Here is a 141349-nt window from a genome sequence, read left to right on the forward strand (position 1 = left end):
GTACAATGTTTTATTACTGAAATAAACACACACTGCATATTATTATAAATGTATGACTTTGCTCTCTGTGTTGTTGTTTTCAATACAAAGTTCAAATCAAAACCATAAAAAAGTGTTTTGATTTGCCAATCTAATAAGAGAAAAAGAACATGGATGTGTTTGACACAAATACATTATTAGCCTATTTTTCAAAACATGTGATCATTTATAACCTGCCCATTAAGTCGTTATCCTGAGACGCCCTAAACAGTGACTGAAACGAATTACTTCATGGTAAAAATACAAGAACGTTCGTGGTCAAAAGTCTGATTCACACCGAAAAAAATGAACATAAATAGATCTTCTTTTTTTTAAACAGCATGAATATAGGCACACATAGTGTTTTTTTATGTCCATCATTCAGCTGCGTGCTATCAAACAAACATACAAAAATAATCCTACCTTCAAAGAGGGGCGTTTTTTTGTTTTGTTGCTGTTTCTTTCTCGTTTTTTTAAAGTTTCTTGAAAAAAAGTTTCTTGTTAAGACATTTAACAGTCGCTGGTGCCGCTGACGACCCTGTTCGGAAAGTTTTCTACCGGGTGTAAAACGGCTCCGGGGTGGACGGTCTGCGGCCGGCTGGTCCCTGGAGGCCCCAAAGAGGACGGTAAGACCGAGATAACGGCCGGAGAAGTTCTGGAGGGGCTCAGCGACCCCCCGATGATACTCTCTATGGAGAAGGGGGACCGCTGCACCGGGGAGCCGGACTTCTGCACCGGGGCCGCAGCCTGCACGCTGGCTGAGCCCAGACTGGAGCTGAGCTGGGGATAAAACCGACTCCTGGCTAAGTCCGTGCTGGTGGGCATCAAAGACGGCGCCGGGATAACGGTCCCCGTGTGCGAGTGCGAATGCCTGGAGTGCTGCTGCTGCTGCTGCTGCTGAAACGCAAAAAGTGCAGAGTGCGTGTGGTAGGACTGGAGCTGGATGCCGTATCCCCCGCAGCCGTACGGTCCGTACCCATACGCGGCAGCGGCAGGGAGAAAACTGTTGTGCTCCCGCAGCAAGTCCTGCGCTTGCGGCCGCTTGAAGCGCTTTCTCCTCCGCAGGAAGCTCCCGTTGTCGAACATATCGGCCGACTCCGGGTCCAAGGTCCAGTAGTTGCCCTTCCCCGGGTTGCCGGGCTCCCTCGGTATCTTCACGAAGCAGTCGTTGAGGGACAAGTTGTGCCGGATGGAGTTCTGCCAGGCCGGGAACTTCTCCCGGTAGTACGGGAAGCGGCTGCTGATGAAGTCGCAGATCTCGCTGAGCGTGAGCCTCTTTTTGGGGCTCTGCAGGATGGACATGGTGATTAAGGCGATGTAGGAGTAAGGGGGCTTCACCAGGGTGTTCTTTCCCGCCGGCTTGTAGCTGTCCCTCGAGGAGGTGGAGCCGTCCAGGCACGGAGGAGGAGAGCCGGACAACAGGATGCCGTCGCGCATCTGTGCCACCTCGTCCACGTAGGAGCGCGTCTGGCCGTCTCCATCCTCCCCCTCGCCGACCACGTCTATGTCGGTCTCTTCCGACAGGATGGAGGCATCCGACATCTCTGAGCTCAGAGTCATGGCTCGCACACGGCTGTGCCCTCCCGACGCCAGATGAGGAAGACGATGAGATGCACGAGCTGCCCTGCCCTCCCTCTTCAACAACTCATAAGAGGAGGAGGAGGAGGAGGAAGAGGGGGAGAGGAGAGGAGCGCGTGTCGCCGTCGGTGAGAGCTGTCCCCCTGTTTTCTCGCTATTTCCATATGTTTTCAGGGTGTTTTTTTTTTATTTTTTTGTATCGCCGTCTAACGAGCGGTCCTGTCGATGCCAGGCGGAGAAAAATGTGCCGGGAAACCTGCAAACGGGCCAAAACCTGAATCACAGAGGGGGCGGATCTTCTCCCGTTATTTATACCAGCGCCCTGGTCACATGGGGAGGAAACGTCAGCGAGGCAAATGAAAAGAGAGAGAAAAAATTAAATAACAGGAAAAAGGTCTTCGAAAATTAACTGTGAGTAGTGTAAAAAAAAAAAAGTTTGGTGTGGCCTACATCCTTTTTAGTGGTCATTCATGGTGGCCTTTGGTCCGCAATAATCTGAAGCTTTTATTCCACCAAAGTGTTTTGCGCAAAAATAGATGTTGGAAGATAAAAAAAAAGATCTAATCACTGGTGGCCAATGATAAGATCGAAGCACATATCTTAACACGCGTTTTATTTATTTATAAGTTACCGAAACATAAAGGAAGCATGCACATTTACATTTTTAATGTTCGCAAACAAAGCCTCAGAATACTTGGGATTCTTTGTTTAAAGCGGGGTTGTTTCTGCTCATATATGCATTTAATTTATCTTAAAGAACTGCGGTATTTCATGTGAATTACCTTCTGAAATAGTGCCGGAGACGTGGTGTACCGTATCCAGGCAGCGTCGCTTGCGTGATCCGGTAGTTATCTAGATTATCCGCGAGCCATTTGTAATGGAAAAGAGTCAGCTGTTAACTCGAATCAGTCACGGGTCACGCAGAGCATGCAAGCCCCAGATATAAGGCCTCTGCCGTGCGTCTGGAGCATGGTGCTGTGTGTGTGCGAGTGTGTGTGTGTGTGTGTGTGTGGACATTTATATTAATATCATTTTACTTTAGAGAATGGAACTTTTAAATAGGTGTCAAAAATATTTGTTTAAGTCTCAAAGTTTTACAGGTAAATCACATAAAATAAAAAAATATATGAAGTTAATAAAAAATGCACTGTGTGTATATAGACCCAAAGTATGATGATAGCCTAATATATATTTAAATCCAAATGTCTAGATTGCTTATTGAAATGGACCCTAAATAAAACACATGAAGCTCATTCATGTTTGTTAAATGTACACTATTATTAGTCTCACGGTTAATTTACAGATTGGTGAATCAATATGAGTAAGAGTGAGGTAATACAGTATGATTATATATATATATATATATATATATTATGGTTATGGTTATATTCACGCTGCAGTTCAGCTTTGCCTTCAAATGTTATTGACTTTTGGCTAAAAGTGATTTCCCTCTTTTGTTTGTGAGAGAAAACAGCAGACATGCTCATACTTTTTATTTTAGCAAAAAATAATTCAAATAAAGTAATCACATTTTCCAAAAATATTGCCCTCTTGCTGAGTTTAATCAAATGATTTAGGAGGGGAAAAAACAACTTTCCCAAACTTCTGCACATTTTATTTCTCACTTTTGTTTTGTTCTAAAGAGAGGAGCCCGTCTTCATTTGTAGATTGCTTTTAATCACACTACTAATAAAAATCTACCCATAAGGTTACTTATGATGACTTTAGATTTAAACTGTGTTCAGGTCTGTGGCCCTTCAGTAACTTTTCAGAGGTTCCCATTTGACCAGCGCCATCTAGCGGTGAACTTGTCTCATAATTAAAACACTTCTGGCCCATAAAAGTAAAAAAAAAAGCTGTTACAGCTGTGTGTCACAACCAACAACTTAGCACTAACTTCCCATAAACTGAGCATTTTTAATATAGAGTTTGGTGTAAAGTACAACTGACTTATCATCTTGGTAAAGCTCTAAAATATTCTACTGGTGTCTATAAATAATAATAATTTTTTTATGCAATATGTGCTGTTCTAAAATTAACAAAGTTATTGGGAAAAATACAAACTGTTTTCACTGTAATTTCTGTTTACACTGATTATTTGCTTTTATTATAACCGGTTGAAGGCTGTATTCTTTTTATTCATGTGCCACTTCACAGTATTATCTGTACTATATAATAAACACAATATATTATATGGATTATTATTTTTTAATCCAGAGACATAATATATTTTGATCAACAGACACACATGGAAGTTGATTAATAATTCAATTTATAGTTTTGTATTTCAAATAAAATGAATGAATCATTGCTGTTCAGAGTATTTTTTGCAAAAAGACTGTTGTTTCAATAGAATAGTTTTGTCTGATCAATTTTCATAAGCCATTCGCCTCATTGATTTTACCTTAATAATCAATACAATCCATAAAATGATTTAAGATGTGTGTGAGTAAAAATAATCCATGGATCTATTACATTTATTGAAAATAAGTTTTCTAAAAAGCTTCATGGACATTAAATAGTCACATTTAAGCCTGCTTTAGTTCTCCCTGTCTTATTGAAACCAGCATGCACGAGCGATATATGGCGAATGGCTCGCGAGCATTTGTACATCCAAAACGTTCGTTTTATACCAAAAGTTATAGTTTACTTATTAGAAAGCGTTCACAAGCAAAAGTACGAGTTTGTCTATTTAATAAAGTAAAGTTAGCCCCCAAAAAAGAGATTATTACAGGATGCCTTGACTGACACTATCAGGATGAATAGTCAGCATCAAAAGAATGAATTAGGCGAATATTTCTTTCTCTTCTTGAGCCGACACTTCCACCAGCAGCCCCTCGCATGTGTGGTAAACCACCTCGAACGTGTTTCTAAAGTCCCCCTCTGCGATCCGAGGGTGTTTCTGTGCCACGAAAGGACCAAGAAAGCACTTAGCTGGCTAAACGCGATCCGGCGACCCGCCTGTCTGCCTGACAACCCCGCAGTGTCACCGCCTGAGAGGGGTCTGCGCGAGGGGTCCGCGAGCCATGTGATTAATGTGCATCACATGCAGCAGAGGCGAGACACCGAGCCGGAGGTGGACTGCAGAGAAGAACAGTGCAGCCTGATAGGAAGACTATACCATCCGGAATTAAATGTAAGAAACAAATAGCTTAAATACAATTTAAAATGTTTTAAATATGCATTAAAACTCTTTAGAAAAATACATAAAAGTGTCAAAGTGTTTGCAGACACCAAACGTTTTGATTCTTTTTGACACTGATGGTTTCTCAGTCTCTCCAAAACATGGCTCTGAAAAGCTGTATGTTTGCCTGTTGACATTAATATTGAGCTTATATAGTGATCAATCGTGAAGTCCTTTTTTTTTATGTTCCCCGAACCAAACTTTTAATTGATTCTGACTGATTTAGTTTCGTACGTTTTTACATCCTCCTTTTTTTTCTTCTTTTTTTAGGAGGTACAATGTTGAACTAATGTGTTCTAATCTAAGATGAGATGAGATAGAACTTATTAACCCAGAAGAGAATTATTGTGCCACAGATTGATGAAAAATGACAACAGAATAGTAAAGATACAGTGTACAAGATGTAGATATTATTTCTGGTGCATGGATTACTACTTTATACTTTTACATGGAATTATTGGACTCTTATTTAGAGCCAAAGACAAGAGACATGTTTTCTGAAGTCCTCATAAAGTTCTAGAAATCTTTATTTATGAATCTTTATTCATTATTTGGGTACGTTTCAGTGTCTTATAGGGTGAAAGGTTGAGCGTAATAGGTGCTACAAATATGTATGCAAAAAATATTTCAACTAAATCCCAAACAAATAAGTAAAAAGAACTGATCCTTATGAATATGGCTTTGAATCATTGTGGGAATGTATTCATTATATTTTGTAGTTTGATTGTTCTTCACACAATATGTTTAGAAAGATAAGATTTGATTAACTAAACATCTGTTTGTAAAATGATCTTGAGTTGTTACTTTTAGTTGTGATAAACAGGTGACGGCTTCATTGGTTTTAGTGACAGTCCTTCAGAATCAATGCTTCACTTTAGACTCATTTTGTGTTATAATGTTCAACATCTACAGACTGAGAGCTTCAGAGACACACACAATATAGTTTAACAGCACCCTCAATAGACCAGAATGCAATGCAGTCACAAGACAAGCGCACACAGTTCGGGATCTGGTGGAGTAAAGCTGATCTGAGGTGAAATATCCTTTTGAATTCAAAGAGACGGCACAATGATATCATTCCCCGTTTGACCCAACAGGACCAGCACACTCACTCTTACTTTTTTCACTTTTTTCACTTTCACTGCAGCAAACCGTTGAGCTTGAATGAGGTTTAAAGGTTCACGCTAACAGGTAGAAGTTTGTGACGGGACGACCGCTGCCATGAGCACATTTGGGTACAATGAAGAAACTTTTCCTTTGTGTGTGTATGAGGTTAATGGAGAATAGAGAGAGAGAGAGAGAGAGAGAGAGAGAGAGAGAATCATTTATTTATTATAGAGTTAATCGTCATCATGAAACATGTGTCTGTAATGATATACTCAAATTAAAGAGCTCTCTCTCTCTTTATTTATATTGTCAAATTGAGATGTAATCACATATTTCTGATTAATTACAATAGTTGAATATATAATATGATCCTCCTTCTAATCACCAAACAACGGCCTCTAACAGGCAAAAACAGGCCACATGCCAACACTGCACTGAAATATGCAAATGTTTCTTTTCAATGTTCAAATCTGTCTTTTACCAAACAAGGTGGTGGAAAGGTTTCGTGGTGAATTGCCCTCCCTTTGACTCAGACTCGAGGAGAGTTAAACAAAGATATTGGTGTCAAATATTGCTCCAAATGGGCAGGACACACTTTGTTTTACTCAGTATTCTCCTCACAAGCTTTTCTGCAATCCTGCATGGAGGTTACTTGAGGTAATTCTCCTTCAATGACCGCCCCTCCTAGAATTCTGCAGGTTGCAAATAATCCTGAGGAGAACAGGGGATCTTGTGAGTTTTCACTGGCTCATGATCTCGTATCTTTGTTCTTTCTAGTGAAACGACCGGACAGTAGAAGCCCTGAAAATACACAAATAACAAGTCTTGTAAGCAGTTAGTTCACTTTCCAGGCCATCTTTGCACACATGGGAGCTGGCCTGTCCAACACAAGTCTTAATAGCCAGACAGCAGGGGCTGAGCCTTAATTGTTTTAATCCCTCATCAAGTAGCCTACTAGCCATTCAATACATGTATGTATTTTCTCACTTAGTGCGACCTAAATAATCTGTTATAAAGCCTTCCACTCTTGGAGATGGATAATCTGACTAAAGTAATTAATTAAGTAGCATTATTGGAGGGCTTTTACAGTGAGTTAGTTGTCTGAACAGATTAAATTAATTTTTTTGCCATTACAAGTGTACATAATGGCTGTAATAGGTCATGATTTATGTATGATGTTAAAAGAAAAGGCAAAAAGCATGTTGATTTCATCATACTGCATCACAGTGCATTCCAAGTTATATGCGTTATAAAACATGTACTGTTTTTTTAAATAGTGCATGTCTTTTTAATGTATTGCGCTTTTCCCCCTACGTCACTTCCTCCCTCCTCTCTCGCGTCCATCTTGCTCCGCGCATGTGTCTGCTGTTAGTTTACAGGTCAGTGAGGAGCTTTAAATACCTTCTTCCCACCACTGTTTTGCCCCGTTCCGACGGCAAGAGGTAAACGAAAGCCTTTTCTGACTAGATGGCTGAATATCTGCCGCGGTTTGAGGCTAACGTTGCCGACTCTGTGTGTCACTAGCTCCCAGGTAGCTTCAGAGGCTAGCTACAGTTAGCTTAACAAGTTATTGCACAAAAGCTAAACCACACCTTGTTTCGGAACAACGGTTGGTTGAATTAGTCCGCGAGCGATAGCTTAACACACTCTGACGTTACCCGTGGCTCTACTTTGTTTGGCCCGCCACATTATTTTGTCTTCGTTTTGTTGTCCACAATACAGACAACATAGACGAGGAACCGTTAGCTAGCAGAAGCTAAGAAAAACGGTGCAGATATATGTTTAACATGGCTGTTATTCACTGGTGCATTATACAGGAATATGTTAATGTGATATGTGCACATGCAGCACTGTAGTGATGTGATCATGCCCTTTGAAAGTGTGCACATGTGCATGACTAAAAACTCCAATAGGGGAAGTATCACTTCTTTGTCATAAAGGTGTTGTCATGCTATCTACATTGGGCAATTATGTATTGCAACACCGGCAGTTGCTGCTGAGGTTGTGATTGGCCACAGAAGCACCTCAATGAGTGATGCAAACAAATAACATTCTTGCAAGGATGTCACATTTCAGCTACACCTGGTGTTTATGTTTTTCCCATAATGATCCTTTACACACTATACCTTTAAGGAATATTCTTTGTCTTCTGGATTAGATGTTCCAACCCAATGTGATCCTTCAGTCAGCCCATGAACTCACCAGATCACACCAGTGTTAGTCACTGAATGCACCAAACTCAGTTTGTTACTTGATGTCAGAAAACTAAGAGTTCTAGATTGTTTTGGTACAGATGTGTCACACGAAGTGTATTGAATTACCCCTAACATGTTATTTTTAGCAGTTTATTATTGATATTGTAAGATTGTGATGTTTGTGAGATATACAATATTGCAGTTTTCACGTGATTTATTTTCAAATATCCAAAATATATTTAAAGAGTTTGTCAAACATGGATGCTGTCAGTATAAAGATACTCTTAAGATACATTTTATATAATGTGCTTTCTTCTTTTTTTCCAGATGAAAGAATCAATTATGAATCAAGAAAAACTTGCTAAGCTGCAGGCACAAGTCCGCATCGGCGGAAAGGTAAGTGACCAACTCCCCGCCTCCTCTGCTGTTTGCTAATGCTGTAAGACCTGCTCAGGCTCTGCTGCTAAATACATCTTAAGCTCTGAACACGATACCGAGGAGGATGCATGAATAGATCATGAAGAACTGGAGGTTTACACAGATGTTTGCGTGGATGTCTCCGTAGGGTAGCGCTCGCAGAAAGAAGAAGGTTGTACACAGAACGGCCACCGCGGACGACAAGAAGCTGCAGTTCTCCTTAAAGAAGCTCGGCGTCAACAACATCTCCGGTATTGAGGAGGTAGGAAAAAAAACATTCCTCTCAGCTGTCCCACTGTGATTACAGGTGAATCTGATTCTGCTTGTTAACAGTACAACACTTTGTTCTCTTCCAGGTTAACATGTTTACAAATCAGGGAACGGTCATCCACTTCAACAATCCCAAAGTGCAGGCCTCCCTCGCGGCCAACACCTTCACCATCACCGGCCACGCTGAGACCAAGCAGCTGACCGAGATGCTGCCGGGTATCCTGAACCAGCTGGGAGCCGACAGCCTGACGAGCCTCCGGAGACTTGCCGAGGCTTTGCCCAAACAGGGTCAGTAACCGATCGCGCCACGGCGTGTTGAATAAAGTCATCATTTAGCATAAAGGACACGATGGATTCAGAACTGTATTTTCACCAATAACGATTTCACCATTTAAACTGCTCTTCAAGCTTCTCACTGATCGTTTTCTCTTCTTGCAGCTACAGATGGAAAGGCGCCGATTGCAACAGTAGAAGAAGAAGACGAAGATGATGACGTTCCAGGTGAGCGCTTAAATGTCTCACTTTTGCGTTACTTGCACAATTGTTTGTTCCACCATTCAAAACAAAAGATTACTCCTCTGCAGTCTTCGTCTGTGTCCACATAGCTTCTTCTTCTGGCAGAGAAGCGCTCTGCTTCATCGGAAAAAATGCTCCAAGCTCTTGTTTTTATGTTCCTCTGACGACATATCACAACTCAAACCTCTGTTGTATGACAGACTTTAATCCCTCCGTAGGTTTTTATTATGTATTTGGGCCACTTTCCCTTCATCTTGAGCACCAGACAGGATGCTTGCCCTCCATAGTTTAACGCTTAATCTGACCGCTTTAGAGCAAAGAGGAAGATCATCACAACCAGCGACATTCTGTGTGCGCCCGGCCGATCTGCTCGCATTAATGTGCGTGTTGTGATGGTGTCTGTGTGACATATAAAGCTCAGGATGGACCAACACGGCCAAAACAAGCTTCTCCTCCATAACTTCTACGGTGACGTCATCAGCGCTTTTCTGAAAAGTTCAGTGATTTTAAATTTGACGCAGAAATCTCTTCCCATGAGGAACAATTGAAAAAAGACGCTGGTGCTCAGAAAGACACACGATGTGGACAGAGGCCCTTATTTGGAAATGCTTCTTCACACTTGTCCATTATGGGACGATGTCTTTCCCTCCGTTAAATAACCGTGGCAGGTTTGTTTTCTTCTGGCTCGTGAAAGGGGTCACATGAAGGGGATTCATCAATGACTTTAGAGTGATGGTGCAACGCAGGCTTTAGTATTTAAATCTCATGTTCATTGTTTATAAGATCTTAAGATCCAGTTTGCTTTTCTTTGTGAGGAGAATGGACCCAACACATGAGGTTGCCATTACACCAAACCTCATCTTTTCCCAGGACGCCTCTCCGGTCCTCGCTAATGTAACAAACGATTACACATGTATTCAGCAATGGGAGCAGCCTGGTGGCTCAGGGGTTAACAGCCATCGCCATCATGTTGTTATTGGAGTTAAGTTTCCTTTTTGTTCTCCCTCTGAGGGAACATGTTCACTCAGACCTTTCTGAATTGTTTCCATTTTAACCCCTCGACCCTTTGAGCCCAGACTTTGAAAGGCAGATTTCTCACATTTCACGGGAGTAATTGAAGACGACCACTTGATGCTTCGCCCCCCCATCATTTTTACAGCTGCTCTCAGTAGTTGAGAAGGGTCCCCATCTGTCCGGCACATTGCAGCCCATGTGGCAGTGAGGAAAGATGAGCAAATCATTTGGATTGCGCTGCAGCGAGGATCACGTTTCAGATAAACACGCTTTTCCTGAATTGTGCTCCGGCACCTCGCAAGAGTGATTTGTGCCGATGGACGTGCCTCTCTCTCCCCGAATCAATCAGCTCACCACGGACTCTTTTGTTGTTTCAGATCTGGTGGAGAACTTTGATGAAGCATCCAAGGATGAGGCTAACTAGAGGAAACGGGACTCCCTGACGTGTCTGACAGGACCATGTGAGGCCCAAGATGTTTTTCTGTCTATTTGGAGAGGTGGAGAGCTAATCGTTAAAAGTACCCGAGAAGATGAATAATCCGTCAACTTTTGACTGTGAGCATTCTTTTAAATGTGCAACACCTGAACAAAAGTACTTGCCTACGCTTCTGAATTATTTTTAGAGTCATTTTCTAGACTAGTACTGTGAAGTATTAAAAACCCGGGGAAGCAGTATCTAAGTGTACGGTACTTAGGTACTCATTCCACTTCCTCTTTTCCACCAGACTCTCCACATGCTTGTTGTGCTCCGTGTGTCCAGTTAGTGAGAGATTGTGTGTAAAATGTGGTGTTAAAAGGCTCCCGCTGTACATCTTCCATGTTACTGAACCTTCATTCTTCGTGGCCTCGCTCAAACCACCGTATCCGGAATAAACCTTTGCTACTGTCAAAAAAAGAATTGCTGCAATTTCTGTTTGTTTTTTCCTCCACCGCTGAAAAAATGTTGTTGCTCTTCGGTAGATTAGTCGGCGTCCTGAAGTGTTTACATTATTATACAACTCAGTTAAAGCACGTCACTGAAAAACCTCATGTAGATTTAAAATAAGGAAATGGTTTGAATTACATCACTCAAGGATTTCTGATTTATAAAGACTGATTAACAAAATTGTGATATAAATATATTATTAGCTGTGCAAGTAACAGCATCTTAGATTCTTATCCCATAACTGTGTATTCCTCAAGCTTTATGTTCAGTGACAGACTTCTCCTCTGACTCCAGGTACAGAACTCAACAAGTGTGTAAAAGATCTTTTAATTTAATAACAGATTCATATCAGTGACTAAACAGTGGTTTTTTCATGGTGGTCAGTACAAGGTATTTGTCGCTACACCACCTATGAACCACTAGCACTGTCACACACACACACACAGTGGCAAACAGCACCACAAGACCCCTGTTGGATGCTTTAATGAGGTGTGAGGTTATTTCAGAAACACGTCGGTAAACGTTAGTATCACAACACACAGAAACCAAACAAGACTTCACATCAACATACTTTAGTCACATTACAACACTCACTACAGTTTTTAAATAAATAACGTCGGTACGACAAACACAACGACCTTCAGGATGGACGAACATAAAAGCACAGTCGGTAAAAACCTATTTTCAATCCGCCCGCTGAGTCACGAGAGCAGAACGAGCTCACTCTGACAACCAGACGGTGTGAACATGAGGCGATTCAACACATCGGTATTCTTTTAAAAATGCTTTCTTTTTATGGCTAATAAGTTAGTTTAAAAAATAAAATAAGAACCGCTGACATGGCGGTAAAAGGATGGAACATGTGCAATATTAAAACCTCCATGCTTTTAACGCAAAATCAATCCTACGCTGCTCTCCACCGTATGCAGCGTACTACAGAGAGAGCAGTGCATGCTGGGTCGTAGCAAAGAACTCAACATAAAAAAAATCTGCTACTCCACATTCAACGTGGAAAGAAAAAAGCAAAGTAAAACAGAACGTGGGTTCACCGCACAAACCTTCATGTGCGGCATGCCAACAGAATCCTGTTGACCTGAAACATCACTCAGTGGGAACAGAGTATCGGTGCCGGCCCACAGCCCGGCCCGCGCTACATGATTGTCCGGAGCCGTCGCTTGTGTCACAGTTCACTCTCTGATTCCCATCAGTAACTTCAGCAGGTGTGCCTCCATCACCTGTTGAACTAAAGAGAAACACACATTAGTGTGTGTGAGTCATTTCAAAGTGAATACTCATCAATCGCTCCCAGAAGGGAGGGCAGGAAGTTAAACTGTTTTTTCTGAGCTGTTCTTTTACTTTATTTCCTTCTCACATCAAAGTAAAGTCCAACATGCATGTCGAGGAAATGCCAGTTGGCTACTTCAAAGTGCCGATCCTTTAAGGTTTCTGTTTGAGTGAAAAGAATTGAATTGTGGGCATAGTTGCATGTTTTGTGTCTATAAAATTGAGAACCGTAATACTGCAAATATAGAAATCTTGCAAGACTTTCATCAGTGGGCCACAGGCTCAGTCACCATTGTGTTACCTCCTTCAGCAATAGAACGGGACTAAACAGACGATTTAAATTAAATCTTCAAGATTATTTAAAGCACAATTTGTTCCTGTAATGTCAAATCATTGTATTACTACGATGTACTCAAAGATACGATTCACCTCTCTGCATATGCTGCAATGAAATGTTTCTGTGTGCATCTCCATGTCTTCAACCCACTAAATGTAGGCTCAGACTATCTGCTTCATTTACACTTACCATTCCGGTGGCCCATAGCTACGGCCATGTCCATCGCATTGAATCCAGAATCTGACTCGATGGTCGGATCAGCGCCGCTCTCTGGAAGACAAACGAACCCCGGACTTTATTATTTCACATGTTTATGGGAGACGCAACATTACCGAAACACTAGAGATTCATGTTTATCCTGTGGGACGGATGTTTGTGACCACAGGGGTTACTTTCAGTGAAACATTCGTCCTCACCCAACAAGATTTCCACACAGCGCACATGGTTCCCATGGACGGCGTAGAGCAGAGGGGCTCCTCCATTCTGAAAGCCACACGAAGGATCATCAAAACACACAAAGGGCTTCATTAGATGGCAAGATGGCATTAAACCCAGCACAACATGAGTGAGTGATCTCCCTAATAGCATAACCTCATTTTTGTTTTGTTATATTCAAGCTCGGCATTCTTACCCAGTCGTATTCATTGACATCAACACCGCAGTCGATGAGCATCTTCACAATGTCGGTGTATCCCTTACTGCAGGCCAAGGACAGAGCACTCTCCCTCCCTTTGGCCAGGACGTTTGGGTCAGCAGCCTGCGGCGGAGAGTGACGACCAGCAAATAAATAAAGGAGGACGTGATGGAACATTAATAAAACCGTGAGATCTGAAAGACACGTCGAGCTTTCCGTACATTTTGGAGGAGAAACTCGACGACGGCGATTTGTCCGTGTGCGGCGGCCCACATCAGGGGGGTGAAGCCTTCCTCGTCTTGGAGGTTGATTACAGTCTCTGTTAAAGTGATACATGAAAAGCAACGTGATTACTGCTTCTCCATACCCACAATCCTTTGCAGGAGTGCGTCTGTTCGACACAACTGTAATATTTAAAATGCAATGAAGATGCAACGTACTTTCACTAATGTTTAATACTTTGTTTTATGTAGGTGTTAGAAATATATAAACAGTTTCTTGTTTAACACGTTTTATATCAGTAGAGCTGAAAGGATTCATTGATCGTCAAACTTTTTGATAACTAAATAATCGTTTCGGCCATTTTTCAAGCAAAACCTGTCAAATATTTTCTGGTTCCAGCTTCTTAAATAAGTATATTTTCTGATTTACTTTAGTCTGATATGAGAGTTAACTATATCGCTGGTTTTTGAAATGCTGGTCAGACACAAGAAGACATTTAAAGACGTCACACTGGGCTCCACTAAATTGCAGTGGCCATTTTTCACTATTTTCTGATTAATCTCTAATGAGCATAATCAGCTGCAGCTCTAAACACCAGTGATAGTGAGTGTTGTTTCAGAGGGTTCACCGACCTTGTTCAATCCTGCTGGCCAGAAACACCATTTCCCCCTGGGCTGCAAGCTGATGAATGGACAAAGCTGAGAGGGAAAACATGCAGGTATTGATAAATATTGGACTTAATTCGCGTTGGAAACATTTAATCAAAGTTAAAGACGACTCTGGTACTTACAATGCACCAACAGAGGCGTGGATGATACCTCATTGCCGCGGTGTTTATTCGTCAGTGTGGTGGACTGTTTGATGGGGGAGAAGTGCTTGGTGGTGGATGGCGTGTACACGTGGCGCACCTGTATACCCGGGGAGGGGGACGTCTGGATGTTGCACTCAGCTGAAAGAGGAGGAAAACATATCGAGGCAAGTGAGCACACTGAAGTCAGACATCGTCACAAGATAACCAAAAACCTACCTTTGAATAACACAGAGGCCACCTCCAGATCGGAGTTGACCTGGTCCTGGATGTTCTTGCTGTCCTCCTCGTTCAGCGACTTGACAAATCTCGAGCAAACGTTCATGTCGAAGCGGTTGGGCAGGATGAACTTGATGCCCATGGCCACATTTTGGTTGCCCGTGTCATCTGGGCTCGCGCCCATCGACTGCTCGGTCTTGATGACACTCAGATCGGGCATTACGCAGATCCCCTCCATGGCCTCTGCTGCCCCACCGGAGGCCGACACGGTAACGTCCATTCTCTGATGCCTCACCGAGCTGTCACACTGAGATTAAACTGAAGCCACCGCGCGCCTGAAACACGGAAACAATTCGTATATGTAATAAAAAAACAAATACATATTTAGTCACAATACGTATAGCGTTAATGTTTCCTAGCTTGTGGCTGACAAATCTAACCTAAAAACAGCAGGTTTTGTTATTAAATGCCTAATAAACTGTTAGCTATCAGTTAGCATGCTAGCTGTTGTTATTGTAACCTTCCGTTGGTCACAATAATACACCGTGACAAAAAATAACTATAAACATGGAAACAAATTAAATCTTTTATCAGTATTTTCTTTAAATAAAGACCTCTCTTACTCGATAGGGCATTGTTTTATTTAAATATCCTCATGCAGTCACCCTTCTTCATTCGGTGTTTTGATCACACTTACGCATGCGCAGTTAGTGGCGACAAAAGGGTGCATCCACTATTAACCTCCCCCGTTTTTAGTTCCGGAACCTCTCTACATCATGCTGCTGCCGAACAGATTTAAGTTTATTGATAAATAATAAACACTTAAGCAAACATGAAAGGTTGACAATCAACATACATACGTGCTGAGGGAGAATTAACCCTGAAGCTGGCAGGAATGCAACATCGAGGTTGTAATGCAGCGCCCACCACGCTAGGGGGCGGTAATGCGCCTCCGAGTTTATTGTCAACCGCTTTTTACAAACTAAGAGGAAGCCGAAGAAACCTCTCGTTCCGCCCGCTTGGATGTACTATGCATAGAACCGAGTGGTGGAGGGGGGGACACTAAGAAATACATAATTGTATAAATTACCACACTTTAAAGATTGTCAACCGGTTTGCACAATGAGCGGGATACCAGGGACTGCTGTCGTCCAGGTCACCAACCTGTCCGCGTCCGTGAGCAGCGAGCAGATGCGCACTCTGTTCGGTTTCCTGGGAGACATCGAGGAGCTGCGGCTTTACCCGCCCGAGTAAGAGCACCCTGCCCCCGGCGACGACTAGCTAGGCAACACCGCGGACTTGCGGCCTACGTAAACATGAAAAATCAAGACCAAAGCGAAACACCGCTAACCTTTTTTCTTCTTCTTCTCTGTTTGTCTTTTCTTTGACAGCAATGGCCCTCTGTCTTTCTCCTCCAAAGTGTGCTATATAAAGTACCGAGACCCCTCCAGTGTTGGTGTGGCGCAACATCTCACCAATACTGTTTTTGTTGACAGAGCCTTGATAGTAGTGCCATGTGCGGAAGGTGAGTGTGTTTCGTTTAAAAAGAATGAGAATGAAATGTCTTGAGGTGTCTCAGTGGGCCTCCTCTCCCCCCTTTTGAATCCAACCGTTTGGTGTTTTGGTTGAATTCTGGTTTATTTGATTTCTTTTATTACTCCCATGGAAAAATTGGCAAGTTGTGCCATTTGGGTAGTTTCTTATTTTAGCCACTTTTGTTTTTTTTGTCACAAGTACTTGAGACAGGTGGCTGGATGTATCCCCTCAATAAAAACTGTCTGTCTGCTGTCACAAGGTGCTTTACAGAGAACACTAGAGACATGTTGAATGTGTTTTTTTGTGAAGCTGCAAGACAATATTTACCTCAATGTAAACACTGGATTCTCTGGAGCAAGTAGCATTGTTTATTTTCCATAAGAAGCTGCCATTAATGTTACTTGTTTCATGGAAATGACCAAAATAAGTTCATGCCATCACAGCTAACTTTATCCTCTTTCTCTCTCTTTCTTTCTTTCTTTCTTTTTGGTGCTCCCTTTCTTTAAATCTCCCCCCCCCCCCTTTTGGTGCCACTGTTGTCCCCCTTTTATGTCAAAAGAAAAATGATATCGCCTCTAACTTGATGCTTTTTTGTCCACGTGACTTAGTGCTGGATGGCTACTGAGTTTATTAATTTGGTTTTGTATGTTTTTTCTGTGTGATTATGTGTGCATATCAGATGACTAGACTGGCCCAGCTGTTACACTACACTAGCCTGAGTCAGGCATTGTTTTCCAAGCCACTATCCCCGATCGGGCCGACGCAGCCTTCAAGGGGGAATGTGACCAGGAGAATAGCCTGCTGCACCTTCCAAGATGGACACCTTGTCTCTTTTTTTATTTATTAATTTTTTTTTCTTTTGGTTTGTTTCCTTTCATACTTTCCCATGTTGTCCACTCTCTACTGTCTCTATCTAGAAACTACAGTATTGCTTATCTCTAGCTTTTGTGTTTTTTATATTTGTTATTTTGGTTTGTTGTTTTGATTATTGTCCAACCCCCCACCCCCCTCTCTCTTTCTGCTACAGCTGCGGCTTGTGTGTGATTGAGTTCTGTCCAGGTTGCTACGGCATACCGGTGGGATGTGTATCACACATGGGATGCTAAGAGGATCACTAACACTTTACTCTCTTGTCACCTACTCCTGTTGACGTAGCGAGGGTTTAGACGTTCCGAAAGTGAGACCCAGTAGAACCTTTTTTAATTCTGTTTGCGCTTTTCATCTGTGCCGTAAATCTGTAGTAAAAGGTTTTTTTTCCTCCCCCCTCACATTACTACATCACAGCAACTCTCCATTCAACATCATCATTTTAATGCTCAGTGCCTCCAGCTGTAATTGTTTCTTACTGGTCTTAACGTAGCTCTCTTCTGCAGCGATAGAAGCAGCTGACTTTAGTCCAGAGTGGAATCAGCAAAACTCCTAATTGTTTTTTTTTTTAAGTCTTTGCTAACATTTCCCACAGTTCTTACAATTGTTGTTCTTTTCTGTATCTGATGTCCTGTGTGCTATTAGTGACGCATCCCATTGGGGTTGTCTTGTGTTGCACACCTTTCCAACACTGCGAAACGATCGTTCCCCCCCGTCCCGTCCCCACACACACACAAGGAAAAAGCGCCCATGCTTGATATCGTATGGTTCATGACCAATATGTTTCCAGTTCAGGTGACCCATGCATCAAAGTGTTGACTCATTCTCTGCATTGTGTTTTTTCTTTTCTCTTCTTTTTGATCTAATGAAAAGAAACCAAGGCCAAAAATCAGTGTTCTTTATGTTTCTGAGGAAAAGTTAAGATTGTTATTTGAAAATACTAATTCAGATTGACTGAGGAGAATAATTGAACAAAAGCAAAGTAAGGATGCTCGGTCTCCAGCAGTAGACACTAGAACACTTTGTAGGTTGTATGGGGAAGTGTATGCTCTCTTTCTCTCTAGAATACAGTGGGCTTATTGTGCACACATAGAGGAGACAGAGTGAAGCGTCCCTCTATTGCCTTCACTAATATCTGCTTCTGTCCTGCAGGGAAAATCCCAGAAGAGGCCAAGGCCTTGTCACTTTTGGCACCTGCCGCCCCAGTACCCAGTCTGATTCCTGGAGGCGGACTGCTACCAATTCCCGCTCCAGCTCCGCTTCAGAACGTGAGTCCGCCATCTTGTTTTCTTGTCCGTCGTGTAGCGCCAAGTTCACGCCACGAGACTTTCAAAGTCGTCGGATCGCTGCACCGTTCACGCTACACAACTCTGTCTTGTAATTAGTAGTTTTGTAAGTCGTTGTGGTTTTCACACTACATGAGGGACCGGCAGCAGGGGGGGTCGCACACGACAAGACCTGTCACTGGGAGGAATCCCAGATGAGGTCTGCAAACTGCGTTTTGTCATTAAAAAACACACGACAAGTGACAAACAGTTTCCACATGTCTTTACTAATTATAGTGTACATCCCAAGTCTCTTTTCCCCGCTTGAACCGGAAGTTGTTCTGCTCCGCCATCTTGACTGATGTGTCAAAGCTCTCTCCTCGCTCTTGCTCTGAGGAGAGAGGAGAGAGGAGGGATCTCTTAGGAGCCATGAGCGAGGATACGCAAGAGCAGCCTTCACGGAAGTCTTTAAACGCCCGACACGCCCCCTCATTGTTCATCAGTTATTTGATTTGGAGCTGCAGCCGATCGGACTGATATTTCTAATCATCACTGAAGTTTTTATACCAGAGTGAAGGTCACAGGTTAAACGGGTAACAGGCTATAAAGAGAAAACACCTCTACTCTGGCAGTGAGGATAACTGTTTAGCCAGCTAGACATCTGGGATGAGTCTGCGATGCATCGGCGATCCTCTCTTGGCTCACAGGGCCAATTTGCAAGCGCCGAGCCAACGGAGATCTGCCTCTGAGCTGGGCTTTTGTCAGGGAGCTGCAGAAACTTAAAACCAGGGCTAAAGTCGTGTGGTGTGGACTAGGCTGAAGTAAAACCTGCATGTGTGTGTTTCACTCCCGCAGCTGAACCTTCCCGTAGTGAATCGTCTGTCTGCTGCCCTGGACCCTGCAGCAGCATCATCAGCGAGCGCCCAGGCCCCCCTCATGGGGAATGTGGATCCCTCAAAAGTAGACGAGATCAGGAGGACGGTCTACGTTGGCAACTTGAACTCACAGGTAACGTCACGTCAAACTGGTGTTCACACTGAACCTACTGAGCATTTAATAAAAATTGTTTTCAGACAACAATAGAGCTCTGTGGCACAGAGGAAGGAGACATATCGGACTGCAGATGCACGGACAATGTTTGTTAGTAGAATGAAATCAATGTCAGTTTGTAGGATTTTGTGTGAATAAGAGAAATACATAATGTCACCAGATTAGCAAACATCCTTTCCCTCATTCGTATTGCAGTGAAAGATTTTCTGTCTTCTTTCTCCAGACATCTTTAGGTGTTCATGACAGATCTGGACAAATTACAGTTTCCACTAATAATGCTCCGAGCCAAATCCTGTTCATAAGCTATCTGTAACCTCTGGAGAAGATATTAAAGCCTTCAAGTGTATTTATTTGTTGTCGGACCCTGCAGCGCTGATGATGATGTAGGACAACAGATCAATAAGATAGATCCTTTTAACAAGTTAACTCTCAACCAGATCGATTCCAGCTGAAGGGAAGTTAGATAAATTACAACTGGAACACCCACAAAAATCAAAGCTTCACATGCTGTAGCTGCAAACTTGTCATTCAATCGAGTTCATCTCTTTTTTTCCCCCCCACAGACCACCACTGCAGACCAGCTGCTGGAGTTCTTCAAGCAGGTGGGAGAGGTCAAGTTTGTGCGAATGGCCGGAGACGAGACTCAGCCGACACGCTTCGCCTTCGTCGAGTTTGTGGAGCAGGACTCCGTCGGCAGAGCCCTCACGTTCAACGGAGTCATGTTCGGAGACAGACCCCTGAAGTACGTGTGATGTGTTAAGAGATCGTCTTACAGAGATGTAGAGCAACAACAGAAAATATAAATCTAGAAATGTGTCATTTATTTACTCTGAATATCCTTCAGTGGTTTGTGTCGGCTGATTTTAGCTTTTGCTCTTTCAGGGTTAATCATTCCAATAACGCCATAGTAAAACCGCCGGAGATGACGCCACAGGCCGCCGCTAAGGAGCTAGAAAGTGTGATGAAGAGGGTGAGGGAAGCCCAGTGCACCATCGCTGCTGCCATAGATCCAGGTACAGCATTTTGATTGGCTGCATGTATCACGGTTTTTTAGTAACAGATTCGTGAAGTTGTTCTGATGCTGAGACTGCCGCTCTGCCTCTAGCTGACCTAGAGAAGCGCTCCTCCAGCCGGTCGAGGAAGTCGCGTCTGTCCCGGTCTCCGTCCCGCTCCCGCTCAAGAACGCACAGGAAGAGGTCCCGTTCGAAACACAGGTGATCAACTAACACTCGGAGCTTTGGGATTTCACTGGCATGCCGCCGTGATGGAATGATTCATTGAGTCCAGTCAGTGACGATTATTTCTCTCTCTCTCTTCCTGTTGGAGCAGACCGGTGCCGAAAGTGTTGCCGAGGACCGACACCCACAATTCCCGAAGCGCCCACAAGCGGCGCTCCCGCTCCCGAGACAAGAAACCCAGTCGGAGTCGCTCCAGGTATGTCGGCATCGATCTCAAAATGATCTGTTTCTACGCTGTTCGGTGCTCTGGAGCCTCGCTGGATGTGCAACTTCATCTGCTTCTGTAGTTTAATTTATATGAATGTATTATCCAGCTCTACTGTAGAGCCATCCTGTTATCCCTGCTCTGGGCACTAGAGGGCCCCGTGTTCTTAACAACTTTAGTAACTTCCTGGATTTGGCTCCTGTTGTGTGGAAAATGTATCTTTTTTATCTTATAAACCTTTTGATACTATAAAGTATGCATCTATGGATTTTTATGTTTTTATGTCCTTAATGCATGTACTGCAGCTTTTTCCATAAATAGATTATATTGTCTTAATAAATGTACTGAATCCAGTTAACGTGTTTGTTATCAGGGGCCACAGGAAGAGGAGTAAGGACCGGTCCAGGAGCCCTCACAGGAAAGTCAGATCACCCTCCCCGAAAAGGTGACTCCACCACTCCATCCTCATAACACTGTTGAGCTGTTCTCAGTGTTCGGTCCGCGTCTTTTCTACGTTTATCAGGTGGACTAAAACGTGTCAGTGGTTTTTGTGTCTGCAAGATTGTGATTGGTGTCTTTTTTTTTTCGTTGGCTCCTCTCAGAGGTAGGAAAGACAAGAGGAGGGAGCGCAGCAGGGACAAAAAGGACCGATCCGCATCCAGGAAGAGAAGCCGCAAGGACGAGGACAGGATAAAGAGCAAGGCCAAGCCAAAGAAGGTAAAGAAGCTAACACTTTGGAACACCTCTCTGGAATAACGCCTCCCTGGTTGGGTTCTCGTTGGAGAATAAAGCTGTCGAACTCCTGATGATTTAATATCGCACTGGAAGACTTCTCAGGTGTTACGGGCGTCTGTCCCCCCGAAAGCAAATCTCAGCTTTAAACCGTGTTTTTTTCTTTTTGGTGAATGTTTCCACTCTCAAACTCGAGAATCACACCAGCTGACCTACTTTTGAAAGTTCACGATAAAGATCACACAAAGGTGTTGGGCGTGAGATAAAAGGCGACACATTTTAGACTTATCTCGCTCCATCTTCGCCGTCGATAATCTGCACGATGCACTGCAGCTGTACAGTCTTCTCTCGTGCTTTTAGTTCAGTTATCGTAAGTGATACTCCACCCAAACTCTTTGCAGCGTTCAAAACTCGTAGCAGAGTGTAAAGCTCAAGCTGACGCGTGTTTCTGGTCCGATGGACGTCACACCGACACCGCTCGAAGGTATATCTCAGAGTGTCCTTGTGGTGTTGGTTTTGCCATTCTTAGGGTGGCTTTTCCCCCTGAGTCCGATGTTTTATTTAACTTCTGTTCAGTAAAAACGTCTAAGATTGACTGCGTCATTAGTGCCTGAACTGAACTCTTGACCCTCCAGGTCTGGTCTGGTCTGACTGTTACTCGTTGAAATTTCAGGTGCAAAGGGACGGTGACCGGGAAGAAAAGGAAGACTTTGAAAGTGAACGAGAAGACACACTCAGCGAGGACATGATGTCATCGCCGTGCGCCCTGCATAACGGCGGCTACAAGACTCACAGCGCTGAGTATGCACATCTGGGCAGCTCCAAGTGATTCTCACGGCACCATACGAACTCACCGCGTCCCATCTCAGCGCAGTACGGCGTGCGTATAAACACCGGGGCGATAACCACTCATTAGCAGCGTGTTTTTTCCTCATCATCGTCATCTCGTGATCTTTTTTTTTTTAACTCCACATTGTTGGCAACACGTGGATCCTGTGACTCAGCGGATGTTCAGTATCTCACTCAAAGGGCAGGTGAGCACTCGGTGCAGCTTTTCCTGTTTAGAAGGGAGGCTGAAGGTCTCGCAGAAGGTGCTCACGGTACGACAGTACGACACTAAAACAACAACAACTGGACATTACAAGCTTCCCAAACAAAGACATTGGATTGCATGATATCATACGGTTGTCCACCTCCTCTGTGCGTCGGTCACTCTGAAGAACTCCACACCTGTTATTCCTTCTGTACAGACACAGACTGTAGTCGCCCACCCGAGCAGGAACAGTGTGCAGCTGCAGAGCTTTTCAAACTCCTCTTGGTCCTCTTGGTCCGTTCCTCCTGTGACATCTTGACCACACTTCAGTAGTCTGAAAAGCCTCTGATGCCTCTTAGATTAGAAGTATATATGCCTTTTCTAAAAAAAAAAAAAAAAATGTTTTTGTCTTGATATTGCAAAAAGCTATTTGCAGCAACAATCTGCGTTAACGGTAATAAAAATGTATCTTGAGGTAGAGCGATTTTTAAATGTTTTCCTTTTTATGGCCGGTGGAAAAGAAAGGTTCCCAAATGAGTCAGTAATACATAGAGGAAAGAAGCAGGTTAAATCTGCTGCATATGAGCACAGATACAGGCACTGAAAGGCTAAATCTAATCTGGATTGCAACATATTTCAAGCTTGATTTACTTCTTCAGGCATTCTTTAATAACATATCAGAGAAATCTAGTAAAAGTACTGCAGAGAATCCTTATTAATCTAGTAAAAGTACTACAGAGAATCCTTAATAATCTAGTAGAAGTACTACAGAGAATCCTTAATAATCAAGTAGAAGTACTGCAGAGAATCCTTATTAATCTAGTAATCTGTCCATACAGTCAGTTTCTCACATGGCTTTTCATTTATCATAAAGCAACTAAGTTTGCATCAGTTGCATTTTATACAAAGCTTTAAAGAAATGGCTTATTGTAAAATATAGATTATAATAATAGTATATAATGCAGGCCGTTATCATGTCAGGTTCTGTGTCTAGACTTGCTGCTCACCAAAAGGGGAAGTGCCAATTAAAACAACGATCTCACCAACTAAACATCATTTAGGAAGTATTTCATCTCATCTTATTCTGCTGTGACGGCCACTTCCCATATTCTGCTTTCTTTTTTTTACTAAAGGAAACAAACGGTGCATTCACGTATTTAATACGTGTCTTCTGGGTGTCGGAGCACGAGGGCCCCTCGGTGTACGGATACTTCTCAATCGGGGAAGCTAAAATGCTCATTTGCCCTTTTGTGTGCTGTGAAAGCGAGACTTGAACGACGTTCTGCACCATTAACTCTGGAACGTCCTGCAGAAAACGTACGCTGTTGATTTTAAGACTTGAAGTGCTGTAATTATGAGGGTGCGGGATGGTATTGTACCGTTTCTGTTAACCTGTTAGCCTAATATATTGTTGCATAACTCATTCGGTCAACAAGAATACGTCGTTTTACTTTCTGTTTTATGGGTGTACATTTTATTGCGTTTTTTTATATTTCCGATTAGTCACGACGATGTATCATCTTCCTTTTTCCTCTTATTGTTGTAATGCTGTGAGATAAAATATTTACTGTTTTTATAGATGCGAAACAAGCCTAAACTATAAAAGAAAAAAAAGAAATGCTGGCGGTGTACAAAATGTCTGTCGGCTCAAAGTGAGACGCAAACGAAGCCCAGATTGTCGGATGTGTCACAGGTCTAACTGCAAGCACAGAAGGGTCAAAAGTGCCTAGACTAAGATTGTACAGAATATTCTAATAAAACATGGAGACTTATTGACAAATGCAACCTGAAGTTATTGTTTAGGATGTTGAATAGCTAAAACTAATGAGACGTTATATTTAAGTATTGTCTTTAGTAATTAATAGAGTAGATTGAACATTCATGGGACTTTTGTGGATTTGTCTTTTTTTTGTTCTTTTATTTGTTTCTCTGTCATTTCTGGTGTTGCAGTTTCGGTTTTCAGTATTGTGATCGTGTCAAAAATGTATCCGCAAACGCATTGAGATCAGTTTTTATTTTATTTTTTACGTTTTCTTGGAAAGCTGGATATATTTTAAAACTTAATTCCCCCTTTTTGGCTTTTTTCTTTTCCTGCTTTTTATGATCACAACGCTTCAGTTTGAAGTTTAAAAGAAAAAAAACACAACACATTTCCAACACAAGCTATTTTATTTTTGATATCCATGTGTCCACTATGTGCGGTTACTACAGTAGAAACGATTGATGGTTTCCCTTCTGGGGGAAAGTCTGTGTTTGAGACTCGATGTAAAGATTTGGTAACACGGTTTTTGAAGAACTTGGATGTTTTGTTTGTGGTCTTCAGTTTGAAACTAGAGATGCATCTCATCTGTTTCCAAACAACACTCAATAAAGAGACTTTTCATTCAGTCGTGTTGTTTTAGTGCCCGTGTGTTGCGTCGCTGCCAAGTTCCTGTTTTTGGGTTTTAATGCTGCAACTTAACCAAGAGGTGATTCTCTCTGGACTCCAGTGGGTTAAAGACACATGACATGCCACAAAACATCCATCCATACCGCTCTTTTGTCATGGCAATGTTGGCGTGTTGGTCGGCATGACATTTTGTCCAGATATTCATGGTCCTCAGAGGATGAATCCTACTTTGCTGGCTCACTTAAACTCTCCCAAGAGAACGGACCTGTTCTTAGTTCTTCAGCTGTGTGTTCATGAGGTTTAAGCCGTAACGTGGAAACAACGTGGACGCTACAAAGGGGGCATTCGGGTGAATTTTCCTAGTCGGGAACACGTATTTCCAACACCACATGAATGCAGCATAATGTCACTAGACATGAGTGCTTTCACTGCTATAAGTTAAAATGTCTGCTGTGAAAAAAGGCCCATTGCCCTGATATTAGACATTCATTGGGACAACTGTACATTGCAAAGATTGTACATTGGTACACTCATGCTCTTAAAGCATTTTCAGTCATGTTTCCATCATGAGGTGTTCAGGTTCAGATATAAAAGTACGCTACTGTATGTTCAGGGATGTATATCCGGTAAAGTGCTACAGAAATGAGCAGAGATGTGGATGTGCATGGACAGTAGAGAGGCAGGAAGAAGGACAAACTTAACTTCTGTCTTTATGAATAATGAAAACATGTATGGATGATGGGTCTTATGATCCCGTGTTCTTGGCTCTTCATGGTCCGCAGTCCTGTTCCAAACTTTTGTGAAAAAAAATTGTGGCCATCTTGCTGTCCGTTGTCGGACTGGTGCTAAATTGTCTTATGTAGTCCAGTCGTGATGATTTTCCCACAGTCAAGTCTGTGTCCTCTGGTTTGCTTCCCGTGGCTTGAGTAACCGATGTGTTCGCCGCCATCCCCCGCTGAAAAATATCCAATGTTGTGTAGTCACTCGAAAAGGCGAAAGGGGAACTCTGGGTGTCTGTCCGTCGGATGTCCGGGAACGTTTCTTCGGCGCTGTCGGGTGGGTCATCTCCAGCTGCATCCTCGGTGTCTCGTTGGATCCAGTCACGAGTCATTTCTGGCGAGTCTCCCTCGTCCTCTGACGCGTGGAGAAGCGATAACATTGATGGCGATGTGCTAGCAGGGGTCACATCTTCTTTCTCAACTAGCCGAAGGCTGTTAGTGTCCCATTCCTCCACCCTCATGGACTCTAGTAGATCCTGAGTGAAGTAAAAAAAACTGTTTGTTATTAAGTTCATTTAATTTCTTCACAGTCGTTCTGGTAACTCGAGGTTTCGTTTGGCTTCCACGATGTTAAAACTGGACGTACATTTATTGAAATCCCAGATAGACACTTACTAGTTCACATGGCTTTTCTATTCTCTGCATTGCATCGCTCTTTCCAGGGCTCGGTATGCTCGGCCACAGGCTCACTTTTGCTCTAAGTAGAGTAGGTAGTGTAGAGTAGATGTGTAGCAGTTAGATATTTATCCATTTAAGAAATGTGTGACAGCCTGTTTAACATGTAAAGAGAGTGGCTGTACCTTTTTATTATAGGAGATCCAAATATCAGCACAGCGGCCACAACTGCAGCGCTTGTGATGAGGCCACTGAGATTAGAAATTTCTACGAAAAAAGAAAAACACAGTAAAGTCGGGATGTTTCTTTGCAAACGTAAGCATCAGAAATGTAATTGCATGCACCATTTGATGGATATAACCTTGATCATTAGTTTTAAACAGGCTTGCTGTGCTTCGTACTCCTGCTCCTGCCCGGGTGAAACCTGATATCTGGACTTCGTACGCTGTGCCACTTTTGAGATTCCCCAATTTATAGCGGTTCAGCATTGGATCCACTGTAATATCTGCAATCAAAGAGTGACACTTTTCAGCATATTACAAATGCACCGTTGACACATCTGCTTTAAAGTTGGACTGAATTTACAGACACTATATGATAATGGACAGTTGGTCAAACAGACGTTAGCCACACTAGCAGAGATCGGTCGGTTGGTACACGACTTTGTTCCTAAAATATCTCAACTACACTTAGCTCAAAGCATCGCTGTGCGTGAGTACAGCCTCGCTGAGCTGCTAGCAGGGAAAATTGTTCTGTTTTAATGTTGTAATTTTAAAGCAAAGCGCTTTCACATCAGCAAATGCAGGAAGTTACGTTAACGAATGTTGCTGCAGAGGAGTGTTTGACTTTCAGCAGCACACTGATTATCGCTCCTGTAACACCACTTGTGTCAAACCCATTACATTTGCTGGCTAACTGTAGAGTTTACGTAATGATAACAATAGTATCAGGCCAGACAGCTGTACATGCCAACACTGATGCATCTTGGAGAGGGTTATACAGGGATTACACGATGTTTATGGATCATTCAAACAAACTGTCCCAACCAGAAAGGATGTTTAGGCTATAGGTGTCTGCATTAGATCACTAAAGCCTCAGACCAACTGCTAATGCTGTGGCTGTAGCTATTTTTCTTCTTTTTTTACCACCAAGTTGTGGTGGTAAACAAATAGACAGGAAATCCATTGAGAGTAATGCACGCAGAGCCTGTGTGTAACTTAGTGTAAGGTGTATAATGCTTACTTCTCTCTGTACTTGACTTTCCGTGGTGGTACTCATTGTAGTAGATCATGTAACCCAGTAGGAAACCTCTGATGTCTTCCTCCGGGATGGACGACCACTGCAGCACCACTGAATTCAGCGTCTCATTGTAGCTGCTGATGTTTGCGGGAGCGCTGACGGGAGCTTTGAGAGCACAATATCAAGAAGTCAGACCGTTTTGTTCTGGAGAAGGGAATCGATATCTAATAGATATGATAGTTATCCTTGTTTTTAGCCATGCTAGGTCAGTCGACCACTTTGATCCGGAGTGAATTATCTCAACAACTGTTTAATGGATTGATATTACATTTTGTACAGATATTCATGGTGCCCAGAGGATGAATCCTAAAGATTTTGTGGATCCCTTTGCTTTTCTTGTAGCACCACCAGCAGATTGACATTTGTAATGTCTCCACAAATGTTGGATGGATTCTCTTTACGTTTTGTACAGATATTCCTGGTCCCCAGAGGTTGAATCTTAACAACTTTGGTGATCTCCTGACTGTTCCTCTAGAGCCATCAGTAGGTCAAAATTTCCTGACATCTACAAAATAGATTGTAACAAATATTTTGCCAAGACATTCCTGTTCCCAAGAGGATGATTCCTAAAGATGTTGTGGATCCCTTTGCTTTTCTTGTAGCACCACCAGCAGATAAACATTTGTAATGTCTCCACAACTGTAGTATGGATTCCCTTAAAATTCGGTACATATATTCCTGGTCCCCAGAGGTTGAATCTTAACAACTTTGGTGATCTCATGACTGTTCCTCTAGAGCCATCAGTAGGTCAAAATTTCCCGACATCTACAAAATAGATTGTTACAAAAATGTTGTCAAGACGTTCCTGTTCCCAAGAGGATGAATCCTAAAGATTTTGTGGATCCCTCCGCATTTCTTGTAGCGCCACCAGCAGATTGACATTTGTAATGTCTCCACAACTGTTGGATGGATTGCCATGAAATCTGATACAAGACATGTGTGACTATTCCAATCACGTTAAACAAAAGTGGAAAAGTATAGCGACTGTGACTTACATCCTTCAGTGAAATAGAACTGTGTTCTCCCATAGGTGCTCTCGCTGTTGTTCACATGCTTCATGTTGCAGGTGTCCTTGTCTGGCCGTGTGTGCAGAGTGATGCTGTATCTCTTATAAGGCTCCAAAGGCTCTGGGTATTTGAAACGCATTATATCAGGAAAGGAAATATATTTCATCAGGTACCATAATCTTCAATAAATTATGTTTGCATACTACTCGTATCACTTGCTGAATTACGCTGAGGAACACATATTTATACAGAACGTATCTTCAAAATGTTCACTGACAATGTTTTTCATTTGTTTACCCTCAAATATCTGCTTGTAGCAGTTAAAGCATGCGTTTAAATACTCAAAAGCACTTGTTTCTTCAGAACATAGTTGGCAAAATAAATTAGTAGCATGTAAACAGAACTTCTTGGGGACCAAAATACATGAATATCTACACACCTGGTAAAGAAGATAAGGTCTTAAAGTTGTTTTTGTTCTGATAAAAGGACATGTGCGTTGCTTTATGGCCCTTCTTTGTCCACTCCGCAGAATAACAGATGTAGTTTTTGATGAGATTGTCTTTCCAATAGATGGTAAAAGATGTATTGCTGTGGACTGTCATGTTCAGCATCCCAGCTCCCATACCTGTGAGGACAAATTTATGATAAATCTACTCTTATCATATCGTAGGCCAGATCTCCAAATGTGACTCCTGTTCAGATTAAAACAGTAGTATACAAGTGAGTACTCACGGGTCACGTCTTCTCGCCGTGGTATCGCTCGGCTTACAGCTGGGGAGGTGCTAGCGTTGTTCACAGCACTGATGTTGAGATGATAAGCTGAATATGAGAGAATCAGTCTGATCTCGGGCTGAGTGGTGCTTATCCGCTCACGTGGAGCCTCTCCTGACGCTTTCCCAACGGTCACGTAGTAGCCATCATGCAGCTCCGTGGCAGAAAACTAACAAACAGGGTCGTTTTAGTATCATAAAGGCATCAGCCATGGCTACACAGAAGATATACTCCCGATTATATTTCTTGTGGAAGTAAAATTTGATGTGAAGAATGACCTTCCAGGTTAAAGAAAGCAGCCGGCAGCCTTTTCTTCCAATAATGTCAGTTTCTTCAAGGTTGACAATGACCGGCTGTGTGGTCAGTTCTGAAAGAGGACATTTATTTATTTATTATATTGACATAAGACGGAATATTTCAACTTGTTTCTCCTGTTCTTGTAATCATACAGTGGAGTAAAAACACTTTGTTTTTGCAGCATTCATCGAACACAATATATAAAAAACTGCTTATATTTGTATGTTATATATTTACTTTAAACCAATAAAGTATAAAACAATCTGACCTGATGGGACAGTGTAGGCTTCGCTCACTGCACACTGTGGGCATTTATCATTGGCGACGCACTGTATCTGTACAGTGTAGACCAGTGAGGAGTTCAGGTTGTCCAGTGTACATTTCGTTGCATTTTGGGATTGCGCGGTCTGTGAACAGCAAAGAAATTAATTAATGCCAGGAGGAGTTATTCAAAACATAAACTCTAAAAAATTTATTTTCCTGGAATAGATATCTTGTTAAACCATAACCTTTATTCAATCAGCGAATCTCAAAAAGAACAAGATCCTCTTTTGCTAAAGAAAACAGATAAACATCTTTATCAAGAAATTGGTACGTAAAACAAAGAAATGCATCGTAACAGCATCAGAGACAGTAAGAGGTCCCTCTAAGATTAAATTAAAGGGGAACTCCAGTGGCTTGACTCTTAAAGGTCAGTTCACCCACAATAAGGAGCACTATTCAGCCTGTGAAAACGGATGTCTTCTGTAGCTCTGAAAGAGAGCTTTTTAAAGTTTGACTAAGACGACGAACGTGATTAACATTGTACCTGCTAAGCCTAACTATGATGTTTTTTACTAAACCTATCCAAGTGTTTTTCTAGCATTTTAGGTTTTGTTTCCGTGTTAACCACGTGCTTCACACTGTTTGAAATAGTGCCGCTCGAAATGTATTTGAGAATGAAGTTTAGTTGTATTGGGGAACGTGATTTGTAGGACACGGGGCTGTTCTTAGAGATGTGTATCATCAACAACGTTAGAGGTGTAGTATGCTTTCTGTTCGCCGATCTCTGACAATGTTACACTGTGAACAACCAATCCGTGTTTAAACTGACAGGAGGAGAGCTAGTAACGTTAGCAGCACTGCTAACGGTCAACTGACGAAGGTTCCATTCAGTTACATTATGATGCGTTCAAGCTCTGCTCAGTAAAAATGGATGTTGGGCGAAGGTAAATTATAACTTTATCATGATGCGTTTCAATGTTATCTCGTGAAATATAGTTTTGGGGAGAAACTTGAATCAACATAGTTGTGTGACTTCAGAACAGTTGAAATATTTTTTGGGATGGTGGCAAAAAGAAAATAGTCTTGGAGACCAGCTGCTATAACCAAACAGAACAACAGAGGGATCTATATCTGCCAATATGGATCATCAATGATTGGCAATTAGTATCAGTGGCAAAAACGTGATCAGGGATCTCTAATATTTGCTTCCTTTTTTCTTTAAAGCTGATCCGATCTGTGAATCCGATCTGAACCGTGAGTTTTATGATCCGTTGCACCACTTAACAACATGGTTTGTTAACTGACCTTGTTCCATGACAGGCTGCCCAGTGCTTTATAGCTCACATTGTAATACTTTATGGCCTTTATGTCCTCCTTTGGCCAGCTCACATTCACAACCAGTCCTCCAGAGTGGCGGCTGAAGGACACCGCAGATGGAGGACCACATCGCACTGAAATATAATTAAAAAACAACGATATTCAGTCAGAGATGTGACATCAAAACCAGAGAAATTAAGAGAAACTTGCCTATAAAAACACAATTTTATGGACTTACACATGCTTTTTGGTGAACCCTTGAAAACTGCTTTTGTGCAATTTGTTGACTCGCTGTTTTCCAAAACCTCCACGACCACGTCTGCATTATCATATAATCGTGTGATCGTTTTAGAGAATTCAGTGATGTTGTGGTTAGCTCTGCAATATCTACTGATAAAGAGAGATGGTTTGAAAGATGAGATGTTAATTGTCAAAAAATCATTGCAAGTGTGTTTTTTTTATATGTTAAACAATATGTGTAATTTTATTTAGGCTAGAAAGGAGAAATCTTACTTGTGCTGTTGTTGTTGTATGATGAGTGTGTATGTCTTTTCTGATGTGTGCGTTCCAGGTTTCCACACACACACTCTCGCACCACGTGGTTTATTTTTCCCAAAACAGTCTAAATCATGAACTCCATCTGAAAGAGAGGCAGTGTGCAAAAAGAGTTTTTAAAAAATCTGATCTGATTTTACAGCTGATGATTGAATCTGAGATGACTCAAATGTTCTTTCTTACCTGGGTGAATCTCACAGTGCTGATATTTGGAAGAAATGTTCTGGGACCTGCAGATCACTGGAACATGCAAGTTGAATATGATGTGAAACTAGATCAGGTGTTACTTTCTCACTGTGTCATTCTTACAAGAATGCTTCGTCTCACAGCGGAGAAACACTCTAAAGATGATTCCACTTTTTAGGAAATCTATTGGATGGCATTTGTGTAATTTTCTTTGTTTTTTGGAGAAAAATCAGTGAAATCATTTGTTAGAGATCACATGATGAAATCACGGATATTTGAGCAGCAGTTTGATGATTAATGAGTTGAAATATAATAAAAAGTAAAATACCTGAACTTGAAGCTTGAACATGAGAGGAGGGTGTAGTGTAGTAAACAATGATCAGACCTTGAATTGAACAGAGGAAGGAAGCTTTAGGTGAAAATCTGCCTTGAATACTAAATACTAGTTGTTTGACCGATATATAATGTATAATGATATAATCGTGCAGGGTACAGAAAGATCCTCCATAGCCCTGGAAACTGAATTTAGTAACTCATATTTTACTTTTTACAAAGAAAACTAAAAAGGGCAAACCCCTACAAAAGGTGTCAATGATTCACTTTATTTTCTATAAATAGCTCGAAATAATCATCCGACAGTAACTAAAAATATAAAATGCAGAAGGAGAAATGAAAGACAACTTACCAAAGATGACAAAATGTGAACGACTTGCATAGGAAGAACATGTTGAGTCTAGAAAATCCAAATGAAATCCACCACCAACCATTGTGGCCCGGCACTGACAGACTCACACCCACAAGCGGCTGCCATTCAGAGTCATGATGCACACAGGAGCTGCTCACTCAGAGTGAACGAGAAGGAAATATTTTGGGGAGTTATACACTGCAAGGGGCGGGGACGCGTTTTGACACAGTTCATAGGACTCGATAAACCGACGGCAGGTCCCCAGGAGTCACTTTGTACTTCTTCTTTCCACAAATAGAGCTGCGCAGCATGTGGGGTTGTACCACAACGGCACTCTGAGTGACTGTGCATTAGATCTCTGAATGAATTTCTCTTTTTCTCTGAGCAGTTACTGAAAACAAGCTTTCTTACGTTCACTGTGACTCAAAGAGTGAATTCAAATTACTTGTTTTTGTCCTGTGATTTCAGAAATTCTTCATGTTCATTTTGCTTTCAAAGAACTGAATGTTGTTTTCATTTGGAAAATCACAAATTGCGCCGCGAGCATTTCATTTAGAATCGGAAACGATGTTTCAGAGAACAGACGTGCTGCTATCAGTTCCTATAAGTGAATGGTTTGAGGGAGCTGTAGTAGAATTAAAATGTCGTCGTTATGAAGAGAACACTGAGTTTTCCTGCACTGTAAAAAGTTAGTTTAAATGTAGGTATATTATTCACTGCACTCATAATAATAGAAAATACTGCATTACGTGGACAATTCATAGCCTGCAAGACTCTGTCTTTAATTATTTTATGTTAAAAGAGAAGAAACAAATCAAAAAGGCCCAACAACTGATAATGACAATATTAGAAATCTTAAGAAAGAATACAAGTTAAAGACATGTTTTAATGCATATAAGAAAGGTTTTTAGTGATCATTTGTGTCTGAATTTGGCTCAATTGCCAATTTCCCTAAATCTCAAGTCATAGAATTATGTTGCTTAACAAAAACAGAGAAACTAGAAAGAATGCAGATTTCTGTGTAATAATAATCCCATTTGGGTGATCCCCTCCTTCTCCCTGTCCACATGGTTTCACTAAGAATATCACAGTTCTCCTTCACTTGAACATGTGTTTTGCTTTTTGCAGCTTCGGTTGTGTGTTTGACCTTCACTGTGCAGAATTAAATACGTGCAAAGTTTGGCGCTAGAAGGCTGTTTTCACCTTCATCGTGCAGCTGATAACGCCGTCCCGACCCACAGCGTCGTCCTGGAAGTGAAGCACCCGCCCTCACGTGAACACTGTTAGCTCTGTCAGCACTGTTCATGCCGTCAGCACCGTTAGCTTCTAGCCGCCACGCTAAGAGCCATGTGGAGGCAATAGATTTGCTCTGAATTTTAATTTAGCACCTTTCAGCAAGTTCATTTAACTTTTTTATTATAAAAAAACAAAACGTATTATGAATATTTTTGAGATAAATTAGCATTTTATGTATTTCTCAATTGTTTCAGATAACATCTGATGTGATCGAAAGCTCCGGAACAGCCACTAAATGGACCTTGTGGTGAGACTCTAATGACCCTTTGAACCTCATAAATTAATAACTTTTAAATGACTATTAAAAACCCCACCAGTCAAATTAGGCATGATCACTAGTTCCCTGTTTTACAGGAGTTTCAGGTATTGTTCTTAAGTTTAAGAAATGTCTTTCGTCATTGTTTCGAGGAAATCTACTTCCTACTACTTTACTGTGTGGGTGGTTTTATTTTAAATGTAAGGACAGGAAATGCCGCCCCTTGCTTGGAGAGCTGCAGTGAGGGGAAGATCAAATTTCATCTGCGCTCAGTTCGAGAGGTCTCAGTAAAGCAACAACAGCAGTATATGTTCGGGTGCATTTATGTGTCGTCAGTTTTAAGTATTCATGTACTTTTAGCTGCATGTTCCTCCTTCAGGGCTGAACTGTAAAGACACAGGAAGTTCAGTTCTCACCTCACTGAGTTCAGGCCCAAAGAACATACTTAACGCTGTTTATCATGAAGTTGATTTTAACACTCCACTTTACCACCGTACCAGCTGTAGAGCAAAGCTTGAACCCTCGGTTGTTGTTGTGTGTTGATGCCCATGCTTTTAACTCGAGGTGTGGGCGAAGTTAAAAAAGGTCAACAAGTTCGACGTGAAGAAGATTTTCAGAACAGTTTTGCTGGAGATGTAGTTCAGGATTTCATGTTTAAAATAAAAAAGCAGTGATTAAAATAAGAGAAGAACATCTTAAAGATCCTTTGCCACAGGAAATTAATTTCCGTTGAACAAAGCAGATGCCTGCCAGCTCATGTTTGTTTCACACGTAAATTTCCCCACCTCTCTTATCATCCCTGAGATCAGCGAGGTGCTGGAACTCACTTGTGGGCTACGAGGGTTGAAAGCTTGTGTGGGTTCCTCTCATGGTGTTGTGCTTTGATGAGAATCCTTTAGTCTTGGTTTTAGCTACCATGAGAGCACAGGATTTAGTAATCCTTTCTACAGGTGTTCATCATTTCTGCTGTAAGAAATCTCATACCTGATTCAGGAAATGCATCTGAACAATAAAATCTAGATTTTATTAACCTGAGAAGAAATGTTCACTGAAACTTATTAAATGTGATTAAGTTAAGTTTTTCAAGATAGTTCAAATTACCAGAATAATTGAGTCCCCTTTCAGAAGTCACCAGGATCTGGACTGTAATGAAAAGGGTTCAAGGTTAGCAGCCATGTTATTTTGAGTACGTCATTACCAGGATTCTGCACAAAAAAAGAGTTAAAACTACAACATTAACAGCTGAGCAGCAACATCCAGAACACATTATGAGTCGACCGCTAACCTCAGCGAACAGCACCCTCCTGTGGAGAATCTGTGAACTAACCAGTATGTATATATTTAAAAATAAATAAAGATAACATGAGAGAGACACATGCTGCATGTTGATGTGAGGTTGATGTCATTTTCACCAGAAGAAGAACTCAGACTTTGTACGTGGAATCAAACAGGAAAAGTAAAACCGTCAATAATACCCTGTGACAAATAAAAGTCCTGCATTCAAAACCATACTTCATTAAAAGTACTTAAGTATTATCTGCAATGTACTGAAAGTATTAAAAGTAAAAATACTCTGTCAGTGTTTTACTATTATACATGTTTTTGAATTAACATCTTAGTAACGATGCATTTTTCCAGCTGATCCAATGTTGTTCTTGTGAGATGGTTCATTTATCTGAAGAAGTAGTTTTCTCAACACATAAAGGAAACAACTTTATCCTTCAGTTCATCCCAAACATTCAGCATCAACACATCTGGATATACAGTATGTGGTTCTCACTGGTATATATGAAGTGGAAATATTCAAGTGAAGTACCTTGAGTAGGCCTGAATGTAGCTGGATTCATCATTCCACCAACAACAGGTCATCTCTGAACGTGTGTTTTTCTTTAAACAAGTTTTTCTTGAAAACTACTCTGTGAGTATAGCGGCAGTAAACAAAAATGTTAATATTTGTCTAAAAAACAAATGCTGAGAAACAGAATGATAATTTGTGTTTGTTCGTGAGTTAGTTCGCCTCTAAAAACAAGCAGAGGCCTGCTGATGTTCAGTGGGTTTGATGTTCACCATCTTAGTTTAGCCTGCTGACATTCTGACGGCAGCGTTGGGGCTCGGGTTTGAGAATGGCGAGCAAACATGCAAGCTTGCATTTTGCACATGCTCCTTGTGAATGTCAACACTCTTCAGCTGTTGACACATCAGATAGTCAACAGTATAATGGCCTCAACACCTCAGTAGTCTGTTTACACTATGAAGCCCAGTGTAGCATGACATAATGTGGTAGATAAGGATTATGGAGGGATGAAGCTTGTTGTAGTCTCACTGCGTGAGGAGTCCAGGCTGAACAGCGAGACCAGAGGACGGTGTGTGTAGTGGAACTGGTCCTAGATAAATGTCGTTTTTTTGGTGTGTATTGGGTCAATTATGTTTTAATTGTGTGTGTGTGTGTTTAAAATCTTGGATTATTAACTGTGCTGTATGCTCTTGAACAAGAGTGTAGATTTGGTTTCAGAGACAGAATGACAAAAGAATGAGATCAATTTGTAGGCTACATGAAAAAATACAAAATTAATCTAAATGCTGTATTCATTGCTGCACTACTAATGGACTAACAATCTTGATAATCTTTAGTTTTCTTAATAGAGGTGCATTGTTCCTGTTAAATAAACCAATAAATAAATAAATAACCTTTGAACAAATGGTGATAACCATTTTTGAATCCCAGAATCAAAGTCAAATCAAAAGAAAATGATAAAAGAAAAAGAGAGAAAGCTTTACATTTTCAGCTTGTTTGCACTTCTGTAAACTTTCAGGGGAGACCAGTATCAGGACCGTCATGAAAAGGGGTTCATGGATAGAATAAAGGCCAAAACATACCACTTTATTTTGGGCATGTCAAACTTGTAAACATCACATCCTGGTTTCAGAAAGCTGAATCCTGGTTCTAATCATAACATCATGCAACATGACTTCAGGCTGTAGGTGTGGCTCTCTGTCATCCTTTTTTAAGTCCAATATTTGCAATGGGAGAATACAGAAGATTGTGCAACATTATGCATTACTCCACACCCTTTTCCTTCATATTTTTGGGGGATTCAATGTCCCAAAGCATTCCAGCTATAGGTGGCTAATCTGTACTCTTTTGCGTGACACAAGCCCCCCTCGTCAAAAATTCCCCAAAAAACGAAATAATTGCTTTGTCATGGAAGTTGGAGTTGCACAGACAGAACCCACTAGAATCATTCCTCTGTTTCTCCACGGTACGACTGTTAAACCAGTATTAGTAAGATCAGAGATGAGAACTGCAAGAGTCCCCTTCCAGAGGAGACCAGGACTGGAATGAAAAACGGTTCAAGGATAACAATAGCAAAAATACCACTCTATTTTGGGTATATGTCAAACTTCAACAATCAATCAATTTGATTTAAAGTGCAGAATCGCCTTGCAGCATGTTCCCAATACACCAAAACTAAAAAAAGGAATACATAGAACAAAGTATACAGCCAGCAAATATAATAATATCCATTAAATAAACAATCAATCTAAATTTAACCTGCCTGAAAGGGTTTATTTGAATCCAAAACCACGATCTGTCCTTAACCAAACAGCCATGTTCTCTAAACCTAAAAAATGTAGGTTTTTAACATTAGTAAAAGCCCTGAAGGCAAAACTTCTCCCATGTGTATCTCCACTGCCTCTGTTTGGTTCGTTTGGAAGCTGCGGTGATCTGATTGGCCCGCCCTCGCACGTTGTGGGCGGGGCTCAATTTAGGGTCTCGCAGAAGCACCGCTCGTGTGTTATGAAGGCAGTGACAGCATGGAGTCACGCCGTCCGGGAAGTCGAAGCGCGACAAAATATCAAACAGAACTTTTTAACTGAAGAGGAGACCTCTTGCGCAGCGCGTGCATCGATATCAAACCGGGTTGATACGTATTGTGGTATGATTTTATGGGGGCTCGCGACTCATAGCGAAAATGAACTCACCGGACAGGTGCGTTGACAGGTTAATTAACAGATAGGCTTTGAGGTGACGTCGCATCTTTAAATGCGCTTGTTATTGATTTGAAATTGATGACAGTAGTTGATATATATTTTTTTTAAAATGGAGCATCAACATCATTTGTCGTGTGGAAGTGAGTCGTCGTCGTCCGGTTCAGACACACTGTCAGAGGGAGAAGAAATGACGCCTGAGCTGGACGTCAAAGTTCCCGGAGATGATGCTCACAACTCGGACTGCGAGAGTGTCAACGAGGCGGAGGAAGACAAGGAGACACCGAGGGACGAGGAGAGTGACGACGAAGACGAAAAGGTAAACACACACACTCGCACACACACACACAAACTACTGCAAATGTGAGGTGAAAACTCAAACTGCATGGGTTTTTACTTTGAATTTGAGGCGTGCCAGTAATCCTTCTTAAACGCCTCCGCGGTCGGTAATAAACTTTAACTAATTAATCTCCTGCTGTCAAAATATTTGTAAACAAGCACCTGCATCAGCTCAACGTGCGAGCTCGTGTTTGGTTTGGGGTTTGCACACGTCATGAAGTCAGTGCAGCTCACAGTCTCAGGAATAATTCATGCTGTGAGCTTCTTAAGACTTCATGCGCTCTATTATTATTAATATGCTGTTGAGTCTCTCAGCACGTATGTGTGTGAACTGCTGCTCTGCTTGCAGTGAGATGAGTCAGCTGTAGTAGAGGTTTGTCTTCATGGTGCTCATACATGATTCCCTATTTGTTCAGCCTCAAGTTGTGCCTCTCATGTTTTACCATCACTGAAGGTATTGCTGCAAACTTATTGAAAAAATAATCTGCTTCACGATGGAAAGATTTTCCAAAGTTTCCTCTTTTTTTTTTCTTATCTAAAACAAAATGGTAGCCAGAAATACTGTGTTGTTGCTCAATTTGTACAACATGAACAAAAATATTTAAAAAATGATATCAGTTGTCTAATACAGCAGTCCTGCACATAATGTTGTATTAATAAAGGTAGTATTTAGTTTTAAAGGTACTTTTTAGAGGCTGCAGTTTGTGGTGCTGTTGAATTGTATTACATGTTATTGAAAAGGTGTTTCTAATATTTTGTCCACCCAATGAAATACCTTCACAAGTGTAAAGCGAGGCTCATACTCTGGCAAGTAGACTGATCTTATGAAAGGGGCATGCTGTTGTTGTGGTGTTCATTCAGGAAACAGATGGGGAAAATGAGGAAGACAAAGATTCACTCGGCCTTTATTTTAAACAACACTTTCCATGGACGCGTCTGCCGACTGGTTGGACTGGCTCAGATGAGCATGATGCAGCCTGATGCCTGCAAGGGTGTGTTTGAGAAATTACCTGATCCGTAAACACGACTCATCCAAAAAGCACAACATCATGCATGGCTTCAGGCTGTATAGGTGTGGCGGTCTGACGTCTATTATAAAGTCCAATGCATGCCGTGGGAGAATACAGAAGATTGTACAACGTTATGTATTACTTCACACTTTTCCTCATGTTTTTTTTGGGGGGGGGGATTCAATGTTCCAAAGCATTGCAGCGAGCTAATCTGTACATTTTGGCGTGACACATGGCCTCAAAATATTATAACTCTTTTTGTCATGGAAGTTGGAATTGCACAGACAGAGAATCCATTTGTTTCTCCTCACTACGACTGATAAAACCAGGATTTGTAAGCGTATCAGACTCTCCAGCAGGCACATAACCCCCCCTTGGGGTGGTGTCATGTTTGCCAACACTGGCTCTTGACTAATTTGGTTTGGCTGAGTAACAGTTTGACAGACCATTAGCTTAATAGAAGTGAGGCACAGACTAATACCAGTCTCTTATATTAGAACGGTGTCGCGTCGCCCCCCCCCCCATAGTTGCACTGAAATCAAACCAAAAGTTAAACGGACTTCAAAAGCCATGAGCAGCTTCTATTGGATGAACCTTGTCCCCCTTTTCTCCTCCTGAGCCCTTTTTGAAATGTCAGTTTGAAGTCCATTTAAAACCACTGACCTCTGTACTTGGCCACAGAAGACTAAATGTAATTTGACCCGTTTTACGGCACTAAATCATCACGTGTCTGGCCAAAACACCTCAAAGTAGGTAAGCTGACCTTCTGTTGAAGAGCAGCCTTGAAGTGGTATTACTACAGGGATAATCGGGGGAAACCCGACCTCTGCCCGTATGTTAAAGAAGGAAAGTCTTCTGAGAACTCGCATGACGTCTCCTTTCCAGACTTAGCCTCGGCCACTGTTTCAAGGAGTGAGACGCGTCCTGCGGTGGTGCTTCATGGAGTTCTCTGGTGTTTATTTGGTGCTTGTCTTCACAAAATCTCAGTGTGTGTGTGTGTGTGTGTGTGTGTGTGTGTGTGTGTGCTGCATCTTTGTCCATCCAAGACATGTGAATCAGTCGAGCGTGGTGGGCTGTGACGGAGAACATTATCTACAGTCGAGATGCGATTATCCCACGCATAACCCTTTTATACATGCACAAGATAAGATAGCAGCAATAGATTGAAATAGGAAAGCATAGTGCATTAGAGATTATTTATTTTTGTAGCTTTTCTCTGTTTTATATCGTTGTGAATTTAATATCGTTGGACTGTTGGTCGGACAAAACAAGCAATTTGAAGACTTACGGAACATTGTGGCAGATATTTCCATAATATTCTGACGTTTTCTCGTCTGGCTACACCGTACGATCATTTCATTATTGATGAATCTGCTGATCCAATCGGCATTCTGAACAACGGCGTGTCTGCGCCGTGAGCATCCTTCTGGTTTCCGGGATCCACCGTCTCTCAGGGAGCTAAAGTGGAATTCCAACATGGACACCCAAAGCACCAGCAGAGGATTTACTTCCTTCAACCTGCCTCAAGAGCTGCTCATCCAGTTCTCCTCTGCAATTATCCAGTCTGCTCTGTGAACATCCATCACTGTGTGGTTTGGATTCACCCCCCCACCGCGCTGCAGAGCACTGTGGGCCAAAACCACCAGACACAAGAACAGTTTCTTTCTGCAGGGCGTCTCTCTGACGAACCGTTAAATCAGTCGTACTACAGCAATATCATTCACAAGTACAATATGTATGAAAAAAATGTTGAAAAAAGGCCGAGATGACCTCTTGTTTTGTCAGTTCATTGATTATGAATCCACAAATCATTGCTGCTTTAATTTATAGACGCAACTTCAGAAATCACTTGTTTTGTCAGACTTTCTCTGAACCCGAAATATATTTAATTTACTCTAACATATCACAAAAACAATCATTTTTGAAAAGCTGGAACCAGAGAATATTTGGCAGCTCTAGTCAATTTAAAAACACGTTTTACCATAGGGATTTAATCTAAGTAATTAAATAGGATTTATGGTATAAAAGCATGGGTTTGATCCTCATGTGAGGCACATGTTTGAACATGACTTGAGGCTTTATTTTATGCTTTAGTTGCACGAACGACTGTTACAAATCATTGCCGATTTGAGATAATACTGCTTGCCAAGGTACACAATCTGTCAGTGTGTTAATCATTGTGTTCCTTGTCTATATATGTCCGGCTGCTTTTATATCCCCCCCATAATCATAAATCCTCTGTTCCCATACTTTATCATCTCTACCTCTCATGTTGTGATAGCGGAGTATGGGAACCGCCAGTCTGTTATGCTTAATCGCACCATTTCCTATTTGGTTTTCTTACATTTAGATTTGCTGCTGGAACAACAAATCCTCGAATTCCCACAGAGGATCCGATTTTGTTAAGCCTTAATTAAATGTTACACCTTTCAGCAAAAAAACAAACCAGCATCCCCACCACCATGATAAGTAATAATAACTGGAAGTGGGCGGGTCCTTTTGCCATAGATCAGAGAACATCTGGCAACAACAGTGATTATTCCTTTTCTTCCCACATGCCAGCTTTACTCGTTCAGTCCTGCAGATGTTTGTGTAGCACAGTAGTCACTTGACAATCGGGTGGATTATCTTCAGTACACAGAGAGAGCACCAACATAAATGGAGTGACTTCCTCAGTGGTGGGGTGAGATGGAAAGTGCATTGAGTCATGCACAGCCTGTGCCACCCAAGAACACAGTCAAAGTTTTTTTTTTTAGGCGGATTCACTCGATATTTTCATGATAACAATATAACAATAACAACATAAGAACATGAAAACAATGTGAAAGGGGGCGTTATTAGTGATCTGCAGCTGGGACTAGATGAGAAATAGCCTCTTGGCTAACTCTGGCACGTTTACAGGAATGTTTTATTAATGTGCACTATCCCTACTAAATAATCCAATAAATGAAAAAACAAGCTCCCGTTGACTTTACGAAGTGTAGGATCCAGAGTATTTAGGGCATGACTCATATTAGGGGCTAAAATTCAGGATATCTCGGCCTCTGCTCCTTTTGATTTTGACCGTTTCTTTTTAAAACCTGGTTCTTACGCGTGCCCCCAACTATAAAGAAGTGCAATACTAAATTGTTTGAGCAGCCCTTTTAGGATCAGACCTGTGTTGTGCCGTCCCAAAGTACCTCACTGAACACTGTTAACACTTTTAGAGTCAAACTGATCTTGGCTGTGTTTGCTCATCTTATGCAATAGTGTGACCAGTCATACTTTACACATGTGCTGTCTGAGGCTATGCCAGACTCAGAAAGCAGTTCATTCATTTTATTGATATACTGATAGAGCATTTTTCCTACAATTCACTCCCTGTTCTCAGCTGTATTGGGCTGGATAGCGCTTAAAAGGCACCAGTATCCTTAAAGGTGCATTATACAGGGTCATTATTCAGAGAAATAATTTGCAGCAAACAACTATTTGCTGTGCAAAGATATAGAAAGAGTCTACCTGAGCAGAGGATGAAGTGGCTTTCCCTCTGTGTGTTTTGTAATCCGAGCTTCTTGTGCATTCATGGCCGCTGCTATGTGCAGTACGTAACACTGTTAGCTCTGTTAGCGCGGTTAGCTTCTTTGACAAACAAGTCTCTGGAGGTTGTTCTTTAAGCATTACCGATGGCTGACTTGAAGTCAAGAAATGCACATTCATCAGTTTAAAACTCTGTAGTTTATTTTGGTACAATGTTTTCCATGAGTTGTGTTAATGACGCTTAGAAAGCAGGGACTTTTTTTGAGAGATGAAAAGTATTTTGAGGACAAGAATCGACAAGTAAAATGTTAAAACCTGAGGCTTGTTGCTGGGTTGGGCTTCGATATGCTTGGTATAAGGAAACAAATGTCTGAGCTGGCAGACAATGATGTCAGTGCTCATTGATGTCGGATAAAGGGAAAAACCAGCGGGACTTTGGTTATTGGACTAAGAAATTCATTATTTAACTGGAGATTTTTTAACAAAAATTAAAAGATCACATTTTCGTTGGGTATTCTTAATTAAATTCTTAATTTTAAACAATCAAGTCAAGCTGTTAGTAGTCTCTCTTTCCTTTCTGCATCCTCTTTCTCAATCTGACATGACCTGGTAAAGTCGTGCATTGCACCAGTGCTCTTTGTGCATCAATATTTGCTTCTGTTTGACAATATTTAAACTCTCTCTTTATTCAATGGCTCAGCCCTGAAATGAGCGGCCATTTATTTAGTCAGGCTGCCAGTCAGGGTTATTAGAGGGGCATCCAGTGTCAGTGCATGCTTTGTGCAAAGAGGATTAACACAATCGGGTTAAGACTCTTTTCACTCCCATTGTGGACTTGTGGTCTTTCCAGGATCCGCCGCTGATTTTTGACTCTTCTTCGCTGACCTTTTGTATGCGCGAACGTCTGGGTTTAATCTACAGTTTTGGACGTCTGAGCATTCGAAGTGATACAGGAGCTTAAGTTTGTTGATATCTAAACATGTCTCTGGGTCGGAATTCCCCTTCATGTCGGTGGACATCATCGGAGGGAAGCAAGGTGAGCGACTCCGCAGGTTGACTGGATTAGAAACTACGGTGACTGTAAAGCTCCAACCGAGACGAAAGTGGTTTGAACCTAATCAGTATCGTATATAATCATTTCCTAAATGGTTGGTAACGCGTTATATTTTAGTTGTACGCAAAGTGTTTGTCAACAACTATCGCTCCGCCTTTGGTTACCCATAAGTGAAGGCTGCTCTATCAATATAGTAAACAATATAAAATATGTCTTCATAGGAGAAGTTCTAATTGTTGACGAATACTGTACAAATATGAAAACTTCAAATGTCCTTATACCTGCTTAAGGGTACGTTAAAGTGTGTAAAAGTATTCTTTTATACAGTGCTTAGGAACGCTGCACGGTTAGCGCTGTGGAGGACAGTTAGCAATGTGGGCTGTAGTTTAAAATACAGCCTGGGGTAAATAAGAAGGAAGGTCATGAAGCGTAATATCTCTACGAGTTTTACATTTCACTGACCTTCAGTCACACACTGTTACCACAACTGTGGACACATTTTGTATCAGTAACGAAATTATGAAGTCAAACAAACAGCCGCAGATCATTCACTCTTTCCTGACAACATTTCTTTTATTAAACATGTTGATGGATTCAAAATGATTCCTGGCTGACTCTGGAGACGTTTCTCTTTTTACCCGAGTAGGGCTCAAATGAGATTCCTGTAAAAAAAACAACCGCATGTCCAATGGTTCATGGTTGAATCGGAGACACAAATACAACCTTTCTTGTTCCCAGATGCACATCATGTTCGGTACACCAGATTTTATGGAATGCATACAATAAGCCTCTAATGACTTCCTCGGTGGAAGACGTAACGCATGGTTTGATCCTTTACATGCGCAAGATAAGAAATCGTCGCAGTCGTATGAAATTGGAGAAGGAAAGCACCGCTGTATTTTTCGAACTTTAGATCATGTCAACACAGGAAACGCAATTCCCCTGTGAGGCCACACAAAGTGCAAACACTGAGACGAAGGGACAGCGTCCATGTAAGGAGAAAAATCAAGTGTCCATCGGTTGACGGAAACGTGGAAGACCCTCGTACAGTTATTTGGATTTTAGCCGTGAGACTGTGAAGTGTGCTGTTTTTCCCCCATGAGTAAACACTTGAGATCCTCAGAGCAGAAGGCAAAGGAAGAGTGGAATTCGGGGAGAGTTGAAGTAGACAGATGTTGGGTGATGAGGTCGGCCAGAACATAGTTTGCTCTACTGCAGTTGACCCTGAGAAAAAGGCCGATGAGCATGTTCCCTAATCTCAAGAGTTCATCGAGTACGGTTCACAAAGATGGAAGCGTTGCATGAATTGACCATCGCATTGTATAATCACACCAGATGTTTGTTTTGTAGGCTACTAAAAATGAAATGAGAAAATATGTTTCAATTTACAGAAACAATCCTCTAATTCCTTCATGAAACTGACCCTTCGCTAAACCCCTCCCCCCGAACAGTGATGGTCCAATCATAGCCTCTCTTTGAACAGTTGAGCTTGTTGAACCATCAACCTTTTAAGCGTAGTTTATACTCGCTCTGCTGAAGCTGGCGAGCCCAAAAAGATGGAGGTTGGTTTATGGCTTTTTGCCGGTTACACCTACGGTCTATGGGTCACACTCATCTTTTTGATTCTTCACAGTTCATTTTGTTTTGTACGCTCTCTGGCGTTTCGGAGAATAGTGCAACAAACATTGAGCTGAAAAGCCTCTGTGCATGCTCGGAGCTCGCGTGCCATCGGTGGAAGCTCTCGCTGCGGTGCCATGCGAGAGTATAAACAAAGCTTCTGGCTCTTTAATCTCATGCAAACGTGTTATAGTTTGCTCCTACAATTTGTCTCATAGTCACTAATGTGGAAAATTGCTTTAAAACTAGAATGGGAGAAAAACTGGTTTTGAATGTATTTATCATCCCACACTTGTGGAGTTCTGTGTTTTATTTAGTGCATTTGTTGTTCTATGGTTGGTTTTTTGTCTACTTGTCATACCTGACAACGCGCTCCCTGCAAAAATATAACAATAATACAAAAAGAAAAAGCCCAGTTGGTTGATGAGATAGCAAAATACCAACCATGATGAAGGGAGATTATGTAACAAGCAGCACTCTGCTGCTGGAGGCAACGACATGGAAATCTACAGATTGCTAAAAAGCTGCAATATCTTTTCAGGTCTTTTGTATTTCAGTGTAGAGTGTAAACTGTTTCTGAGAAAATGGATATTTAGAGAGGGGGAGTTCTCGATGGTTTTATTCCCGGTACAAATGCTCAGTCAGATGTATGTTGGCATGCATGCGTAGTGAGAGATGACTATTGCATATTCATGTTATTCTCAGTTGTAGATGAGAGATGGATGTGATAGAGAAACAATGGCAGGGCGAGCGAGGACTGGAAAGAGTGTGAAGGCTCTTGATGTATGGGGGTCTGTCTTCCTGTTGTATTGTAAGTGTGTTCTCATTGTGTCTTAGCAACCAAAGAAAGACACTAATAACACTTTGTTCCCGTCTGTAAAAGGTTCCTTTCATCCATCTCAGTGAAATGATAAACAAACACTTCCCCTCCTTCAAAGGGAATTAATATCCCGGCGTGTCAATGCGTTTGCTAATTCTCCCTTTGTGCAAACTGCTTTAGATTTATTTAATTTAATGAGGAAATCATGATTTTGACTCTCTTCACCTTTTGTAATGCAGAACCATGCTAACTGGTGAAGTATACAATACTATGCAATAGTATGGAAACATTATTGAAATTGGTGTTTATGTGCTTGCACTTGAGTTGTTTTCGTAGCCTCGTGCTGCCGTAGCGTAGTCCACACACAGGCATTCCTTGGGCTGTTGCAGTATTTCTTCCTTGACTTTGAGGACGATGTCCTTGTGTGCAGCCTTAGCTTTAGCTGCTCTTTCATCCTTCACTCTGCCTTTGTAGGATCTACGACTCCCTCCTGCTGTTCTGTCCTTTTGATTGTAAGTTTGTTTAGGTAGCTGTGTATTGTTTGTGTTTGGTATAGAAAAAGTGTCTTTCGCTGCTTCAAATGTATGTAGTCTTGGCAGGTTTACGTAAACAGCTGCAGTAAAACGTGTACTGAGTGTTTGCTCTCAGCCTTAGCCGCGGTGCGCTAGAACGGTTCTCTGCATGCATTACATTTTTATTTCTTTGTTTTCTTATTTCTCTTGCACATTGTTGACTCCTTTTTTTCTGGTTCTGGCTCTTTCATTTTCCATAGTCCAACTGGTTTTTTAATGCTTGCAGCTTAAGAGCCAGATAGTTTACTCAGAGCTTAAAGATAGTTAGTCGTGGATTTGCAGTTACGGCTTGGTCAGAAACGCTAATGCTAATGTTGCTCTGTAACTGCTGGATGTTAAAATAGGTAACTGTTTGCTACTAAGTTCAACTTTAACAGTGATGAGTTTTGTGTTCCTAACTTGTTTCCGCTGCCTCCAACTGCCCAAAGACATCAGTAACTGCAGGTTTGATGTATCAGTTATTGGCATAAAATGCATTTCATTTCATTTTGAGTCAGAGGAAGTGTTGCTTCATGCTCAGCGGATATTGTGGTCAACACGATGCCGTAAACCACAGGGGTGTCAGGATGCAATCAAAGGGACAGGGTTGGTTTGTAATTATCAACGGCAAATCAACCAAAACACACCAAAATAGAATATATTATATCTGTTTGTCACACATTCTTTATACAGGTTCAGGTTGCCTCATCTTTCAGTTGGTAAACATAACCGACTTTGTGTGTTGTGCAGTCCGCCTTCTTAGTTTCTCTTGTGCTTTGAAAACAGAGGGTTGTTGGTACTGTCCACTGTGTGTGTATGTGTGTGGGAGTGTATGTGTGTGTGTGTGTGTGTGTGGAGGCGGGAGGGCCAGCTCAGGTTTGATCCTGCTCTCAGGATCCGTGCGTGGCTCTCTGCTGCATGAGGGAGGACCGGTAGGTGAAAGGGCGCTGGCAGCTGCCAAAACGTCAGCCTGTGTGTGTGTGTGTGTGCGCGCTACCCGCCGTGCACACAGAGAGCCAACTGTTAACTGGCTTTGCTGCATTTCCATGTGATCAAGTTGGCATTTGAAGAACTGACACCCACTTTTGACAATCAATGCAGATGTTTTGGACCTAATAACTGAGCTAACTTATAAATTGCTTGAATTCAGATATGCGTGGAACAGGAAATGTGTCTTTACTGATTACCCAGATGATTGTATCATAATTGGCTGATAATGATTGCCACGCTCAGCAGACCAAAACAAATCTTTGGCAGCCAACCGAGTCAAGAGGATGAAGGCAAAAGGCTCGTGCAGTTTGTTTGTGTGTGTTGGGTTTAAATCTGTCTGGTTGCACTCTATGCTGCCTCATAGTTATTCTAAGTAAGCAGCAAGTATTTACCTCGTGGTCCTGCATCACATACCGCCCCTCAAGAAGCTGTCTTTTTTATTTTCTTCTTAAAATATTGATTGATTTATATTCCATGTTTGCATAGTCGAGAGCAAAGCAAATGTCCCGCCTCTAAACCTCAGACTTTAGCCCAGCACACAGATGCAACTTCTGATTATCTTACTTCCTTTTATGAGTTCAAAGTCAACTTGTAGTGATATATAAAATAATGTGATCCGCCTGTAAAGCAAAACAAAACAGAAATATTACATTTCTTTTCTTGTCTTTTTTTTTTTTAAACAATAATGCAAACACAAAATTCCGTAAAGAGAAAAAAATGAGCACATTGGCTAATTTGTCTTCCTTGAGTGGAAAGAGGAGGATTATAAACAGCAGAAGCTGGAGGATATTGAGAAATACTGTGACTTCTATAGAATGCGTCCAACTTCCTTTGTGACACATGGTGACCCGGCGGTGACTTAGCAGCGCTCCATCATGTGTCACGATGGTCCATGGTGGTGAGGAGTGAATGTAATGACCTGAGGAAGACGCAGACGATGCAGAGTTTACCTCCGATTGTTTCACAGCTTAAACGCTAAGCTGCTTATGGAGGCATTGGTTGGTTATTACCTGTCTGTCTGTTTCCTTATTTCATTGGGATTAATCTGAATGTATCTGCCTTTATGCACCCGTATATTCAAACTTCATTTAGTTGCCATGTGCATCAAATGGAGAGTTACTTATCTCTGGATCAACATGGGGTTCACCACACAAAGTAGTTCCTAAGAAGTAGTGAGATGTGGGTGACACATTGTGTCATTTTAATAAAAAAAGTCTTTAAAATATATCTCAAAACCTCACAGCAGGAACACAATTTACCGTTAGCTACAAAATGTTTCGACAGAAAATGAATCTGCACCAATAATAATAATTGATGAATTCTTTGGTTCCAGCTTCTTAGACAGTAAATATTTGCTGTTTTTCTGGGTTTTCTATGAAGTTAAACCACATTTATTTCTTCTTCAGACAAAACAAGACAGTTAAAAATCTCAACTTGGGCTTTGAAAAATTGTGACGGCCATTTTCTAATAAATAATGAAAATATTCGTTAGCTGCAGCCCTATCATTAGCATAATAATCACTCTGCTGTAATCCGATTATTCCCTCTAATAATAAACTGCATGCATACTACTATCTATTAGATGGTGGGTGGGTTTTTATTGAGCTTAACTTCAGTAACTACAGTTTCCAAAAATTGTGGTTAGACAATGCAATCATTTTAATAGAACAGAGTTTTAATAAACAGGTGACATCTTCTGCGATCGGTACTTTAGAAGTTACGGAGGGAGATCTGAGCTGTGGTGCATGTTCCACCTTCCGGCTAATGGTTTCTTTTTCTTTCATCTTGTGTGTGTGTGTGTGTGTGTGTTTGTCCTGGTACCACTGCTAACAGATCACACAGAGGTTTGTAGATGCACAGATGTATCACACACGGTACGTTTCAGAGGAACAATGGACAGCACTGTGGCAGAGCTCTGACATGTCGGGGTCATGAGATCTTGATGTTAGAGTGTCTATTTGTGCTGAAGGCGGAGTCACAAAATATCAACTGCCTCATGGTTTTAGAAGTGATGACTGAAGATCAACTTTATTGCGTAGCATTCTGCGTTTTTGCTATTTGGAGAAGCATTACTTTCATTTCAGTCGGAGTCACACTTGCTCTACATTTCTGTAGTCACGGAGAGGTCGAGCCACCCCACAGAGGATTGGGTCTCAGTTGTCCTCGATTGTCCCGGGATCATGAATCCTCCCGTAGAGGAGCAGAGAGGGTTTCCTTCCACAGAATGCTCTGAGCCACGTATATCTTTTGTTCTCAGGGAGGGCCTCTTCCTCACCACCGGGCATTGTTAGGTGGTCCGAGCTTCTTGTAAAGTCATTATCTTCTGAGAATACAATATGGTGCAACCTGTTCAATGTATTTATAACCGCCGTATTCCTAGATGTTAGCTGTCTCACTAGCAGTGTATAGACACATGTTTTGCTGCTTCTCGCTCTCTCTCTTAATATTAATGTCACAATGTTCTGTCGTTTGGGTTACTGGCCTATTGCTTAGACCAGGGCTGGTCAAACTTTTTGGATTGTCGGCCATATGCAGAAAAATGTAAAGTTACACTGCAAGATAATCAGCGTTTCTTGACCAGAAATCCCCCATGTGCCATAGAAAATGAAGTGCAATTTATTAGAAATATAATATATATTCAAGCCATTTTCTAGGTTTATTTAAAAGAAATCCACTGTGGGCCAAGTTCAAACCTTGGCTCTCTTGGGTTTACAAATGCTTCTGTGATGACTGCATCATTTAGCGCTGAAACAGATGCAGGATTTATTTCTTCTTCTCACTTGGAGGAAGGAAAAAAGTGTCGGAGCACAAATCTGTTTTGAATCTGAATCTTTTCTGCTGCCATGACGGATGAGGCTTTATGAGATCAGTTTGGATTTCCAGAAAAGAGAGAGAGAAGTGTGTCGTTTAATCAAATACTGTTATAACATTGTGTCTGAGAAGACTAAACACATGTAGACAAGACCTGTTTTACATTAATGTATGAAACATATTGTGATTAATTATTGACGATTGTAACTACAGTATGCACAAAAAAACACACTGATGAAGCTGAAATGTAGGCTTTCTTTGACCGACACAAAGAAGAATAACGACCTCATCCTTACATGGTTATGAGAACAACTTCTAGATGCATTAAATGTATTTTTTCTTCTGTCTTTTCCTCCAGTTGGACCACATCCTCTACCCTCCCTCCACCTACCTCAGGAAGTCCAGTAACCCCGAGTTGACCTACGGATTAAGTCCCGCCCTCAAGTTCAGGCGACATCTCAGTGAGGATGGAAAAAACGTTCGGAGGCGGAGCCTCGGGGGAGGTCTCACAGGTAATCGCTTCACCAGCAGTCTCCTCATTTTAGCTTTAGGCAACCACATTGATGCTTTTATAAGTAACTTTTATAAGTTGCTACAATAAGAGCTTGAGTCCACAAACTTGGCACACGCCTGGTAGATGTATGAAATAAGAGCTTCAATGGATGTGCTCTTTATTGGCCCCACTTCAAATGCTTGACATTTGATACATGTTTCAATCTACTTGGGAGGACAGTTTGTGTTGGTTATATAATGTTTTCCTGCTATTTATAGCGGAACTCTTTACTGTCACTAATCTCAATGAAGTAATCGAGAAGCGCCGATTGCAATTTTCTTGGCTGATGCAGAGTTTTTAAAAGTCAGATTTAGTCAGTTTCTTAGAACTATGATTGAGAGCAAGTTCTAAATGTAATGATTTTGTCATTAGTGGTTTTAGAGATGTATTAAAAGCTGCTTTGAGCCATCGTCAGGAAGTTAAACATTTCATATTTTCCTCCCGAACACATCATGAAACTGTTATTTACCTCGGCCCAATACTCATTTTTACTGAATAGTGCTTGAACGCATCGTAATGCAAGTCAATGCATCGTCTCTTATCTGAGCTAGTGAGAGACTGAGCAGTATGATGGGAATGAATTACATTATAACAAGTGTCTGATTTAAGGTTGTTCCTCCACGATTTATTTTGACTTGCTGTGAGGAGAAATTCTGAGCTTTTTATATATTTTTCACACTGACCTCGTGTGTGTGTGTGTGTGTGTGGCTGTGACGTTACTGTCTGTGCTCTAGGAGGTAACATACATCAGTAATAACATATATTTAATAACCAAACATAAGCCTCTCATCAGATCACTTAATTGCCCTCAAACTCATCTTCACAAGTTGTTTCCACTATTTCCAATAGCTTGAGGATTTAGTGATAAAAGTTGTTTATGTTAATCTTCATAACGTTAATGGCCACAAATCCACATGGATGCACCTTAATGGGGAATTAAATCCCCTAAATGGGTCTGAAGGATAACATTTTTTAGTGTTTGTTACCTTTTCGTGGAGGAAATGGTTCCCTCAGGACATGCTTTGAAGTAGAACTGCACATCAAATGTACGACTGTTTGCAGTTGCAGCGAGTAGTGATGAACATTTGCCATCTGTCACTTAAAACTGGCTCTGAGGAGAAAGCAACAATGACAGTGTCCCACTTGGCAGTGCACAATTCAAAAGGGCATCAGAGATAAGTTTGATAAAGCCAAATAGGATTACATCATCATCTGCAAACAGCAGAGACGAGGACAGATGTCACCTAACTGGACGCCCTCCAGGCCTGTAGAGCATCATCTCCAGATGATTGTTTTCTCAATCAGCATTTCTCTGTGCACCAAAAAGAACACTTACGTTTCTCCTCGTGGTGGTTTGTCAAAGCTGCTCTTGCTGGTTTGAAAGGGGGCGGGGACACAGCTGGACAAAAGGTGACGTCACATACTTCAGAGCACCAATCAGGATTTAGCCGTATTTTAAACTAAACTGAGCAGTTATGAGGTTGTAGTTTTGTGGGTTAAACTCTTGATAAATAAAAACTAAAGATTTCCCCTGAACGTCAACTGTGACTCGTGTGGTCTGTGGTAACAACAGGGTTTAGAACTGCTGCAGCCACACTGAGTCTGTGGATATGAGGAAGAATACATGAACCAACAAGCTGATCACTTTACTGTGTGCTGCCCACACAATGAAGCAGACTGCGTTCCTGTGATGAGGAATGTGTCGAGTCAGCAGAGAGCTATCCCCTTGGAATTGTAAAATTCACTGTGTGATGATTTGAGGTTTAAGTCTGTAGGTCGGTAGCAAATCCTGCTGCACGTACTGTCCAATTCACCTCCAGGTTTCAGTAACTAGGAGTCTCTAAAAGTTGGACAAATTAGGAAAGAGAAGAGCATTGCTCTCAGAGTATCAGAAATTCCTCCGATGTTGCCTAAAATGTTGGATCGGGTATCGGGGAGTGCGTTCTCATTTAATTTATCAATATCTTATTTATGCTACACAAGAACAACAACATGTTTGACTCGCTACCCGATCCGTAAATCCTTGCCGATCCGTACTGCACGTGTGCAGACTTGTGCTCCACACCTGTGCTTAAGCATTGTTCTGCACCCGAATTATGTTATATTACAAATCTGTGTTGAGGAAAGCTAGTTCATGTTAGCTATTAGCAGCCGGTGAGCAGCACAGTCCTGCTCAGGTCTCATTTAGTTACATTATGATGAGTTCAAGTCTGGTCAGTAAAAAGAGTATTGGGCAAAGGTACATTATAACGTTACATAATTATAATAATTATATCGATACAGTGTTGCAGGGAAATCTGGAAGAAAGAAATTGAAACATTTCTTCTTGCTGATATGACAATATAACACAATAGTTAACTTCATTCTGCCTCTGGATGAAGTAGAGTGAGTCTGGCTCACATGAGAATAGATGCATGAATCCCTCTGAACAGTGAGAGATGTGTCGCTCTGCTCATGTGACTGCAGCCGTGTTCACTTCCGTTCAGTCTGCTTTGGGGCCTTGAACGGCTCCTCGGGAGGTAAATGTTGAAGACCTTCACCTCGCTGATTAAAATGTTGACCTTTCCGCAGTCAATGAAAGATTGTGTTTCCATCAGCTGCAGCTCTGAATGAATGCATTACCCTTTCACTAACTGGCCCACATAAAAACAAGACGGATAAACAAACATCAAACGAAAGCAAATCAACTTCCATCAACTTGATTGTGCTGTTAAAGCCACGCCAGTGAGATTGGGTTTTCTCTGCTGCTGTTGATTTCAGCGCAACCTAATTGTTGTTTCAGTGAAGCTAGTTTGTGTTTGCAGCTAGAACAGCACTTAAGGGCAAATCCTGTAATGGTTTAGACGTGCTTTAACGTTATGAAAAACAAAATAATGTATTATTTAAAGGTTCACCTTAAAAGTGAAAGTTAGACAAATGTATATTTCAGCCTAAGCCTCCTTATGAAGTCGATCATGTAGCAGAGAAGTGAGGCTCAACCCCAGACTTTACACATCTTATTCCTTTAGAGTTGTGGTGGAAAATAATTATCTTATAATACCAATATGTTGGAATAAAACAACTTCATTTAGCTTGTAATACAATGAATAAAAGAGCGCTTGTGTTTTTAACCCCCCTGAGGAATGAAGCGTTTTCTCTCTGAGAGGACGACAATGTGGCAAAAATAAAGTTTTAATGTTCTACGTCCTTGAGCCAGAAACTTGTTTTGGTGAATCTGGCCGGCTGAGTGGGAATAGATTACCTCTGCTGTGATACTCCTGAGATGAAACCCAGCAGAGCAGCGACAGCGCGTGCGGAGAGTTTTCAATTGTTCCTTTTATTTTCCGCATCATGATTCATGCAGGAGCGGTCCGCTTGAAACCGGGGCATCTGCACAAGGTCGGGAACAGAGCGGTCTGACCTTACGTATACCTGCGTTGAATGTAAAAAATAATAATCTCCTCCTTCTCCTCCTCTCTCCTGAAGCCTTCCTGTCACAAAGTGTTGACTGGTTGCCTGAAGAGAGATTTCCTTTATTCCGGGATGTGATGTGCTTTAGTGAGGAAAGCTTTTGCCGGTAAGGAAGGAAGGACCGTAACTTTCCCTCCTCATCCTGTTGGGTTTCTCTACTACAACAGTGCAATAACACCGTAGCACAGTAGTAGAACTGCTGCAGCTCTAAGCTGTTAATTCAATTTTTCTGTGTTTTTTAGGGGCGTTTCATGCCTTGAGTTGAGTCGACAATAGAGGGTTGACAGAGAGAGAATAGGGACTGAAATGCAAAAAGGGCCTCCAGCTGGACTCAAACCCTGGACGTTGCTACTGTGTTTGCAATGCAAGACGTTGCGTTATTGCATTTACAAAACTCACATTAAATTGGAGAGAAATGCCAGTCTGACTCCTTTGAATATCCACACACATCTCTGATTTCTCTAATAAGTCTGTTTTGTGCCCGTTGGTGGCTCTTTCCGTTGGTTGGAGACACCGTCGACCGATTTACAACATTGGAGGTGGAACATAGAATGTCGATGTGGTCTTCCTGCACAGCTTGCTAGCTCCCTAGCGACATAGTAGAGACTGATATATAGACTCAATAATGTTCACAAGTGTGGATGAGATTAAAACAGCTCTACAGGTGGTTGTAAGATTCACAGTAACTCTAAAGACAACTAAACCAGAACTCAGCTAAAGAATGAAGTGAAACAAAATGAATATTCAGTCTGTTTACCAGGCCGGAGAAACACACTGCAGGAAATAAACACTTCAATCGAACCAGGACGTAGCCAGCAGCAGTGCAACAAAATCAATGCACAAATACGACTAATTCCCGTATGTTTAACCACCATCTGTTGAACATTTTGAACACAAAAATAAAAATCATTGAACTATTTACAGCTGAACTAGAATGTACTAAAACACTGGATGCTCTTTATAAATATATATATATATATATATATATATATATATATATATATATATATATATATATTATTACCTTTTGTTACCACCATGTGTTTGACATTACTCTCTCAGATTGTCATTGTTTCACTAAAGAAATGGATTTGCATCAGGTGCAACTCTTGATTTAATTGCATGCCTCTAACACAGCAGCAGTGTTTGAAGTCTGTCTCTATTTTTGTCAGGTTTTGCTGTTAGCCGGAGAGTGAATTTATAAACCTCCCCTCTCCGGTTTATAGAAGCGGCACACGTCTGATGGTGTGTGTCTTTAGGCCACGTGAACTTGAGATATCCCCCTTTATGTTCTGAGCACAGTCGACTTATCTCGCCTTCCTTCGCTGTGCCAGAATTGTTAATCCTCCTCTCCGTCTCCTTGAATGTTTACTCAAACAGGAAATGGAAATATACACATGTGGATAAAGGATGACAAGACTTCCACGAATGATTACTCCATCCAGCGCTGCAATAAGATCTGCTGATTCAGACGCTGCGGCTTCTTCTGCTGTTTGAATCTTTGCTTTTAGGATTAAAGAGAGCACACGAAAGGAGCATTTAGTGCCATCTAGCTGCCAGCCCTGGGAGCTGAAACAGGAGATTTTATTTTAGGTTTACAAAGAATATTCTTTCACAGAAGTCTTGTTGTAGGTGGATGCATTTACTTCCCATCATCAGACTCTGTGGTGAGCTGGTGCTTTGCTTGTGTCATGTTGGGATTGTCGGTGATCTCTTAATGGGCTTTCCCCCCCTAACATCCTGCCCGGGCTGCACAGGGTCAGAGGCTTTAGCTTTAAACTCCTAAGAAGAGCAGACAGCTGGCACTATCTTATGTTACTGCTTTGTCATTTCACCTGTACTCCCTATTGTTATGGGATGAGTCAGTAGTTTGAATTCACTTGTTTACAACTGCACAGTATTCAGATCCTTTTGCTTAAAGTGGCAATAGAAAGTTTTCTGCTTTAACTTATCTTTATGGATTAAATGCTCTTCGGAGAAACTGCCAAAAAGCGTGACACACTAACTGAACTTTGTTGCTCTGCAGGAAAGTACCTTCTCCTGCCCCCCAACCACCAGCAGACGCAGACGGCATGGCAGCCGTCCTCCGACAACTCGAACCTGGTCCGTATGTGTTCCCTGAACCTCGGGAAGTCCGACCCCTCCCTCACCTCCAGCCTGGTGAGTGCTTCCTCCACCGTTAACCCCGCCACGCTATTCTGCTTTCTGCTCCCGTTACCTCATCAAACTAGTTGTTGGGTTTTTAAGGGACTTTTCCCAACAGGTCACTTCCTCATAACAACATTGTCTGAATACATAAGAACCAATGTTCCATGATAATTATATTTATCTTACAGGAGGATCATTCTTTCTGAAATAGATTGATGGAGATGTTTGCTACAGAGTATCGGTGTGAAAGAAGAATGTTATACTTGTGCATGTACACATACGTACACTGTGTATTTAAATAATAACCTTTCCCCGTCTGAAGTCCTCAAATGTGAGACTCAAGTGAAGGAATAAAAACCTCTTTTTAAATCTAAACATTCGGTCGAATGAGACATTTTAAATTACTCACATCTCTTCAAACGTGACGTCTGCTTCGCTGACGCTTCTGTTCTCATCATTAGTGGATTAAATGTAGATCAACCAGCTACAGTCAGACACTTCTATTGTTTGTGTTCCGTGTATAAAGACATTGTTAATGCTTAAGTTAGTTAGCATTGAGTCCAAACTATATTTCACATACAATTCCATCAACACATAAATACAATTATTAAACAAACATTTTAATGCAGGTATTCAACATCACTAAAAGTCTTTTGTGCAGTGAACTCGGGTCAGAAGCACTTAGAATTATGAATCTCTTTATCTTTGGCTGAACTGTGGTTTGATGGATGACCTGTATGTTGTGTTAACGTCTCTCATCCGTCACTGCTGCAGGTCTATAAAACACTTATCTTTTATAAATGCGTTTATTTCTATGAATCACGAGAAGCAACGCAAGTGTTCACATTTATCAAAGATGATTAAATGCATTCAGAAAGGCAACTGCTTAAGATCGCGGCCAGTTTAGATCAGTTAAGTCTAAAACACAAATGATTAACAAAGATAAAGCGGACCGAGTGCATCCCGGGTTTGAACCGAATGAAGTCATGCAGACAGGTGACCTTCAGCTGAGGTCCTGCTCTGTTCTTTCAGATGACAGATACTGTGATGTGCTCCATCGTGATCTTGTTGTCTCAGGAGTGAGATGCAATCGCAAGCAGCGGCTAATCCAATGCTGCTCAGCTATGAGTCATTCCCAGGGTGTGCTCGCGATCGGTTAGAGAAAAGGTTAATGTAACAGAAAGCATGTGTGCATAAATACGTGCATCTATGCGGGAGATTTGACTGCGAACTGTATATTTTTGCTAAGAAAAAGGCACTGTAACCTGAACTAGAGCTCTCTCTCTCAGATGACATCATGGTGATCCTGTTTACAACAACACAATACTAATACAGTATGTGATCAAATCTATGTGAACTAGCTCTGTACACTGGGGGGCGCTGGTGCATCTTCAGTGTTTAGAACTAAAACATGTGTGTCCTTGTGCTTTTTAAAAGTCCCTTCGGTTATTTAGTGAATTAATACATGATCATAACTGTCCTCCAGCAGATGTGTTCGTTCAATTTTGAGTTTCATAACTTGATGACCTGAATGAGTCTTTGTGTTTTTATTATAATAATGCTCCACTGATCACCGAGAGGCGTTTTATTTGACATGCCAGCCTTCACAGGAAGGTGAGAGCACGAGCTCAGCTGCACAGCAGAACTCCATCACCCGAAAGGGGTCGAGTGAGAGTCTTGCTCAAGGACACTTCAGCAGGAGAGGTGAAGGGTCTCTAGCTGCAAGTAAATTCCTCCACCTACCCAGTAATAATTAGACAAAGACGAACCTGAATCTGTCTGTTAGGACGGCACGATTACGGACAAAATGAAGATCATGGTCAATATTGAGATCACGATTATTTATCACGATTAGGAGAAATTATTATTATTGCACGTTCACATTTAAGTAATAAGAGCACTACTTTCACTTCCATGTTGTGCTACATTCCTTGCTGATATAAAAAAAAAAATGAACAAAAGTTTTTACCCAATATTAAATCAACAGAGCACGGCTTTCTCTTTCACGTCTTTGCATCAAAATTAGACTTTAAATAAGATTCTTCTACACCTGAATGAAATGCTTTTTTGTTTTGCCCGTCTGCTCTCTGGAACATACGGTGTTATTTATTAAATGCAGTGTTACTCGTGTACTCCGGAGGCGCAGGCGCAACATTCACGAAAGCTTTTCTCAGGCTACTGCTGCAGCTGCATGACTGCTGTACTCAAAAGTGAAGCCGAAACATCTGGATCGCCCCCTGGTGGCTGGTTGTTAGTTTGGGAAGCGCTTGATTTGATAATCGGCTTCATAATCAGAGTTTTCTATGAGCGAAGCACGCATTTTAAACGCCAATATCACAGTCGATCATGTTCATTTAAATGTGGGAAGCCCAAATTGTGAAACGTGATTAATATTTGATTAATTGTGCAGCCCTACTGTCTGTCTAGACAGATCTACACGTATCTACTACTTCTCCTGTGCCACAATTATCCGGTCTTGTTGGCAGAAGGAGTATTTGATATAAGTGCTGCTCTCGGTGTACTCTGAGCCGTGAATGGAGAGGACTCTACTCTCGCCTCTCAGACGCGGCTGTAAGGTCACGGGGACCCAGGAGAGACATTTCTTCTTGTCAGACTTCAGTCGGCAAATGGGATGGGGGGGGGGGGATAGATGCTTGAAATTGGGCTTTTTTTCCGAGGCAGGGCATTGGTGTGCGATGCACGCCTGCGGTGCATGGCGTGCCCCCTCTACTTTGTGCACCACTCCACCTTCCGAAAAACATTAAATGAAAGAAATGAGACGGATTGGAATTTAGTGCATCCGCTGCGATGTGAGGAAATAAAATGTGTTGCACGTCTTTACTGAAGGAGATTCCAAACTGAAACGCTCTTCTGAGGACCAGGTCGGTCGTCTGTCGGCGACAATAGTTCCCATCCATCGCCGTGTGGTTTTTTTGTCATTCTATACATTTGTTCTGCTTTAAAGTAGTCCCACACTCTTCCACCCGCAGTCATGTGGATGAAATCAGCAAATGAAATATCTTGTGTAGTGTGCAGCTCCAATGCTGTCTGATCCTTATTCTTATTCTCGACGCTGTTTGCGCGCCCCTGGTGACTCCGCGGTGGGCACCACGAGAAAATTGGATGCCGGTGACCGCTGCTCGGATATTGTCTTGCGTCGACTCAAGCCGAACGGCTGATGTGTTTTTTTGCTACATCTTAACAGTTTCTTTTGGAGTCGGCTGCTCTGACACCTCGGGGGTTCATCTGCAGCCGCTGAATTATCCCGCCTGCACAACGAGCTCAGCAGAGACGGTGCATTGGTTGACCTTGGGAGGGAAGCGAGAGAGACCAACTCCTCAGCTTCCGGCCTCTGAATGGAAGGCTGTTTTTCTCTGTTTTCCTCTTGGATTTTTAATTCCTCGAAAATGATAAAAGTTTATTAAATGTGAGTCCCGTTTGTCTCTCTTTTGGAGGGACAATTGTGTAAAATACATGGGATCCAAACAACATCTCGGCTATACAGGCAGAGTGTTGTTTGTCCTAATGATGGTTGTTTGAATGGGAAGCAGACTAGTTTCTGGCTTTAGTGACAGTGAATGAATGGAGGGCTGCCAGCATTTGGAATTGGTGTCTAAGCATTGCTCTCATTTTCATGTCTGAAAAGATTGAATTGGCTGTTGAATTTGGCTACCGCTCATTAATTTGAAATAGGCAACTTTGAAATGTGGTTGGTTTACATTCAGGCTGTATTACTTTCATCATTCTTTACTTGTTTCTACTAGAAATACTGGAAAAGTGAAAGTATTCTCATCAGCTTGAATGCGAGGACTTGTAGAAACGTGTAGAGCTTAATTCAGCCTTCTGTTCATCGTCGTGTAACCGAGCAAAGCTCACTTTCTATTGCTTCACATTTCTCTAATGGCACTAAAGAAGCCAGAGGTTTGTTCGGGTCACATCTCCGTATTGAAGGTTCCATTTGTCAAAGCGTTGAAATATTTCTATTCAGAACCAGAATGAGACAGAAGCTGCTCGACCGTGACCACGAATTTGAGACGGCCTCGCTGCTTTGTTATGAGGAGGTTTTCTAGTGCTTCATTATCAATTCATGTTGATCATTCTGTAAACCACCAGCAGTAAAAATGGGTCTTAAAAATGATCCCAAACCCAAAATGAATGTTGTTAAATGTCTTGTTTTGTCCAATAAACAGTCTAAACCCCAGAAATACTGGAACCATCAAAGGTTTAGACTTGTTGCTTGAAAAATATGACGTCAGATACATTTTCTTTCGATCCACTAATTAATTAATTAATTAGTGGATATCTGTGCAGCTCTAAGAACTTCCTCTGGACGCTGGTCTGAGCGCTTGACTTGTGTTTTTAATTAAGGTATGAGGATAATAAAATGAAAACTAATAACATTGAGACTTTATTAGTTTGGAGCGTTCATACTCTGTGAACACATTACACTAATGGTGATGAAATGAATGTTGAGTTTGCTAAGTTTTAGGCTGTAACTACTAATTAATTTAGTTATCTGCTGAATATTTTCTCATTAAATCAATTACTCAATAGCAATGGACTAATCAATTCTTTCAGCTCCACTTTAGTTGAAACCTCTGTGACACACTAAAGTGTTTATGTGTTCAAACCCCTGTTATCCATATTACCTCTGGATATTGTTGAGTGGTGATATAACTATTAATGTTATTTACCTCCCTTGTGTCCGTCCTGTCTGCACCTTTATTGGAGGTTTAAGACTCCTTTTGGTGTTGTCAGTCTTGCTTTGCCCTCCTCTGCCTCTCAGGACCCCCTCCTCCCGTCCTTTTAAGCCTCCCATCATGCCCCTGGGTGTGCATGGCTCTTCTACAAGCGTGGCACATCTCTCTTGACTGTGATGCTCTCTGGCAGAAAATCAATACTCCACTTGTGGCGTGATATGGAGATAAGACCGTCATAATCCTGATGTTGTGCCTTTTGTGGACCCTCACTCTCCCTCATAATGGCAGCCAGCGATGTCCTTTACTGATATCATTGACGTCGCAGCAGCTCGTTGTCGCAAAGGAAGGAACCAGCAGTTTATTTGTACAAACATAGTGTTGTGTTTGTTTGGGCAGTAAAACAAAAATGATCTCAGGTTTTTTAATATCAGCCCACCTGACAAACAGCCTGAGTAGCCACCTGAAGACAAGCGAGTGGAAATAAGTTACTCCGAAGCACCTTTATTGATCCGTTTGTCTGCGGTATCCGTCTTTGTTTTGTGGTCCCCTTCAGGATTTCAGCTTCATGTTTTAAATTTGCCCCATAATTGCGACGTGGAAGAGAGAAACAAATCGTACCTTCCTCGTACTTATAAAGGTTGAGCGGTGCTGTGACTGTAAACCAGTTAAACGCACAAACCTACAAACTTGGAGAAGGAAAAGATGAAAGCTGAATCAACCTCCTCCCCGTCACTGCAGGGAGTATTCTTCAGCTACAACAGGTTGTGTCTGTATTTCAGCAACATTGGTATACAAATAAACAAAAAGCGTTGTTTGTTCATGAGGTGCTTCCATCCCCTGTGTTGTGTCCTCTCTCCTCGCCCTGTTGTGTTCCACAGAAATAGCTTCGGAAACAAAAAAAATTGCCAAGCGTGCTGTTTGTTACTGTAAACATGCGGGTGTGATATTCAAATGAAACTGTCACTCCAGATAAAGTAATTGCAGCTGAGACATTGAACCCCTGTCATCCGCTCCGCTTGAGATACAATTTTCTCTCAGATTCAAATGTGACGCCGTTACGCTCAGAGTGACTTTGTGTTTATTTGAAAATGAATTTGTGAGGAAAGACGATTGGATTTTCCAAGTGGACTCAAGCTGACATAATTTTCATCTCCTGAATGCTTACATTTGCATCTCTATTGCGATTATAGGTAATTGTAAAACACAGAGAGGAAGTGAGAGTGATGTCGTCGGCTACTATCTGTCCTGCTTGTTGTCGAGGTTAAAGACTCGCCTCGTCCGTATGGAGGTTGGCTCCACAGGGTTTTTTAATCGGGGCTGGATATTCTCACTCCTTTTGGCTTTGGTCAGATGGATTCTTTGCACTGCTTTGTGTGGAAGGAATTGATTCTTTCTCTTCCCTCAGCGCTCTCTTCACAGGCCCGTGTCCCTCCTCTGCCGGCCTCACATCTGCAGGTCGCCTCTTGGTCTGATAAGCTCAGGCCGGAGCAGAGGCCGTGGGTCACTCAATCAGCACTCGCTGCATGCTTTCAGTGGCAGCGCTCCCTTTTTTTCTCCAAAGGCAGAGGAAACGGCCTCAGCTTGCCCACCTGCTGGGAGGAAATGACTCACAGACAACCCCTGGACTTTTCCCTTCAGGCTGTTCTGTGAGCTGTGCTACAAGGCCACCGGCTTCAGAGCGGCCCTGAACCCGACTCACAGCGGCGCTGCTTTGTGTGTTTTTCTCTAAAAGCTTCTTTATTTACCTGCTGTATTTTATATTTATATTTCGCAATGGGACTAGAAGTACAAACTAAATTGTTATTTAAATTGTTCATATTGTGCAGAACCCAAAAGTATTGAATTCATAATGATATAAATTAGAGAAAAGCCACCGATCGTTCCCCGCGTGAGACGAGAAGTCAATGTTGATTTAACTTGCACAATGTAGTCACGACACTTTAAACCCAAACGACGATCTTCTCCTTAACCAAACGAAATAGTTTCCTGTGAAAACGGAGGTTTATTTTGAAAGGACCGTATGCACCAGTTGATCTCTTCGTGCCCAGATTATCTCTAGCGCCCCCAGCAGGTCACAGTTTTGACGTGTTCTGTGAAACATCTCAATATCCTCTCATTGGCCCAAACATGTGGTACAGATGCACACTGTGACAAGACGATGGCGTCATCTGGTCAACATTTTAAATTTGTCCAAAACCGGAAGAGCAAATATCGCTCCAATCAGCCTCCTCTGTACATTGTGTGTTTGTGCTAACATGCTAAACTAAGATGCTGATCATTCTACACTAACATAAGCATGTCACTGCCGTTACAGAGCTGCTAGTGTGGCTGCACACTCTCGATAAATGGTTTTCTCCCGATCTGATGAGTCGATTAGTTGATCTGTTGTTTCAGCCACTTTATACAGCAGAGAAATAAGCTCGATCTCTTCGTATTGAATAAGACAAACGACCCCTCCCTTGTGTTTCCTGCAGCTTCACATCTTCATTCTCAGTCCAATATGGAATTTACTTAATTGTTCTGTTAAAGCATCCACAGACTGAGCACTGACTCGAGACCCGACTGTTGAACATTACAGGGTTCCTTAATTCTCTCAGGTAATCTGGAAGCCATTGTTCGAGCTGGAAAAAAAAAATGTACGACCGTAATCCTCGTCCTCTGAGGGTTTTAAGGGTTTTATTTGGCTGATTACGAGAGCGCAGACCTGAGCCGTCTACTCCCGGCTTTTCTTATCGGCACAGAAGCACAAATGACTGTCGCCCCAGCAACACTCCCATCAGCTCTCTCTCTGTTGTACAGGTTTCAAAATGAGAAAAGTTGATGGCGGTGGCCACCTGTCTGACAGTCCCATGCATCTCCTCCACCGGCCGCGTGCTAGTGAGGAGCTGTCATCTCCGAGCCGTACTCTCTCTAAGAGAAATCATTTGAGCTTGGCTGGAGATGAGGAGAGTGGAAAGGGGGGGCCCCCCCCACTTAATATTCACAGAGCAGAACCACAGTGAATGGAAATGAGTGAGAGAGGGTGGAAAAAAAGAGAAAAGGGCAATGAAGGAGGGGGGCAAGTAAAACAGACTGAAACAGAATGCGAAATTTGCAGGATAGAAATTGGCAGAGCGCGGCATCGGAAGCAACTTATTTTTTGCAAATCCTAATAATTCAGAAAGGGTGTGGGGACATCGAGTTAGTGAGTGTGAAGATCTGCGGTCAACTCGCCTCCAAAACTCATCTCCGGTCAGAGCCGTAGGAGACTAGAAGCGGCGCGTGAAATTGTTGGGTAAATTGACACAGGATATGCAGTTGTATACAGAGCAGGCTGTGCAGGGAAGTGCGGTTGATTTTCAGCATGATAATGACTCAGTGTTGGCTTGTTTTTGGGACGAGGGTACGAACAAATTGGCCCACAGCAGTTTGTGTGACATTTTCACAGCAGGTTTGAAAGGTCTCGGGCAGCGACATTCTTCATTTAAACAGCGTGCCTGGCTATTATTTTTTTTTTCTCCTCTTCCCCCTCATATAACACACTTCTCTCGCTCTCTCTCCCTCTCGCCTCTGTCACCTTCAGGTGTGTATTTTGTAGTCTTCATGTGACTCATTGATTGCTATAAGACCGGTGAGGTCGGTTAGCCCGCCTGCCGCAGACAGGATGCCAGAGTCATTGTTTGAACAATGCTTGGAAGGATATCCTCTCATTTTCATGGTCACCTAGGGTGCCCAAGAAAAGCGTGGCTGCACAGAGAAATGAGTCTTGGGGCTCCCACTTGTCCCCTTGTACCCCACCCACTCACCCCCCACCCGTCGCTACGCTAAATTAGAACTGCCTATCTTCTCCCTCACTCTCTCTCGCTCTCTCTCTCTCTCTCTCTCGCTCCATCTCTCCTTCACTCCTGAAGTTACAGAGGAGAGGAACAAGAGGAGGTGTCAGCTGACTGCTCTCCTTCCAATCAGATAAGTTCTGATGGAAGTGTTTAGCAGCTGCTAAGATCAGATTTAGCCCGAGGGTGGGAGAGAGAGCGAGAGAGAGAGAGGGAGGGAGGGAGGGAGAGCAGGAGGCTGGAGCTAGGCAGTGCAGCATGGCTATGCGCCGGTAGGGAGGCATGATAAGTCGGGGCTCCGTACCATGGACGAGTCCAGCATTCTGAGGAGACGGGGGCTACAGGTAGGCGAGCAGATGTACCGTGTGTGTGTGTGTGTTTGAGCTGCAGGGTGACTTTGTGCCGTACGGGTATGAAATGCGTGGCTCGTGACGCTCCTGTGTTGCTCTTTTCACAGGACACAGTTAGGACTTTGTGTGTTAACACTTGGCAGCACAGAGGGAGCAACACTCTGGTTCTGCTGTTGATTTGTGCTTCATGAGAGAGAATCCTTTTATCAGACCTGTGGGGACATTTTTTTTCAGTAGACGCACTAAAGAGGATGATTAGGATTGTTAACAGGCTGCAAAGGTTTTTCCTCTTGTACGGATTTGGAAATAACGGTTTGTGTCCAAACGCTGTTACTTTTTAAATAGCCTAAAATAATTTGTCACATTTCATTTGTCTTGGTTGTGTCGGCAGGAGGACTGGGAGACGTGTACTAATGGAGCTGGATCGATGCAGGCTTTCTTACTTTTCTTTTATGATGATAGATTATCAGGACAGTAAAGCTTTAGCTTTACAAATCCTCAGTCTCTGTACAACGGTCCTAACGAACCTAATGAATGAATCAAATCACTGCTGCCGCCACTCTGCCGTAACGTGAGGTATAAATGCAGGTGGAAAGGGAGGACAGAGTACAAATCAGTTTCAGTCGTTCATCATCCCCACTGCAGTAGGTGTTACAGTAAAGTGTACGTCGGATTGATAATGTCGCTTTCTCTCGTGGGGATATTTGTAGAAAAACCTTCGGCTCAAACAGCTGCATGTGTCAAACTTCCTGTGATCCATTGTATGCAGCATTTGTTTTAATTAGGCTGCAGTAATAAAACTGATTTTATGCTCAAACACTCATTTCATTAGAGACAAAGGTGACTTTTGCTTGTTTTGAGAGCTACATTTCTTTTCTCAGAAATGTTTTATTTATTTAGCTGTCGAGCTAATTGTAAGATTGAAGCCTGGCAACGTGTTACTTTCATGTTCACAGATTTAGTCAATGTGTTCCTCTGTGATTATTAAACTTTCTGAAAATCAGACAGCTGAGCTCTTGACCTTTAATTTATGCTCTTTGAATTCCTTGTTTTGATGGTCTTAATGGATTTCTCTGGAACTTTTTTTGCAATTACGTTGATCAAAAGCTTCCAAACAGTAATTTTGTGCACAGTTGCCCTAATCTTTCTCTTCCTTTGTTGGACACTACACCTCCTCCCTTGCTCCCTCTCTCCTCCCCTCACAAGACTCCTTTATGTGCCCAAACACACGCAAACTAAACCCGACACAACGGCCGCTCCTGTGATCAGGCTGCTGCAGCGCTCTGACTCTCGCATTCAAAAGGAAACACGGAAGTTAGTCCGTCAGGCTGCACAATTTCCCCCATTCATTCTCAGGCCAGGAAGGGATGACATCATCCGAGTCAGACCTTGTTTTTGTTTAGTAGAAGAACTGGACTGTTTTACAGTGCAGAGGGTGTCGGTGCTTTTGGCTTCGAGGGAAAGACGTCGACGTGTTTTCTGCATTACATCAGTCTCACTGTAGGTGTCTCACTGCTTCCCTTTTGTTCAGGAATAAAGAAGCTTGTAAAAGTTTTAAATGTAGCGAGAGGAACAACCTCTTCAACAACTTGGTCTCAGTCAAACTTGATGGTCTTAAGAATAGTTTGGGATCATTTTCTGAATCCGTAAAATCAGAAATAATAAAGAAATAGTTTGACTTTTTGAAAAGTGCGGCCTGTTGCTTTCTTCCAAGATTCTTCCAAGACTCTGTTAAATATCAGCGGATGGTTAGCTTAGCTTAGCACAAAGACTGTAAGGAGGGGGGAACAGTTAGCATGTCTCTATCCAACAGTAGCTTAATGTGTCTGCCAGCACCTCTAAAACTCAAGTTATTAACACATTAAATCTGGTTTGTTTAACCCAAATTGTAAAAAAAATGTTGTTACATGCCGGACTATTTCTTGGCCAGAAGCAGTGCTTCCAATCTTTGTGCTAAGCTAAGCTAAGCTAAGCTAATTGGCGGCTTGCGGTTATTTAACAGACCGACATGAGAATATCGATCTTCTCTTCTTAACTATTTGCAAGAAAGCAAACAAACGTTCCCACAATGTCGAACTATTCCTTTAACAGCACAACACCCTCAGGTGTTTATCTTCACGGTGTGTTTACGTTTACAAAGACATGGAAAAGGATAGAGAAGATATCCACAATAACTAACAACCATTAATTGTGTTCACTGGAACTTGCACGTTTGTGTTGCTGTAAAAATGCTGCAAAAACAAGTCACCACTGTGACTCGATCACGAAGAACCAGAAGAGAGAGCTTTAGTGTTCGTGTGGAAGCCTCATGAATGTGACCGTGTGCAGAATTTTATTTTCAGACTAGTTGAAAAAACAACAATACGCAGGAGAATCCGTGCTTCAGCATCAGATCCATTAATGAGTTCTTTAAATACATCGCTCTGCTAAAGTGATGCTCAGCTCAGTACGTCTGTCTGCATTGTCAGCAGCTTTTCTTTGCTCGTCTGGATGTTTAGAGATTTGAGTAGAATAAGGTGAGGTGTCAGGATCTTCTTGTTTTGTTTGTAAATACTGTACAGTGTTGATTGCCCTGTAGAAATGGCTTTTTAAAGGTAAAGTAGCTACTTTAACGTCTATGTTTGCAGCGTGTCAGTAGATTTTGTTGGCGTGCGTTGTTGCACGACTTCGTCGATATTTCTGAGTCACGAAATGTATTGAAAAAAGTGTTGCAACTGTGTAACAATCACCGCTCCTTTGTCGAACAAAAGATTCCCTTTAGTTTTTTTTATGGTTGTGTCTCTAGTGTCAGTAGGTTCGTGGTCTGATTTAGAGTGCTTATAGCCGCCATGTTTCCTCATTAAATGTGTTTGTTTTCTATAGATTTTAATGATGCCTATAGCATGGCCTTCATCTTAATTAGGAGCAGCCTGTCAGAAGCTACCGCATTGCATTGTGAGCGTTACTGTACTTCAGACATCCAACGCTGCCTCCATAACGACAAATAGAAAAAGGTAGCAATCCGGACGAGTGCGGCGCCATTGTGTGCCTCCAAAGAGCCGTTTGTGTGAAATGGTGTGAGCCAGCTGGTGAGATACAGCCCGGCTGACAAAACGTGATGCAGCACCACAAAGGCCGTCTACTTACACGTGTTTGACTTTATTCAGGCTGGCTCATAAATCCTGGTCATATTGACATAACTGTAAGGAAGAAAAAAATATATATTCCCAAGAGAGAGCCTTTGAGATGTTGTTCTGTGTGCAAATGTGATGAGGAAACTTTACTGAAGCACTAGGGGGACGGCTGTCATCTGGGAGGGACACGTGAATAGGACGACCTTTCTTTAGCCAAAGCTAAGCAGCCTCTCTGCTGAAGGGTCCTCGTGCAAAACGGTGAGTTTCTTTCAGCTCCGGCAGCACTTCATTGATGCCGAGAGAAGGGGGTCAGATTAAAAGATAGAAGTTCTCCTTGAGGAAGGACAATCGCAAAAGAAAAAATGTCCGTCGTCACTGGGAAATGAAGGTTGATGGAGCACAATGCCAGATGCTTACAGTAGCCAAACGCATTGATGAGTTACCAATGAAAAGATGGGGAGCACAAAAGCGTTGGTACTCGTTTGTTAAAGTGTGTACAACAGCAGCCTCTGGTGAGGATCCTGGGAGCTACCTCTGGTTTGCTCTTCCAGCAGATTCAAGTTGTATAAAGACTAAGAAGCTCTATTTCTGCTTCACAGTTTGTCATCCTGACATGTTAATTATTCTGTGTCTGTCTATGTGTCATATTCAGGAGGAGGGAGTCTTCCTGCTCATGGATGAATCCCAATCTGATGCATTAATATTGAAACTTGGTGAAATATTTTTCATGCAGGACAAAAAAAAACAAGGAGACTCCCAGCTGGAGACTTGGCTGTATCAGGTTCTGTTAGTCCAGTTAATGGTTTTAAAAGCGGTTCAGTTCCACATTTATTTGCTACTATACAACTTGTCAGTGACTACACCGTCGTACCCGTCCCTGGAGTTCCTCACGGTACCTTCTGTTCAAACTGGACAGACGTCTTCAGACGTTTCTAGTCTTTCGTCGTCTCCAGCTGTTCGTCCCTTCTGTCGCCTGAGTTTGTGCATCACTTCTGTCATTTTGCATTTTGCGCCTGTGGAACATCAACAGACACCAGCGAGTGAAGTGAAGACATCAGTTGGGATGCAAACGCCAGTTGCTAATATGCTTTAACGTGTAACCGTATGCATTCATTAACCATCTGTCACAATTATCAAACAGATGAAATGTACATGTTATATAATCCAACAGTGTTAATAAACAACACATTTTTGGCAAAACTAATGCATTGGCTTTTGAAAACATGCCTGTTCAGAACAGGCTTGGCCTGTGGTGTTGCTGATTGCAGACTTCTCTAGAACGCCTCTTACAAACAACTTCAGACTCAACACGGCGCTGCTGTGTTTCCTCAGCAACGGACCTGCCGTGCATGGATCCTTTACTACTCACGATCAGAAACACCGGTGAAATACACTCTGGTTCACGGGACAAAAAGCACCAGGGGCCCCCAAACAGCTAAAGATTTATTACGATGATTGCATATTCAAAATGATTGAATGATGTCACTGTTCTAACTCATTGTACCCATAAACTATTTTACAAAAGGCCCCAAAAACCACGTCAAAATGTGCAGCTGAAATGTGTGGTTCTTACTGTGTACTTCTACTCAAGGCTGCATAAAGCACCGTGGGCCCCGGGGCTAACGCTTCTTCAAGGCTTCATCCAGTCCCCTGAAGCCTGTGCATTAAACCGGCCGTGCCTCTGCGTCAGATGAAAACATTGTTCTAATATATTTACCTCACAGAGAAACGTTTGTTACGTCGCAGATTCAGATTTGACTGAACGTATTCAAATATGATTATTATTTATTGAACGGAGTTGAGTACGCTGTGTACATGCTGCTTCCAGTTGGCTCCCGTTGACTCCAGGGAAGTGAAGAAGAGTCCGGTTGTAACGTTGGTACGTCCAGCATCCAACTGCAAAAGCAAACGTCCCGCTTCAGGTCTGCAGAGCCCCGAAGCTCCGCCCCTGCTGCCGAAACAAGAGCACCGCTCGCTTATTAATTCACAGGTTTGATAATATTGAACGTGCCGCTTGTCTGAGTGAACCAGGCCAGCTGCCAGCTGACGTTCCTGATGGAGAATAGAAACGGCTTCTAACCCTGTAGTTATTAGAGGACGTAAGACTGATTACAGTTGTAAATATCATCTTCCATTTATTTCATCTTTAAGAGTCCATTATCGTGACATTAAAAATGAGAGATGATCGAGTTAACAGGACATTAAGCTCCCTGCCAGCCTCAAAATGAATTGTTTCCGCCTTTTACAACACTGGATGAGTCCGTGGATTAAGCATTTATGACACCTAACATCTTGCTCTGAGGATAAATGAGAGGATGCTGGCAGATTGAATCAGCAAAGCTTTCTAATGCTGTATGTGTGCTCTGCTGTTGAATCTCCCCCTGCTGGCTCAGAAATCAATATCTTTCAGATAGTGCCGGGCATAATGGTGGGAAATATTACTTCAGACTGACAGTAGTTTTGGATCTACCGATGTAGTTGTCATGGTTAATAGAAGTCTGCTTCTTACGCGTGGTTTCTGTACCATCCAAATGCATTCATTGGCCAGTTTGTTTGCTGCGTGAGGTCAATAAATGCACTCTTGAGATAATCTTCAATCAGTTTTATAATGCATTCTGTCTTAACTCCTGTACTACACATGTGTTGGAAGCAGATAAGCAGCTTCATTGATCTATTCGACCTCTCCAGACACACTTCAGATCTATGACTTTGAAGCAGCATCTAGATTAGATGAATCTCAGATTACATTTGTATTTAGGACTCTAATTAGGATCTTGTGTTCATTTTTATTGAGACTTCGTCTTAGTCCTGGGTCAAATGTTCCAGTTAGTTTGTATCGTATTTAGTCAACCTCATCCTGTTTTTTTGTCAAGTATTAGTTAACTTAAATTCCTAAATCTTATCTTAGCTAAAGGAAACCCAAACTATTTTAGTCAAGTTTAAGCCAAAATATCACCTCGTCGTCACCTCGTTGTTGCAGAAGATGACCTCTGTGACAGACGCATGTTTATGATACCTACATGTTCTGTTCAGCAAGATAATCTTCACAAAAGAGGCCGTGAAGGCTCATGTTGAAGTTCAGTTGAATCATTTAGCCACTTGTTAGCAACCACCCGTTTTATAAGACACGTAAAAGCTTCAAAATTCACCAGAGGGGTATTCACTGACATGTTTTATGCCGTAGAACAAAATGTTAAAATCTCCTAAACTTGTGTTAACCACAGACATTATCTCAGACATCTAACCAAAGACCGGAAGTGCCAAAATGCTGATGAATTTACAGGTTGTAGGACTTCTTCCGTTCTCTCTCGCTGTCAAAATGACATGTAGCTCAAGTTAGCCGTTTGCTAAGTGTTGGATGAGGGTTGCCAATACCGACTCAGTGGAGCTTCTGATCACATGTCGGTGAGTAGATCTGCTCAGCGATCGGAGTAACTTTCTGGTACTCTGATGTCACACCAGGTGTTGATTTGACGACAGGTCTTAAAGGTTTTCCCGCCAGTCAGCAGCAAACCTCCGTAGAACCAAGTAGCCTTTTGATCTTGAGATGTAGGAAAATCCCAAATAAATCAAAGGGAATAATGAATGAACCATTACACATCGGCCTTTATACAAGAGCAGCGATGCAGCTTTGATGTGCCGCCGCGGGGATGAAATGTTGTTGCTAGAAACCAGTAATTGACATTTAGCCCGTGGAACAATAAACCGTCTCAGGTTCATCGTGTCACAATTGTTTTCTCTCCGGCGCTGAGAAGATTACTGGATAAACAATGATTAAACATACAAGGTTTACTTTCATCACCGGTTTGTTCTCCTGACGGACAACTTTTGAAGATGAAAGCTTTTCACGCAATTACTCTGTTTGTGTCGCCTGTTTGACAGATTTTAAACCTCTTAGGGATCATAAAATGTAATGGAAATACTTGTCTTTGTGCTAAGCATTATGCTGACTTTGAAAAACACACATGGGGGGCTGTTATTTCAATCTTGGATGTCGTCAAAAGTTTTGTTTGTTAGTAATTTTTGCACAGAACTCGAGCCTCGAGGCTTGCTAGATATTATCAGTAAACTATAACCTTTAGACGAAGGATTTAATTGAAAAGTGTAAGGTTTGTGTTTTATTTATTTAGTCTTAGAATCCTTTGAGAAAATGCTGAACCAACAATAATCCAATTAAATAACTTGTTTAAAAAGAAAAATGCATCACCCAAAACCCATAAATATGTGTACGACACTGCATGTATATCACTATCGAAAGAGATTAAAAAGGCAGCGCAAGGGAAAATGCACGAATCTAATCTAATCTAAATCTAATTGATTTACACGCTGAAGGAATACTACGCGTATCGTTCCCGTGACAAGTCTCTCGTTGAATTAATCCCTCCTGGCCGGTCTCGGTGCGGTTTATATTGCAGCGGCGAGTCCGCGGCATTGACACTCAGCTCAGGCTCCACTCTGACTCCGAGCGCATGAAGAGAAATGTCCGTCAGGAATTCTGAAGCGAGAGGCGAAGTCCACTCACTGATGAAAAGAAACACGTTTCCACGATGTCTGCTAATGCTGCCGAGGTTAACCGGCATGATAGGAAACATCACAGACTTTAAATCCTCCTTGTGGAGCGAGTCAGCACGATGAAATGTTCAGTTCACATTAATACGGCGATAGAGGTGTGACAATGAGATACAAGTACAAAAAGTTATGCTGTATTACATGGCGGACCCCGCCAGTAACATTTTAAGGGTACAAGAGGCAATTCCAAAATAGTGAATGGATTTAATGAGTTTGAGGATTTGAGTGGCAGGTCCAGTAGTGGGCTTTAATGTTGTTAACGAGAGTTATCATCATTCCTTTCATGTTTTTGGGGAAAATCTATAAGCTCAGAGTTTCTGTTTTTACCAGAAAACCTCATTTCGGGGAGAAGACAAACCAGGTCAGCGGGAGAGCTGGTGTTTGCATGCGTCTCACTCCGTTTCATTAAAACCACGTCACACGATGCTCTCGGTAATGTTCCGCTTTCTCTACGCGAGCTTTGCTTACTCAGAAAGCTGTCGAAACGGTGTCGAGCATCAAAAGCGTGAATAAGCAAGACGTGTATTCCTCTCTAGGTTAAATATCTGATTCATTGAACACATGAATACATTCAATGAATCAGTTTACTGTCATCATATTTTTTTTTTTATCTCAGTTTGCCGTTTGTTGTCAACTTCCCTCTGTTGTTCGGTGCGCTGTGATTGGTGGATATCCCACAACTGTAAGTCATTCCCTGCTGGTAATTAGTGTTGCGTGAGCTGCGGTCGTGCTTCCCAAGGAATTGGCTGTGCCCTTGGTCTTCAGCAGGCAGCAGGGGAGGCCAGACATTAAGCCCTAATTGATAGCAAAGGGAGAAGTCGGGGCTTAGCACTGGTTTCTGCTGACTGCAGCCAAATACACATCTACTCGATGTCCTACACCGGTGGAGACAAAGGACCTCGCCCTTATCGGCTTGTTATTAGACAATGAAATGTCTGATGATCAAATCAGTGGGATTTGTAGTCGCAACATAAAACTGATCCAAAGCCTGCTTGTTTATCGGTGCTCTTTTTTCTTTTCTTTTTTTTACAACAAGAGAACAGACCCAGTGAGGAGAGATTAGAAATAATCAGAGCTGGAGGGCTTTGGAGGGAAATGTCGTGAGGCCGATAAAACAACTTGATTCTTCACAAGAAACCACTGTAATTACACCGACACTTGTGTTAACTCTGTGGGGGATGAAGTGATCGTCCGTCTCTGTGGCTGATGTTTCCACGCTGCACAAATCAACAGATGCTGCAGCAGCAGCAGCCAATGTGCCCCGATGTATTTTACTCAATCGTTCCTGACAGCTTTTAGAGAAATATCTTCTTCTGCGTGTCTTAATTGGTTTTTGTCATTTTACTTTCTGTGAAGCTGAACAGCACAGTGTTATCCTTTTTTAGTAAGAACCTTGTGAGAGCGCGTAGTCCCTCAAGAAATCCATGAGGGCATCGTTGGTGCTGCACCTCTGTGTAACTCTGCCTTCTGCAGTTTGACTTCAGCAACATTTACAGTACTGCCTTTGATGCAATGAACTTAAAAGGAGATAAACACGTCAGTTTTCAGGTTACTTTGTCCTTCCAGTGTCTTTCTTTAATACACTTGTAGTCCAGTTGTGTGAGATGAGCTGTAACGGTGTCACACCTGCTCTGGGATCTTCTTCTGTGTGAGGCTGTAAAGATGCAGCTGCAGCAGGATCGTGAGCTGTTGGTTATCTTTTAACAAAACATCAATCTCCTCCTTATTCTTCTCTATTTATTTTGGTCTGTACATTTAATGTACAAGCTTGCTGGCTGTCATTTATATAAATGGCAAAAAACACAAACGTGTGGGTATGACTGGGCAATATATCAATATTATATCAATATTATATCAATACTGTGATCTATGAAGTGTTGTCTTTCCTGCTTTTAAAGGCTGCATTACAGTGAAGTGATCCACTCACCAGGATGTTCTCACTGCTCTATTATTTGCCTTTACTCACGTAATCATCAAATACACATTAAAGATGATTATTTATCAGAAAATGATTGTGTAAATTGTGTAGATTCACCAGCTTTGTATCATTGATTGATTGATGGATGGATTTTTATTTTGGGGTTTTTTGTACTTATAACTCTTTTCTTCTCATTTACAGAAAGAGCTGAGTCTTCCTAGAAGAGGCAGTTTGTAAGTACCCAGATGTGTGTCACACACACACACACAGACATCTGCTTTCAATCCAACCGCAACATCCTGTTGTTACAAAATGTTTTTAGTGCAGATACTCAATTTAGCTGAGGTAATATTTGCATAAAGGTTTATGTATAAAAGTTCTACTTTTTAACCTATTTAAGCCCAAAGACTACATTTATGATAAAGAGAAATAACCAACATTATTCCTTCTGTTTGCGTTAAAGTCTTTACATTTGGTTCAAACATACAACTTTGACATGTTTCGATCACATGAAAAATCACCTTTATCAATAGTTAGTTTGGATTTTTGAAAACGCTAAAAGATTCATAGATACTTTTTGTTTGCTTCTTCTATATCTCAGAACTATTTTGATTTAGAAAACTATTAATCCTCAAATATATAAAGGAACTCAGCTGTATGCTAATGTCAATAAACATTAATCACAGTATTCTATAGTCGGCTGCTTGATATAAACATAAAATAATCAAACATCTGCTCGTGGTTGTTTCTCTGTGAACAGCACTCAGATAAGACGTTTTGATAAATGACTTTAATATGCAGCATTAATGCAGATCGTACTGTGACTCAGAGGTGATGACGTCTGCGTGATGTTTAGATTCAGAGACTCTGACTTTGTGTTCTCATCATCATGCACGATGGTGTCAATTAATCACATTTAATCGGCTGTGAAATGATGTAAATCAGCGTCCCAATAAGCGAAATATCATTTATATATGGAATTTGTTAGATATGCATACTTAGTTTTAGAATCATAATGTATTCCTTTTTTTCCATCCTGTTGATTGACACAATAAGAGAACAAGAAGAAACGCATCTTAGATGAATCTGGAACAAATGGATTTAATATTTACTTTGACAGCAAAGTGAACAGTCGTCAACTTCTTCTTCTGTTGCCTTCAACCAAACATCTCTCTGTGAAAGGTGCATTCTCTAGTCTCCACATGAAAGTTCACTCCTGTAGTTACTGATCACCACCTTTCAGCGGTTGGAGGTTGTTATTTTTTTGGCAGCTGCCTGCAGTATTTTTAATAAATACATGTTTTATTATCTCCTATTTTCTTTGGAAATACCCAAGAGGGACTAGCAGTGGGTCTCTGGGGAGCGTTAAACCCACTACTTTAAGATATTTCTCTCCAGAATGTACTGAGGACGGGACATGTTTATGTTTGTCTGGGATCTGTTTAAATACAACAGGAGGGAGCTGGTGAAAAAAGCCCATTAGCTGTTTCCAATGAAATACTTTTCTTAAGATGTTTTCTTAAAAAATGGCTCAGAATCATTTCCATGTTTTTTAAAATATTGCTTGATAAATATGATCTGCTTTACATTTGAATTAATGAGTTGCTTTCTAATCAAAAAGTTGATGGATTTGCATTTATTCCACCACAATATGGAAAGCAGAGTGAAATACATCATTCTTAATGATCCGTTCTTATAATGGTGTATTTAGTCATGAGAAAGAGAGGATGTGTACAATGAATGAAACAGCCCATAAAGCTACGACAAGGAGCTTTCTCTTTGTGTTGATGTTGTTGGTCCCTGTGGACGAAAGTGGTAGTGTTTCCAGGGGGACACTGAAAAGTGATGCACACGGCTGGGACATGCAGCACTTGTTGCCGTTTATGGATTTCTTTCATGTTTCGTCATTGCTGTTGGAAAATGACTGAAAAGATTTGTACTTATGTTAACATTGTGAGCACATGATTCAGATAGTTTATTATTAAAACTATCTGAGTCGTGCAATCACAAAAAGTTCATCATCCACAAACTGCAACAGTGTCCCAGCCGTGTGCAACAACAGTGTCCCCTGGAAACCGCTTCCGTCGTGTTGTGAGCTTCTTGCAGCGCTTTTTCCCAAATAATCTGAGGTTTTCTGCGTCGTTAAGTTGGTGAGGATGTTTTTCTAAAATGCCGAGCACGTGATTGGTCGTCTGCGGCTCAGGGGCCAGAGCAGGACGTCCTCGCCCTTTTCCAGCTCCGCCCGTCCACATGTGGAAGTGTCCTTGAGCGCGGCACTAAACCCTAAGTTGCTCCCCTGAGTGCTTTACAGCAGCCCCGCTGCTCCTCAGTGCTTAGGATGGGTTCAATGCAGGGATCAGGTTTTATGTATGTGATGATAGAAATTAAGTTTATGTTTCAAGAATGGTGAAGATGTTTTTTTATTTATTTGCTTATTGTGTCTCTTTGCATGCGTTTTTAACATGCCGTGCGTTTAGCTCTCAGGGCCACCGCACATTAAAGATGATGAAATGCATAGTTTGTGCAGGTGAAGCCATAATATACTTCCTGGTTATTGATTTTTGCTTTAGTTTGAAACATTTAATGGCGGAAGAGAACGATTTACCACCTTGCTGCTCTCGCTGGCACCACACCAGAGGGGTTACCCGGTGTAATAGAGGTGAGCAATTACCAACGGGCTGCAGTGAGATCACCAACTGCACCGCGTTTATATTTAGAGCGCCGGAGCCTCTGGTGACCTTGGTAACCATAGAAATGGTGTTTCGATACGACAAAAGTTGAGATGACTGCTTCGAATTCATCCCAACTGCTGTTAATTGAAATCTCTTGGAATAATTTGTCAAGTCGATAATGAAGTGAGCGTTCCTGCGTTTTGTCAGATTTGGTGTTACCGCCTTATTCTGCAGCTGCTGTGTCGCTCGTGTGCTTGATGTCGACGTGATGATGCGACAGGTGCAGGAGGAGAGGAGGGAACATGGAAAAAGAACTTAACTCTTGCATCCACGTCGGCTCGGCGTCATTAACATGCCGGCTGGTGTCAACACGACCACGGTCAGCCTTTTCCACAAGCTCGTTACAGCTCAGGATTTATTATTTAATGGTCTTTTCCGCTGCCACAAGAGAGAGTTGGGTTGCATCTTTCAGGGTGATGTCATCTGTGGAGTTGTTTTCCAACGCGAGTCACTCTGGTTGTGTGATGACTGGAACCTATTTATAGGCTGACCTAAATAACTGGGAGTCTTTCGCTGGGTCAAATATTATAAATTGGCAACTCAAGGCGCACTCGTATAGAGTTGTTGACCATTTTTGTTTGATTCCTATTTCTCAAGCGCAGCAACAGCTCGGCCGGTTGCGGTTTTCACCGTCGTGCCGTCCAACCACATGAGCTGCTTCCCCTGCAACAGGATCTCAAAGAGGAATTGTTGACTGTAGATTCTGTTACGCCGTCTTTTTACGGTGATATTCAATTCAACAGATGTTATCCGCTGCAGATGAAGAGGTTGGACATTCACCCTTTAGATTTATGAGTGTTATTTTTTATATAATACACAATATCTCCTTTTTTTGAGCATGAAATATATGTTTGTGTAGTTTTATTTATTTAGGATATTTTTTATATGTATTTTTTTCACGCTCCAATTCCGACGTCTGAATATTCTTAGAAATTAAAAGTTCGTTGCTCTTTGAAAAGGTGTACTTGCGTCATTATGCTAATATATTATCAATATATCAGTGGCAAAATGGTTTTAAAAAATGATATCGTTTATTGCAATTATTTGTGGGACAATATCTAGTCCTTGTAGTAACTTCTGATTTTGAGTTTAGCTGAAGACTAACAAGATATTTGGTATTTCTCTCTTAAAAAACAATGTTCATACAGTTTTATGCATTGAAATCAATCATAAGCTCAGTTCACACATTTTGCAAAGGCGGATTTGTCTCCACAAATGTGTTATAGACCAATATAAAGCTGCTCAAATCAATATTGGTGTATTGGTAATGGACTACATGACGATGCTCGGTGGGGAAATTGTCGCTTGTAAGATAATTATCACCGACTCAGCATTTCCTCACTTGATTGTTTTGGTTTTGCAGCCCACACTTTGTTGTTTTGGTTCTTGTCGCACTGCCCCCAAGTGGCCAGAAATGGCTTCAGACAAGTTGAAGATTGTGTTTCAATCATTATTTTATTTATTGAATTATTATTATGGAGGCAGAGTATCATTTATTATGAATACCAGGAGGAACATTTGACCACGAGGTTTTTATTAGTTTTCAGTGTTTAAATCTAGTGTTGATACACTAGAGCATCATTATCTTTGAACACATTTTTATTTAGATGCCTTGTGGATAAGTAAGAGTATATTTTGTTTCCCAAAAGAAAAGAAAACACTCGATAGACATTAACAAAACAAGCGCTCAAGATAAGAAGTGGCTGCTCCACAGTGAACATAACATACATTTCTCCAAGCCCCAATTATAACAAGTGTTTGTTTTTACAAAGTTCTTTGCAATCGTTGCCTCATCCTCTCCTGCAGTATGAGCTTTCATAATGACAATGTTTAGTTTTTTTTCTAATATACGCCAACAATGTAGTGCTCTGTGAGTGTGACCCTAATTAAACAATATGCTTACAAGGAGTTGCAAGAAATTGCAGCAGCTTCAGACGCGAGCTGTGGCATTAATTCAAAGGTGTAAACGTGGTGCATGTGATACCGACTGCAGATCAAATGATGAGTAAGAAGATGCTGTTTAGTGACGCGCAAACGAGTGGCTTTCTGAATCCCATGCCGGTCGCTGAGAGGCTGATGTGTGTCTGCAGCTCTTTGCATCGAGGTAGAACTGATTCCAAACGAATTCCAGCTGAACAATAGAAGCTCCGTGCTGTGAGTCAGGTACAGTAGCGGTTGTGTATTATCATGAAGACATTGGTGAGTCACCAAAAGCCGGTAACGCCGCTCGACGTGATAATTATCACAAATCACTTGAATAATAGCTTCCCTCCTGCTCATGGAGGCAGAATTTAACTGTGTTTAGTCAACCACTGGTAGTCAAGGATGGTGTTGTTGTTTTTGTTTGTGGAAAAGTGTCCAGTGAATCAGAGGAGGCCTTGTGACCGATGAGACCCAATCAGGAATCTTAACGAGGTCGTCTGCGTCATCGCTTTCAAAAAGTCTAAAATAAACCGGAGCCAGAAGTGTTTTCAAAAGCCTTCGTGTTGGGGGTCCGGAAACATGGACGCCATAGGCATGAATGTAGCAAAAGTTCTGAGTTTTCAAAATGAAAACGTATTCATGTGGATGTAGCCTCGAGATGCTACATGCTATGGCGGTGTGAAGGGCTCTGTGTGATTTCACAAACAGATCCGATACTCACCTGTTGTTCGTACGGATCGTTGGAGGTCTCTACTCTCGTCTCTGGTCGTACATCACGAGTCTCTGAACACGTTGTCTCACGAGTCCTTAGTTTATTATACTATATGGCTCTTTTTGAATCCACTGCATATCCCAAGACACATTTTAGGGCAGAATGCATTACCACAGCAGCCTGCTCAATTCATGTATTTTTAAAAGGAGGAAAAAAGCCGACCATGTGCTGCGAGGAAGTCGTGGGTCTGAGGTTTCGTCTTCTGACACAGGCTCCCCTCACAAGCTATGATTTAATAGGCTCGCTTCAGTTAGAATTTTCTTTTATTTCCCTGCATTCAAATATAGAAGTCCATGAACAATAGTCTTCTTGTTGAACTCACAACGCATGATGGAAATTGTATCCGATTAAAAAAGATGAAAGACTAAAAAGCATCACTGCACACGGGGCAATGCTGTGTACTCGAAGTTTGTAGTCGACTCTTGACCTGCTTTGTACATCTTCATATACTCCAGTTCCTGCCTGCGTTACTAGTTCTATGGTTAATGCAGTGTTTTGGTGTCGTCTGCAGTGACTCTTTGCTCCTCAAACACGCTCAGAGTAATAAAGAATTCATTAGTGTACTGGATGAGTGAGTGCAGCAGCTGTTTTCTACACTTCTCCCATCATTCCAGTTTAAACAAAAAGCCTCGTCATACAGCAGCTGCTGTAGCGGACTCTCATAGTAGTGTGAATTATCCGAATAAGCCCCCCCCCCCCTCTTTTGTCATGCAGTACTTTATCTTTTGGACAGTCATGAGTCATTGATTCATTTTTGACTTCTGGCGATGTTGAACGAGCTTCTGCAACAATAAACGTGGATGAAATGCCTCATGGGGAGGTTTTACCTAATGATAAGCAGCAGCCTCTGGGGTCCGTTGAATCCCTGCAGGGGCGAGGACACTCTGCTGCGTCACCATGCTTCATGAATCTGGGTTTCAGTCTTTGACTCCACAATCACAGCAAACACGCACATGCCTCTCTGAGCGAAGCGCACTCACTTCATGCCGCCTGAAAGGTTAAATGTTATAAACGAATTCCTTCTTTATTGTTTTTCTCTGTATGATTTCCTGTATAAGAAGGACCTGAGTGCGTTCTGTCTAGCTGTACACTGACTGACGTAGAGTGACAGGTAGTGGTGCATTATGTTTTTTTTTCTATCCAAGATGACATCATCCCCCCCCCGTGCTCGTGGCGACATTGCATCGTGCGGCACGTGCCCCTGTGTTAGCATCCTGTCAAGGTGACTGCGTGTGTGAAGAGGGGGGAAGGCGCAAAATGTAGATTTTATTTATTGCATTCATTTCTGCTACGTAGCAAGTTACCAGCTGGTGGAGGAGGGGGTCAGATATGTGCATGCGTTTGTGAGGGAGCAGGGGGGCGTGGCTTAGGGGAGGGGATTGTCCTGCCTCCATGCCCTCCGCAGGCTACTGAGGATCTTATTTGACAGCTTCAAGGTGGGAAGTAGAAAGACCAAAACAAGAACCGTAGCCCCCTTTTTTCTGATTTTACCCCCCTCCCTTTTTTTTGTGGGGGGAGAGAGAAAACCAATCCGTCTCATCGCACTGTGGTGGCTGGGTTTGGCTCTTTGTCAGTGCAGGGGGTGGGAGGGCGGCAGGCAGGCAGCGTGAACGCATATCATGACCACAATAGAGCAAACGAGCACAGTTCAGCCATGAAAGCCCAGCGGGAGAGGCTCAGAATTCCGGGGCTGACGCTAGAGTGAGTATTTTCCTCCGTTATCCTACCGGGGAGGCAGCTCCCCTGCAGTCTGTAGATTCATCTTTGTGTCATATTTGTTGCTGTCTTTCACTGTTGCTTGTGCAGCGTTAGCATTAGCAGCAGCAGCAGCAGCAGCATCTGCAGCAGGAAGTCTAATGTCAAATCCTTCACAGCTAGGCAACAGAGGCTTACTTGTGGTTGTGTGCCTGTCTCTGTGTGTGTGTGTGTGTGTGTGTGTGTGTGTGTGTGTGTGTGTGTGTGTGTGTGTGTGTGTGTGTGTGTGTGTGTGTGTGTGTGTGTGTGTGTGTGTGTGTGTATATGTGTGTGTCTACGCATTTATGTTTTCATGCTCGTGTGTGTGTGCGTGTGTGTGATGGATAGCCAGATAACGTGTCATGCAAAGGAGTGCCGCAACTGCACAGCATGCTTTCTTTGCTGGCGTGAGACACACACAGTGCATACGGAGGAAACACACACACACACACACACACACACACACGCACATACTCATATCACACCTATGACGAGTGTTTGTTGGATGTGATCATTAAGGCAGTGAATCACTGTGTGTTTATACGGCAGGTTTCCTCTTTCATCAAAGCCACAGTCATTTGACTTGATGATGTATTCATTTATTTAGGTCAACAAGGTATTTGTTCTGGTTCCCTTTACAAATTGATGAGGGATGTGTGTATATATATGTATATATACATATATATATATATATATACATATATGCGTGTGTTTCTGATTGTCAACAAATCCCATGAAAAGACCAACAGCATGAGAGTGCGTCTCTCAATACTTTCTGACCTCCTCGTCTGTGGCTCTCACCTCCGAGCCCATTGGTTCCTACTGTAGATCTTTATATGTTTTATATAAAACTACAAACAACCGGCTAGTTTAATATTACTCAAAAAGGAGGAAAGAGTCCATTTGTGCATTATTTTCATCAGCAGATTATTAATCCACATTTGCTGTGCTCTTGAGTATTTACTGCTGCAAGATGATGCATGAAGAGTTGACTCAAAATAAACTACAGTGCGACAGTGAGGCTCATTGATGGGTTTTTTAAACAGTGTTTGGACAGCAATGAAGCTCTGTGGCACAAAGGAATAACATATATCAGCCTTTGGATCCATAGAAAATTGTCATCAGTATGATACAGACGTAGTTCGGTTTGGTCTTTTCAGGGAATGTCTTGAAAATAAGAGAAAAATCACCAGACTTACCCTTTAAAAAGTCTGTTTTGGACTGCATCTGCAGTAAAGTTACTCACCTCTATGTGACCTCATGCTCTGCAGTGCCACTGTTCAGTTCAAAAAGGGCTCGATCCATGACGTCACATGATAAAGTGAAAGTCTTTGTGTACGATTCCGACATGTCGCACCTCATCACAACTATACAGTGTGTGAAAATAGGTTAATCTGAAGCTTTCGAGCGCGTATTCTTTGATTTTTAGTCTGAATCGAAGCAACCCCGACGTCAAACAAAAGAACCAGACGAATACCTTGGGAACCTGCTCTTTAAACACAATTTTGGTTCACCGGACAGGGATCATTACTCTTCATGATGCTGCTGTCTTCATGTGGGCACACGACAGACCTGTGTGTGTGTGTGTGGTGGGGGGGTTTCTGTCATATGTGTGATAAAAGACAACTATTCACTACACTCCATTTAACTTCCAGCCTGACTCCCCGAAGCTTGAGCCCTACTCCCACTAGCCCCTGCAGTCCGTGCAGCCCGCTGCACGCATTTCATTTCTGGAGGTAAGCGAGCGCTCTTCAGCCTGTGTTGTGTCTAAAGAGGCCCGTCGGTGCGTGCTTTGAGTCAGTCTAGTCATCGTGCATCACGAGGACGTTCCGTTTACCCCCCTAAAATCATGTGCCATTGAAATGACATTGAAAGAGGACGCTGCTTATGTAATGTTAATAGTGTCGTCGTCCCCCCCCTCCCCCATCTTGCTCCTCTGTGTTCTGAGGTTTATGCTCCTCTTTCATGTGCTAAGTAGGATTTGTGGCATTTGCAATAGATCAAAGTGAAGAATGGTCTCAATCTGTCTGAATCCCGGCTGGATTGATTAATTTACTGAAACCGGTTAAAAGCTAGTTTTAGATTTCTCTGGACTGGTTTCTTATGCAAGCTCACTGCTCACATCTCCACCATTTTATGATTAGTATTTAAAAATCTGTGTGGATCTTCGGATTATTTTATGACTTTAATCCACAGGGTTCATGTTTATCAGTGATTTCTGAGATCGCACGTCCTCGTCTCGAACTCCACGAGAAGCTCTGAGTGTCTTTGTTTGTTTTTTTTATGCTAAAGCCTCATTTTGGGTTCCACGTTCAAATCGGTTATTAAGTTTGAAGCCATCTTGTTGGGGCTCTGTGTTGCTTAACTGGTGTTTTATGTTTTTACTGGGTTTTTTTGGACAAATGGATAAAAAGAAATGCAAAGCTCGCTGCTCAAGAACTGATGTTTGACTGAAGAGAGTCACAGTCTACTTTCTGGCAGGTCCGCTGGTTTTATTCGAGCTGCTTCTGATGAGATTTTGTCGAGACAAATAGCTCATTCAAAAACACCCAATATTGAAGACTTTTCAGTATCAATGAATAGCATGAAACACCCACCCATGTGACCTCTGACCCGCTCTTCCTCTGCTCAGCTTTCTCAGAGAGTGAAGTGGAGCGTTTAAAGTGAGTCAGCTCCATTCAAGAATGTGGAGATGTTTTTATCTATTGACAATTTCAGTTTTTATTCCATCATGTAGCAATTCACGAGGTACAGAGAGGAGATGTTCCAAAACTGATTCAGAAGCCTTTGATCTGTAGAGGACATTTTAACACGCCACAGTGTTGGACCATCGACAGCAGCACTCTGCACCAACCTGATCTACATATGGGAGGAAGGTTGTTCGATGAAGAAAGTCAGAATGTGACTTTAGTTTTTTAACATTCCAGGGACATCGCAGCCGCTTTGGGGTTGTGTTGTTTCAGGTACCGTTGACATGAAGTGTGATCAAGTAAGTGCAGTTTGAGTAACCGATCCACCGAGTTTGAAAGCTGACACCCAAAAGTCGAACCCAAAACCTCTCGTTGTGACGACGGTGAGGCTAAACATTTAAAAATAGTAATCCACCACACGTGTGCTTGCAGGTCTTTGTTGCGTTGAGCCCGGGTTGAACGTTTTTGCTCGATGACTCCACCTTTTCCTGTCGGACCCCTCAGCATCAGCAGCGCTGCTGTGGTGATGGACCGGCTAACGGTTTTTGACCACTAGCAGTGCTATGGAGCAATGTCTTTACCGCTGGGTCTTGCACGTGCACGATAGGGCTGCACAAAATCTGCAAGAAATGAAGTTTGAATATTCGTTTTTAAAGAAAACACAAAGGTTCAAACTATTCTAGTGTCTATTTGTGTGCATGATGTCCGTGACACCGTGTTCTATCTGTGTTTCTATGTGTTCCTGTCGCAGTGCATGAGGAACAGCTGATTGGTGAAGTTGAAATGATGATATATATATATATATATAATACCTTCTGATTTCACTACAAAAACATAAATCATGCTGGCTGGAGGGAAAATATTATCCGTCGTTTCCAGTAAATACCACAACATAAAACGTCTGTTTTGTGTTTAACAGTATAAAAACGATGGAAGGAAAGCGTCTTCTAAGCATCTTCAGATTGATCTGGAGCACACAGCTGGTCGGTACTTGGGTTGTTTACATGACGTAGCGTATCGCTTGCTGTTAGGACACAGTGCCTCTCTCTCTCTCTCTCTCTCTCTCTCTCTCTCTCTCTCTCTCTCTCTCTCTCTCTCTCTCTCTCTCTCTCTCTCTCTCTCTCTCTCTCTCTCTCTCTCTCTCTCTCTCTCTCTCTCTCTCTCTCTCTCTCTCTCTCTCTCTCTCTCTCTCTCTCTCTCTCTCTCTCTCTCTCTCTCTCTGCGGCCATCATTACAGTCGTTGTTGGATTATTTATCCTTCAGCTTGACCCAACGTTACATATCAATTAAGTGACATTGTGTGACCCCCGTCATGCGGTGCATTCAGTCTGCTCGAGGCATAATGTGGGTAGTGCTGTATTTTCGAACTTCTATTTGTTGACGGCCCTGATGCACGAGGTTGTGATGCACATTCATTCTGCCGGTTTCACGTTCTTGCGCTCACCGACAGTCGGTGGCGCGAAAAACACTTTTAAATTGCCACCAACAAAGAAGAAGCTCGCACGATTGTAAACATTGATCAATTTAAAATATGTATATGTTGCATAATGTTTTATCAGGAAGCACATTCATTATGTTTGTAAAACCCATTCACATTGGCTGAGAAACGGGGATTGTTTAACGTTTCTTATAAAACTCCACAGGATACCTTTAACTGTTATTTATCATTTTCTACATTTCATATCACTTATCAGAGAAGAAAGAGATTTCACAAAACATGCTGATCTTTTATAGGATGACGGATTTCTGCTCGTGCTAATTACTTGTATTCCCTGTGCGTCATTACGGCAGCGTTTTATTCTATTTAAGCTCTAACAGTTCTCCAGACTGATGATACAGTAACACTGTTCATTTTCCTTTGCATATAGACGTACTGTATGCATGTCATACTGCACATACTGTGAATTCACGTCTTATTCGAGCAAAGCTAATGTCATTGTTAGACTGTTGTTTTTTTGTATATTTGAATTTTGGATGTCAGACAAAAAGACAAATGGTTGTGCTTGTGATGTGTGTGCAGCCGCTGACCTCCCTGATCATGCGGCTCCGTGCAGGTTTGACTTTGAACCATCCGAGCCGTCGTTTCTTATGTAGAACGCAGAAACGGAGCAGAGCCATAATTAGAGTGAAGGCTGTCACGCTGGCCTGTGGGGAGCCGGACTGAGCCACTCACAGTCACACACACACACACACACACACACACAGGGACTTAATACTGGCAAAACGGCTTCGGATAACATTTTATCTTGTTGGTAGAACCAACGGTTTTGTGCCGGTCATGGTCGTGTTCCTGCTTTTGAACAATGAGGCAGTTATTTGTCGTGCTAGACATTTCAATGAGGCAACGTAGCAGAGACGTGTTGTACAAACGCACCTCCAGTGAATCAAGTATAGAGGAAATTATAATTATTGACCATTACCTGACACTCACTCTCTCAATTATTCGGTTAATCGCTTGGTTTTGGTGCATAAAATGTCATAAAATAGGAAAATATGTTTGTCTTGGTTTCTAAAATTTAAAGTTGACGTATTTTAACAGCTTGTTTTGTCACCAACAGTCCAAAACCCCAAAGCAATTCAGTTTATGAACAAAGGAGATAAAGAAAACTAGAACATATTCACACAAGAGAATATGGAACCAGTAGTTTTTTGGTATTTAAAAGAATAAATATTAAACCTAAGACCGGGTTATTTGAGATCTTACTTTTAATGTGAGTTGCATTTATTTCTTTGTTTTTATTTGCTCATATGAGGCCGATTTCTATTTCTGTTAAGCCCGATAAGCCCTGATAAATGTTCTGAAGCTGGATCGAGAAAGTAACATGTATACCTTACTCCATCACTCATGTGATTGCAGCAACCTCACACTCTACACACACACACACACACACACACACACACACACACTAACAGCAGCAATCTTATCGCAGCTCTTGAGTTCTGTTATTGCAGAACAGCCAAGTGTCTGTCTGCAGGGCTGAACTTTGCTCTCCCCTGTGGGGGAATGCTCGTTGGATAGAGGTAATCAATGCCTTTTGCCTGAAGTTGGTTTATTTGTGCTCGTAATGGTTCATATGGTTTTGGAATATTATTTTGCAAAAAGCCCCGACGGCTACTTCAGAGAATTTGTCGTCATGCTGTCTGCTCTCCACAGGCTGCTTCGGTCAGCTGACTCTAAACTCTCACATACACTCAGGACTCCAAAGTCAAATTCATCACTGAACTGACAAAACTCCAGCTTTGAGTGCGGCTCCTCCAACCTTTTCTGAAATGTCGCTTTCTCACAGTTTGAGTGAAAGCAATTTGTTCATCAATAAGTGGATAAACAAGGATTACACTTCAGATCTGCATTTTATTTCAGTAGCCGTTTGTGTTTGGCTGCGAGTCGAGGATCAAAGGTGATGAGGTTGTGGTGAGGCTCCCATCAAATGAATGGAGTGGGACTGCCTGTGCAGGGGGACGGCTGAGGGAATAATTTATGCAGCAGCAGATGAAATCCATGCAAAAAGCGAAGCATTTCCATTTCAAATAGGTCCTGCCTAATACACTGACCCACGGAACTTCTGGAGGGGTGCCAGTCTGCGAAAGCTGCAAGTGCACGTCAGCGTCTGCTGAGGATGCCCCCCCCCCCCCCCCCCCCCCCCCCCCGCACAGGATGCAAAGTGGTAGATGCCTGTTACATGATATGAAGCATGTTGAGCAAAGGGAGCAGGGATATGGAGCACAGTCGCTGTGAGACGGGGAAAACAAAAAGTCAGCCGGTGTTTGGTGTCGTTTCCCCTGCAACAGTGGAGGCTGTCGACGCCTGACCCGGATCACACACACACACACACACACACACACACACACACGCTCTGTGTGCCTTTCAGGATCCTCCCTGGATTACTCTTTTTCATTTGAGGACAGAGGAGGACAAGGCGTCCTCTCTGCCGGTGCGTTTATGCCGCAGCTGGCTGCAGATGTGCCCGTGCAGAGGAAGTTTGGACCCAAGGAGAGCTGCTATAGGGGCACTCGTCAGGACCGCACCGGGAGCCGCATCCCCCCGAACCCCGAAAGCCGTCGCTTCTCCTCGCTAGGTCTTCAGAAGCCCTCGTTACACCTCGCTCTCTGGCATGACTCGGACACGATGTCTGATTCTAGTCTGTGGACCGTACTGTCCAACTTCAACATGCCACATTTCTTCAGCGGAGCCCGTCTGCGCCGGTCCAAGAGGTAACCTTCAAAACAGCTTGAAGTGTTGTATGTTGCTTCTTTGTCAGATACAGAAATGATTCTGTCTGAGCAAAAGGTTTACTGTCCGTACTGTACAGTGTTTACAGTACGTCAGCGGAGCCGTTTCGTGAGGCCAGCGTGAATAAGAAGCTGGGTGTTGCCTTCTAGCCTATTGTGTGTTATTTACTTTATGAGTCAAGTGGTAATTTAAAGTTGATTGTTTAGGCCGTCTCATGTCCCGTACACAGGATGTGTACTCGCCTGTATGCCATCCTCATTAATTAAGAGCTGGAAAGTGGAAACGAGGATTGTTTTTTTTTAATTTCCGCGACTGATTGTTGTTGTTGTTGCTGCAGTTTCTGTCCCACACTTTGAAATGTGGCTGTTTTGGACAAAGTCCTGTATCTGAGGGAATGTTTCCTGCCATGCTTTTGACTTTTTAAAGTCAATATGTTTCTTTGGTGTGTGTGTGTGATTCAGAGTGTTTAGCTACCGGTTTATAGCTAATCCACTTGATCCCAGTGTTTCTGTATATGGTTTGGTGGAGCTGATATAACTGATATTTATCTTTAATCCCGTTCCTGACCCATTTTATTTGGGCAAAACAGCTTAACATGAAATACCTTTTTTTTTTTTTTCGACATCGTGCATAAATAATACTTTCCGTTTGATAACCGCTGTCGGATTTAGTGGATCTTGAAAAGTCTCGTGCTGTAAAGATCCCAGTCTGAGATCACGGCCATGTTTTTCTGCCGTGTGTTTGTGAGCGGACTTTAAAGCTGAAGTGATAATCGATCACATTTAACAGCTGTTCACAGCAGACGGACAGTTTGATGAAAGGTTTCCACTTATATGGAACGACTGGCCTCCTCGAGGACCACTTTGTCATTAAAGTATCATATTCACAACTCTTCCTTTTAGTTATGATCACACTATTCTGATATAAGCTCAGGATATGGAAACAAGTCACTGTAAACTCTGTAAACTGTAGACTCAAGATGTCAGAACTATTGACCGTATTACCAGGTTGCATATGCAACGCACTAAATTACTGTACGTCTTCAGTGGCTAAAGAAACGAGCTGCTTTGCTTTTACCCAAGCAGCATGCTTTTTGTAAACACTATTAATAGCCTCGTGTGTCATATGAGTGACTTTGAATTCGGGTTTGTCAGCAGCGATTTATGTGGCGTTGCTTTGTCAGCTCACCTGACAGCTTCTGACAAGGGAGCAAAACTCACAGAAGTGAAAAAAGATGAATCGGGGCTTTTTTTGTTTGTTTGGGCGTGGGTCAGGATCAGACGTGCTGTTGTAAATCAAAGGCGTTATATCTATTTTTATCTCTTCCTGGACCCAAAATAAGTACGCAAGCTGAAGTCTAAGAAATCGTTTTTGACAGATTCGGATTACTTTTGTAGCAATAAATGAGCTTCAGTAATTTAGGTCAGTGTAGGAATGAACGTTAAGGTAAAATGAGCACCGTTAAATACTTTAACCATGATATGTAAAGTTTCTCTAACCTTTTGATAAACACCTTTATTTGTAGCTTGTGGAGATTTCATGTGTAATTCAACAACGGTGTGACGAGGTTGAGGGTTTTGCATAAAGCGAGACGGGTAAACCCTCCTATGGATCCGTTCCAGGAATCTCACACATCTGCAGTACTGCATACAACACTGGCCTACTTTCTCCCTATCATCGTCGCCCAGGGCTTCTTTATCCTTCCTTTTTAAAGCTTCGCTACAGCGGCCTCCCCCCTCCTCACTCACTTACCCTTTCTGGCCACAGAGGTGCCTCCACCACGGCTCTCAGCCTGGCATCAAACGTGTGACGGACGTGTAACCTGTGGCACGGTTTTGTTTTGGCAAGTAATCCAGAAGCGGGTCGTTTTAATGTCCCCCTGCGAGTGGCACTCCGCTCTCTCCAACAGGCGTTTCAAAGCGGTGCAAACGGCCGGCGGGACGGGGGAGCGAGAGGGTGAAGCAACAAGAGGGCTGATTGGGCAGCAGCGTGGCATTCTCTTGGCCTAATCCACAGCGAGATGGTATAAATAGATCTCGTTAAATCTGATCCTGTGTACCAGATATCAGTCACTCCCTCCGCATCCCGATAAATGATTCACGGCATGTGTCCACACTCTTGATTGCAGGTTAGCCCTAGAAACCACTTTACTTGACGAGGATAAATGGGATTTCAGTCAAAATCGGGTTTCCCCTCTGATTTAGTGGATTCTGTTGGGGGCAATGGGGCGGCAGCAACAAAGCAGAGGACTGCAAGCAGTTTAGGATACTTCTGTTGCCGGATTAGACCGCATGCAAGAACATTTGTGTTCTGAAATCTCTTTACTATTTACTGAAAGGTTTGCTCGTACAAGTCTGCTTCACCAAAGTCTCCGAACAGGACAAACACCATGTAAGGCTTCCAGTGTCATTCACTACAAATGAGTGGAGAAAATTCAAAGTACGAGAACATTGACTCAAATCTTCTTGACGTAAATCTCTTGTACGATACAGATCTGTTTTTATGACTTTTTTTCTTGCATGAAGACCAATCAGGTGTTTCTGGAGCTTAAAATAACCTCGTATTACTCAATTGCACTTTTTGCTTCTGGTGTAACATTATGTAACACTGATTATTGTTTCTATTAAATGCAAATATATCATAGTTGGAAGAGCAATATCTTGCATATGAAATCATCTTTCTCTTGGAGCAGGTCACATCTTTAATGACTTGTAATTGAGAGATGAGCGACCTCATTGCTTTCTTGAATATCCAAAAATAGCATAAATCTTCTCTGCAGCTTCAAACTTCATTAAACGTTTGCATCCTCTACATTAATCATAAGAGCACTGAACCATGGGGAGCCGCTGATTGATTAATGATTTGTTTCTGATCATTTGTTATTCGTACATTCGTCATCACATTAGACATTAGTGTGCGGCTAATTGCTCAGACGTTAAGCAGGAGCAAGGCCTGTTCCTCCGTCCGCTGATCCGTCTGGAGTCATCGTTCAAACCGTGCGTCGGAAAATGCTCGTAGTTAATCTACACCAAGAGCACAAAGAATCACCCAAGGGACGAATTATAATTAGTTAAGAGAATTGTCTTCTTTAAAGCGAGCTGGTGAGTAATATTAAACAATATCCAGCCGGGTGTGGCTTCTGTATTCGCCACTTAAAGATCCTAACGAGGACTATCGGCTCTGCAAGCGTGCTCACTGCACAAAGAGTAAATAGGGGGGTCGCTTTAAATCATGAATAAATCTAATTACTTCTGCTACTTGTATTCATGTAGTAATGTTCAGTCTTGCGTTCACGTTTTGTGAGCATGAGAATGAAGGATCTGCTGGAGGCACCAGATCAGATGCAGGACTTGACCTCACTGGCGCTGAAGCTCTTGGGATCTGCAACAAAACAAAACAAGATGGCGCCTGATTGGTGCAAACTATCAGAAATTAGAATATTGTAATTGCTTTTGTGTCCATCAAGGTCTTTGGCTTTAGTGTCTTCTAAATCTTTTGGAGCATAGAATATCACAGCTGTTTGAACATCATCATCGACTCCAGTAAAAAGTTGCCGAGCTCTTCGCTATCGCTGAGGAGGCGTTGAAGCTGTGAGGGCTCTGCAGTGTTTCCTGTAGGAGCTGCTCTTCAGCGTCTCTGCATCACTGCATGAGCTCATGTGTGTTTTAAACGTTCTGTGCAATCAATGCAGCAACACACAGACATGCGAGCTGCACCTGTGACTGACGAACTCTCCCTCTCCTGCACGAAGGGTTGCTCTGCGTCTCCATCACTGCAGTAAAGGACTCCACACTGTAGACATGCATCACTGTGTTTTGGCTTCTCATATTTATTTTTCTTCACCTACGTCCAAGGTGCATGGAGACACCGTGACACAACATTCTAGCAGCACTTGTAGTATAAACAACCGCTTTATTTCTATTCTATACTCACCGTGTGCTGCCAGAGAGGAAACTCTTCATCCAAGCAAGAACTAAAGGTGACAAACTATTAACAGTCAAGCTTAGCAATAACAATACGGTCATCAAATGCTGCAGTAAAATCCAGGAGCACGGCGACACACTAGCTTCAATATTCAACCACTGACAGAAAATATGCCTTTTTTTTTGTGGTGTTATGCACTGAATGGAAATTATTATTGAATAACATCTTACAAATTCGGTTGGAAATGGTTGCGTTCTGTGAGGAGCTTATGTAACAGGATGTCATTGAGTCTCTGACCTTGAAGCGAATGTGTTCCACCGACAGCCTCTAATTCAACATATAAACCCGAGACTAATCGGGACGTTGAACACTGAAGATGCTTTATTTTATTTTTTTTACGTTGAAAAAATAGTTTTTCTCTCAAGGTTAAAAACTGGGCTACAATGCATGAGTCACATGTTGTTGATCACAGTGGTCCCTCGTGAGTCACGGTCGTGTATTAACATGATCGACCGACATTAAAGCGTCCTGAGTGCCGTGCAGAGAACCGGCTTTAATTTGGTGGCTGAACCAGAACGTTCCGTCTCTTTTCATAGCACCGCATGCACCGATATTACCTCCCAGGCCTGTAAACACTCGAGTACGTTAGAGAGGGAAGGTGTTGGTACAAGTCTTTGAGTGTTTGTGATTAGTGTCCAAGAGTGACATTAGATCCACAATAACGATCCCTGAGACCAGGAGTTATTTGTTGAATGTACTTAAGCCAACATTTAAGTCCCTCACTGATATTTTCCTGTAGTTGTAGTACATTATAGTAACTTTTATAATGCACGATGATGTGGTTTTAAGTTACTCTAAATAGTAAGCTTTGCATGCATAGATTTAGTATATATTTAGCTTTTCTTAAAGCAAACACTTATCGTAAATTATTATCAAATTATAAAAATATTATAATGTAGAACTACGGTGGGATTTATAATACACTATGATCCTTCCAAAGGATTGTCAGTTGTAGGTGATAATGTCTTTGTCCAGTTGTCCTGACTAAGATTTGACTCTGTGGTTTCACAGCTGCAGAACGAGCAACAGAAAAAGCCTGATAGGAAGCGGTCAGTCTTCAGGCTTACCGCGACCTCACTCGCCTCTCTCATCTCTAACAGGTAAGTGTGTTTTTAGCACATGTGCCGTCTATTAATTAATGTGTAAACACTGTTTTTGCACCCCAGTGTTATGTTTGCTGTCATGCAAAATACTGTAAAAATGCAAGTAGAAGCATAATCCTCTCTGTAGCTTTGGACCGGCACTTATCAGGCACCTTCGTACGCTATTGATATTGTCAACACACTCATTTGTGTTGACAACATAGGATGCAGATGCTTGTCTGGTACAGAAGTCAATGACAGAACGCAACTATTGTCTTCTGAGTCGTGATCTTTGTCGGGTCAGTTCTCGGGTATGTTTTTGTTGAGAATCGCACCGTACAGTGGCGAGCTGAAGGGCAGCGATTGTGCCCGGGTGAGGAAGTGGTGGCCGGCAGACAGGAAATGCACCGGAGCAGAGGGAGGGCAGGCCCTCATGTACCGCAGGGCGTTCTGTTTCCTGGCATTGGTCAGCAAAGTGCGAGCCTCAGCTCTCAGTGTTTTGGTTCTGTACGTGGAGCTAACGAAGGGGCCCGGTCTTTAAGATGGAATCCGAAACCCACAACGTTATTGCTAATGAATGTGTTCAGCGCTGGGATGACCTGACGCTGTGGCTCAGCCGTAATATTGGTGCTAAAGGTAAGAAAAACATCCTTTCAGTTCCTTTTGGCAGCAGGCAGATGACTGAGAATATTGGCGTATACACAATAATTAAGAAGGTTTCTACAGCAGTAATGTTTCTGGTCTTGGCTCTGTCTAGTCGCAGATCAAACTCTGGTTCCAGATCATGAATAATTTCATAATCGACCTTCCCTTGAACCTTAATTCTTGTTATTGCTCTCAGACAATGTTCTGAACAGTCGGTAGATAATCTGTGTCTTCGGATAGTCTTAACTCTCAAAGGAAGAGGTTTTTCATCTTTAATTGGTTGTGATTAAGAAGACAGTGCAATTAAATAGGTGACATTCATCACTAACAAGACTCCGTGGCGCTGTCATTGTTGCCCAGTATGGAACATTTCTGATTAATGCCGGACCATAAGGAAAAAAAACAACGGCTAATTGCCGCCTTTCCGAAAGTCCCCACAGTGTGATGTGTTCAGCGGCCCAGAGCTGCTATAACCAGCAATGTAGTACAGTATTACTGAAGTATTTAAAGAGAGAGTCCTGCATGTCTATTGGAGGAAATAGTGGAGATACTTCTCTATATAGATGTATGTTACGAAAACCTCTTTCATTTACGTAATATGTCGTAATAATCCAAGTCAGATTCCAAAATCCTTGTACTGTTTGTGCTTTCACAACGTCCAGAATTGACGACTGCAATGCACATTTCTAACCTAGCAATGGCGGCAACAAGAGGTCGTCATTGGCTCGCGATCACGATTTTTGGCGACCCACAATTAGATGAACGGGGATCGATCGACTTTGATGTTGCTGGTCAAAATGCGAGCTCTGCTCATAGAAAACTCTGTTGCACATACAAGTCAAGTGCTTCCTAAAGTAACAACCAGCCTTCAGGGGGCGATCCAGATGTTTTGCCTTCACTTTTGGGGAGCTGTCTTGTTGCTGCGCCGGTAGCCTGCAGCAGCAGCAGCAGCAGCAGCAGCCTGTGCCTTTTTTATTTTCCTAAGCTAAGTTCTGCTCTTATATTAATGTTCTTACCCATATGTTTGGGATTCTGCCTGTGTGTGAATGTTTGTATTGTGTACTAAATGTATATTAACCTGTAACGTGTGCAGAGACTGATGTTCACGTCGCTTCATTTTAGTAAAGATCTGCTGTTTTTATAGCAACATCAAGGCAGTTTTGATCACTGGGTGTCTCAGAAGTTTAACCATTGATCAGTGAGAAGAGTATTGCGATTTTAAAAATAATCTAATTTTTGGAAAACTAATCATAAAGAACGTAAGTAAGTAAAAAAGTGAAAAATGACCAGACATCAGAGATGTTTGCGCTGTTGACTGAACCGTGATAAAGCAGATAATGCATCCGTGGTTCATTGAAGATAATCAGTCTTTGTTTCGTCTGCAAAGTGAAATTGAAATCCAGTCTTATTGAGTTGTTTTCCTTTCTTACATTTGTTTTGTATTTTGTGTTTTTCTGGCAGGAACGAGCCCTCAAGACAGTCCTAGAAACTTCTCTCCGAGTGCCTCTGCTCATTTCTCCTTTGCACGAAGGTATTCACACAACCATCGATATTTACTTGATTTGCTGCTGAACAAATCAGCCGGTAAAGACCAGCCGGAGCCTTCTCAGTTATCTACAAATATATATAAAAAGAGAATACTGTGTTTTAGAGTTGTAGCTATTCAACAGTGTCGGCCAATTAAGACGTTAATATTTTCTCTGCCACCACAAGTCTTAATAATCCGCTTCTTAAGTCTATTTCTGCTTTAAAAAACAGCATCAATATGTTTATTTTACAACATTTCTCAGCACTATATCATGTAATGGTGTATTTTTATTATAATCCACAGTCATTGCCACAGAGCAGACAGGTAACACCACCATGTCAGGCTTTTCATAACCTCACATATGTCGCTGGTAGACTTTATTTTTCATAACCCCCCCCCACGTTCATTAGTTTGTCTCGTAGTCACTCTGAAGTTTCACGTCTACGTTCACTTATTGTTTCTCTAATTTCATTTTGAACAACAGCAAAGAAAGTTCCTCATTCATCCAAAACACTGTGATCATTAAGAATGCAGCAATACAAACATGTGAAATGATGCATATTTCATGTTTCCAAAGACAATTTTACAAATTCTTCTCACTGACGAGCATCCTAATTCGTTGTCTTTGCTGTTGTGTGACAGGACTGATGGTCGCCGCTGGTCGTTGGCCTCCCTTCCCTCCTCTGGATATGGAACCAACACGCCCAGCTCCACCGTCTCTGTAAGCATCAGACATTCACCCAGTCTGACACTAAACCTAATGCACAAAGAAAGATGCCAACACAACAGAGCAGCTACAAGTGAGGTCGTTCTGTTAGAGGAACCAGTGTTGTGATTATCTTCTATTCAATAAACTACAGACCTACAGTTGTTACTAAATGATATTCAAATGATCATGATGTTCAGATAGATTGACAGGAGAGACTCATTAGGGTGAAAAGCTTAAAACGATCATAAGAAATAAGACGGACCTTTATTTATACCGAGGTAAATTGTGCAGCAGTTTCAGTACAAAGTAGGAAAGAGTGTAAATATTAATATAAAATGCCAATAATATGCCAATCAAAAATGCACAATGTCAAAGAAATATAAACCGTTTTAACCGTAAAAGATTCTGCAGCTCTGTTTACCAGCTGCTCAGCAGCAGATTCTCATTATTAAAGTTATAATTAAAACAGCTTTTGCCGTTTGGAAATCGCACTCTTTCAGCTGTTGTTTTGATATAAAAACACTGAATCGCTCAGCACTTATTAAACCCACATTCATAATGCTGCAACATGATGGTGAGTTAATGTTTAGTATTCGTCCCTGTGGCTCTGCTCACTCGTCATGAAACATTGTTTGAGAAGTGAAAGATTGTTCCTGTAGTAAACAAGACACACATTCATCACTCTTATTGTGTCTCGTTCCTCCGTCTTCAACGCTCTTTCTTTCACTCTGACATAGTCGTATTCAAATATATCCGTGTTTATAGGAAGCAGACAGCTTGTGCATACGAACGCACGCTAACATTCACAGGAATTACAAAGAGTCGGGGGATTAGAAGTGTTTTTGTTGAATGTGTTGTTTAGTCAGCTAGTAAATTTCCTGCTATTCACGCCATCTATCGAAGGAAGCACGTCCTCGTTTCTCTGGTAAAACGTCGGTCATGAGTCAAGTCAGACTAGAAACAGCTTTTGGTATGAGGTCAGGCTCCTTGTTTGAGTTATTGAGTACAACACTATGATATGTTTAATACACTGAAAATGTAATACTCACTGTATTTTACTAAACTATTGTAAAATGTATTATTATGTTGTTGTATTTCAGTGTAATCTGTCCCGTGTGTTGCTGTGAAGCATTTGGTTTCTTGCTATGCTCTCGTGTGTTTGGTATATTATAAAGTTTAATTTAGCTTAGCATAAAGACTGGAAACGGGGGGAAACTGATAGCCTAGCCTTGTCCCAACGTTAAAAAAGTCCACCGACCAGCAGCACCTCTAAAGCTCTCTGACTAACATGTATTTATGTTGTTAGTTTAATACATACAACAACTGAAATGTACTATTCCCTAAACTATTGCAGTTATTTGAGGGGAAAATTGCCAAAACATAAGATTTTTTTGGTTATTATGGTATTTTTTTTTATCCACACACAAAAAAACCCTTTTTCTTTTTTTCTTTTCATGTTGAATGTATATGTGTTTCATTTCCAGTCATCCTGTTCATCACAGGAGAAGCTGCACCAGCTGCCCTTCCAGCCTACGGCGGATGAACTGCACTTCCTCTCCCGGCACTTCTGCACTGAGAGCATCTCCGGGGACGAATGCCGCAGAGCGACGGCCATGCGACCCCGCTCGCGCAGCCTCAGGTATATTCACCTCCTGCAGGTGTGAACATCATCCTCACGATTGGTAACGTTTACCGTCGTGTACTGATTGCCAAATTTTCTCTTTCAGCCCTGGAAGATCTCCATCGTGTTACGACCATGAGATTATCATGATGAACCACGTCTACAAGGAGCGGTTTCCCAGGGTAAGGGCTCGCAGTATGTTTGCTACAGCCGACGGTCTGGCCGTTAATTATCTTAAGCGCTAACAAACTGACACCCTTTCCTCTTCTTCCTGCAGGCCACGGCTCAGATGGAGGAGAGGATTCAGGACATCATCCGCAGCAACTCTCCAGAGAGCGTCCTCCCGTTGGCAGATGGCGTGCTCGGCTTTGCCCACCACCAGATAATTGAACTGGCCCGCGACTGTCTGGAGAAGAGCCGACTAGGACTCATCACCTCCAGCTACTTCTGCGAGCTCACTGACAAGCTGGAGAGGCTGGTTCAAGAGGTGAGCGCGTCTTCAGGAATCACACAGATTGTTTTTTCAAAGACATTACACCAATAAATCTCGTTTAAATGACGTTGAAACGGCGTTCTAAACGTTCTGTTTTTTAAGATTTGCACATCTGAAGGAGCTTAGTATCTGATATTCAGAAACAAAATTATCATTTTAAGTATTCCCAGAACTCTTAAAAGACTTTTCTAACCATCTGGATACAAAAAGTATTTAGTCTGCTGCACGAGAAAAATAGATTTTAAGCTTCTCAAGTTGCAACTGTATTTCATAATCCAGGAAGCTAGAAAATCTTCATGGAATACAAAATACTAACGTGAAATGAAGAAATATAAATAACTACCAATGATAGATAGATAGATGGATAGATGGATGGATGGATGGATGGATGGATGGATATCTTTATTTTGGCCTGAGGAAAAGAAGCTCTGAAGGCAGCTGATACTTCTGCATCTCTTGCCAGATGGCAGCAGGGTGAACAGGCGGTGGCTGGAGTGGGTATTTGCCTTTTAATATCCTTCGGGCTCTGCGCGGGCGCCTCTTGTCACCAATATAACCGACGCTCGGTAGACGGGTACCAGTGATGCTCTGGGCGGTTTTAATCACCCGCTGCAGAACACTTCTGGTCTGGGCCGTGCGCATCCCCAACCCAGTTTGTAATGTCTTCAGTCAGGATGCTCTCTATTGCTCCTCTGTGAAAGTTAACAAGAACTCGGTGCGGGAAAAGTTCCTTTAAGTAATACAGCGGATCTTCCGGGTCTTTTAAAGATCACTGGGTATTTAATTTTGGGAAAATTAGATGTTTTAGAGCTCAAACTGATATAAAGGAGAGAACCATGCTGCATTGTCCCAGTCCACGACAGCAGGTGATAAACTGAAATCTTGTATCTCGCTCTTTAGTCCACAGAGAGATCCGAAAGCGAGGACGTAAACGTCATCCGAGAGCTGGTGAAGAAGATCCTCATCATCATAGCCCGACCCGCTCGACTGCTGGAATGTCTGGTATGTTTAACATGCTACTGTTTCCCTTTTTTTAAACATATTAATAGTATAAAAGAACCTGTGTTCTCTGGCAGTTGAAGCCACACACACACACAGACAAACAACTTAAAAAGATATAAAGGGCTCATTATCATATCAGATTATTTTACAGGCCACACCTCAAACCTATAACAGGTCCCAGAAGTACTTTAGCTACCTACATCCTTTCCAGACATCCAGGTTAAATGAGTTAAATTGATTATGTAATGTGGAAAACGTGAGATGCACCACACAGCTGATCAGAAAGAGCGTTTTTTTTTATAGTGTGTTGCTTCTTCTTGATGCGAGGCAACTCTTAGTGCTAAACAAACCATGAACTGTGCTCCACCTTACAGGAGGAAAACGTGCAAAACAAAATGACGTTGGGCGCTTTTTGCGCTCGGGGTTTAATATTCTTTCCAACTCAAGGTGCTCAGCAGTGTGCAAAACGCTGAACTCTCTTCTTAAAAGAATCCGCCCCAGGCTGCTGAAACGCTCAGTCTGATCAGGGCCTAAATGTGTATTTCTCTACCTTCAGCAGAGCTGCCACTTAATCCCTCAGACATCCTGTAGTCGACAACATTATCACCATTCATCAAACCTTCAAACTTCCCACTGAGACTTCTACAAACAAGTGAAAACCACAAAAGAAAAAACCTGATCCTGCTACAAAAAACTACAGATTTGTCGTTTTTGTTCATGTACTGAAGCGTGCTGCTGTGTGTGTCTCCAGGAGTTTGACCCGGAAGAATTTTACCACCTTTTGGAAGCCGCTGAAGGACACGCTAAAGAGGGCCAGGGCATCAAAACGGACATCCCTCGTTACATCATCAGCCAGCTGGGACTCACCAGAGATCCTCTCGAAGGTAGGGCCAGTCGACGGTCATCATCGGCGACGATACAATACGAACACCTGCGGTTCGAGCTGCTGGCCCCCGTCAACAAGACACTCGAATCAGGAGTTTGATCAAAGATAACAACAGAAAGACAACAAAAAACGTTAGAATAAAAAATATATACTAACAGATAGATAGATAGATAGATAGATAGATAGATAGATAGATAGATACTTTATTCATGCCCAGGGGGACATTTATGTAATAATTGTTCAGTGTAAAAGAAGTAACACCAGTGCACAATAGAATCTAATGGCGATACGAGTAAGGTCAATAAATATAGTAACTAAAATATAAAAAGTTAATTATAACAACAAAAGATTAGATACAGATGTAAAAATATAAAGTTTATAAGAAGTAACACTAACCCCAGTGCCAAATAAAAACTAAAATAGAAAAGTAATATTGAGCTTGATATTGAAAGTGATGTTGTCAACATTGAAAAGTAGTAAAAAATATATATATAACAAAATTAAATTGTTGGCTTATTCCACTATTAATTAGTTTCACTTGACAAGAATCTTTTATTTTCTTCTTTATGCTTGTAAAGAAGAAAGTATCTCGTATAAATCCACAGGACCGCTGAGTATCACAGTCGTCGGCGATGCGTTTTATAAGAATACAGAGTAGCCGGCTGTAAAGGAATGAAAGAACTAAAAGCCAAAGATCTTGACTAATGTCCTGTACTGAACAGACCGTCTTTATAATGACCCTCCGTCTCTCCAGATTCAGTTACAAACAACATTCATTATGACTAATTAGAAAGGAATGGCCTCCCCACAGACCGTATACAGATTCCACACAGGCTGGCTCGTCAGCCGATCTCTCCCTTCATTTCCCCCGAGTGTCTCCGGTGTGTCGCTTTGCGCCCGCAGCAAACCTTTAAGGGAAGGACAGATGTTAAACAGCGGCGGAAATGTGTTTACGGGCTCTCTAAGGACAAGACAAACACCCCCCCCTGTGAAAACACACGCATGGACTTTGGCATGGCTGCACACAAAACACACACACACAAACAGACAACAACAAGAAATGTAAAAGATGCAAGGTGGTTTATAATGAGCACTTGTTCTGGAGTGGTGATTTTCAAAATGGGTGTTAGACATGTGTTTGTGTTGCCACTACTGATTTCTGCCCCATTTATTTTCAATTCATATTATCTCGGAGTCAGCACCTCGAGCCTAATGGGTTACTAAAGGCTGCTGTTTATTTCATTAACGGGGACCTGATTTCTCAGCATTTATGTTACCTTTTGTTTCAAAAACTGTCTCTGCGGAATGTCTTCGTAGGCCTCACGTGAAGTTATAGATGTTTTGATACACTAACAACCTTTTGTTAATATATAAACTGCTTGTTTTCTCTTTTATTTTCTTCTGTAGAAATCGCTCAGATGACCAGCTGTGACAGCGGGATTGCAGAAACGCCAGAAACGGACGACTCTGTGAGCACTCGGGAATTGTTTTCCCTGCATTGATCTACTCCATCCATCTTTTACCGCTGGTGCATCTGCAAAGCACAGATGTTATCTTTTTGATTTGCTCTAGTATTTGTGTCTCCTCTCGCCCTCAGTCTCAGAGCCTCAGCACAGCGCTGCGGTGCCGGCGTAAACCCTGCGAATTGGACTTTGAGATGACAAAACTCATCAGCAATGGTGCCTATGGGTAAGGACATCTTAATCTATATCTCAGTGTCTAATCTCCGATGATAGATGGTTTGTTTCAGCCCCAACTATTTCAGGTCAAACTGACCTTTTCTTTTCCCGTTTTCAGTTATCTCCCTCCGCATTTTCCTTCTGTTTCCTCTAGAGGTTAATAACAGGAGACATTCAAAACAGATTTGATGATTAAATGGATCGGTTCATGTCCTCCAGCTGACTGGTAAACTGGTTTTTATTCCACAGAGCTGTTTATCTGGTTCGTCACAAGGAAACGAAGCAGCGGTTCGCCATGAAAAAGATCAACAAGCAGAACCTGATTTTGAGGAATCAGATACAGCAGGCCTTCGTGGAGAGAGACATCCTTACCTTTGCCGAGAACCCTTTCGTGGTGTCCATGTACTGCTCGTTTGAGACACGGCGGCACCTGTGCATGGTCATGGAGTATGTTGAAGGTCAGCCGCTAGTTTCTTTTGTTTTTTTAGTGCCTCAGCTGAAAGCACTTTGAAACAATGTCTCCTGTGTGTTCTTCTCAATCACATCACTCCTTTGATGTTTCCAGGCGGAGACTGCGCCACCCTTTTGAAGAACATGGGTCCCCTGCCCGTGGACATGGCCAGGATGTACTTCGCAGAGACAGTGCTGGCTCTGGAGTATCTCCACAACTATGGCATCGTGCACCGGGACCTCAAACCAGACAAGTGAGACCTCCTGAATGTCATGAACATACAGTGCAATGTATTAGAAATATGCTCGAGCCATTTTCCAGGCCTAAAGGTCTACTGACTATTGGTTTTTCATTATCCCAATTCATTGTAATCTTTCCGTTCTCCTCTTCCTCTTTGTCCTCTTCCTCACAGTTTGCTGGTAACGTTAATGGGACACATCAAGCTGACAGATTTCGGGTTGTCCAAAGTCGGGCTGATGAACATGACCACCAACCTGTACGAGGGACACATAGAGAAAGATGCCAGGGAGTTCTCTGATAAGCAGGTACGCCTCATTTTAACCGACAGTTTTGGACCAAACGTGTTCCACGAGCTGCATCGTGTTCTGATTTATTTATTTTGGTCGTTAGGTGTGTGGAACCCCGGAGTATATCGCACCGGAGGTGATCCTGAGACAAGGCTACGGGAAGCCGGTGGACTGGTGGGCGATGGGCATCATCCTCTACGAGTTCCTCGTGGGCTGCGTGCCTTTCTTTGGAGACACACCAGAGGAGCTGTTCGGACAGGTCATCAGTGGTCAGTGGTGCATCTATTTCTTCTCAGATTGTTAAAAACAGGCTCTTTTTTTGGTAATATCTTTGCCGAATAAAGACTACTGCTCAAACCTTACTGGTGTTTGATCCTCAGTCCAGAATATTTCCTTCATTCTAATCCTTAATTTAGGATAATAAACCACTCATTTTGGGGGGAATTTCTAAGTTTTAACAACACAGAAGTATATCATAAAAAATATATATACATATAATCTTTAAACACCGGCAGACAGATGAAGAAAATATTAATAAAATCTGAAAATAAAACAATAAAAACCAAATAATGGAGGTTTGATTAATACTTAATTATGAATAGAAGAAAATTAAGGAAAAATTAAAATAACCACATTAACATGGCATTAAGTAAAATGTGTGTCCACTCACAATCTTTAAAGGATGAATGTTTAAATAGTGTCCGAAACAATATTTCCTTCTGCTGCACCTTCGCCACATCCACCCTCATGAAAACATGTATTTTAATTACAATGCATAGCATGAAATCTCACTGAGGCTTAATTAATCAAGAGGAAACATTAACTGCCTCCTGATGTTTGTATTTAAAGACAAAAATAAACTATACTGATGTCAGTTTATCAAATAGATGATTTGACTAGACACACACAGGTTTCACAGCATCTGGCTTTTAGCTTCTGAGGAGGAATTCCCAAATCTCATTCAGATATGAATTAAACATTTACATAGTGACCACGTGGAATTAGTCCGTGTGCATATTTCTCAATTTATATGGAGACAGAGATTTCCCCCGAGGGCCCGTAGAAAAGCAGATGGCGGGAGGCGGATTCAGCTTGACTTTAGACCACAAGTGAAGTTTTAATAATTCTGATGTTACTTCGTCCTCTTCCCGCGGTCTCATGGTGACAGCCGCACAGGGAAAAAATCCTAATCTTAAAAAAAACAACAACAACGGCTTTTATCTTGTCCGCGGCGTGGCTCGGATGAATTGTTGGAGTTGTTGGACAACAGCCTCTTAGTAGAAATAAATGGCATGCCGTGACCGATTTGCTATGCTCTCAATCAAATTGTACCGAGCCTCTGAGAGTGACTGTTAATTAAAGGGGCCTGAGCACACTGAATGCATGCCACCGTGGCCTCAGGCCGCACATACATATTCATAGCTCCCCTCCCCAAATTTGATTAAAATGGGGACAAATGGTGCACAGAGCAGACAATCGGCACGGCACAGACGGGCTTTGCTCCCCCTTTTCACTGCTTATCCACGAGGCTTTTCACTAAAAGCTAGAGCACATTTAAATTATCTCATTCAACATAATGCTTACACCTCAGAACGTACTCTGGTTTTGTCTGAATTCGCTGGTGAAGCCATTTTAAAAAGGGCACTTCGTAAATGTCAGCCTTAGTGGGTCACAATTAGGTAACAGCATTAAATCAATTGAATAAAAATAAAAAAAATCTCCCATTCCTTCATTCTTGTAATGCTAATCTTATTGTTGTTATGAACAGGTCTCCCGTTTTACAAACAATAAAGCAAGCACATGAAGCATGGAGGTAGAAAACTCATGATAGCTTACAGTATTTGGACACTTTTAGCATTTAAATAATATGCTGAAAACTTGTAAAATGATTGTTTGGAAGGACATTTACGCGTGGCTTTTTCACATTCTCACATTGACATCTGTCAGCTCGAGCTTCCTCACGTGACTAATTAAATTCTAGTGAGAAATGGCGGCTAGTAGCAGCAGCAATAATGCTAAACAAGACGGCGTAGGTGTCCCAAACTGTCCCAAAGTTACCTGCTGCACAAGTTACTAATATAATATTCTGGATATTTAATTTTTTAACATCAGCATGTCTGAAAATTCTACTATTTATTGTCAAAATATTCCAGACATTAGATTTACACCACACGTGTTATGTGACTTCAAAACAAGGAAGCCATCAGTTTGCATTTCTATCAGCTTGTCATCAAATGACCAAACTTGTTTTTAGAGCCTGAAAAGCGGTTTTAAGATTTATTTAACTGTGCGAGCTGTCTTACCTTTAAAACGGGAGTTTGTTCCTGATCATTTTCTGTGCAAATCCACCACTTTTTACCAGATTGCTAAATGCAAAAAGCTAATTGTGCATTCTGAACTAACATGGATTGACCTTTTAAATTTGCAATTCACGTAGTTTAAGGCAATAAATCACCGTGTTCGTTTTACTCCTTGTGTTACACTGACGTTACATCCCCGTTCGGATGATTTCCAACTCCTAAACCACAACCTGCTAATATATTAGCAATTGATCTTCACAGGCTTCTTGTACGTCGGGAGTCATTTTGATTCAAACTGATCGTTTGCATTGTGTGTTTGCAGACGAGATCAACTGGCCTGAGGGAGAAGATTCCCCGCCTCCTGATTCTCAGGAGCTCATCGCCTTGCTCCTCCGACAGAACCCTCTGGAAAGGATCGGCACAGGTACAAACGGCAAAGCCGGTAAACTCGGTCGGGACCAGACGGGCACAGCAGGCCGACATAAATTATCTCGTGACCCCGAGTTGCCACCTCAGCAGCGCTCATAATTCCAAGTCACCGGCGAGGAAATTGAGGTCATCCAACAGCAGGGCAGTTTATCCTGTGACCTCTTCACCTCTTCCCTTTGATCAATTGCAATTATTTCCTTGCTAGTCCATGAATCTAGTTCCCTGCATGATCAAGCAGTAAGAGCGTGTAGATCCGTGTGGGCCGTAGAAGTGGCCGTGACCTGGGACGAGGCCTTTTATATCGGAGGGCTGCACGTATGCCAGTTCAGTCCAGGGACACCTGCACCTCCTCGTTCATCTAGTTCTCCCCGTCGCCAGGCTGCCATTCACAAAGTCCCCTGCTAGTCCACGAAAGGTCACAGGCAGGAAATTGTCCCGCATAATTTATGGTTATGATGTCGGTTTGGCCTGCAGCCACCAGGGGGGAAAAAAAGGAAAACATCGCGTAAGCGTTTCTTCGCCTCCTGCGTCTCACTGAGCCATTCGTTGTCAGCGTTTTCTGCACAAATAATTTTCACATTTGTTCTTAGGAATGTATTTAACACTGTTTTTTTTAATTTGCATTATCCCATCTGCAGGAGGAGCTGCCGAAGTCAAGCAGCATCAGTTCTTCTACAACCTGGACTGGAACAGCCTGCTGAGGCAGAAGGCCGAGTTCATTCCTCAGCTGGAGTCTGAAGATGACACCAGCTACTTCGACAGTGAGTTATCTAGTTAAAGCATCAGTGTTACTCAACAAAAAAGTTCACAAATGTGTCCATAGATTTGCTTATAAATCATAGAAAAGATTTGCTCCTGATAACGTAGGATCTCGCCTCATCATTTTCTTCTTTACACAATGTAACATTGAGCATTTCTACGGCTTGGATCTCCATCAAACATGAATCAGCAGCGCAAAACATTAATAAAGATTAAAGTAAACTACGACTCCCAAAGAGCATTTCGGCAAAAACAAACATCCAATCACAGACACTTTTTTATTTTTAGTACAAATCACATATTCAAAACAACAATATATGGCTGTAAATGAATAAAAGGAGTGAAAACTGATTAGGATCCATTTTCATCTTCTTAAATCAGCTTGTGGCACTTTTAATAGCTGAGTGAAATAATATGAATCTGCCATCGTCCCTAGCTCGCTCTGAGAGATACCATCACCTGGAGACAGAGGAAGAGGACACAAACGACGAAGACTTCAACGTGGAGCTGCGGCAGTTCTCCTCTTGTTCTCACAGATTCTCCAAGGTGCGTCCTTTTTAATCTCCTCCCCTCAAACACCTCACCGTTGCCGCCTGAAGATGTTAGTAATGTAAATGAGTCGCTGCCCTCATCCGTCCTGCTCCTGTTCTCTCATGGGAACGAAAAGCACGAGCCGAGTGGTATTTCATATGGAAATGTGTGTCTAGAAAACGCAGCCCGCTGTCCCTTTACCCCTACAGTATTAAAAACGTAGATGTCGGCTTTGCATATATTTTCTGCTTCTTCTGTTTTTTGTTAATGTGGAACACAATACACAATACAGTCATACAAGCTGGGAGCGATTGTTGTGCTGCATTGCAGTATGCTCCCCTCTCGCATCAAAACAAAGCATTACAGTGTCTCAAAAAGCAGCGGGGCGTCTCGGAGGAAGTGTTGAGCAGCACGGAGTCTTTTTTTATTTTTTTTCTCCGTTGCTACACCTACAGCTCCACGCTTGTGAGACATGATGAAGTCTGCATTAACTCACATTAACATCACAGTGTTTAAAGAGAAAAAAATTATTTAGCATTCCTTATTGTCTTTGCAGCTTATTCTGAGCATGACGGCGTTGTGAGTCATCGTGTTGCCTTTTACAGCCTGCGTGTACTAAAGTGAACCGTTGCCTCTCTGTGGTTGTCAGGTTTACAGCAGCCTGGATTTGTCCCGTGGGCACCTGGAGGAGAAGGGAGAGAGCGAGGGCAAGAAGAGCGAGAGCCCACTGACTGTTGACTCCCTCAGCTGGACGCCAGACTTTGCTGAAATGTATGCACTAAACCTCTGTAACATCAACACAATAATACAGTATGTAGCCGAGATCGAATGTGCACTTCAGGTCTTGAATTCGGACATCATATCAAAACACAAGATGAGAAGATCTTACAGACATAGTAACAGAACTATAATCCTTTTTTTGTATATATGTGACCACTGATTCCTGGAAGACATTTGCATTGTGCTACAAATGTGGTGGTTAAAGATGAACTCATCCGTAGTCAGTGTGTTATCTACAGTAGATCACCGACACAAAGGCTAAGTGATGTACAGCAGTTTTAAATACCTAAAAAAAAATCTATATCGATTGAGGCGTACGATGGCCGAGGCGGCGGTAAACCAGCAGCTCCCACGTTCTGCAAAAACGCTTTTTTTTCAATGATGTCTGGTGCTTTTGGCGAGAGCTGTATAATAGCTTCAGTTCATTGTAAACGACTGTCTGACACCAAGACAAAGCGGTGAAAATATTTTAAATATAGTACACTTGCGCTAATATGGATTTTTTTTTATAGGTGTCTTAAATATTTTTTGTTGCTGCCCCAGTCAACAGCAGTACATTGCTTTGCTCCTGCTTCTCTAAACTACTATCCCTGAATGTAAAACTACTCCAATACTCCCTCCTGAGAAGTGAGGATCTGTTCATCTCGTGAGAACCTCTTCTCTTCCTCCACCAGGCCCTCGCTGTCCCACTCGACGGACACGGACAGAATGAATCCGGGCCAGCGCCCCAACTTGTTGCCGAAGTTTGCCATCTCGGCGGACAGCGAAGGAGACGAGACCTCCGGCCTCGGTGACCCCAGCAAGACCTCCTTCTCCACGGGAGAGCTCCTGCAGGACGGGCCTGACGCTACAACTCCAGGCAGCACGCACAGTGGAGCCACGCTCTCTGGTGGGAAATTACCACAGCTCGAGTTTCAAACCATTGTTTTAAGAATAGAATACATACATTTAAAGAGTCAAATTTAAATGACCACGATGCTTTAGTTGTGTGTCTCATTCCGTGCTCATCTTTTCTAATAATCAGGAAGTTTCTCAGAACATCTGGACCAGTTGACACCCAGAGGTGAAGAGGTGGAGAGCCCCGACAGCACCGGTCATACCTCCGCAGATCAGGGCGCTCAGACCAACTCTCTGCGGCCCGAGAGCGCTGCAGAGAAGACCGGAGCTGTGGCTAAAGTCCCGAAGTCCGTCTCAACCGGCGCCCTGTCCCTCATGATCCCCGGCGGTAAGACGAAGAACGCAGAAAAATATGATCTCGACCCGTTTTTTAGAAGTGTATCAGAGCAACAGCGTGCCAAGAATTGCAATAAGAGCAGCGCACTTCTTTGTACAAATAGCGTGAACGAGATGAAAGCCCCGCTGTATAGATCTGTGTGAAATTGGCCCAGTGTGTGACACCTGCTGTGAGTTCAATTTTAACAGAGTGGCTGCGGGCAAGTAGCCGAGCACGAGCCGCTAATAAGGAGAAGTAAGCAAGCAGTCAGGGCCAGGAGCCAAGAGGTCTTCACTGCTGGGAGAGTGAAAATCGCATTAGTTTCACCCACAGCAGGAGCAGAATGAACCGGGCTCATGAGCGTGATAGAAACACCTCACTGCTGACTCGAGGGGGCCAAAGTCTGATTGATTCAATGAAAGAATCTGCTCAGGGTGGTGATCAGCTCTCATTTTTTTTTCCAGATATGTTCGGGGTGTCTCCGCTGGCCAGCCCCCTGTCTCCTTACTCCCTCTCCTCAGACCCGTCCTCGAGAGACTCCTCTCCCAGCCGAGACTCCTCCCTCTGCAACGCCAACCCGCGGCAGCCCGTCGTCATCCACAGCTCGGGGAAGAAGTTCGGCTTCACGCTGAGGGCGATCCGGGTGTACGCCTGTGACGGTGACGTCTACACCGTCTACCATATGGTCTGGGTAAGGAAGGGCTATATCGGCCTGCAGTAGACCGCAGGGGGGTGCTTTCACACTCAACATGTTTGTTATGATAGTAACATGTGATGTGAGCATGAATTCAAAAGCTGAACTTCTGTTAAATCCGCCTGCTCGTAGTGAACTGTCAGAAGTCTGTTTTTGTAACCGTAAAGATAATTTTGTGCGTATGCAATGTGAGAGTGAGGATTTTCTCTGATCAATCTGAAATGGAGTTAAAGAAAGAGCACTTTTAAGTATCATAAACGTGTGTTTGTTTATTTTCTGCAATATTCCGAAATATAATTCGAACCAGGGCGGCGCTAGCTTTCGGGTTGGCCTTCAAAAATACGTCATCGCTGCAGCACTTTATGTCCAAACTGTCGGTCCGCGTGACTGAATGTTTACAGCTCTTGGTGAACGTACCTTAAAACGTCCTGAAAAAGCAAAATAGATGATAATATCAAATGTCTCTTCTGTGTCTGTCCATCAGAATGTAGAAGACGGTGGACCTGCACACAAAGCAGGACTCAAAGCTGGAGACCTCATTACTCATGTGAACGGAGAACCGGTCCACGGTCTTGTCCACACTGAAGTGGTGGAGCTCCTGCTCAAGGTAAATGTCAATATATATATAATATATGTCTCTTTAAACTGCAGATATTACATTGTTTTTGACTGATTTTGTTTTAAATATATACTTCAGCTCAGATTAATAACAATGCTTTTCATGATTTTGAAATAAAAAATGTTGTTTTCTAATTTCATAAATGTTAAATTAGCTGTAGGACCAATTACAAATAATAATAAAAAATAACAGCTTATCAAACTCTTGTGGAGGTTTCCATTTCATATTGCTGCTAGCAGTGTCAGTAACTGTTTTCACTGTAGCTGGATTGAGTTTATTACTGTACTATACTTCTATAATTCAATTATTTTCTTCCGTAAACATCCTCTACTTACAGTAATAGTATTAATGTTAAAATCTGAGAGGATACCAAACACAATGTCAACACTGATCTAACCCCTAAACATTCTTTTCGATAACAAAAGTCCTCTAAAGTCTCGTCTTTTTTTATTTTTTTGTCTTTTCAGAGCGGCAGCAAAGTGGCCATCTCCACGACCCCGTTCGAAAATACTTCGATAAAAACCGGTCCGGCCAGGAGGAACAGCTACCGGAGCAAGATGGTGAGGTGTGCCAAAAAGCCCAAGAAGGAGAAAACACCAGAAAGGTACGAATCATCGACTGAAACCTACATTTGAATCAACGTTGATGTAAATGTCCTAATTATACGTATTTGGATGAACGTGGAAATTGTTAAGAAAGTGACCAGTTCAATCAAAAACAATAAAGCAAATAATACGTAATAATATTTTTCTTTGTCTCTCTTTGCTTTGTTCCAGGCGCCGCTCCCTGTTCAGACGTTTCGCCATGCAGCCGTCTCCTCTCCTGCACACGAGCCGCAGTTTCTCCTCCCTCAACCACTCTCTGTCATCCGGTGAGAGTCTCCCCGGCTCCCCCACCCACAGTCTCTCCCCTCGTTCCCCTACTGCCACGTTCCGCCCCACACCAGAGTTCACCCAGTCAGGTGGAGATTTCGTCTAAGAAATCGTACCGTTTATGTTCATTTCATGTATGTTAAATGACTGATGTCTTTTCTTTTTTTTTTTCCAGGTGGCAACTCGTCCCAGAGTAGCTCCCCCAGCTCCAGCGCTCCAAACTCCCCCGCAGGCTCGGGTCACATTCGTCCCAGCACCCTCCACGGCCTCGGCCCCAAGCTGCCGGGTCAACGGCTCCGACAGGGGCGCCGCAAGTCTGCCGGCAGCATTCCCCTTTCTCCTTTGGCTCGCACGCCCTCGCCCACCCCCCAGCCGACGTCTCCCCAGCGCTCGCCCTCTCCCCTTCTCGGGGGGCATCCCGTTTCCAAGACGAGCCAAGCCTTCCCAGCCAAGATACATTCCCCGCCCACGATTGTACGCCACATTGTCCGCCCCAAAAGCGCCGAGCCTCCCCGCTCGCCCCTCCTAAAACGTGTCCAGTCTGAGGAGAAGCTGTCCCCCTCTTACACGGGAGATAAGAAGCACCTGTGTCCCAGGAAGCACAGCCTGGAGGTGACCCAAGAGGAGGTGCAGGATGAGGATCTGAGGCCCGGGGAGCGGGATTACACCGTCTTGCAAAGTGTGGAAGAAACGGCCTGCGAGCCGCTGGCAATCAACCGTGTTCGACCTGTCGAGCAGGGCTGCTTGAAGAGGCCCGTGAGTCGCAAGATGGGCCGCCAGGAGTCTGTTGAGGAGCTCGACCGGGAGAAGCTGAAGTCCAAGATGGTTGCAAAGAGGCACGACTGGTCGGAGAGGAGGGAGTCTCTGCAGAAGCAAGACGCCCTGCGTGAAGCTGACTCGTCGTCCCCGTCGTGTGGCGATGACCGGGATGAGAGTTTTCTGGTCCGGGGCCAAATCAAAGCCCATAGCGGCCCAGACTCTGGCCTCCTGGAGGCCAAAGCTGCAAGCACAACCCTGAAAGATGTGCTGTATAAGAAACTCACCACACGCGTCTCTGAGGGCATCGGCGAAACATCTGGCGGCGGCTGCTGTGAAAGTGACGGAGGACTCAGATCAACTCTCTGCTCCACTCACCCCGAGTGGCAGCACTCCAGACCGGGCAAAGACAACATGAAGCCGGACAGACTGGACTTCAAAGCTCCCACCATCGAGTTCACCAGGAAGAGGCTGTCCTTTGAAGAGCGAGAGGACTGCATGTGTCGGTTGTCCCCCGGCATCCACGAGAACCTGCACTTTGGCTCCACCAGGTCTAAGAGCCTCCAGCTGGACACGGCCATGTCTCATGAGCACATGAAGGCGGGGCTGGGAAGTGTTCACTCCAGCCCCGAGGGTCTGTCCCCGAAGCTTTTCTCTGGCAGAGGAGAGAGCGCTGTGGAAAAACTCCAGCTCATCTCCTCCGCAGAGTCTCCGCTTCGGAAGACGTCGTCCGAATACAAACTTGAAGGACGCCACGTCTCCTCTCTCAAACCCCTGGAGGGCACTCTGGATATTGGTCTGCTCTCAGGGCCCAGAGTTTCTAAAACAGAAGCCTGTTTATCCAAAATGGCGGAGAACACAAGCGACAGTGTTTCTTTGAGTCCTCCAATTTGGCTCCAGACCCCTACTGAGAGACAAATAACCATCCCCCAAGTGAAAAGTACAGACAAGCTGAAGAGCCCCCTGACTTGTTCCACAAGCCCCGAAGCCGTTTCTTCCCTAAATAGCATCGTTGCCTCCAAAGATCAGTCGGATAACGCAGCCACGGAGATGAAAATAAGCACAAGCGGTGAGAAAACGCAGGACAGACACAGTGAATCATTAAAGGCTCAAACCAGCAAAGTGGAGGCGTCGAGCTTTAGTGTTAAACAAGAGAGCCGGACGGGTATGAAGTCCAGTTCATCGCTGGCTCATGAACACCGAGGCCCTCGACACAGCTCCCACTTCTCCTCCTGTGGAAAAACACCCTCCATACGGGAAGTCAGCAATGAAGATCAGGAGGATGAAGCGGAGCAGGAGGAAGCCGCACCACACGCCGCATCACAGAACACCGACAGCTCCAGCACAGTGGGCTCTTTGACTTCGGCGAAGCCGGAGGTAAGCATAAAAACTTTGACTCCGGCTGCAGCTGCCAGCGAACCGCTAGCTGTGTCGCTGAAGCGGAGTATAAACTGCGGTTTGGACGGAGGTCAACGTCAGAGCTGCGAGGAAGAAACGACTCCTGCACAGACCTCAAACGTGATGCAGAACAAGTCTTCATCTGTGCGCGTTCCAACAACGCGGCAGCCGTCGAACATCTGCTCTTCAAATATGGAACCGCAGGTTTCTATCGCGACGTCGGCGTCTGGTTCTGTGAAAGAAGATGAAACCTGCAGTTTGAAATCGGACGGCCAGGACTGTTCGGACAGGTCTGTTAGTAAGGAACAATGTAACGGATCAGCTGTGAACGCGGTCGCTGATACAGGTGATAGGTGCAGCTCGGGCTCGAAGAAGGAGGTCAACGCGTGTGCTGCAGTCACCAAATTGGAGCAAAAGAGAGAAGCTTCTAAAGTAAACATGGTTGCCTCATTAAATAATGTTACACTGAACTTGAATAGAAAGGATAACACTGTTGGTGCAATAGAGAGTAGCAGCAAACTGCTGCAGAAAACAGAGGAACCCACATCACCAAAGATGAAGAATATAGTGAATGTGAAAGATTCAGAGCAGCTATCAACAATCTATCCAGCTGAAAAAGCACAAAACAAATCATCTGATTCAGAATACTGCGCCGCTAAAAGAGAAGAAACCGCTGCAAAACTCAAATGTTCATCCTCGGCGACTGCAAATGAAAATGTTTTGGTTGCCAAAAGTAAGTGGAGGCCCGACCCGCAGCCTGTACCGCACGCCGCCGTGAAGACGGAGACACAATCTCACAGTGCAGCTCCTCCCGTCCCCGCAGCGAAGGGCAGTCCCGGTTCAAAGCAGAGAGATCCGCCTAAAGAATCTGTGCTCTCGACGTCAAACGCTCAAATAACCCACGACCCTAAACGGAGAGAAGCCTCGTCGCCATCCAAGCGGGAGGAATCGCTTCAGCCGACGCATTCTCCAACTCTCGCTGATGCGAAGCCAAGAGAAACCCAGAACCCCAAAATCTCTGGAGCGACTTCAGTGAAAGAAAACGACTGGAAGCCAAAATCTGTCCCTCCTAAAGCCGTCCCTTCATCGTCGACTCTCAAGACTTCCGTAGCTCCAACACCGGTTATTAAACAAGGTCTTGATGCCAAACATAAAGACATCTCACCCAAAAACCAAGCCCGGGCCGTGAGAAACCATCACGGCTCAAAACCAAAAGAAGTTGCTTCGCCTCTTCAGCTGCCCTCGGACGTTCCTTCCCAGCCCGATCCCCCGCCGGTGCTGCCGAAACCCGCGGTGAAAAGAGAAACGCAGGGCGGCGAAGCCGTCCCGGGCCGGGTCTCCGGCGGTGCGCCCCGGGAGAGCGCAGCAGTCAAGGTGTCCAAGGAAGGCCCCAAGGCTGAAACGCTCAAACCGGACGGTCACAAAGGCACCGATAACCGGACAACCACCCCCGAAAAACAGGTGTCCTCCGGCAAGAGGGAGCAGGCTGAGAGGAAGAAAAAAGAGGCCGTTCAAGAGGTCGCGTCCGCACAGAAAAACACTAAAAGAGACGCTTCTAGAGCCGCCGCCGCCGCCGCCTACGACAGAGACACTGGCAGGAAGCAGCAGAAGGAGTCGCCGCGAAGTTCTAATAACAAAAAATAAAAGAGGGAAGTTAAAAAATAGCAGCCGACGTCACAGAATCCAGATGTAATGTTAGAAAATGGTTTGTGCAAACATCATCATGCCGCCTTATTTTTTTTTTGTTTTTTTGTTTGAGGACCGGGCACAGTGTGTGTGTGTGTGTGTGTGTGTGTGTGTGTGTGTGTGTGTGTGTGTGTGTGTGTGTGTGTGTGTGTGTGTGTGTGTGTGTGTGTGTGTGTGTGTGTGTGTGTGTGTGTGTGTGTGTGTGTGTGTGTGTGTGTGTGTGTGTAGGCAGTCATTTGCTGATCATTTCTGGTGTTTTACTCTTTTTTTTTTTTACGTCAAGTTGAATGTTTGGAAGTTTTGTTTCTGCTCTGTGAAATCGGTGTGTGTGTGTGTGTGTGTGGGGGGGGGGGGGCAGCAGAGGGAGGAGGAGCCTCGCCGAGGTTTTGTGACGTACTGTAGAGTCCGTGCCATATAAGATGATTTTGAATTGCACTCCTCTCGACTCGGGAGGGCCTGAAGTCTTTTTGATGCAGTAGACCACACAGTTTCTGCTCGGCAGTTGTATCACGATTGTGTCTCTCTTTTGAGTGCGATTCTTTGTCTGTTGTGTTGTTTCCGTGCAGTGGTACACAGAGGGAACGCACTATGTTCTGTGCTTTTTCACCCGACACTAAAAACACGGAATCATCTCACGGTTTCTGGAGATCCTAGATTAGTGAAGGGGCCTTAGAATTATGGGAAGTTAAAAAAAAGAAAAACTTGCTGTTCTTAGCAAGGTGTGGTGTTTATTCACATTCCTCTGACATCTGTACATATGTTTCTTTTTTTGATTTTTATGCAATATGGTGTAAATATGAAAACACTGTAAAACTGGGATTCATGGGCTTACATGAGCGTCGTTTGTACTATATGTATAGATTTTTGCGGTATCATTTGTTTGTATGCTCAGTATTAAGAGCTTGATATCTCTGTGGTCTAAAGTAAGCTACCGGGACGCGTCTCATCAAAGGCATCCTCCTCTTTGAGACTTTCAACATGTTTTCACATGTTTCCAACGTGAACGTGACGAGAGAGAGAGAGGAGCAGGCCGGAGGGCGTCGATGGGCTATTTCTGAAAATGTAGCATTAAATAACAAAACTGTGAGGGAATGTCTCTGTCGTTGATGAGAGTGTAAAATATGAAATATTGTTGTTTGACTAATGAGATGCAGTTGGTTTCTGAAGGCGTTGGTCATCATCTCCCTGCAGAATGAAATTAAGACCAATCACGTGATTAAGATCAGATTAGATTGCGTACAGAGAGAGAGAGAGAGAGAGAGAGAGAGCTTCACCATCAGGGTTTCAAAAGATTTCAATGTCGGGTTTCGGTCTTCGTGTTGTTCAAGTCGTGTGTGAGTGTTTTCGATGTTTTCAAAGGACTCTTCGTAATGAGCAGCAGCTGGATTAAAGCTTCACCTGGGTAAAGATTTCATGATGCATACTTCATGTCCACAACATGCATTCGATGTTAAATACTTGGTACTACACGTATAGGCGGTCATATATCCGCATTCACTATCTGCAACTTACACGCACACACACACACACACACACACACACACACACACGTGTCTATACTGTAGATGAATTGCAAACCCTAAATGAGAACGAGAGTCGCCTCGGACACTAAGTGTGTCGTGCAGTATTTGCTCTGATGTGCTAACTGTGTAGAAACAACCTCGTCTCCTACATGTGTCTCATTTTGACGAGTCAGACACGACGCCGTGTACAGTTCATCCTCACGGCGCTCTGCATCCGAGAGGGAAAACTGAAACACGTGAGATTGATTTGCGGGAGATTTTAACGTAAAAATGAATCTGATGTTTACTTTGCATTAGATATTGTTAATGTATTGCTAATGTAGTGTGAGAGAACAAATGCACCTTAATGTTTGCCAATATTCAGTTCAAAGGGTGAGAAGAAGAAAATGGAACTGAAGCTGGTTTATGAATTCCCCTCTCGTCCTTCACAGTTAAGATGACTCACTGACTTTTATTTGAACAAATTGAACATGTGTGTGTGTTTTTTGTTTTTTTTCCTCCTGTGACGGCTGACATTTCAATCCTCAAAGCACATTCAATGTTTGTTTACAAAGCATCATGGATGTATATTGTTGATTTGCCAAAATCTGTGTTGTGTGTCGGAGATGTTGTTTCTAGTAGTGTGAGGCTTTGCTCCCCTGGCTCCAGGATGTTGAATAAGAACATTTGTTTGTGCCGTGATCAATGTCCTTTCATGTGTCAGGCTCTTCTTTCTCCGCTTGTCTTTTCAGTTTCCTTTTTCTTTTTTTCTTCCTCTGTGCAGAACTAGTATTAGATGAACTTGCTTACGATGGTTTGTCTTTTAGAATAATGTGCAATAAAAGTGTTTTGAGTTTTGTATTTTGCCCAAGGAAAGCTCTATGGATGTCATAGATGTTGTATATTAAAACAGATATTTATACTTCTAATGTTGCGTAATACTGAAAATAAAATGGAATTATAAATTAATCTCTTCAGTCCTCTTTTGATAGAGTTCATAGATGGAAAGTCAAAGTGAATCGTTGAATCAATGGTGACACTTTATCTTACGAGTCTATAATTTATGAATAATAATATAATAATTTACTAAAAGGTTTCCTGAAAATACTGAAGTAATTTGCACTAATTATATGCAAAATTAGAACTTAACTAACTAAACTATTTAGATGGTGGTACAATTGGTCCACTACATCCAATCCAGTTAATAATAAATAATAAAAGAGTAAATAAACGTATTGGTTTATTTATATTAAATGTATTTACTCGGGTTTATGAGTCATATAAATTCCTATTTTGCCTATAATAAATACTAAAATAGACATTTTTAGGAAACCTCCCAGGAAATGACTTATTAACTTATTAAATACATACAATAAAACGTAGTGTCCCCCAAAGACTTGAAAACGATTCCATTGTCTCCGAGCTTCAGTTCCACCATAAACCTCACAGAGAAGCTCCAGAGGTCCAATAGATGAATCCTCTGCAAACAGCAGACGACAAATCTTAAAGCTATGCTGATATAGTCCAATAATGCACATATACTCATGTATACAGTTATTTATACCAGACCTCGGTGGGGTAGTGTAACACCAGCAGGGGGCAGTATCCTTCCATCCGTGTGCTGCGGAGGTTGTTGCTGAAATAGTTCCTCTGTAATGCAACATTCAGTCGACATACAGAGGAGACGTGTGATGTGGTGTCCGGAGAATCCTCCCAAGATCAGAATGAATCTGACAAAGATAAACACAGATTCTGTATTTTCATAGTAATTACTAGTCGTCACCTCCAAACAGTAATACAAAGGACGTTCATCTGTGTTCAAAATCAAATTCCAAATATCCTGACATGAGGTCATCGATGGGTTAGAATTTATATTCCTGTGATAATATATTTATGATGCATTACAGGGGATTCCTGTTCAAACTAAAATGGCTCCAATATGTTTTGTTTTGAGCAGATAAATACATAAGTCCCTCTTGATGTTCAATAACTGTCATTTCAAACGGGATTACGGTGTTAATGACACAGATGGATCAGTGTCCACACAGAGTGATTACTAAGCACAAATATTGAATGAACGGGGGGAGAAAATCCTCTTAGGGTTTGGGAATGGAGTTAACCATCGGGAGGAGGGGGTGTTGCAGCAGCGAGAAGCTCTTATAGGGCAAAGAAAGAACATTGTGATGACTCATTTATTATCATTACAATACAGACAACACTTTCCCGTATGCCTTTTTATATTTTATGTTGTTATAGAAGGAAGTTAAACTAAATCCTCCCCAGTACACAACCATCCCGTTCGTCACCTTTCATTAGTGCGAGTCTGCTGTGGATCAAGGTCTCACGTGGAAGCTTGTCCACCTTGAACAGCCCCCATCCCCCTCAGCATTCACCCCCTTTTAATTTCACATAATAAATAAAACAAATGGTCTGACATGCAGAGATAATGGATTGAGAGGATAATAAAATGTGTCTTCTTTGTCCGTCTGACTGCTTCCAGCGAGTGGAGGGCTGGCTGGTTTGTAATCCAGTTTAGAAAGACTGATCAATACTAATGATGTGACCAACTGTGTGCATTGTTATCGATAGGGTGTGTGTGCATATGTGTGTAAACACACACACACATACACGTTGTAGAGAGAAACAAAACAAAAGGTCTATATCTGATGTTCAGCAGGTTTAATGTTCATTTTAGCCTAACGTGCTAATATTTGCTAATGAGCACTGAACATAGAGTACAGCTGAGGCTGATGGGAATGTCATTAGTTTTGCAGGTATTTGGTTGATGGACAAATTACAATTTTGACCTGATGGTGGCGCTAGATGAGAAGTGAAGAGATCACCAAAGTTAATACGATTCACCTCGTGGGGAACAAGAAATGCCAAATATGATAATCTGAAATCTTTTACAGACAATTGTTGAAATATTAGAGCGTATAAGTGAAAACTTTAACCTGCTGGTGGCACCTGATGAAAAGTCACGGAGTCACCAAAGTCAGTAGGATCCATCCTCTGGGTACCATGAATGTCTGTACCAAATTTCCAAGAATTTCCATGATTGTCAATCTATTTAACTCTAAATCCAAAAATATTCAGTTCAAGGTGGTGCAAGAGAAAAAGCTAGGGAGCTTCCAAAGTCAATGTCTGTACAAATCTTCCTTGAATGTCGAGATATTTCACAAAGCCAACATCAAGGTGGCGTCAGAGAAAACGTTATCGGATCATCTGTTACTATTGTGACACGCTGGTAGCACTATGAAGTAAACAAGAGATCACCAAAGTAACTGAGATTCATCCTCTGGATACCACGAATGTCTGTGTCAAATTTCAACCAATTTCCACAATTGTTGAGCTTCTGTATGTAACTCTAAACCCCACGTTTTCCACGATTTTAGAGATATTTCACTAAGCTAGCATCAAGTTGGCTTGAGAGAAAATGTAGGGGGGTCTTCAGAAATCCTTGTCTGGGGACCATGATAAAAATGTGTCCAAATCTATGTTGTCGATTATTATTTTCCCATATATTGGCACAATAAGGGACAATAAGGTATCAACAAAGGAATTGAGATTCATCCTCTTGGTACCATGAATGTCTTTAACAAATTTCATGGCAATCAACCTAATAGTTGTTAAGATATTGTATTTAATTCTGGAGCAAAATGGGAGATCAACAATGTTGACGGTATGTACTGTAGCTGAGGTAAAATCTCCCAAAACATCCAGTTTTCCTCCTCTTTGAGGAGTTTGCGGTCGTTTAGACGAAGGCAGAGAAAAGCGAATCTTATAAATAAAGAAGTAGAGAACGTTGAAACCAGCGGTGGGAAGATTGCTTGTTCATGTAGACACACGCAATCTGAGACACAGATAGCTAAATCCACACTGGCCTGTATTAATTCTTGTTGCTGGAATTTGTTCAAGTACATTCTGTGACTTGGGCGGAAGCCAGAACTCCAGCCCAGCTCTCATATCTCATGTTGCAACTAATGGCTTCGGGCCGAGCTTTAGTCCTCAGCCACAGGCCCATCACGCACACAGGGAGAGGCCAGCTTCTTGTGTAGGCGAGGGTTCAATCTCGTGTTAAAAACCTCTGCTGTGGTGTTATGGTTTTCACTTTCTGTGTTCCTACTTCTTCTTCTTCTCTGCAAGACATTTTCTCTTTACAATGTGCCGATTATTATTCCCGACATGAATTCCTCTTTACTGGCTTTGCACATTAAAGCTGCAGTGATCCTGTACTTAAAGTATTTCAGCTGCTTCGTTCAGGAGGAGGGACGGACTTTTGCAGTGAAAACATCCTTGACGACTGTGCAACTGTTCAACTGTCATGTAGGCCTTCCTGCAGTCAGACAAATGATGCAACATGAACACAAGTAAAAGTGTGTGTTTGTCTAGCTGGGTGGCGTGTGGGCGAGTGAACACAATATGGAGATTGTGAACAGTGTGCAACACCAATAACGGAATATTATATTTTGAGGATCCGTGGAAATGCTTGTGTTGCAACATGTAAAATAAACAAACACTCGATTATAAGTGAATCACGTGCGGCTGTGATGAAATGCCCAGTTTTTAAATAGATTCTGGGAATTGAAAAGCTTCTTTAGAGACTTCTTGTGTGGCATAGAAACAAAGAGCGCGTCGATTAAAAACCTTCTCCTAGGCCTGTGTAGTTACAGTGAAATGAGAGGATGATGATGCATGACTGCATGATATTGTGGTTTCTGTGTAAGGCTGCTAAATGGTGGGTGTACTAGAGTGTATATAGAGATGGTGCTGGCTCATCAAAGTCACTGCACATTCTAAGTTTATATGCTCTGAATGTGCTCGTGTCACCGGTTGTATTATGATGCAATGACTTCATTTTAGTCTTTAAACAGACTGTGTGCAGGATACATATTACTGTTAGGTTTTTTTAAGTGCTTTTCTCTTCCAGAACTGTGACTCTAGAAAGATCACCGGGACAAAATGATCTGTCGCAGAAGGATGCAGTCAGACTAATATGAATGTGAGTGTATAAGTTATGCACGACATCAAACTGTTTCTCCGTGTGCGCAAAGACGTCAATGTACAACAGTTTAGTTCCTTTAGCTGTATTTACAGGTACCTAGGGGTGAAGGAGTGTGAGAGGTCAAAAGGTGGAAGAGGATGAGGATGAGGAGGATGGGGGGGGAGGAGAAGATCCCTCGGTCAAACAGGGTAAGGGTCTGGGATCAGGAGAGTGACGCATCCCTGGTTCGGGCCCTCAGCGAGCGCATTAATGAGCGTCTGAGACTCGCAGATACGCATAATGTGTTTCGATGAGTAACCGTACTTTAAATATAACCTTTTCCCAAATTATTTGGGAATTGCACCTTTTAATTGACATTCAATCTGTTCAATTCTACACAGTAGTCTTCTTGATCGAACCTCATAAGCGTTCAGTAAAGCAGAAATACAACTTGACTCGGCCAACATATGGCCGTCAGATGATCAACACTTCCTGTCGTGCTTTGACTCCGCCGATCATCACTCGCTGCTTTGTTTCTGTTACTCATTCATCGTCATGAGATGTGAACTTTGCCTCTTGCACAACAACAGCGTCAGACCCAGAACATCATCGTTTGAAATGGAAAGAAGAGCGGCGCACACACACACACACACACACACACACACACACACACACACACACACACAGCAATCATTTTGAATATTCTGGTTCTGTTTTGTTGATTCTTCTAAACACTCTTGAATCATTGAGACGTTGAGTAACGTCAAATTACTGCAATGAGTAATTGCAAATAAAAATAATCCAAATTGCGTGCTGGTCTGTGACCCTCGAGGACACGCGGGGTATAATAAATAAAAGGATGGATGGATAAAAACTTCACAATCTGTTTCCAGTCTTGTTCCGAGCTCAGCCGACCACAGAGCCGCTTTATTTAAAGCATAACTCTGACTACGCTTTGAGGCCTGAGAGCTCTTAGTAATAAGACGTGTTATACATGCAATAATCAACACATTTACAGTAAAAGTTGTGCTTTTCTCTTCCAGAACTGAACAAAATGAATGACTAGTATGAATGTGAGTGAACCGTTTCTCCGTGTGAGCAAAGACGTCAATGTGCAACTGAATGATCAGTTGCACATTCCTTCTGCTGTATTTACAGGTACCTGAGGAGGGGTTAAGGCGTGTGAGAGGCCAAAAGGTGGAAGAGGATGAGTGGCATTGGTTGAAGAAGATATGGAAGAGGATGAAGAGGATGAGGAGGATGAGGAGGATGGGGGAGGAGAAGATCCCTCAGGCAAACACAGGGCGAGGGTCTGGGCTCAGGAGAGCGACACGTCCCTGGTGTGGGCCCACAGCGACCGCATTAATGAGCGTCTGAGAGGGACTTAAGCTCCGGGGCTTAACGCAGATCAGGCTCTGATTCTCCGCGTTGGGGAAACGGGATTGGAGTCCGAACCAGCGTTATGGAGGCAGGGAGAGAAACGCATTAAGGTTGTCTGAAGTGACAGCAGCACCTGAAACACTGAGGGGCTGAGAGGAGGACGTACTTCATGGTGTCTACTACACTGGAGAAGTTGAGCCCTGGTGGAACTCCCATCTGACGTACAATAAAGTACAATTTTGAGGTTGTTTTTCTAAATATTCTACTTTTTCCTGCACTACTTCTACTCCATCTCAAATATTACAACGGCAAAGCCCTGCTTAAATTAAGTAAGCAGTAGAAAGGTGTAGTTATTGTGTTGACTATGACTGTAGAAACAGAAGGTTGTCGTGTTCCCCCGGTCACTGTAAAGAGGAAAATCCTACAAGAACCAGAATGCATTGCACAACAAGTCGTCCATATCAAACGGCAAAAGGATTGGTTTGTCCGTGCCCTGCAGAACGACACATAAAAGTGCTTTCTCATCTGATACATGTCTCTTAAATAGGACCATTCTGTCTAAAAACCTATTTTACTTTAGTTATGTTGCATTTTACCTCAGCAAGATTTTAAATTCAAGACTTTTTCTTGTCAAATTCTTTCGCCGTAGTTTCTCTGTTCGTTCCCGGCTCCCTGTGTAACAGACACTACATAGTCTACTCTCCAGTGAGCAGTAAATAGAGATTTGATGAGTCATTGTCCGTCACAACAGTAATTATCTAAATGATTTTGTCTTGTCAGTGCAAAATCAAAACAAACACCGTCTTTGTTGTCATGTTGAAATGTTTTACCTGACAGGCATCGCTGCTCAAATAGTTACCGAAATTAGACTTTGAACTCTCCAGTGAGCCGTTCAACTGCAGCTACATGCTCATGTTTAACATCTAGAAAGACATTACTCACTGTTTCACTGCTATCGGGAAAGGGACAGGAAACAATGTTTTCCACAAGGTTCTGGGGTTGAATCTACATTCTAAATTCTACAATCCTGCAATTCATGTCTATTAAAAGACAGAAAAACATCAATAATGACTAAATCTACTTAAGTTTATGTTGTACAGCTTCAGATATGTGCGTCACTAATCAATGATTTCTACATTTCCATAATAATGGAGACAAATATGAAGGGTGAGATAAATACAAACTGCCTACAGTATGAGAAAGAAATCTTAAAGCCTTTAAAAACAACAACAACAAAAAAGAAACGTAACATCGAGTAAACACATTCCCAGCACACACAACCCTAACAGCCACAGCTGGCTGGATTTGCGTAAGAGGCCCTGGCACAGACTCCGTGTACGCCGTCCGTGTTTGTAGATCACTGGAAATCTGCTTTGGTTCAGGCACCGACTGCACGGTGCTGCAACGGGCGGATTAACATAAGTACAGGATGAGGTTGTCCCAGATAACTACAGAAATCCTACGAGACATTTTGTCCCAAATGATTTTCCAAAAGCAGTCGTGCAACTTCTCCGGGGTCGTCTAAAGGTTATGTACTAGATTGTAATATGAGCTACATTGAGTCTGTTGTAACACAACTGGTGCAGTCGACACAATTTTATAGTTGAAACTAAAGGCTCCCTGCTGAGTTTTCTGTGAGTGAGTCATCGTATTTGTATGTGTTGTACCAGCGCACGAACGAGCACCGGGGTGACTTTATATACATTGCTGTAGAGGACCACACTTCCTGTTTAATCAGCTATGTTTGGGTGTCTGTTGTGCTATCTCAGGGCCGTTACAGTCTCAGTGAGACGGACGTTAGAGCGTCTTTAGCTTCTGTCGTATGAAACGGAATATACCGGCCCTGTACAGATAACAGAGGGAGTTAAATCAAGTCCTCCGCATTTTGATTTGACCGTTAAAAAGTGGACAGGTGTTGTAGCTGGAGTGCGAAACGGAGCTGCAGTGGACAACAATGTTCTCTAACTCTTGGCAAGAAAGCCAATGAGCATATTTCCTGTTCTTTTAATGTCGCAGACAAGATGTTGTACCAACATGAAGGAGGCTGGTTGTATCACTGCTCCGCTAGGCCTCCATGTCCCCGACAAGGTAAAACACAAACTTCTATCTCACGTGAGACTACAGAAGAAGACAGAACAGAAACACTGCTGGTCTCAAACCATCCCAAGATCAGGCTTTGCAAATGTTTCGTCAGGTAGAAGATGCAGTCCAGCCCCTTTAATGTTTTGATTCACTCTCACCGCTCACGTAGCATCGCTGTTCTCAGAGTAAAAGCTCTACAAACCCAGCGTGCACGAGCTGTTCAGCTGCAGAAAGACACAGTTAGAGACGAGCTGGTGAACAAAGCGGAGCATTTAGCAAAGGAAGAGTCGCATAGTTCCCTCAAGAGTTGGTGGAGACCAAAACCAGAGCTAAAACCAGCAGGTGGCCAGAAACAGGACTCCAAATGAATGATAATGTTGCTTCCTCTTTGCTGGAAATGCAAATAAGCAACTTTGCCAACAAGTTCACCATATCAACCTAAAAGATGATGATTCGTCATCGTTGTCTTCGCCACTTGTTTCCACAAAAATCAGTAATTGCAGGTTGAAGGACACAAACGCTGTGTTTCCGTTAGAGAGAGTTGTGTTTTGCTCCTGCGAGAGTAAAGGTATTAACTCCACAGAGAACATTAAACACATATTCATATGTGTTTGTTTCACATCAGCACTTATGCTAATGTCTGCTGGTTGCTGGAGAGAGGAAGTAAATACTGCTTTGCATATAAACAAGAGAATTCACTGTGATGAGGAAATAAGAGCTAATTTACCAGAAGCACTTGGCTCGAATATGAGGGGAGGTCATGGCGCTAACCAGTAGAGCCAGGCACTGATTAGTGGGTAATGCACTTACTTCGGTAAGTGGTGTAAAGCTCTTTACGGTAAAAATGGAATAGACTGGATTTGCCTCACTTAGTCTGCCAACATATTAGCGGTCACAGGGACACGTAGCTTACAGCGGCTCGCTGCGTCGGCTCTGGAGGTAGAATCAACTCAACAATGAGCTACTGTTGAAGAGAAAGCTGCGGTCAAATACAGCAGATGGAGCACCTTGATATGATTTACACTCACATTTGTGTTGCATATGAGTTCATTGAGTGGTTTCTTGATTGCAATCTTCTAGAAGCGCGGCATGTTTAAAGACTCTATGCAGCGATATGTAGGCTTCTTCTTTTGGCTTATTGAGCCGCAGTCGCTTAGAGTTTGGAGTTTTGGGTGATAGTGAAAGAAGTATTCAAATCATTTACATAGATTAAAGTAGCAATCAATATGTAGGAAAGATCTCAGTATACAAAGAAACTTATACAGCTGCCATAAAATACATGTAGTGGAGTAAAAAGGTTCCTTTGACATGTAGCGGTGGTGTAAAACTCTAAACTGTCCTTACAGCCACACACGTTTATTTATACAGCACATAATCATTATTCTAGATCTTGTATGATGTATGTATGCACAGTATTTATGTACGTATGAATGTATACAAAACATAATTATACATATTAGCGTCCAAGTCACACCTTATTCCGAATGAATATTGCTTTCCGTGCACCGATATTCAGCAAGACCGCGTTTGAGTCCATACTGAGCTAATTCTTTGAAGCGAAAGTAGCAGAAATCTTTGCTTTTGGCAGATTTCTCACCCTGTGGAGACCAGTGGCGACGGACTGTTCAAGCTGCAGATGTTCACAGATTATAGGCTTGTGCAATAATCAGCTTGGTGGAGATGTGCACACTCTCTCATTACAAGTGGCCCACTGTGACACGGATGCAAAGATCTTTGTCCTTATTCTTTGGAAACTGTGCAAATTTGTTATTTTTTTTTAAATCATGCTGGGGGGGGGGAAACCAAGCAGATTCAAAGAATGTGAGTAACGTCTTGTAAACAGATAAAAGCAAACATGTAGCCGTTTCCAATGGATCACTTGTACACAGCTCATGCTTTGTAGCATCAAAGGCAAGCCGGTCACAAGTGAGAGCCAGACAAATTCTCTGAATCTCAAATAGATCGCAGGGAACCTCTGCTAGAATAAGCACACTAAAGGCCACATATTGGAAGGAGTCCTCCCAGGAAGCGGCTTTTGTGCTTAGTGTGAGTCGATAGCTCAATAATTCACCGAGGCAGAAGCTGAAGAAAGCATTATTGGACCACGAGGTGCAGGCTCACGTCTTCACAAAGGCCAAAGGAGACCGGTGCAAACACACCATGCCACTGAAAAACTGCCATGACTCAACAGAAACGCAGTATTTAGTGCAGATTGACGCTGTAAAAGAGTTATCATCCCCCTCCTAAAAATGAAGCTTTAGGAGAAGTATTACTGCCAACAGATGGTGAATTCATGACTAAGCATTATTAAATTAGCATGTGATGCTGGAATGCATCCAAAACAAATGTTGGAGGTTGCGCTCTACGTAGAGCAAAGAGTAATCCAAATTACCAGGAGCCATATTTACATGCTTAATGGTTTCCTGAGCTCTTATTGGAGAGCAGGGAAAAAAAGCATTAAATTGGTGATTTTATGTGGAACAGATATTAACACATAAGCATATTCCAGTCCTTTCATTCCGGTGTGTGTAGCATCAGGAAGACACCCTCGATATATATCCAACCTGCCAGCAGGGACCCCATATCCACGGATCTTTTAGAAAGAGACAGCTAATCTATGGCAGAAAGATGTGTTTGTTCAGATAGCGAGCAATTTATTCAACACGCCAACATCTGTAACGTGACAGTCTAATTTAGACTTTCCCTCAGATGGCAGGAAGCACTTCTCTTTAATGGATGACTCATGCTGCTACTTGTTGACAAGAACATGCTGCAGTGTTCCCAGAGGAGGCGTACTGAAAAAGCTTCTCGCTCACATTAACCATGCCGGGGTTCAATAAAGGACCAGGTAATCAAATGATGTAAATGTCAAACGTACCCTCCAGCAAACATGTTCTTCTTGTTACGTCTTTAAATCGCAGATACGACGACGACACATGTTACCTGGGAAACAGCACGGTGTAAATATATAAAGATTGATTTGGGCTTTAGTCATTCAGAACTATGGTAATCAGGTTGTACGTGGTGGCATCGCTCAGCGCTGCCCTGATGTTATCGTGTGTGTAGTATTGCCGCTGGCTTACAGGCCGATCATGTGAAGGAAAAAACAAATCTGCAAAAAGATGCAAGACTATAAATACAACATCAATGAACCGTTTCAGTCGGATGAATGCAAGAAGTCAGTAACAATCGATTGATTATGTTGATGTGCACCAGTTAGCTGTAAATAGAAGCAGGAGTTGTTTCAGTGCGCGACAACAAAGAGCGTCTGTGTAGATTCTGCAGCTCCGCTTCATCGATGGTCACGCTTATTCATAATGTCAGTCTGTACTTCAAACAAAGTCTCCAAACACTAGTGGGGTCATTAAGAACATTTATTCAAGTAGGAAGTAGAGATTTTAGGTTCTCACAGGACAGAGACGCTACAAACACGCTGATCTTATAGGATGTGATGCACTGATGTAGATTAAACTAGATAACAGGAGAGAAAGGAGTTAACATGCAACACACACACTAATGCAGCAGGAACATTAATCCAGAAACATCAGATGTGATCGTAAAACATTTAGACAATCTCGAAGGTTCAATCTGCACAAATAGATTTTTGGAGCAGCAGTAACGAGCTGCACACACAGCAGTGACATATTATCACCTCGTTAGCTGATATTCACACATGCAGCAGTTATGCAGAAACCTTCTTCATTTGATGTCGTGTTTCTGGTCATCTGATGAATGTTCTATCTTAATAATATGACAATAAAATCTCTTTTTAGCTCTGGTTTAGTCTATGCTCCACTGTGTTCACCAGCTGGTCTCTTAACTGTGTGTCTGTCGTTTGGTGCTGAGCAGACAGTACACTGTGCTGAAAACAACTGCCTGCAGCATCTGGAAAGGACACTGATGAGAGCGGTGAGAGTGAACCAAAACAGTAAAGTTGTTATTTGTGTTTTTACAGACGCCATTAAACCCCGACACTAACATTAACTAGCACCGTTTAAAAGCCTGCGCGGCTCAGAGGTACACTGAATGTTGAGCAGAGAGAAGTTAGAGTCATGTTGAGTTGGGGAGGTCGTAATATTAGAAAGGACATTTTTCTTCATGCGTTTGGCAGGCAGAGGGTTTGAAGAGACAGGATGTCTGATTCTAAACAGGGACTGTAACCCTCTAACGAACCCTCGGTGCATTAGATCTGATATGGGACGGTCCCACGAGAGGACCACCGAATCACAGGCACTAGCAGGGCCACGGGGTCTTTAAAAGCCCCACATGTGTTTGTAAACACCGAGGCGGAGGAGTCATTTCAATCTTTTGTTACATAAACATCAAATCCAGCCATGTAACAGAAAAGGATTAAATATGATGACTAAAAAGAATGACTTGGACTTTGGGAAAGTATATTTCATGTTTTGTCGGGCCAACTGTATCAGAGCCATTCCCGGTCAATTTAAATGCATCTGATATAATCTGAATCTATTTTTACGTTCCCAGGTGGATCAAATGATGATTCTTTCTCATCGTGTTGCAGGTATTAGCACATATATTTAGGCCTGGAGGCCTAAACTCTCTCTCAGATGTGAAATTGCTGTCATGATGAAAGTCGGCGTGTGAGCTGCAGTATTCTTTATATCGCTTCCTAGAATGATAAAATGCCTCCGAGCGATGTTCCTAAATGGCAGCCAATGCCCCGACAGACGACCGCGCTTCTGAATTAATATTATACGTCAAACAACGCCCGATCCAGTCTTATGGGTTTTGCACACTCAGCCTGAGCCTCCCAGTCGTGTCGACGTGTCCCGGCCTGCATGCTGAAGACAGACGACACACTCAGTGAGCTTCCTAGAATTAGACATTCAGTACATTCATTTCATTTCTGAAGGATGTTTCATGGAGGGCATTCCTAGAGAGCACAATGGTTCTGTGAATCAGAAGAATTCTGAAACATTTCAGTAACTACTTCAGTAGTTTCTCCACATATATGATCAGGAACCTCGTAGGAGCGACTTGTACAAGAAGAGGTCAATAAAGCAAATCCACTTCAAATGTAATAAAACCAAATTCAAAAGCTAATGTAACTGACTATCTTCATGTTTAAGAGACAAATATGAGACTCCCAAACTATTTCTATACTATGTTGGGGTATCATGAGGACACAAACAGTGTGCACCTGTTCATGTCAACAAGTGCTAAAATACGGAAATAAAGAGCCAATATTTCAAGAATGTATACTTCTTCTGACGGAAATTGCTGTTGAAACAAACCCGCGAGTCAAACCTGACAGCCGCTATTCAGCGCGTGATGGACGCTCTGTGGGGCCTCTCTCTCTCCGCTCCCGGCTTCTTTTTATGACGCCAGATGGTCGGCCTCATACACAAAGCAGCGCCCTCTCTGTCGTCATGTAGTCCAGATGAACGTAGCCGGTCATTGCTCAGACTGTTGCTTTAACTGGTCTCCAGAGCCCAGAAACCTCCCTTTCAGCACTGAAAGCCTCGCTTCTCTGTTCCGTCGCTCTTCCTTCTGCCATCTTCTCGAGGTGTTTTTGATTCTCTTGCCATCTGCTGTCAGATTTGGGCCAAATGTATGTTAGATTCCCCTTTTTCTCTTTTCTCTTCTTGTGCCATAAAGTGTAGGCTGGTATAGTGAAGGGGGTTCCTTTAAACAGAGGATATTAGAGGTTATACAGTTGATAGTGTCGAGGTTATCTCCGGACTGCGCTTGTTCCCACATGCAGGAATCTAACAGTACAGCATATCTTTCACCTTTTTCCTGAAACTCTCCGCTCAAGCAGCAACATGAGTTCATACCTTCCACGATAAGATCATATTGAGTGTCACCTTCATCAGATATTTCCGTCCGTTCTTAGATGCAAACGGGTGCTTACATTTGTGTCACACGAATGTTTCTGATTGAACTCTGACTGTGAATGTAAAACGTGTATTCAGTGTGTGCACTAAAGGACTGTTTTGAAGAGATTTGCCCATGTGTATCTCCCCTTGTCAGCATTTGTCTCTATTTTTTCTATACTTGTTATCGTTTAAATGTTAAATGTTGCCCTTGCAAATTAAATATTCCTTTTAAATCACCTTCAAAACAGCCTTAAACTAAGCCGGTAATATTATACATGACAATGCAACAGAACCATGTACAAGACAACCCCTGCAATAAATGTGTCTTTTGCGACCATAAGTCCCCTTTTTAATATTATTAGACGAGCACGCATTGATGTCATGGTACATTATAACTTCCAGTGTTTAATATTTACGGAACTTAACACATTTATTCACATAGCAAAGCTGCAGAATGAGCTCACGGGACGTATCTCACAATCTGACTGAAAATGTAACAGCGGACCTGCAGCGCCGGCGACAGAGTAATGGATGAGTATCTACCAGGAAATTCAATTTGCAGCCAGATCTTATAGCCCCCTCATGTAATTCAAATCGACACTTTGAAAGCCTCGCTGTGTGTTGATGACGAATTTGAAAAGTAGGTGAGAAATAGCTGGGCCGGATCCCTGGTGCTGGTGCGGAGAAGAGGAGCAGAACAATGTGTTGCCTGTGCTGATATCCTGGGACTATCTATAGCAATGCTTATTAGCACTGTTGGAATATAACATGTCATGCACACTTTAACTTGGAGCTTTTGCTTAATTGCAAATAAATCTAGCAAAGCAAAGCTAAAGGGTGGAATCCCGCCCCCACATGTTTCCAGTTGTGTCATGCTTTCAACGCTTATTGTCCCAAGGCTAACAAGCGATTAAAGAAATGAATATAGCGATTGTAAAAGATATTTATAAAGGAATCGATCTTTGTGTGTTGTGTGGAGGAACGTTTAATAAAAGAAATTGCTTTCAAAATTACCTTTGAAAATATGTAACTCTTGTAACAATCGTCTGATTGAAGCTGCAGATTGTGTTTTCAGTTCCTAATCTGCCGTTAGTGCTGCATGTAACACACATGTAAGTTCTGTGACTGGATGGTTCTTGCAGAAACGCACGTTTGGAGTCGTAGTTAACGCCTGTATCTCTACGCTTTTATGTGCACAGGCCAAATATTTTTCCTTCAACTTTTGTACTAATAATTCAGACGGCAGACGTTCATCACGTCCGTTCCCAGCTGTAGTCGCTGAGATGTTTTTGTCTGGACTAAAGAGAACATAATATATAATCTGGAGGAAAAGTGAGAAGATAAACCAAAGTCATTCAACCTCTGGTGACCATGAACGTCTGTACAAGCTTTCCTCTTAATCTAGCTGTTGGTAGATTTCAGTCCTGACCAACCCGACTGAAAAATAACAGAAGCTGTGGAATATCAGGGTTCACTGTGTCGTCCGGCTCTCTTATGGCGGTGGACAGATCCTGTGATTGCTGGCGAAATAAATCCCAACTGAACAGAGAAAAACGACAGCAGTGGAAATGGATCTTGAGGCCGAGTCGACCAAATGAAAGTATCATCCGTTGTGGTTTGGTATACTGTGTTATTAATGTCAGAAGGAAAAACTCCTGCGGGGACTGAGCGGCGTCTTTCGCCCGTTCTCTGAGTGATGGTCTGACACCGTGGGCTCGCTCTCCTCTGGCCTTTTATTCATCCAATCTCTGTGAATTATTTCCTCCCTCACAGGGAGAGCGTCGTGGCAAGGCACATCAAACAAGATTACACTTACAGAGCAAGGGTGTATTTACTCTCCCCGGGGGGGGGGGGGGGGGGGGGGGGGGGGGGGGGGGGGACGTATTTAATTTGCCTTGTTGCCCTGGTAACGTGAATCTCACAAAGAGCAGCCGCGGCGTTGCCTGTAATTACAGAACAGGCCTCTTCATCGGAGGCTTTAATCTGAAAAAATGAATCAGGCACATGGCCTCGGACACCAGGAAGTAGCAATTCTAGCCCTTGAACCTGTGAACTTATAAATTCAGCATTAAATATGATTTAAATGTCATGCGCAATAGGGCAACTTGGTGTTTACTGTAGTTTAATACAAAGAGAAACAACATATGTTACACAAATAAAAGAAAATAAGCAACTGAAGGGTGGACTGGGCTTACCGGCCAAATGCATTTGTCTCATGTTGGAGGGAAGATAAATAATTCAAAGCCAGCGGAGGCATTCCCTGCACAAGAAAAGAAAACTACCACAAAGAAACCGCAGATAGAGATGAACACGGAGCACCGAGCCCACAGACGATAATCTGAAAAAAAGCCATTTCAGAGATAAAAGACCTCCCAGAAAGAACCATTTTGTGGACATTGGGATGGACCGACGCTAATGCTAACACGCTCACAAGGACAATGCTAACATGCTAATGCTAAGCAGGTATACAGTGCTGCAGGGATCTTTGTCGGCCAACCTTGACGTTAGCATCGTGCTGGTTCCCTCGACGAAAATCCATCGTTATTGCAGAAAAGAAAATTTGTTACTTACGAGTTTTGTTCCGCAAGATAATCTTCACAAATAAACACCACTTTTATGATTCTTGAAGCGTGAATGCAATCGTCAGAAGTAAAAAGCTAACGCTGGGCTATAAACGAAACTACAACACGGGCGCATGAGCAACGAGAGACGTTTAGTCGTCGTGTTTTATATCGTCGAACACAAAATAAAATCTCTTCAGACATCTAACCAAAACCCCATTCAAAAAAACATTGATTCAAAGAAGAGGAAAGATTCAGACTCATTTCTGTGTAATGTCTGAAGCCCTCTATAATGTTCACCATGTTCACCATCCGTGTGTTCACACTGAACACAAAGTACAGCTGAGACTGACGGGATAGTCATTAGTTTTACAAGTATTTGGTCGTAAACCAAAGTTGCTTGACAGGGTGACATTTTGACCTGATGATGGCGCTCCACAGACAGACAGACAGGCAGACAGACAGGCAGACATCCCTTGAGTCATGCCACTAGCATGGCTGAAAATGTAAGAGAGGTAAAAGAAAGAGACATGAATGCAGAGAAAGCAAGAGAAGACACACAGGGGGCTGGCGAGAAAGGAGGAGTGTTCAGGTTTCCACCCAACGAGAATCGTGTCTCGTCTCTCGGAGTGGTTTGAAGCCCAAGTGCTCCAAATGAGAGGGCCCTGGAGCAAGGTTTCAATCTCTGCTGGCGAAATCACTGGCCTGTGCTCATCAGCCATAAACATGTCACTGCCGAACTAGGTCACCGTTCTCTGTGCGCGCACATCAAACGGTGGGGCCCTCCAGTGCAACACTAGCTGGCACCGCCGCTGTTTTCTGTGCTTTTTTTTCTGTGCTGTACCTCCACATGATGTGGCCCATTTTTTTTTTTTTGGGGGGCCTCTTTTGTTTTGTGCGACATGTGTCTCCGCCTCTCGCTTCAACAGCGTGCAGTAAGTGTAAGGATGGGGGGGAGACGTGGACTCAAAAGTGCTCCAGACAGACAAGGGTTAACAAGGGAGGGGGAGAGGCAAGAACTGAGAGAGGAAGTGTGTGTGTGTGTGTGTGTGTGTGTGTGTGTGTGTGTGTGTGTGTGTGTGTGTGTGTGTACACTGTGTGAGTGTAGTGGAACTGCAATAGGAAGTCTTGAGGTTTTAAAGGTGTCAATATATGAAAAGTACTCACTAGAAGAATATATCTACACAAAAAAGATGATCAGCAACATGAATCTGTTAAATGACGGACTAATAAATGTATCTTTTGGTTGAAGACGTCTCTAAACAGAAGGCTTCCCTGCTGCAAAGCTTTTGTGAGACAAATAAGAAAGAAGGACAGAATGAGATAAAAGAGGTTAAAAAAGAAAATGTTCCAAAACATTCATGTCAGATCACAGTCCAGGTTTCTATCTGTGTCACTGATTTCCCAGAAGTCTCCACAACAGCTGGCCAACGTTATTCATTAATCACCTCGCAGTGCTTTCTTCCAAGACGTCTTGTTAATACAAGGCAGAAGTTACTGGATCAGCGCTCAGACAAATCCGCTGTTTTCTTCCTTACTCCTCTTTCAAAAGTTTATAGCAGCTTATTTTGTGTAAAGTCTCTACGCCAACAACGAATATTTATAATAGTTATGTTCCTTTTCCTTCTTTCTGATGATTAGATAAGATAAGATCAGCACTTTGCAATTCTTTAAAGTGCAAAAAATTGTCAAAATTAAGCAGATTTCACAAATGATGCGCCATCGTTTTAAGTTTGGTGATGTTAACGTATTCTCTGCACAATAACACATAACTGCAGCGTGTCAACCTCCTCTTGACAGTATTTGACTTACTGTCACCGTACATGTCAAGTGTTCTATTACGTTGACCTTTGACCGCATACAAATATTGTGATAGGGACAAAAGTACACGTAGCCACGCATACAACCTGCTCACATCTACACACACACACATACACGCTTGCAGAAAAGTGCCACCAACTTTATGCTTCAAAGATACAAGAAGTGGAAGTTTTGCAATGAAAATCATGCAGACTCAACTCTGCGTCGATATCCTGCATGTGTCCATATTTGACTCATTACATTGTGAAAGCGTTCGTCAGCACATTCTGATCTCCTACCTTCAAAATGTGCTCGTCAATATCAGTAGAAACATGCGGATATCTAATGAGAACATTTTTTTATTGTTATTGATGTTGATTTACTGGTCAGTATCAATGACATGCCAAGTGACATGTTTTATTCACCACTTATGTTTATTCAATTAGTTAAATCTCTGGATCAAATGACTATGTTTGTTGTGAAAGAACATTTGAGTGACTTTCATCCCTTTTTTCTTTTACTCTTTTGGTTCCCTCTCCTCAGCATTTCCAGCAGACGCAGCAAAAAGCTGGTTGTCAATTTAGTTTTATTGCAGATTTAAGACTTATAATGAGAATATACAGATGTGCCTGTTGATAATAAACTAACAATAAAACAAATACAAAGACACAATCGCACACGCAGCTCCTGTTGTAGTCCAAACTATCCGACTATCCTACGATCCGTCTGTACGTTCTTTAAAAGCACGTCTGAATTCTTAGGCCACAAAAACACTTGGACTGTGGCTGATATTGAAAATGAATGATTTATGGACTCGTCCTGGTGAAGAAGGTCGTTGTGTGAGTCGGTGGCTGAGGAGAGAGAAGTGTTCTTTCATACCAGAGGAATGTTGTTACTCACATGCACACAAGCCGGTCTGTGCCCTGAATAATAGAATCTGCAGAGGATGCTTTGAATTGCAGGATGTGGAATTAGTGGCAGAAAATCATCAAGTGGAGAGAAATGTTGCACTAATGAAGATTGAGTCCTGACAACGTGAAATACTCTTTGTGAGTCGGGATGAGTGGAAACCGCAGAATGATAGAAACAATCATTTTCTAAGATGGAATCATTTTAGAATATCATGTTTATACCATGAATATACAATAATTTCAATGTTGTGGTGGTGATTTAATGAAACATGCAGCGGTGGAGGAAATGTTCAGATTCATAACTTCAGTAAAAGTACTAAAACCACGCTGTGAAAAACACTCCACTGGAGTAAAAGTATGTAAGTATTATTTATTTAATATCTTACGTGTTTATTTATCTTCAGACGTAGGAGGATTGTGTCCACACATAAAGGAGCACCTCATCTTTTAGTTTATCACAAACATTTATCCACAGGAAGGGGATAGAACATTGAAAAGTAATTAAAGCTATCAGATCAATTAAGCGGAGTAAGAAGTACAATATTTCGTTCATTACAATGTTTCATAAAACGGAAATCACAAGCACAAGTCTGTCCGTCTTTGTGTTAATTCAAAGATTGTATTGACGATTGTTGTCACATTCCTCTCATGGTATTATGGGCACTTCAAGATAAAAGCAAAATGAAACTCTGAACGGGCAAATGTGCCAATACAGCAGAAAGATGGCCGTGGTGATGGGGAACCAAAGCATGAGGAGGAAGTATCTTTTTTTGGGGGGGGGGGGGGGTTAAATAAGCGTTGGTGGGTGATGCATTTCACAAGTTCATCTTATGTTAGTGAGCATTATGAGGCTACGCATGTGAGAATTCTCAGCTTGCTCACAAAAGTAAAAGAATCAGTGAATAGAGACGGGGGGGGGGGGGGGGGGGTAAGAAGCTGGGAGCCTGAGAGCTCTCCACACTAACGTTAGCCATTATTAAAGCCTTGAAAACACTGCATAGATTAATGGTTTAAGGGGCCCAATCCACGCAGAATGAGTTCTTTAAAAAGTAGGCCCCGCTGCTGTAACATGAAAGGATTCCTCTGCCGTGTACCTGGAGCTTTGAGAGCAGATACAACCCTCTACTCCCCAAAGCTGAAGCATTTTCACAGATTCAGATCTTCCACTTTTTGCTAACATGTTACAAATTATCATAATTTAAAGAACTTGCAAAGTTGTGCTGAGACGTGAGACTTTCTGCCTGCTCATCCATATGCAGGAATGAATTTATGTGTTTGAACATGTGTAAACAATAATCCACTTTACCTCACCTCACCTAACATGTGCAATATTATTATCTATGAACAGGTGCAATATTCTTATCTGTGCAATATCCCCACCATAACCTTCTTCCACCTCTCAAAATGTGCAATATTCCCATACACAGGTACTCATTCTCCATATTATGTATAGTGTTTTTATATTTGTATATCCTTCTTCTTATTATAAAGTGTTTTTATCCTTACTTTTATCTTTACTATCTCCTAATGTTGACTCAGAGAGCTCTGCACAAATAATTCCAATGTATCTGGACTGTTGGTCTATGTACAAATGGCAAATAAAGAACCTTGAACCTTGAACCTTGAACCTTGAATTTATGTAATTCTGTGATGTTTACGTTTTTACATGCATTTTTATAGAACTTTAGGAGAGATTTTAAATACAAATGCAATATTATCCTGCATTGTTGATCTATTTCCGACTGTTTTGGAATGCTGTATGTAGCAGTAGGCGGTCTACGGGCGCTCCGCACTTTAAAAATGACCAGGAGGTCTGACAGCGTGGTGGACCTCTCAAGAACTGTTCAATGGAATGTATGTCAACAAAAAGTGCTGATCCAGTGAATTATTCAAGAAGCACTAAAAACAGCTCCAGAATAGTTATTTAAAAATAAAATGATGTACGGCTGCAGTACAAAATAAAGCAAATGGACCTACTGTATGTGAAACTAGAGAGCTTTTTCACTTTCTGGGCAAGAGTTACACACATAGGATCAATATCACTGTTATATCTGTCAGCTAGATATGAATCTACAGTCAGTTAGCTTAGCTTAGCTTAGCTTAGCATTAATACTTGAAACAGAGGGAAACAGCTAGCCTGGCTCTCTTTTTAAAGGTAACAGCTCAATATTGAAGACGTTATATCTCGTTGTGGAATCAGTACGAAAACAGAAGTGCCCGGCTAGCTGTTACACCCTCCCCCCATTTCCTGCCTTTGCGCTAAGCTAAGCTAACCAACTTCTGACTGTATATTAAGTGGACAGACATGAACGTGGTGTCAATCTTCTTACTCTCAGCAAGAAAGTATAGAAGCATATTTCCTAAAAATGTCAAACTATTACTTTAAGGTCAGTTTTTATTCAGTAAAATCAGTAAAAAGACTTCTTATAACAACACTAAATGTTCGATCATGATCAGATGACAAGACCCCAAAAAAGCTGGTCTTTAATTCAGTCATCAAGAGAATAAAGTAATTTATATAAAAGCATACGGATTGGGCCTTTATGCCACTGTGCACCAGCTTTAGGTGTCATAGAAACTGCTTTTAGAACCCTTGTTTGTACAGATTTGTACATTAAAGCGCAGAATATTCTCGGCATGAACGGATCCAGTGCCCAGGTACGCAGTGTTCAGTGTATTCAGGGCTGCGGTTTCGTTTGTATAGAAAGCTTCTTAGCTTTGCATGAAATATGCAACGACTTCCTGAGTAAGAATTGAATATAAACAATGAGTCAAGCTATGTTTATATGTTCTGGACGTTGGTTTAGATCACGACTTGACCAAAACACAGGTGCTAAATTTGTACTTGCACTTGTTAAAGATTTAAAAAAAACACTTAATGAGTAACTTTCTGATTAATTAAAGAATAAACTCACAAACACAACTTGCTTGTTTGTACAATATCCCACAGTGCAAACAAAGTGGGAAGTTGGATGTACGTTTGTTTCATGCCTCACCCTGAAGTGTTTGCTAGAAAATAGGAACAAAGTCCAGTCCAATAAATGCTCTGTGTGTGTAGAGAGATCCTTTCAAAGGTGTAGTTCAGGCAGCAGATGGGGGGGGGGGGATTATATGGTCTGGTGGTTCAAATATCAATTTCAATGATCTACCGCAGTAATATTAATCTTGTCATGTGCAGTTTCTTTGGTGAAAAAAGGCAAATGGTGACTCAAAGAAAGACGTCAAAAGGCATTACATGTAAGTTTCCCCACAGCACAGTTGGAAGTTCCTGGTTGCTATTGATTTCACACCACATATTGTCCTGTTTTCTATACTGCTTCCTCTTTTCTGGATCGCGTTGGCCACTGATGTCTATCTAACTGACGAACACTCAGACACGGCCTGCCCTTGTACAAAGCTGCTTACAGCCTCTTTTTAGCACAGCCGAGACGGTAGGGTTTATACTGGATAGGGGATTTCTGCCAGCAGCCAGGCCTCTTTCCCCGACCATAATTAGGCCACCCACATTCACAGTCATGCGCCTCAGATGGTGACTCTGTGAGATTTTGGGACCTTCCACACTGAGAACATGTAATGATTTATAAAAAGCAACCAAAAAACTGAAAACTATGCGCTGAATAAATAACCTCAAGCATGGTTTTGTGCTTTCTTGGCTGTAACAGAAAACTCATTTGTTCATGTTTCACTTCCTGCTGTGTTCTGTTATGGATATCAAGTTATTTCTCACATAACTTACACCACTTAGAAAACAAAGACATGGAGCTATTCTATACTAGTGTTTGTTCTTCACATATCCTCTGCAGTGCTTGTCTAGAGTTGCCTATAGTGTAAAGTGATATCTTTACATTGTGAAAATAATCCTCCCTATGCTGATAACAT

The 141349-nt window shown here is 42.4% G+C and overlaps 6 protein-coding genes across 9 annotated transcripts in view; 3 read left to right on the forward strand and 3 right to left on the reverse strand.

Annotated features, from left to right (window-relative positions):
• foxd1 (forkhead box D1) overlaps positions 1–1578 on the reverse strand; it is a gene marked incomplete at its 5' end in the record, with an annotated part of 1587 nt that extends 9 nt beyond the window's left edge. The window contains one exon of the mRNA XM_079179164.1: positions 1–1578. This exon is cut by the window's left edge and continues 9 nt beyond it. Coding sequence (XP_079035290.1) covers positions 529–1578 — 1050 coding nt within the window. The 3' untranslated portion in view covers positions 1–528.
• Positions 1579–7212: 5634 nt separating this feature from the next.
• btf3 (basic transcription factor 3) lies at positions 7213–11186 on the forward strand. 2 transcript variants are annotated; one of them, XM_079179171.1, is made up of 6 exons: positions 7213–7266; positions 8410–8478; positions 8648–8761; positions 8856–9057; positions 9208–9270; positions 10677–11186. In XM_079179171.1, exons 2-6 carry the CDS (start codon positions 8410–8412, stop codon positions 10721–10723), a joined length of 495 nt encoding a protein of 164 aa, XP_079035297.1. In that variant the 5' UTR covers positions 7213–7266; the 3' UTR covers positions 10724–11186. The 2 variants fall into 2 exon arrangements, with proteins under 2 accessions (XP_079035297.1, XP_079035298.1); XM_079179172.1 differs by having other exon boundaries at positions 7237–7329.
• A 357-nt stretch (positions 11187–11543) lies between these two features.
• Positions 11544–15440, reverse strand: ankra2 (ankyrin repeat, family A (RFXANK-like), 2). The gene is made up of 9 exons (XM_079179170.1): positions 15352–15440; positions 14729–15063; positions 14492–14650; positions 14334–14399; positions 13701–13798; positions 13477–13602; positions 13262–13328; positions 13035–13115; positions 11544–12467 (listed from the first exon to the last, which is right to left on the reverse strand). Exons 2-9 carry the CDS (start codon positions 15006–15008, stop codon positions 12412–12414), a joined length of 933 nt encoding a protein of 310 aa, XP_079035296.1. The 5' UTR covers positions 15009–15063; positions 15352–15440; the 3' UTR covers positions 11544–12411.
• Positions 15441–15768: 328 nt separating this feature from the next.
• On the forward strand, positions 15769–25563 carry srek1 (splicing regulatory glutamine/lysine-rich protein 1). The gene is made up of 11 exons (XM_079179162.1): positions 15769–15978; positions 16120–16253; positions 18284–18399; positions 19252–19404; positions 20010–20188; positions 20329–20459; positions 20552–20660; positions 20776–20880; positions 21263–21334; positions 21492–21606; positions 22295–25563. The coding sequence occupies exons 1-11, from the start codon at positions 15851–15853 to the stop codon at positions 22448–22450; spliced, it is 1398 nt and encodes a 465-aa protein (XP_079035288.1). The 5' UTR covers positions 15769–15850; the 3' UTR covers positions 22451–25563.
• Positions 25564–25686: 123 nt separating this feature from the next.
• On the reverse strand, positions 25687–34920 carry LOC306710669 (interleukin-31 receptor subunit alpha; the record flags this gene model as incomplete). Its single annotated transcript, XM_079179311.1, has 14 exons — positions 25687–26298; positions 26438–26519; positions 26623–26704; positions 26799–26942; positions 27680–27841; positions 28732–28863; positions 29183–29369; positions 29483–29683; positions 29793–29881; positions 30080–30218; positions 31381–31492; positions 31906–32032; positions 32131–32187; positions 34860–34920. 14 exons carry the CDS (start codon positions 34918–34920, stop codon positions 25813–25815), a joined length of 2061 nt encoding a protein of 686 aa, XP_079035437.1. The 3' UTR covers positions 25687–25812.
• A 3320-nt stretch (positions 34921–38240) lies between these two features.
• mast4 (microtubule associated serine/threonine kinase family member 4) lies at positions 38241–118868 on the forward strand. Of its 3 annotated transcripts, none has more exons than XM_079178610.1 (29): positions 38241–38679; positions 51427–51580; positions 57098–57231; positions 75883–75914; positions 94759–94847; positions 96936–97005; positions 97645–97723; positions 99196–99350; positions 99439–99514; positions 99610–99819; positions 100726–100827; positions 101579–101711; positions 103121–103182; positions 103311–103402; positions 103642–103850; positions 103958–104096; positions 104256–104388; positions 104474–104639; positions 106993–107094; positions 107738–107860; positions 108295–108404; positions 109039–109160; positions 109844–110058; positions 110194–110394; positions 110847–111073; positions 111561–111683; positions 112163–112299; positions 112472–112656; positions 112743–118868. In XM_079178610.1, exons 1-29 carry the CDS (start codon positions 38473–38475, stop codon positions 116363–116365), a joined length of 7410 nt encoding a protein of 2469 aa, XP_079034736.1. In that variant the 5' UTR covers positions 38241–38472; the 3' UTR covers positions 116366–118868. The 3 variants fall into 3 exon arrangements, with proteins under 3 accessions (XP_079034736.1, XP_079034737.1, XP_079034738.1); XM_079178611.1 differs by having other exon boundaries at positions 99214–99350; XM_079178612.1 differs by lacking the exons at positions 38241–38679; positions 51427–51580; positions 57098–57231 and adding an exon at positions 65968–66075.
• The last annotated feature ends 22481 nt before the right edge of the window (positions 118869–141349 follow it).

Source organism: Pholis gunnellus (genome assembly GCF_910591455.1).
Source record: "Pholis gunnellus genome assembly, chromosome: 18".
NCBI classification, from domain to species: domain Eukaryota; kingdom Metazoa; phylum Chordata; class Actinopteri; order Perciformes; family Pholidae; genus Pholis; species Pholis gunnellus.

Excerpts from the sequence above, each read along its gene's own strand:
- srek1 (XM_079179162.1), top strand. The coding sequence starts at position 15,851 with ATGAGCGGGATACCAGGGACTGCTGTCGTCCAGGTCACCAACCTGTCC. Across the intron at positions 19,405-20,009 it reads TTGGCAACTTGAACTCACAG|ACCACCACTGCAGACCAGCT; the intron begins GTAACGTCACGT and ends TCCCCCCCACAG. Across the intron at positions 20,661-20,775 it reads AGGTCCCGTTCGAAACACAG|ACCGGTGCCGAAAGTGTTGC; the intron begins GTGATCAACTAA and ends CTGTTGGAGCAG.
- mast4 (XM_079178610.1), top strand. The coding sequence starts at position 38,473 with ATGGAGCATCAACATCATTTGTCGTGTGGAAGTGAGTCGTCGTCGTCC. Across the intron at positions 108,405-109,038 it reads GTTCTCACAGATTCTCCAAG|GTTTACAGCAGCCTGGATTT; the intron begins GTGCGTCCTTTT and ends TGTGGTTGTCAG. Across the intron at positions 111,684-112,162 it reads TGGTGGAGCTCCTGCTCAAG|AGCGGCAGCAAAGTGGCCAT; the intron begins GTAAATGTCAAT and ends TTGTCTTTTCAG.
- btf3 (XM_079179171.1), top strand. The coding sequence starts at position 8,410 with ATGAAAGAATCAATTATGAATCAAGAAAAACTTGCTAAGCTGCAGGCA. Across the intron at positions 8,479-8,647 it reads AAGTCCGCATCGGCGGAAAG|GGTAGCGCTCGCAGAAAGAA; the intron begins GTAAGTGACCAA and ends ATGTCTCCGTAG. Across the intron at positions 9,271-10,676 it reads CGAAGATGATGACGTTCCAG|ATCTGGTGGAGAACTTTGAT; the intron begins GTGAGCGCTTAA and ends TTGTTGTTTCAG.
- ankra2 (XM_079179170.1), bottom strand. The coding sequence starts at position 15,008 with ATGGACGTTACCGTGTCGGCCTCCGGTGGGGCAGCAGAGGCCATGGAG. Across the intron at positions 14,651-14,728 it reads GGCCTCTGTGTTATTCAAAG|CTGAGTGCAACATCCAGACG; the intron begins GTAGGTTTTTGG and ends CTCCTCTTTCAG. Across the intron at positions 13,116-13,261 it reads CTGTGTGGAAATCTTGTTGG|AGAGCGGCGCTGATCCGACC; the intron begins GTGAGGACGAAT and ends TTTGTCTTCCAG.